The sequence below is a fragment of the Ochotona princeps genome, chromosome 2 (assembly GCF_030435755.1).
Source record: "Ochotona princeps isolate mOchPri1 chromosome 2, mOchPri1.hap1, whole genome shotgun sequence".
In the NCBI taxonomy this organism is placed as follows: Eukaryota; Metazoa; Chordata; class Mammalia; order Lagomorpha; family Ochotonidae; genus Ochotona; species Ochotona princeps.
In genome coordinates, this window is record NC_080833.1 from 19,202,862 (window position 1) to 19,345,579 (window position 142,718).

Below are 142,718 nucleotides of genomic sequence, written 5' to 3' on the forward strand. Positions count from 1 at the left end.
ATCCTAGGATCAGGGAGCAGGGAACAGCAGCCTTTGGCCCCTCCCAGGGCAGACCCAGCCCAGGACTCCCACTCTGAGAGGGTGAGTCAGGCAGCTGCCTCGGAGACCAGGGTTGCTGGGCCGGAGCCGCAGTTGTGGGTGAGGACAGAGGCTCAGGGGCCCTGGCTCACCACTGGGTAAGCCATCCGCCTCTACTCCCACCATACCCCCAAGTTGTCCCTGTGGGCTTGGTTGCCTTCCTCCCCCCCACTGTTCCTCTGCTGGGTTTTGGAGTCTGTAGCGGCAAGCAGTTGCCACACTAGCCTTTTCTGGAAGCAGATGGGATTTAGGGCTTCTTTCCCTGGGACCCAGGGCTCTGCACAGAGGTCTGTAAGCTACTAAACTGGGTGGCTGAAGAGGCAAGCCACTGCTGCTATCGAGGGGCACTTCAGCGACGCCCCCAAATGGGACAAGATGTACAGGAACCTGTTAGTGCTAGTTCCAGCTCTTGCTGCTTGGTCCGAGGGCAGCACCTTGCTTTCCACGGGGTTCGGGAAAGGGTCCCTGTAGGTGGGAAGGTGGCAGTGGCCGCAGGTGACAGGGTAATGCTTGTGGTGACAGGTGTGTGGGACTGGTCGTAGAAGGCCCTCTGTGTCTCGTGGGAAACTGCTGAGTGGCCAGGAGCACGGGAGCTGCTTAGGGCCTGGGCGCCTTAGGGCTGTCTCTCGGCTCTGTCTGGGAACCTGCTGTGAGCTGATCCACCCACCCCTTGGCACTCTGCCCTCTCCACTGGGTGGCGATGACGTGGCCTCATGCACCTTCCTTGGCAGAACCAGAAGCCGGTCGTGTGGGCCGCCCTCACCCATGTTCTCTGGAACCTGCCTGCCTCCGGGCACTGTCCTTCCTCATGTCCCAGGATGCTCTTCATGGCTTCCCAGTGTGGGGATAAATGCTGAGTCTCTAACCTGGTTGGCCTCAGCCCCAGTTTCTTCCCACACCCCAGTTATGCTCCAACCACATCCAGGTGCTTTCCTGATCTGCAAATATAGCATGCGAGCCCAACCCAGGCAGCCAGCCCACCCTGCCCCAGTTCTGCAACTTCCCAGCTCAGCTCTCAGCCTCCTAGCCCTAAAGACACCTCCCCTAACCTCTCCCTCTGGAGGGGCTCCCTGTTAATTCCCCATCTCTCACACCCACCACCACTGCAGGCCCAGCCATCTGCTCATCTCTTTTTTGGCCACTGTCTTTACCTGCAGGGCAGGGAACTGCTTCTTGGTTCTCCCTGGCTAGTGCCAAATCAATGGAATAAATAACTAGATGTTCCTGTAAGTGCCCCTTTTGCTACCCTGGCCCATGGACGACATCCTCCTGGGATATCTGCTTTCTGCTCCTCCTCGGGCTCCACACCCCAGTCAGCAGAGGGAAGCTGGCCCTGTGTCCCTGCGTGGCAGCTGCAGAGGATGGTCGGGGTCGAACACTTTGATCCTGTGGGGCTGAGGGTTTGGCCAGGCCTGACGTCTCAGCCCTACCATGCGTTCCCTTCCCTCCCTTCCCTTTCCTTTTCTTTCCCCCCTCTCTCTTTCTTCTTTTAGATTTATTTGTTTTTATTGGAAAGGCAGATTTTACAGAGAGGAGAGAAAGATCCTCCATCTGTTGGTTCACTCCCTAAATGACTGCAATGGCCAGAGCTGTGCCAATCCGAAGCCAGGAGCCAGGAACTTCCTCCAGGTCTCCCATGTGTTCAGGGTCCCAAGGGCTTGGGCCATCCTCAATTGCTTTCTCAAGGCCACAAGCGGGAAGCTGGATGGGAAGTGGAGCAGTCAGGACATGAACCAGCGCCCCATATGGGATCCCGGCACATGCAAGGCAAGCAAGGCAAGCATTTAGCCACTGAGCCATCATGCTGGGCCCGCGGTCTGTTTCTTGTGAAGAACCAGAACCAGTACCACCAGCTTCCTCACCCCGGGGATCTGTCATCTTTGGTTCCCCTGCTACCAACTCCCCTCTTTCACGGAGAGGAGACCCCACTACAACAGCCTTTTTTTTTTTTAAGATTTGTTTATTTTTATTACAAAGTCAGATATACAGAGAGGAGGAGAGACAGAGAGGAAGAGCTTCCGTCCAATGATTCATTCCCCAAGTGAGCCGCAACGGCCGGTGCTGTTCCGATCCGAAGCCAGGTACCAGGAATCTCCTCCAGGTCTCCCACGCGGGTGCAGGGTCCTAAAGCTTTGGGCCGTCCTCAACTGCCCTCCCAGGCCACAAAGCAGGGAGCTGGATGGGAAGTGGAGCCTCCGGGATTAGAACCTGTGTCCATATGGGATCCTGGGGCTTTCAAGGCGAGGTCTTTAGCCGCTAGGTCATGCCGCTGGGCCCACAAGAACCTTTTTTTAAGGGTATAGAAAGGGAGAGATGTCCCGTCTATGGGTTTACTCCTTAAATGGCCACAACAGCTAGGGGTGGGGAAGCCTGAGACCACATCCTGGTGTCCCACATGCTGCTTTCTCTGGCACATCAGTAGGAATCTGGATAGGAAACAGAGCAGCCAGGATCCAGATATGGGATGCCCGAGTTGCAGGTGCTAGCATGGGCCTCAGTGGCCTTCATGGGCCGCTTGCCTATCCCTGAAGCTGAGGGGGACTACACATCCCACCTCCCATTCCCTGCCAGCTAAGAGTTGGGTGCAAACCTGGGGTCCCACCGACAGAAGCTTAATCCCATGGCTCAACCAGGAACAGGGCATGCGCACAAGCTGGCTTTTCCAGCAGAGCTCAATGCTGGCTGGTGCCTTGCCAGGGGCATGGGCTGGCCTGCCCTCTCTCTTCCTCCATCCTTGCTGTATCTAGGATCCAGCATTGCCAGGTTTTGTGTCAGTTCCTGGAGCCTCTCCCATCATCCTTGTCTTCGTGGGTCAGCCTGAGTCAGCTTCTAATGCTTGCCCCCAAGCAGTCTGATTGCCACCTGCCTTTGCCCCAGACGTTGTCATTATCACTACCCCATCAAGCTCATCAATCACAAGATACCCGTCCATTTACTCCCGCCATCCTCGCCAGACACCCAGCCACGTCACCACCTCTGGGACTTTGAGCTTCAGCAGCTAGGACCACCCAGACTGTCCACCAGTGGTCAGTGCGGAAAATAGAGCCCAACTCAGTGCTTTCAGCAGGGGGCCGGGGTGGCTGCCAGCAACAGGTGCATTCACAGTCGTTGCTGAGGATCACCGAGCCACGACTCCAGATCTGCCTTGCAGAGCTACCCAGAACTGAGCCACGGGGACCTCAGTTCGAGACGACACCCCTGAAACTTCAATGCAGACACTGGGAAGCTGCAATGTCTCTGTTTACCACGGCAGCTGCCCTGGGCTGACAACAAGCCGGAGACCTGACCGTGGGTGCTGACTGCGCAGCTACCTTGCCAGCTGCGTCTGCTGGCTGGCAGAACAGCCAGGAACAGGGCAGGAAGTCATGAAAAGGAAAGCAGTAGTGGCAGTCACGTAGTCTCATTACATCTCAGACATTAGTCTGTTGGGATCTCTACATTTTTATTTAGTTTCATTTGAGAGAGAGAGAGAGCTTTCACAGATTCCTTGCTTGCAACAGCCAGGGCTGGGCCAAGCCAAAGCCAGGAACTCCATCCGGGTCCCCCACATGGGTAGTGGGAGCCCAGCCTCATGAGCCTGCTGCCTCCCAGGATGAGAAGTAGTAGAAGGTGACTGTCTTCACCACCCAGCGTCTTTACCACTGAGCACAGCGCCTGCCTCGGGCGCATTCCATGAAGCCATCAGCAATGGCCTTGTTGCCAGCCACCCCCACAGGCCGCTGCTCCCACACAGATGCCAGCAGGCGGGAAGAAGCAGCTCTTGGTCAGACGCCAGCACCTGCAGGCTGGGAGAGCCACTCTGCAGCATTTTCCTGCTCTCCAGCCTGGCTCTCACCTGCCACCAACCATCAGTCACTGCTCTCACTTCCTCCGCCAAAGTCAAGGCCTAGCACAGCTGCCATCTTTCCTTCCACCTGCCAGCACCACCGACATGATGACCCCATTCTGTCCCTTGCCAGGTGGCAATGAGGTCACTTCCCTGCCTGCCTGCTGCTCCCAGAGATAATGGCTTAATGAGGTGCTTATCCGTCACCCTCACACCTAGGGGAGGCTGGGGAAGGCTTTGGGTGGGGTTGAGGGGCTTGATGACCATGAGGGTCCAGGAGAGCCTCCAGGAAGCCATTTTGTCCATCTGCCTGTTTGGTGACGCTTAGTCTCTATCGTGGAGAAAGCCACTTTGTGTGACAGCAGGGCAGATAGTGGCACGTCTCTGGGCCTCAGTCTCTTCATCTGTCAGGTGGGCTCGAGGAGTCACCTTATGGAACTCCATGGGGTTCAAGGTCCTTCAAAGCCCTGGTCCAGCACCCAGGGGCTCCCGGGCTGACCTAATGCTCATTGTCTCAGGCACCACGAGGAGCATTGCCCACAGCTCCACTCTATCCCACGAGACAGGAAACAGGCAGAGATTTACACAGGGAGTGAGCGGCAGATGCCCAGCCCTGGAGCCCGAGTTCTGGTCTCAGTGCGTCCAAGTTCTAGAAGCAGGCATTCTACACCAGGCCTGCCCAGAGGAGGCGCCGCCCTTTCTGCCCAGCATCTGGGAAGAGGCTGCCAGGGGTCGCTTGTCTTGGGACAAAAATGGCCCCATTCACCTCATCCAGGACCTTCCACCAGCCTAATCAAGAAGTCCTTCCTGGTGTCTGACTTGCATTTTGGGCTAAGGTAGCTGTACCCCGGCAGGGATTGCTGGCTGAGATATCCCCATGGGAGAGGGGCCTCCTGAGACCAGGGGCCCAGGGCTTGACCTGGGTTCTCAGAGAGTGGAACTGGGGGCTTCCTGTCTGCCCCTGGGGGGTGGTGAGCTCTGGCACAGCTTCTTCAGAGTAGACAGTAGACTCACAGTTCTGGCACAACCCTGGCACGTCCCAAATTGTTCCTTGCTCCCGCCTCCCAGCTCCACTCTCTTGGGCTTGGGTCTTAGCCAGGGGCCCAAAGCACACAGAAAGGTGCAGTATTCCAGCCAAGCATCACTCAGTGAGTGATCGCTGTGTACTGGGCTGTATGGTACCACATGGGAGCTGACTGGGTGGGCTTCTGGGCTGGTATAACTCCACAAGTTCTCACCAACATGGGCATAGCCAAGAGCTTGGTCCAGAGCAGGCTCAAAGGCTCGGCCTCCTGGTTGCATGGAACGGGAACCAGGCACTCCACTGTCCCAGGTGCCGAATGCCTCCTGGTGCTTGCGTCCTTGTCTGGGACCTAGGTGTGCTGAAAGGTGCAGCCCCCAGGGGTCAGCACTCATGGGACCCTTCTGCCACTCTCTGCCCTGTACATCTCCCTCTACCCTGCTGGGGCAGGAGGGATGGGCTCTCAGAACCTCGGCTTACCTGCCTGTAAAATGGGCACATGGCTCCTGACCATTTGGTGGTGAAGAGGCTGCTGTGGATGCACTGTCGAGGGCTCTGCAAGGCAGAACAGAGTGAGCTGCGCAGGGCCACCCCGAGGTGACAGGGTGGGCGGGAGGCGTGTGAGCAGAGCCCTGCTCCCATCCCTGGGCCTCTTGGAGCCCAAGAAAGGCCCTGGCTGCTCCCAGTTTTAAGGTTTCCAGGGTGTTAAATACAAAAGTTGAAAGGATTGCAGAAAACATGGCACACGTTAACTGTTTACATTCAACAAATGAGTGCTTTAACACACACAAAATGCAATGCGATGTAATTGTGCTCTTCAGAAGATAATTATAGGATTTATAGAAAAATTAATTCATGGTACGCTGCAGGAGGTGTGGCTGCATAATGAGACAGTTTGCAATGCTTCTGTCACCATGTACCCGAACGTCCCTGTGGCCCGTGTGGCCTTCTCCATCTTCTTGCTTTACCTCCTGGCCCCACTTTCCCCCTCAGCCCCCTCTTGGGCTGCAGGAGGTGCGATCCCACCCCAGGACATTTGCACCGCTTGGGGCCTTCCTCCTTCAGACAGCCTCATAATGAGCTCCACCACCTCCTCTGGTCCTGCAAAAACCTCTTGCCAGGAAACTCCCCCCATACCCAACCCCTGCGCATCTGTGTGAAGTTGTAGACTCCAGCCCCTTTGTGTATCCATTTTCCTCCTTAGAACTTTCCAGCATCTCACACTACTGCGCACACATACTCTACATGAACACACACATGCTCACTCTAGGAACACACACACCTGCACAAAAACGCACCATATACTACACGAAGACACGGGCACGTACATGCACACACCATATGAACACATGCATATACACTATGTACATGTTATACACATGAGCACACATATACACCAGACACATGTGCACACACTGTGTGAACATACATGCACAATACATTACACACACATACTACATGAACGCATGTGTGCACGTGTGCACAAACACAGTGTTGATTTTTCATCTGTAGCATCCCCCATACCTCTGACAGCTGTGTGTAGGTGATCCATAAACACTGGTGGAGGAAAGGATGTGTTGCTGGCTTTGCCAGGGTGGCCCATGTGATATGCCCAGGCTGAGGCCTGCCCAGATCCATGCCTGCTGCCAGTGCCCGGCGGGCGCTCCAAGTGCTTGGCAGAGCAGTCAAGGTGGCTCTGTATCCCCAGGGGGCTGCATGATGGAACTCCATGGAGTGCCTCATGCTGTGGACAGGTGTAGGTGGTGGCTTTTGCCCTGAGGCTGGTGGAGGAAGTGGCCACAGGGGACCCTGCCGCCCAGTGACAGTGCCAGACCCAGTCAGGAGCATCACATTTCCTGTCTCATTCCCTTGCTGTATGACGGGCAGCTGAGGGTAGAGGCCTGGGGTGTGGCCAGGGGAGGGGCTGGGCTTCCGTGTTTCCTGTAGCCTGCCCCATCTCAGGTTCCTCCTTAAGGTTCAGGTTTCCCATGCTGCCCTGGGCCAGGTCACATGCCCCTGCCGGCCTCTCAGGCATAGGAGGGAAGGGGCCCAGGGTGTCAGGGAGGAGGCAGGAAAGGCATCTACCCTTCTCCAATCCAGCTGCCTCCCCAGGTTGGGAGCAGCTTGCAGCCATGGATACGTTTTTTTTTTTTTTTTTAACCTGAGAAAGGTTTTTTTTTTTTTAAAATACATCTATTTTGGGGGCCGGTGTGATGCCTCAGTTGGCTAATCTTCTACCTGCAAGTGCTGGTATCCCATTTAGGTACCGGTTTGTGTCCTGGCTGCTCCACTTCCCATTCAGCTCCTTGCTTGTGGCCTGAGAAGGCACTGGAGGATGACCCAAAGCTTCACGACCATTGTACCCCCGTGGGAGACCAGGAAGAAGCTCCTTGGTTCCTGGCTTTGGATAGGCTCAGCTCTGGTCAGTGCGGCCATTTGGGGAGTGAACCAGCAGATGGAAGAGCTTTTTGCCTCTCATTCTGAAACCAGGAATCAAGAACTCCACTCAGGTCTCCGGTGCAGGTGGCAGGGACCCAAGACCTCGAGTCACCAACTGCTGCCTTCCATGAGGCACTAGCAGGAAGCAGGAAGCTCTGTGGGATGTGGTTTCGCCGCCAAGGAGCCCAACACCCACCCCTTTAACCCTGTCTTCACATCTGCTCTGTACTGAGGCCCAGTCTCAGCTCAGAGGTCTTGCAGCTGTGGGACAGACAGACATGGCCGCTAGTTGGCAGTCCTGGGTGGGAGTTGGGTGGTCAGTGAGCAGCCTGGCTGGCCAGGAGGTGGGCAGTGAAGGGTAGGGCCGAGCCAGGTTCCAGAAGGCATTGCCTGCGCTGCATCCGCACCAGGAACATCCGCCTTTGATGTGAAAGGCGCCAAGGCCCACTGGCGTGTCAAGTCAGGAACAGCTTCTTCACTGACCCTCTCGGTTTCCCTGAGAGGAAACCCTCTCAGGTCTCTGCCTAGTGGCCGTGGAAAAACGCCAGCTTCCCGTGCTTCAGTTGCTGTGTCTTTAAGATGGCATCAGGAAGCACCTGCCTCTGAAGGTCGCATTAACAGCTGGAGAGACCCAGCATTTAGCCTAGCAGAAAGTCAGCTCTCAGCTCCACGTGGGCGGACAGTTCCAATAACGGCCACGAGGTGGCGCCGGAATCCCAGGTATGCGGGATCCCCTGTGACTTCTGCAAGAGGAAGCTTTCAGGGCAATGAAAGGCCGGTGAGGCAGGTGGGCTCCGCCGGCTTGGACTGGGCGTGGATGTGCGTGAAACTCCGCCGCTCCCAGCTGCGCTTCTGGTTTTTCCCCCAGGGCTTCCTTGTGCTTGTGGAAACACCCAGGCCTCTCAATCTCCCCCTCCCCAACAGCGCCCTTCTCCTGTGTTGAATTGCAGGTCTTGCACTGAGCGGACCCCATATTCCCTCTACCCCTCCAATCACTTCTCTTTTTACCTCCCTGCACGCTTCTGGCAGGTCTCCCAGGGTGGGGACCAGAGGAAATGACCTGGCTCTTGTTTTCTGCCTCCTTGGAGGGAAGGGGGAGGGAAATGGAGTACAGAGAGGAGGGGCCAGAAACTGAAACAGGGACACACGTGGGAGTTCTTCCTCCAACAGATGTCGGCCTCCTGCCACAGTGCAGACGCAGGCTGGGAAGTGACCTTCGCCATCACCAACAGTGCAGTGCGGTCCGGACAACGTGTGTGTCCGTCCTTTCACTCCGCAGCATCCACAGGCCAGTAGGGACTGGCAGCCTGGAGGGGAAGGCTGGGCACCGTGAGCACAAGATGCAGTTGCTGGTACCACCTGAACTGGCAGGAGGGAGTGACAGATCCCTTAGGGACTGAGGACCTAAGTCAGTCTAATTTTCAGAAAGGTAAACTCATGAGCCTCAGACACATTAAAAAAAAAAAAAAGTGAGAGACTGTCTTTCACCAACTAGTTGACCAGGAAGCAGCACGAAATTAAAGGCATTTCAAACAAGAATTTGACCTTGCAGGTGTTCCCAGCCTCCACAAAAGCCACCCAAACCCACCTCACCCACCACCACTGAAAGAATCGGATCCTCATTGGAAGGTCACCTTGCTGACACGCACCTTCCTTCCGGAAACTCGGGCCGTCGCTAGGAAGGACCAGGCAGGGTGGGCCTGAGGGGTCAGGCTGGTCTCGCCCCATCCAGTTACGAACTCCCTCCGAGGCGGCAGCATTGCCCGCCCACCAGCAGGTGGCGCCGCGGCAGAGGGGCTGCCGCACTGAAACGGGCTTGGAGCACCGGGGTTGGGGAGCGGCCATGGGGGACCCTTGCTGGTCCAGGTGGCCCAGGGCTGCCTTCTGGAGCGAGCTGGTCCTGGGTCGTGAACTGAGTGCTTCCCTGCTTCGCTCACTCTTTCATGTGAGGAACCCCTGTTAGGCCCTAAATGGTGTTCATAAGATCCTCCAGAGAGCTTTAAAACAACTGTCCCAGTTGGTGTGAAGGCACAGCAAGCTAATCTTCTGCCCTTTGGTGCAGGCATCCCATATCAACACCAGTTCTAGTCCGAGTTGCTCCACTTCCCATCCAGCTCCCTGCCTGTAGCCTGGGAAAGCAGTCGAGGACGGCTCAAAGCCTTGGGACCCTGCACTGTTGTGGGAGACCTGGAGGAAGCCCTTGGCTCCTGGCTTTGGATTGGCTCAGCTCCAGCTATTGCTGCCATTTGGGGGAGTGAACCAGCAGACAGAAGATCTTTTTGTATCTTCTCTCTGTGAATCTGATCTGCCTTTCCAATTTGAAAGATGGTTATAGAGAGAATGAGAGCGATACCCTCCATCAAATGGTTATAATAGCTGGAGCTGGGTATGGCTGAAGCCAGGAGCAAGGAATTCTACCTAGATCTCCCCCGTGGGTAGCAGGGGCCCATGCACTTTGGTCATCCTCAGTTGCATTCCTATGTACATTAGCAGAGAGTTGAATTGGGAGGAGGACTCAACTGGAACGCCTGCGTGAAATGCTGGTGTCGCAAGCGGCAGCCTCACCCACTGCACCACAATGTGGTCTGAGGAGGGCTGTTCTATGCAGAAACGCACCTGAGAATTGAGGGTGCTCCAGGAGCACCCTGCACCGCTGCCCTCTGTAGGCTCTTCCTGGGACTCTCAGATCCACTCACTTCACTCCAGAAGGTGTCCTTGGGGTAGGTGCTTCATCAGTGGTTAAGTTTCTGCTTGGGACACCTGCCTCTCCTCCCAGAATGCCTGGGTGTGAGTTCTGGTTCCAGTTTCCATCCCAGCTTCCCACTAACGCTCAGCCTTGCAGGCGGTGGGTGATGGTTCATGTGCTCAGACCCCTGCCAGGCTGTGGGAGACCTGGCTGGAGTTCTAGATTCCTGACTTTGGCCTGTGTGAACATCCTCTCCAGGTCCTGGTGCCTGCTTGGGAGCATCAGTCACTTACAGCATATCTCTACGAATCACCTGGGAAGCATGTTAAAAATACAGGTTGTAGGGACTGGGCCTAGGAATCTGCATTTGAGCCTGCTCCCTAGGTAAGCCCAACACACAGCAAGGCTTTCACATGCGTCTTGTCCCAGCCACCCGGAGTCTACACAGCAGGGAGCTTCCTGGGAGGCTGTGCTGCCACTCCCTGGACAGCACCGTGGTCTTCTCCAACACTCTGCTGATACATCCTCTGCCGGCAGCTGCACGGAGACTTCCCTGGGACAGGCATTTTTGCTTCTGATCCTCTTTCTGGCACCGTATTTTCTTCTTCTTCTTTTTTTTAACCTTCGTTTCTCTCTATTCTGAGGCTCCCCTACACTTACTTTAGTTTCTTATTTTACCGTTTAAAAATAACCTGAAACTCTTGCTTGGAGCTAGGTGGTGAATAACCATGTAAGGCAACAGATTTCAGTTGTCCCTGAGCCTCTAATGAGCTCCACACCACGACTTCTAAGTGTCTTCATGAACTTCCCAGGCTCTGCTCATGTGGACTCTGGGCGTGGCCTTGTGACTTGCTTTGGCCAATGGCCGTGACAGAGGCTCCATTGGTGCTTAAGCTTTGGGGCCAGCTCTCTGCAAACGCTCACAGGATCATTGTGTGAGCGAGATCACGCCAGACATGGCTAAGGTTATTAACGAGTCTTTATTAATCAAGCTTGGTGATAACAGGGCCCACAAGATATAGCAAATCACAACTCCATTTGGCAATCCAATCAATCGAAATTCCAAGAGGAACAAATGGTCATCACCTTGAAGTCCACCCGTTAAACTGAAGACCTATGTCCCAGCTTCCCCAGCAATGTAAGTTATCCTAACAGACATGCAACAAACAACCTGGGCGCATTTATAAAGCTGCACACATTCACCTTTCCCTGGCTTCTCTGCCCACATTTGACTACTGCTAGGCCTCACATCTCCTGGAACTCCTGATGTACACAAATTCGAAATATAAAGCCTGTATCTTCACTGTCCCACCCAAGCAGTGAACAGAGGGTGAGGAATACAGACACATGGGGCCATGCTCAGGGGATCCCTGTCCTCACAGTCTGTCTGTGGAAAGCCAGAGGGCAAGCAGGTGCTGGGGAGGCCAAGAGTCGGAGTCATCATTCAATCGAGGGAGGCCAAGAGTCGGAGTGCCTGAATGATGAAAGCATTCAATCGAGAGAGCGAGCCCCCCTTATCATGAGCCTTGTGGGGGCTTGTAAGGGGAGTGGTTACATCTGAGTGGTCTCAGGTGATAGGTGAGCATCTCAGGTGGGCAGGAGGGAGCACCTAGGGGGTGGGGGCGTGGCTTCCAAGCTCATGACCCTGAACTAGCTGCCTACCTCACAACAGCCACCAAGTGGGGAAACCTCGTCTGGACTATCTTGAGCCAGACTGGCTGCATGGACAGGGAGGCCTAACCTTCTCCATGCTCAAGGTGCCTCCAGCCTATAGCCATTTTCCCGTGTGAGTGGAGCCACCCAGGTGTGTCTGGAATGATCAGCAAAACACAGCCAACCCATAGTTATTTCTTCTTCTTTCTCTCTCTTGTTTTTAATAAACATTTTTTAAAAGATTCATTTTTTTATTGGAAAGGCAGATTTTATAGAGAGGAAAAACAGAGAGAAAGATCTCCCATCCACTGGTTCTTTGCCCTAACAGTCACAATAGCCAGAGCCAGCAGCTTCTTCCAGGTCTCCCACACGGGTGCAGGGTCTCAAGGCTTTGGGCCGTCCTCAACTGCTTTCCCAGGGCACAAGCAAGGAGCTGGATGGGAAGTGGAGCAGCTGGGATTCCAACCAGCACCCTTTTGGGATGCTGGCACCACCACAGTGGGGAGGTTTAGTCTGTTATTGGTATGGTGTAGGCCCCCAGTATCGAAGAAAAGAAACCCTTACAATTATCTGAAGTGTGGTGTTTTGTTAGGTGGCAGTGGCTAGCAGATACAAAGAGTCTCTTTGAGAACCACATAGCCAGCTTCTGTGTCAGCTCTCTCTGATACCCTGGGTCTCCCAGACCTGCTGCAGTGAGGCAGGTGCAGGTCGTGAGTGGCAGGGTGGGTAGGATGGCTCCCATCTCGGCCTGGGTGGGGAGGGGCTCCTGCCTTGTTCTGTTTCTGCCAGCAGGAAGAAAGCACAGTGAAATGGGCATGTGCCTAGTCCTTTTAAGGGCAGAACCTGAGAGAAGCACGCATCACTTCTGTTCAGCAGGCTTTGTTTAGTTGCAAGGGAGGTTGGGAAATGTAGTTTCCAGCCAGATAGGGTGTACCTTGTGAAAATATGGCAGTTCTTCTTTGTGTGGGTAAGATTTACTTATTGACTTGAAAGAGGAACACAGACATGTACACAGAGAGAGAGAGAGACAAAGAGAGAGAAAGAGAGGGAAGGAGGGAGGGAGAAATCTTCTGTCTGCTGCTGCACACCCCAAATGGCTGTAACTGCCAGGACAGAGCCTGGGCAGAGCCAGGAGCTTGAACCCTCCATCTGGGTCTCCCACGTGGGCAGCAGGGCCCGGAGGACTTGGGACATTCCCAGACCATGAGCAGGGAACTGGATCAGAAGTGGAGCAGCCGGAGCTCTAACTGGTGCCCATATGAAGTGTCAACTTTACCTGCTATGCCACAGTGCTGGCCTGGGTGGGTGTTTTTGAATCTGGTTTCTTTCCTTTCTTCTTCCTGCCTTCCCATCTTCTGTGGCAAGAAAGTTGATGAGAGTGCCAGTGATGCAAATACCCCATCCACAGATAACCAGGAACAGTAGCAGCTGCAGCGCCTTGGCACTGTGGGCAGACCCTGAGCCGGAGCTGTAACCGCTGGCTCCTGCAGGTGTCTGCGCATATTTGCTCTTCACAGGAGGATGAGCCAGATGAGGACAGCCAGGGGCGGAAAGGCCGAGTGACCTGCTCTAGAAATATAGTCAGACAGAGCCCAGCGCAGTAGTCGAGTGGTTGGAGTCCTTGCCTTGCAATGTACCAGTGTCCTATATGGGCGCCAGTTCTACTTCTGGCAGCCCCACTTCCCATCCAGCTCCCTGCTTGTGGCCTGGGAAAGCAGTCAAGGATGGCCCAAAGCCTTGGGACCCTGCACCCATGTGGGAGACCTGGAAGAAGCTCCTGCCTCCTGGCTTCGGATTGACTCAGCTCTGGCCATTGCGGCTACTTGGGGAGTGAATCATCGTACGGAAGATCTTCCTCTCTGTCTCTCCTCCTCTCTGTATATCTGACTTTCCAATAAAAATAAATAAATCTTTTTTAAAAAAAGAAATACAATGAGATGCAACCAAACTTGTAGCCAGGAAGTTTGCCATTGTGATAGAGGACCCAAATAGATGAAGAATAAATGAGTTGGATAATTCTCCATGCTCTCTGTCTCTAACCCTGCATTGTGACTCCACCCCTCCACACTTCCTGTCACTTCAACATAGCCACTTTCCCATGATGCACCTTGCTCTTCCTTCAGAACCAGGAAGAAGCTGTTGATGAACTGAGCTCCACTGGAGATTCCGGGAAACCTTCCCAGAACACGTTGTGTGCACTAAGCCCTGCCCAGACACTCACCTTATTTGCATATCCAGTTAGGGCACCACCCCTAACCCCACAGAGGGGGCCTGGAGCAGAACTTCCCCTGATGTTCTCCCTGCTCCCCTGAGGTTGTTCACACTGATTCTCTCACTTTGGGTCAGTCCTGTTTTTGCCATTGCACTGTGTGCGCCTGCTTCGAATTCTTACCCGGTGGCAAGAGAGTGGGCTAAAAATCCAGGAACCTCCCCCTCCGGCTCCTCTCCCAACAGCTCCGAGAACCTCATCTGGGCCATGTTGCTTGCCCCAGGCGGCATCCTTCCGAAGCAAGCCTGGGCCGACCTCTTTCCTTATGACTCAGGACAATCTTCCCAGAAGTCTGCTGCAGTCTCCCTCTGTCCAGGGAACCAGAGCTGGTCACGTGCTCTCACCTCTGCTGCAACTATCTCTGAGAAGCTGTTGTCCCCCTCTGGGGGCGAGTAGGAACATCACCCTGTCACTGAGCAGGGGTGAGAGCCTGCCCAGGACGGGTGAGCCACAGGCTGTGCCAATCCCGGAAGACTGAAATCAAATTGGCCATCACCCTGGTCCTGCCTTCTCAGGCTGCCTTGCCCCTCCTGTCCTGCTCACCTGCTGTTTCCCAGGCACATCAGTAGAGGAGCTGAATGGAAGTGGAACAGCTAGGACTGGAACCTGACACTTCATGTGAGATGCCGGGGTCACAAGCCGAGGCTTTAACCTTCTGCGCCATAACAGTGACAGTCTGACCTTGAGGCCCTCTAAACATTGTCCCTAAAAGCTGAACCTATGGGTGTCTGGAGGGGTCCCTTGCCTGACCAGCATGCTGTCTGTCCCAAAGAGGCTGGGGAGCCCCAGAAATGTGGGAGGGAGCCCTGCACCACTGACGTGGAGGACCCACGCACTTACCAATATCTCAGTCTCTATCACAGGACCAAAGCCCAGTCCCCAGCCTGGCCCTGGAGGAGGCAGAGCCCTGCCCTGGTGCCCCTGCACTCCCACACAACCCCAGGAGCCCCAGGCCTCGGCATAGCCCACAGGCCCTGAGCCCTAGTCATCAGGTTTGGCCACAGGTAGGCTGGGGGGAGCTGCCAGGGAGGGATCAGGCAGCAGTGGGGGAAGAAGGCAAGCAGGTGGGAAACTTTGGCAGGGGCAGCTGGGAGTCTGAGCAGTTAGGAAGACAGCTGTGCCTCCTGCCCCCTCTCGTGTATAAGGTCTTTTTTTTTTTTTTTTACAAAGTCAGATATACAGAAAGGAGGAGAGACAGAGAGGAAGATCTTCCATCCGATGATTCACTCCCCAAGTGAGCCGCAACGGGCCGGTACGCGCCGATCTGAAGCCGGGAACCAGGAATCTCTTCCAGGTCTCCCATGCGTGTGCAGGGTCCCAATGCATTGGGCCCTCCTCGACTGCTCTCCCAGGCCACCAGCAGGGAGCTGGATGGGAAGTGGAGCTGCCGGGATTAGAACCGGCGCCCATATGGGATCCCGGGGCGTTCAAGGCGAGGACTTTAGCCACTAGGCCATGCTGCCGGGCCCATGTATAAGGTCTTAAATCAAAGTTCCACCGGCATACCAGCCTTGCATGTGTGTGAAGGGGGGTGTCCTGTGGCCCTCCTCCCTGATATGGATCAGGTCTAGGATAGAAGGCGAAATGACAGGTGCAAGGAATCAGTGGACACAGGAATGTGGCCATGAGCACCCAAGTTGTAAGAGCCAGCAGAAGCTGGATGTCCTTGCCCAGCCACGGCCACCCTGGGGTTTGCACACACGTTGGCCCATTTCCAGAGGTTGGTTGCAGCTGGAGCTGGTTATGTCTTTCTCCCTCTTCATGCTTCTGGGCTCCTCAAAGTGTGGCCCAAACTGACAGCAACGGTATCCCTGGAACCGGTTCCAGAGACTGGGTCCTCTCCCTGCAGACCTACCAATCAAACCTTTGAGGGTAGGGCCAGGAGGATGTACTTTTTCACACTGTTGGACACTGGCAGTGCGAGCCCTGCAGTGGAAGCTCGACTTTATCCAGGCATTTCTGAGCTTCTGTGTTAGTGATCAGTCTAGGGGACCCGTTCAGGTTAATGAGACAGAAGGAGGTTCTGGAAAGACCCTCAATCCCGTTCCTTGATAAACCAAGAGGGGATGCATGCCCCAGTTTTGCTTTAGATGCTGTCAAAGACATGTAGCAAAGTGATGAGAAGGAAGGGCTCCAGTCAGGCAGCTGTGGTATGCGAGGGTCAAGAGCAAGGGGAAGGTGGGACAAAGTCATAATAGGAGTCACGTAAGTGTAGGTTCACTGTGGATTTCCCATATGCCGGGCCCTGCTCTTTGTTTATTTGAAAAGCAGAGTGACAGAGAGAGACTGAACTTTCATTCTTGGGGGTTGTCCCCCAGATGCCTGCAACAGTTTGGCTGAGTCAGGCTGAACTCCAGGTCTCCTGTGTGGGTGCACGGGCCCAAACATGCGGCCCATCTTCTGCTGCTTTTTAAAGTGCATTAGCAGAGAGCGGGATTGGAAGCAGAGCAGCTGGGACTCAAACCAGGTCGCCTATATGGAATACCAGAGTTGCACGTGGTGGCATTTCTGATTTACATTTTCACAGTTTCCCAGGGACAGGTGTTTGCTACAAGAATTAAATCCCAGCTTGGGGCATCCTAATTGCACCTGGAGTAACTAGGCTGGAATTCCCTTTTTCTGACTCTGATCCAACTTTCTCCTAAGGGGTGGCTTGGAAGGCAGCAGGTAATGACTCAGGTACCTGGGGCCCTGCTACCCACATAGCATACCAGGAGTGAGTTCTGGGCTCCTGGTTTCAACCTGGTCTGGCCTTGTGGATTTGAGGTCCAGTTCCTTAATACACTTAAGAAAGCAAAGGAGGATGTACCCACGTGTCTGGACCCCTGACACTCATGTGGGAGACACAGCTGAACCTCCTGGTTCCAGCCCAGTTCATCTTCAGCTGTTGTAGCCATGTAGGGAGTGAACCAGCCAATGGAAGATCCCTCTTTGTCTCTTCCTTTCTCTCTATGTAACTCTAACTTTCTGATAAATAATTAAACTTAAAACAAGAAGAGATGCCAGAATTCTGGTGGACCTGGCCTGGGCACCCACATGCATGCTTGGGTCCTGGGTAGGTGGGCAGGGCCCCAGGCCAGCATGTCACCATGCTGGAAGATCGGGCTCAGGAAACCGTAAGCTTGCAGGCATGGGGGCTGTGGATAGCTTAGGGAAGGGGGTTTGGGGATGTGTGGGAGGGAGGACCGCTGAGGGAGTACATCACAGACAAGGAATGACTTCCAGGGAACTTCCATGGACTGGGCCATTGCACTTGCAGGTAGGGGACTGAGACTGAACGGTTTTGAAGAGAGAAATTGTAGGACCCTTGTGGGTCAAACCATTGGACCTGCTCATGTGGGAGACCTGAGCTGGGCGTGTTGGTATTGATCACTGCCTATCAGTGCACATGAAAACTATGACTAGGGACCTGCCAGGCAGGGCTAAGCCACTGTTCCCACCAGTGAACACTGGGGTAGGGGATGGGCCACATTAGGCTGGGCCGTGACACTAACTGGCACATGAAAGAACTGGGTCTGGAGGCAGAACCTGTGGGGAATTTGTGGGTTCACCTCTGTGGGACTGCAATACCACCGGTTTGCTCAAAGGCTGGGGATGATGACAGGTCAAGCTAGGCATGACCATGGAACTCACTGACACTCCTGGGAACTGGGGTTGGGAGTAGGCCCGGCTGCGGAATCCACAGGCACACCTGAGAATTGAATGTGGGGTGGGCCGGGCTGCAACATTCACCAGCACACAAAGGCAGAAATCAGGGGGCAGACTATGGTGGGTAGGGGCCTAGAACCCACTGACATGTGTGAGATCTGGGTCTGGGAGTGGGCCTGGTGGAGAAATGTGGGGAACTCCCCTACTACGATATAGCTCCCACTGGTGAGCATGTGAGTAAGGGCTGGGTATAGGGCAGGCTGAGCAAAGCTGCTCCACTTGTCAGCAGGTGTGTATGACTCTGAGGTTGATTGAGAAGGGCTGGGCCAAACCACAGCCCACTGGCATGCACAGGAGATAGGATGGGGTGTGGGCTATGCAGGGGTAGGCTATCACATCTACCAGTTGACATGAAAGCCAGGGATAGGAGCAGACCAGGCCGGGCCATGCTGCAGCATTCAATGTCAAGGGCCAAATGGGGGTTGGGCCATACCAGGCTATGTCAGAGCAACTACCAGCACAAGCAAGATTTGTGGCTGGGAGGAGCCCTGATAGTGGAGCTAAGGGGACTCCCCTGTTGTGCTACAGTTCCCACTGGTGAGTGAGAGAGTTGGGAATGGAAGTGGACCAGGCTGAACATGGCTACAACATCCCTCGGCATGTGTGTGGGTTGGGCCTGGGGGTGTGCAAGACTGAGCTAGGCTCCAGCACTCACTGGTGCTTTCCAGAACCAAAGTGGGTATGGGATGGGCTGTGCTAGGTCACAGCACCTGCTGATCCACATGGGAGCCAGATCTGGAGGTGGGCTAGGCAGGACTGTAGCACCCATGGAAGAGAGTTGGAATGGGTGTGGGCTGGTTTGGCAAGGCTGCAATACCCACTGGTGAAAGTCAGGGCTGGAAGTGGGCCAAGTCAAGCTGAGCCAAATACCCACTAGTGTGTGAGATTTGCTACTGGGAGCTGGTCTGATAGGGGAACTTGGGGAACTTCCTTATTAAGATGCAACTCCGGCTAGTGAGCACAAGAACTGAGGTTGGGGACCAGGCTAGGCCAAGCTACAGTACCTGCTGGCATACATGTGGGTCAGATCTGGGGTGGGCCTGGCTGGGCCAGTTTGAAACATCCACCGGCATGAGTGAGAGTCAGGATGGGGTGCAGGTCAGGCTAGGTCAGGCTGGAATGCAACACCTGACAGTTTACTATAGGGCTGAGACCAGGGACTGTCTGGGATAGGCTAGGCTGTAGCACTCCCAGCATGATCTGGGAGTGGAGGCAGGCAGGGCAGAACAGGCTGCAGCACCTGCTGGCAAACGCCAAGGCATGATGGGCCATGCCAAACTAGGTAGCCGTACCTACTGGCACACATAAGACCCCAGGCCAGGAGCGAACCTAGTCAGGGATTGTAAGGCTCGCTTTGGTGATTGGAAGATCTGGCACTAGGGGTAAACTGAGCTGGGCTGGGCTGCAATAGCCATTAGCTTGCATGTGAGCTAGGTCCAGGGGAGGCTAGGTCATTGCATCCACTGGCGCATGCAAGAGCTGGGATAAGTGCCAACTGGCCTGGCTTTGCCGCAGCATCTGCTAGCACGTGCTGAGAGAAGTGCAAGTAGTGTCTGACTGGATCACAGTGCCCCTTAGAAAATGCAAGATCTGGGACTGAGAGTAGGCCTCGTAGGGAAACTGTGGGCACTCCTCCTGTTGGAGCCAGGGCTGGCGGGAGGAGCAGGGACCAGGCTGGACAAGGCAGCAGAACCCACTGGCATACGTGTGGCCTGGGTCATGGGGTGGAGTGGATTGAGCTAAGCTGCAACATCCACAGGTATAAATGAGAACCCAACTGGGATGCAGCATGGACTGGACCAGTCTGCTGTATATACTGGCATGCTCAGGAATTGGGGCTGAGACAAGCCTGGTGGGAGTTACTGGGGGTGACCTTAACGAGGCTGCAGTTCCCACTGCTATGCTTAAAGGCCAGGTCTGTGGCAGACTGAGTTGGGTTGGGCAGCAACGCTCCTCAGTTTACATGGGACATGGGGTTGGGGACTGAACTGGCCAGGCAACTACAATCACCAGAGTGTGCATAGTCTGATGTGGGTGACGGACTGAACAGCAGGTGCACTGGCTGACACCTGCAAGAGTCAAGTCTGGGGTCACCCCAGGTGAGGTTTCCTGGGGGTACCCCCCAACTGGACTGCTGGACTAAAAACTCCAGCCACAGGTAAGATTGTAAGATATGTGGTCTGACATTGGCGTGCGTGTATCAGGACTGGGCCTCCTCATCTGATGTTTGTGCAGTGGATGGCATGCCCAGGTGCATAAAAGGTACATGCTGGCCAGCTCATTTAGGCCTGCAGAGAAAGGTGAGTGCCATGTCAGAATATGGAGAACAGAATGGGTTGGACAACTCTCCTGGCTGAGCTTTGGCAGCTCGTATCTGGGTGAGTGGATGCACTGGGGTGGACTCCGCCAGTGGACCTTGGAAGGATTTCCTCATCCTTGGAGCAGTGAAACCAGTAGCGTCTCAAAACTGTCAAAATCACTGGACAATTCCCTCGGAACATTCTTCTTCACATCAAGTGGACATCTCTCATCCCTGGGTACTGGTGTAGTTTGGCAGCTGGAACCACCACCCTCCCTTTCCCTCTACTCCAAACAGGAGGAAAGGGAAGAAAAGGAAAATTGGAAGCACTTGTCCCACTCACCTTCCCCCATGCTCAACCCTCCCCACCCTGATGGGTGGTCCTCCTGGGCCTGCATTCTTGTCAACTATGTAAACAACATGAAAAATAAAATAAAATTTAAAAAGGAAGAAGAGGGCCTAGCAGCTAAAGTCCTCACCTTGCATGCGCCAGGATCCCATTTGGACACTGGTTCTAATCCCCATAGCCCTACTTCCCATCCAGTCCCTGCTTGTGGCCTGGGAAAGCACTGAAGCATGGCCCAAAGCCTTAGGACCCTGCATCCGCGTGGGAGACTGGGAAGAGGCTCCTGGCTCCTGGCTTAGGACCGACTCAGCACTGGCCGTTGCAGTTACTTGGGGAGTGAATTATCAGATGGAAGATCTTTCTATGTATCTGATTTCCAATAAAAATAAAAAATAAATCTAAAAAAATTCATAAAAAAGGAAGACAGGAAAAAGATACTGAACTATAAGAACAAAACAAAACAAAAATCTTTGCTCCCCTATATGATTCTGGCACTGCAGACAGAGGCTTTACTTGCGTCCCCACAGCCTGGCTCCCCCTCAGCCTCTTTTCTCTTCCCTGAGACATCATCCTCTCAGCCAGCCCGGAGCTGGGGTGACTGGCACTGGGCAGACTCAACGGGAAGGGTGGGGGTCAGGAAGCCACACATCCTAGAGAAAACAAACAGCACCAAGTCACTGGTGGTGGATGGTGGAAAGACGCCGACACCAGACGCGTTAATTGAAGAGCCCCTTCCCCCAGTGTACAGAGGGGGCTTCACCTGACCACAGGGCCTAGAGCGGGGCTTGAGCAAAATGTAGGTCAGTTTCAAGGGGCACCTTGCTGAGCCCTGGCTTCCAGACTGCCCGATGGGCCATGTGCCCAGGTCTGGGGAAAGGGTGGTATGGGGCAGGCAGAGCTGAAAGAACTCAACTCATGTTATAGAGTGCTTAGAGCAACGCCCTGCCTTCACCGAGGACATGCTGGCTGTCGGTCGAGTCCATCTCCACTCTGCACCCCTGCACCCTCTCACTGTTTCAGCTTCCTCCTGGGCCTGGAATCACCGTGAACTGCTAAATAAACTACAGCTTCCACGTTGTTTGCAGTGGATCCAGTTACAATGCCCACATTCTGGCAAATGTGATGTAAACAAGAATTGTCCCTAAGTAATGGGACTACGCCTTTCTCCTCCGCATTCCTTCTTCTCTGCTGGACAAAATGTGGGTGTGATGGTAGGAAATGCGATGACTCTTTTGGACCAAGTAGGCCAAGCTGAGTGTAGAAGATTTTGTAGCCACAAGAAGATGTTTAGATCTCTGTTGCTCATCACCATGGCAGCCTGAACTGAAATTGAAATCACAGACGTGCCTTTCAGTCTCACGTAGACAGATCCTGCTATTGAAAGTGTTTATTACTCATAGTTGAAACGAATCCAGACTAGTATAGGAGCGAGACTTGGATTTGGACGCAGGCCCACCTGACCATGAAGCGCTTGTCGCTGGCGGAACCCTGTGGTCGGGGCAGGGGTAGGCAGCCTGCTCTGGACACATACGGGTTCCAGGGAAGGCCTTGAGCTGCTGGGCGATACCCTCTGGGGAATCCTGAAGCATGCGCACAGCCGAGAGCCCTGCTGTACCTTCTGGTTCCTTGTACAGGTCCTCAGCAAGCAAAGGGTCCCTTCTGGTCCCCTGGCCAGAACTCGGGGGATCTGGGGGAGGCAGGGAAGCCCAAGACCATCTGTACCCACCCTGACCCCCAACCCCCAACCCCCTCCCACCCCAGCTTGCAGGAGGCGTCTCTGTCTGCTGGCTGTCCTGGATGGGGTGGACCAGCAGCCCCCCTCCTCCCACACAGCACTTGCTGCAAAGCTTTCTGGAATCATCTGAGGCCCCGAATGGCTGCTGACGCATCTACATGCCCTATGGAGCATGGGACAGGCCCCGGGAGGTCTGTGCCTGTGTGGGAGGCTCTGGGGGCTGGGCTGTGTCCCTCCTGGGCATTCTTCTCCTTCCTGTGCCTTTGCTGAGTGGTGGTCCCTGGGGAGAGGCAATGCCAGCCACGAGGCTCTTGGGACCTTGTGACAGAGAGCCGTCTGACCTTGCTACAAAGTCAGACATGCCCAGCAGCATCTGTCACCCAGGGGAGAGGGCAGGCACAGAGCATCTGTCACCCAGGGAGTGGGGGGCTCATTCCCAGAGTCCCTGTCCTCCCCCACCAGCTCCCTCTACCCCTGCCTTCAATCCAACATTGAACAAGGATGACAGCCTGAACCCGTGGCACACAGGCAGGTGGATGCCTGCAGTGTGCTGAAGATGGGAGCTCCTGGGGAGGGGTGGCTCTACGCGGAGTCTGAACTGTAGGGCCTGTGAGTGGCTGCCGTGTGTTTGTGTGATTGATAGGGGGCAGGTGAGGTCACTGTCACCCTCCTGCAGGGGGTCGAGAAGAGGCTGGGTTCAGGCCCTACTCCACCCACCCTGTGCCTTGCAACAGCAAGGAGTCCTGGGCCTGGCTTGTTGGTTGCCAGGCAACCAGGTGACCTTTGAGGTCATTTCTCGGAGGACTGCCTCCTCATCAGCAGCCAGGGCTCTGGGCTGTGTCCCTGTTTCCATCTCTGCTTGCAGAGCCTTGGGGGGCTGCAGCGGGGTGTGGTCCCTGCTGGTGGGAGGAGAGGCACCTGGACAGAGGCAGGTGGTTCTGCCAAGGCATTGGGGCCACAGAAGCAGGGAGGTGAGGTTATGATGCTAGGCGCCAGAGAGCTGTTATGTGGCTGGACTCATAGCTGCCAAACACCTGTCCCACGTGGCTGCTCCCCCAAAGACGCTGTTGTCCAGAAGAAAGTCCTGAACAAACAGGTGACATTGAGGGTGTCAGCGTTTTCCCTTCCTCTGTTGTTAGGACCTGGATAAAGGTGCACAGTTAGGCCTTCCCAGGTACCTCTTTTTCTGCCGAGAGACTTGAATCTTCCAACAGGAGCTGGAAGCCCTGCCTTGGCTCTCCCTGGCATTGTGCTGAGCGACAGACATGTGGCTGCTTCATGGGGACAGACCCTCCCACTTCAAGGTTGAGACTGTGTCCTCATCTGGGACAGCATCACAGGCAACACTTAAATTCCAGGATGATGTCACTTCTTATCAGAGATCCTTGAAGGGCCTGATGTTCCTACTGGGAGTAATACAGGGCAAGCCAGCCTATTTTTCCCAGGACACAGACGAATCTGCTTAAGAATTCTGCAAGCACCACATGCTGTCCTTGTGCAGCTTGCAATGTGTGTAATTTATCTCCCACTCTCACTGGCTTTGTGGTCATAGTTTGCTAATCCCATCTGCTTCCCAAGTTGTTTCTCAGTGAGGGCTTGGGTTCAGAGTGTCCCCCTGCGAGTCACAGCTGGTCAAGACCAATGCAGTGAGGCCACGAGCAAGAAGGCCCCAGAGGCAGGTGCTAGGGCTGGAAGGCTGGTCGTGTCCTTGGCTGCACTGACTGGACTGTTTTCCTTCGCAAGGTCAGCCTTGCTCTTGGCAGTCAAACCCATGCTTGGATGCTGAGCCTGCCATTGGGTGGCTGTCTAATCTAACCAAAGCCTGTAGTGTGGAGGACCAGTCCTTCATCTACCTGCAGTAGCTGCTTCTCATATACTTGGAGTGGCTCCCCTGTTTGTGAACTTGAGGCTGTTGTGGGGCAGACCATAGAGTGAACCTCCAGTGTGTCTGTGCCCATTGTCCAGGAGGAGGCAGGGTAGAGGCAGGATGCCTGGCTGCAGGTCTGGTTGTACTGTGAGCAGACACACTCCACCGGCAGGCCTGGAATCTGCAGGGTGGAACATGACCTGCCACCCTGTCCAAGTTGGCCTTGGGGACGCTGTTTCTCCTGGAGTTAGAAATCTGGGGGTTGGGAGCATGCGAGTGAGGTAGAGTGGACCCAGAGGCACACGGAGACTACCTGCAGCACAAAAATGAGTCCCTGGAAGGGGAAACCGAGGCTGGCAGTGGCTGTTGGGGAAACAGACACGACAGGCAGAGGGTGTGGCTGGGTCTTCCCCTCACCGAGGCAAGGTAACTGGGGACTGTTGGGACACACAAAGCAGGCCTGCTTCTCGCCCCTGCCTTCACACCTGTGTGGCGAATACCTCTGGTGTCGGGGTAAGGTTTTCCACCCGCATCAGGCTGGCACTTTATCCAGTGGCCCCGCAGCAGGATGGCGGTCCTGGCAGTTGATTCATGTCAGCTGACTGATGTCAGATGCCATCTACCTGGAGAGAGGGCAGATCCACAGACGAGGGATTCAGTCCCTAGCTGCCAACCACAGGGAGTAAGTAGGTGATCATTTAATAGTCGAGGGAGTGAATGGTACTGTGGCTCAGTGGTTTAGCCTCTGCTGGTAACACTGGCTGCTCCACTTCCAATCCAGTTCCCTATTTGTGCACATGGAAAAGCAGAGGAAGATGACCCAAGTGCTTGAGTCTCCGCACCCATGTGGGACACACAGAGGGAGTTTTTGGTTTCTGACTTCAGCTCAGTCTAGACTTGACTGTTCTGGTCTTCTGGAGTGTGAACCAGTGGATGGAGGACCTCTCTTTCTCTGTAGCTCTGCCTCTTAAAAAAATAAGTCTTTTTTGTTTGTTTGCTCATTTTTTTTATTTGAAAGGCAAATTTATAGACAGACAGAGTGATAGAGAGATCTTACGTCACTGCTTGACTCCCCAAATGGCCACAACAGCTGGAGCTGAGCTGATCTGAATTCAGGAGCCAGGAGCTTCTTCCAGGATCCTCATGTAGGTACAGGATCCCAAGGACTTGGACTTTCTTATACTGCTTTCCCAGATCATATGTGGGGAGCTGGATTGAAAGTTGAACAGCTGGCACATGAACCAGTACCCATATGGGATGCTGGCATTAGCAGGTGGAAAATTAGCTTGTTGAGTCACTGCATAGTCCACATAAAATAAGCCCTTTGGAAAAAGAAAACATTGTAAACAAACATTGACCTAAGATCAATGCTGCTTATGTTGAATTGCTTGGGGATGAGGTGTTTGGATATTTGGACATTACGTTAAGAATAAAATGCATGCTTATTCACAATGCCACCTTCATGTTCACCAACAGATGAATGTGTGGCTGGAAGACTGGCCACATGCATGATACAGCATTGTGAGTTAGCAACTGCTCTGGGTAGAAGCTTGGCCTTTTCTCGTAACTATATCCCTGCTGCCCTGCCAACATGGCTGTCGGGGAGAGGACCCCAGAAGCTTCTGCTCCTGCGCCTGAACCGTGTGTCAGGGGAAGCCCGTAGCCCACAGTGGAAGCCATTCAAGTGTCCATCAGATGCTACCTGGACAATGCAAATGCTCAGACAATGGGAAGCTAAAAAGCTCCAAAAACCCAGGTGTGATGTAATTCCAATCCCGAGCCAAAGAAGCCCTAGTTGAGAGATGGTCTGGGGGGCTGGCAGGATGGCCCAACTAGCTAACCCTCCCCCTTCAAGGGCACCCTATCGGCTGCTCCACTTCCCACCTCTCCCTGTTAATGACCTGGGAAAGCAGCAGAGGATGGCCCAAGTGCTTTGTCCTTGTACTTGCCTGGTTTCAGATTGGCTTAGCTCTGACTCAAACTGATGCTCTGGCCCGGGGTGCAAGCATCCCAAGTGGTGGTTGAACCCCTCAACCGGGTCATCCAGGACAGTGCTCAGCAGCCCCAAAGCCTGCCTCCCCAAAATGCATGCGCACACTTGACACACTACACACAAACTACATGCCACATGCACCTCACCACACACATACACACACAACTTCACTCATGTGCATACACATCTTCACACATGCACACACATCACTCACCCTCACACATGCGCAGACATCACACACATGCACACTCTACACATACACACCTTCACATTTGCAGACATATCACACATGTACCCTCACACATGCACGCACATCACTCATGTACACACACCCTGTACATGCACACATCCTCACAATGCACACCCTCACATCCTCACATGTGTGCACACATGCTCTCACACACATGTGGGCAGTTTTTCTGGGCCTGTTTGCAGAGTCACTTCCTCATTTGTAAAGGGGTGTGGTGTACTAGGTTCTCACTGCCAGGTCCCCCACAGTGTCTGGGGCCCCTGAAGCCATTCTTACTAGACCTGTGGCTCATGGGGGTCCCCCAGACCCTTCCCTAACTCCTTGGTTGGCACGAGCTGCCTCCCCCGCTGGCCTGGAGTGCCTTCCCAGCCTTTCTGCCGCTCCTGACTGTGCCAGCACAGCATCCCCTCTGCTAACTCTCTGTGCGGGTCACTTGTTCCATCTAGGCCTTGACAACCTTGGGCAACGGCCTCACTGGGACCCTGGCCTAGCAGCTTGTCCCCTTGCCTGGGGGCTGAATCTCCTCCTGACAGCATAGCAGCCCACTGCGGCAGTAGGGCCTCATGGGTGGTGGAGTCGTGGTGCTTGGTCTCTATGACAACAGCACCAATAGTGACTATGGATGCAGTCTGTGGCACAAGCTTAAGATGCTACAACTGGTCACCGTGGAAACCCCCAGTGAGCAGGAGCAGCTGGGATGCCTGACTCAGGGTGAGGGGAGATTGAGAAAGGCTCTGTCGGGCTCTGAAAACTCCCCGAGGGACACAGGGCCATGTTCCACCTGCTGGTGGAGCTCTCAGAGGTGCCAGCTAAATGTGCAGATCTGTCAATCTCTCATGCCAGGGATGGGATCCCCAGACCCAGGGGCAACTTCCACAGAGAACTTGGAATGGCAAAAGCCTGGCAAAAGCCACCCTCCCCGCCACCGCACCTCCTCTAGTTGGAGGAAACGTGGCCCTTCAGTGGCTTCTGTCATAGGGACACTATTTTCCAGGGTACCCCCCTCCCGACACACACACTGCCTGTTGTTCTCCATAGCCTACAAAGAGCTCTGTGGGAAAAGCACAAGGCCTCCAGGAGGAAACAGTCTCAGGCTTGCCCATTGACAATGGCATGGGTCTAGGTGGCATGCTGTGGTGTTAAACCAATGGAGATGGCAAGGAGATGAGATCAGATGTGGGTGCCTCCACTCGGGACTGTGCTTTGGTACCTGGGATGGCTTGAGTAGCCTGAGCTGGTGACTTGGAAATGGACTTGACCATGGCCAGTGACAATGAGGGAGGCTAAGATGCTGGACCTGGTCTGGCCAACAGGCAGGGAAGGCTAAGGCGTGGTGGGGATAGTGAGGGGGGATGAGAGGGTGTCTTCTCCGCTTCACCCCCTTCACCTGGGATCCCAGAATTCACATTAGGTTTCCTCCATAGCTGGCCATAGTGCAGGACATGCTCACTGCAGTCTGGCTTCCCAGGGGACGAGATCTTTCAGAGGGAGCGCCAGGTGGTAGCCTTGGACTGCAGAGAAGGCATTTTTAGAACAAAAGCCCAGGAAAGAGTGGTAATCAGAACGCTGAGTTGCCTGCACTAGCACGAGGGCTGCCACAGAACTGCGGCCCTGCACGCTGCACGGGGCAGGCCTCCCTGCTCTGCTTTAATGTGCGCAAGTAGATTATCAGGGGTCTGGCGTGATGGCCTAGTGGATGGATCCTCATCTTACACCTACCAGGATCCCATATGGGTGCTTGTTTGTGTCTTGACTGCTCTACTTCCTATCCAGCTCCCTGTTTATGGTCTGGGTAGAGGGTGGCCCAAGGCCTATGGGTCCCTGCATCCCTGCGGGAGACCTAGAAGTTGTTCCTGGCTCCTGATTTCAGATTGGTTTAACTCCGGACATTGCAGCCACTTGGGGAATTAATCACTGGATGGAGGATCTTTCTTTCTGACTCTCCTTCTCTCCGTAAATATGCCTTTCCAATGAAAAGAAATAAATCTTAGAAAAACCAATCAAAATAAGTTGATTGGTTTGGGCCTTGGGATCTGGGGGCAACTGCCGCTCCTCACAGTGTGGCGGCTGTGGGGGGTGCCCCTGCCGGGTCGGACCCAATGCTGGGGGCTCACGCCAAAGACACTGCCGCAAGGCAGTGAACGAGTCCTCGGCCTCATCCAGGACCCAAGAGAGCTCATTCCTCAGGGTAAGTGCGCCATGAGGGAACTTGGGAACTGGCTTAAAATTCCTAGCTCCACCCAGCTGCTAATATCTGGCAGCTAGGTGAGTTTGGGAGGGGTTCGGGCCTTGGGATTCTGGGGGCAACTGCCGCTCCTCACAGTGTGGCGGCTGTGGGGGGTGCCCCTGCCGGGTCGGACCCAATGCTGGGGGCTCACGCCAAAGACACTGCCGCAAGGCAGTGAACGAGTCCTCGGCCTCATCCAGGACCCAAGAGAGCTCATTCCTCAGGGTAAGTGCGCCATGAGGGAACTTGGGAACTGGCTTAAAATTCCTAGCTCCACCCAGCTGCTAATATCTGGCAGCTAGGTGAGTTTGGGAGGGGTTCGGGCCTTGGGATTCTGGGGGCAACTGCCGCTCCTCACAGTGTGGCGGCTGTGGGGGGTGCCCCTGCCGGGTCGGACCCAATGCTGGGGGCTCACGCCAAAGACACTGCCGCAAGGCAGTGAACGAGTCCTCGGCCTCATCCAGGACCCAAGAGAGCTCATTCCTCAGGGTAAGTGCGCCATAAGGGAACTTGGGAACTGGCTTAAAATTCCTAGCTCCACCCAGCTGCTAATATCTGGCAGCTAGGTGAGTTTGGGAGGGGTTCGGGCCTTGGGATTCGGGGGCAACTGCCGCTCCTCACAGTGTGGCGGCTGTGGGGGGTGCCCCTGCCGGGTCGGACCCAATGCTGGGGGCTCACGCCAAAGACACTGCCGCAAGGCAGTGAACGAGTCCTCGGCCTCATCCAGGGCCTGCTGGCCGCCCGGCCGGGCAGCTCTGGGGTAATGGATGTCCGAATTGCTGCTTAGATAGCTCTAGGGTGACCCCACTCTTTCTGGGTTCTGAGTCAACCCTAAAGATTCCCAACGCCAGTAACTCTTCTTTTGGAGAACTTCTAATTACTCAATAATGCTGAGCTTTGAACACCTATAATGCAAAATATAAGCCCCGGATTGTCTAGCAGGATATTTTTTTGCCTGACATGATGTTGATTCAGGAGACTGGTCACATTAGGCAGGTCCATAATTTTAACTAGCACTCTAGAACCTTATCCTGGGGTGGACTCTGTGCAGGATGTGTGGGCCACACCCTGTAGAAAGTTTGGCCCCACTGGTAAACCTAAATTTTAGGTGGTTATGGACTAAGCTAGGTGTGACCAAGGAGCCTGCCATCAATCACAGGTAAAGGGATCCGCCATAGACTGGACTGGGCAAGGCAGCAGCACCCAAATGTGCATCCTGAATAGGCTGTGGGGTGGGCCGGGCTGCAACATTCACCAGCTCATACAAGGCCAAATGGGAGGCCAGAGTACACCGGGCACTGGCCTAAAAACAAATGGCATGTATGTTAACTGGGTTTGGGAGTGGATCAAGTGGAGGTACTTGGGAAGCTCCCCTGGCGAGTCATAGCTGTCGCTGGTGAACACGCCGTCCAGATCTGGGGGTCAGACTAGCAGGGCATAGTAGCTCCAAAATGTGTAAATTGGCAATGGAATGTAATGTACTGGGCAGGACTGAGCAAACCTTTGTTTACAAGCAAAACTAGAAACCAGCATGGAACACAGGTCATACCGAGCTAGGCTCTTTCACCTACTGGTCCTCAGAGCAACCATGGGCAGATGCATGATTTACAGCTAGGAACAAGCCCAATCGGGGAGGTAACGGGACACCCTAACTAGGTTGAGGTTCCCACCAAGGGGCGTATGTGCTAGAATTGGAGCTGCGTTCTATCTAGGAAACAGTTGCAGTCACCCGAGGCACTAGTGTGGGCTGGGATTGGATGCACCAGGCCAGTTCAGACCCCAACACCATCTGGTGTCATGGAGAACCAGAGGGTAGATGTGGGACTGACTAGGCTAGGTCTCAACCCCCTACTGAGCCATGCGTGAGCTGTATGTGGGTATGGACGAGCCATGGCCGGGCTGAAACATCCAACAACAAGAACCAGAATGGGGTGAAAGCCAGCCAGGAAAAGCCACTGTTCCTGCTAGGACAGGAGGTGAACTGAGTTGGGTTAGCTCAAGGACCCCCTGGCATGTGCAAAACCTGCCATTGGGAGGGGTTCTGATGGAGGAGCCTGGGCAACTCCTCTGGCAGGACACAGTCCCTGCAGGTAAGCACAAGAAGCATGATAGGAAACAGTCCAGAATAGGCCATGGAAAGTTTCCCACTGACACACATTCAGCATGGGTCAGGAGCAGACCAGGCTGAATCAGTTCATATCACCCACTGGCAAATCCGATCACCAGATCAGAGTGTGGGATGAGCCGGGTTTGGTCGCGACAAAACCAGTACACATTATGGAATGCCAGGGTGTGGTTGCCTGTACTGGATATGAATGCAGCACCCAACCAGCACACGTGAGATCCAGGAAGGAAGGGAGGGGCAGAACTGGCGGGGGGATTAAGGGGCTGGTTCCCTCGCCGGACAGCTACTCCCACCGGACAGCGTGGGCTGGGATAGAGACAGACTAGACTATGCAAGGCTACAACACCTGTGCGCTGCATGTGGACTAGATCAGGGAAAAGCCAGGCTGGGCTGATTATTCCTGCTGGTGCAAGCATAAATTAGAGTGGGTGAGGGATGTTTGGGCATAGCAGCAGAAGCTGGCACTGGGGACTAATTCTGTCAAGTCAAATCACAGAACCACCTAAAGAGTGCATAAACCGGGACAGAGAGACCTGGGAGGGAAAAAGTGGGTTCCCCCTTCTTGGGTCACTAGTCCTGTGGGAGGGCATGAAGACTAGGACGGGGGCTGGGATGGCTAGATAGAGAGGCACTCAACAACACCCGTGAGGGCTGGATGGTTGAGTTGGTTAGATAGAACTAAGCTTTAATACCCATTGACAAGTGCCAGAGCCAAATGGGATGGGGGACAGACTGGTCTTCTGCTACACATACTGGCAAACCAGGGTAGGGGGCGGGCCTGGTGTGGGTTATCGTGGGTCGCCCCAACTAGGCTGCAGCTCCCACTGGTTAGTGTGAGGGCTGCAACACCCATTGGTTCCAGTGCAACTCGGGACTGAAAACAGAACCAACCCAGCAATTGCAACCACCAGCTGATCGGGGTGTGCCGGGCCCTGTGCTTGCTAGAACATACAAGAAACTAGTCTGGGAATACCTCAAAGTTTCTTTGGAGATCTCCCCAATCGAACTGCTGGACTCAGAACTCTAATCAAGAAAAGACAGAAGACAGAGCAGATCAATCATTCATCTCAGCTATATGTTGGCAGCGAAAAATGGGGCAAACGGAGACTTTATGATGGACCATATCAATCAGTGGACGACCTCATCGAGCGAAACTGGCAGCGATTCATAACTGGAGAACTATTGACACCACTCGAGCACATATCTCAGAGCATGCCCCACATCCGGGACTTGGGGTGGGCGGGAAACCGGGTGGGGCTTCTCCCTCAATATCCCCCTTTACCTCAGATACATGATGGAAACAGTATGGACATGATAGTATTGCCCACTTCCCTATCCCCCTGAGCCTTTTTTTTTTCTTTTTCTTTCTTTAACTGTAATTAACTATGTAAAGATTGTCAACAACAACACAATAAAATAAATTATAAAAAAAAAAAAAAGTTGATTACTAAAGCTAAAGGAGACTTGCCCAGCAGGAGCCTGGACCACGCTTATCTATGGGGGTCCACCACCTCCTCCCCAAGTCCCCTACCCTTTGACTGGTGACAAGATCATACCCCTTGAGGCAGGGTTCCATGCTGGGGTCCTAGTGATGTGCCCCCCACCCTAAATCCAGCAGGAAGTGAGGCCTGCCTGCCAAGGAGGGAATCCTGGCTCCGTGCTCACACCAGTTGTAGAAACCTGTATTAGAGGGGGCTTCAGTGTCAGCTGGAGTCTAAGCCCTGGTGGACAGCATGGGGCCCTAGGCTCCCCTACCTCTAACTGATGGGTCGCCCCACTGGATTCCTGGGTCCTGGTAGGGGGAGGGTCTTAGTGGTTGGAATGGCCAAGGGGAGCCCCTAAATCTATCTCAAAATGGTGAGGCAAAGGTCATGCTGCAGCCCTAGTGGAATTCCAAGGCTCATCCAAGTGGGGGGAGGGGGCAGTGCCAGGTCCATCATGATCCAGCTGGCTGGGGACAAAAGCCAGCTAGTGTGGGGGAGTGGGGACAGCTGACTGCAGTTGGCTGCAGTGGAGGTGCTGGGAGCAGCTGTGGTCTCAGGCAAGGACTTTAAGTTGTAAGATGTCTCCTTTCCACCCCTAGGACTGGGATGCATCTCTGACTCCCATGTGTGTCCCCTCCTGGTCCCCCAAGCACAGATGGTCAGAAATTGTTCATCTGTGCAGCAGGGACAATGTGACCTCACTGTGCTCTCTCCCAAGGTCGATCATGATGTGGCCCACAGGGTCAGTGAACAACATGGCCCTCCCCCAGGGCCCACGACCATATGGGCCCATCACCTCAGTTATGTGGTGGTAACCTGGTCCAGTGAGCTGGATGCCATAGAGTATGCCTCAGGCCTGTGGCAGGGTAGGGGGACCCCAGGAATGCCCAGGGCTGCCCCATGGCAGGGACATTTCCAGCATTTCTAGGGTCCAAGAGGTCCCTAGAATGGCAGGATATCTCCTCCAACTGAGAGGCAAGGGGCAGGCACTTGACAACATTTTCAGACCTTGCTTGGGCTGCCTACACCCCATATTGGGGGGCCCTGTATTTGATCCTGTGATGTTAGTTGCTGCTAACCCATCCCCTGGAAGGCAGTGGTGACAGTCCAAGCAGCTGAATCCCTGCCTGCCATTCACGTAAGAAACCTGGATGGAGTTCCAAGTTCTGGCTTCCATCTGGTCCAGCCCCAGCGGCGCAGGCATCCGCAGACTGAACTAGGGAACGGGAGGTCTCTTGTTGTCTCTCTTTCAGGTAAATATACATACATAAAGAAAATAAGGGACAAATTCCTGAGCATCTACAAAGGAAGAGGCTGAATCCTTGCAGCGTCTCGGTTCCAAAGCAGTGTCCTGTAGACCACACTGCCCATGCTGCTCTAGCCATCGACTCGAAATCCCTTATCACAAAAAATGGTTGGAGCCAGCGTTGTGACATACTGGACTAAGCTTCCCACCTGTGGCACCGGCATCCCATATGGGCACCGGTTCTAATCCCGGCAGCTCCACTTCCCATCCAGCTCCCTGCTTGTGGCCTGGGAAAGCAGTGGAGGACGGTTCAAGTCCTTGGGTTCCTGTCACCACATGAGAGATCCAGGGGAAGCTCCTGACTCCTGGCTTTGAACCAGCTCAGCTCTGGCTATTGCTGCTATTTGGGGAGTGAACCAGTGGATGGAAGGTCATCTCTTCCTCTGTCTCTGCAGCTCTGTCTTTCAAATAAAATAATTTTTTAAAGATTTATTTTATTTGTTATTGGAAAGTCAGATAAACAGAGAGGAGGAGACAGAGAGGAAGATCTTCCAATGATTCAATCCCCAAGTGGCCACAATGGTTGGGACTGCACTGATCCAAAGCCAGAAGCCAGGAACTTCCTCTTCCGGGTCTCCCATGTGATTGTAGGGTCCCAAGGCTTCGGGCCGTCCTTGACTGCTTTCCCAGGCCACAAGCAGGAGGCTGGATGGGAAGTGGAGCTGTCGGGATTAGAACCGGCGCCCATATGGGATCCCAGCGCGCTCAAGGCAAGGACTTTAGGTGCTAGCCTACCATTCCAGGTCCCTAAAATCTCTCTCTCTCTCTCTCTTTTAAAGGACTATAAATTATTTTCAAATTTATAAAACATTTATCTATTTATTTGAAAGGGAGAGAAAGAGCACTCCCAACTGCTTGATCATTCCCCAGATGCCCACAGCAGCTGGGGCTGGGCCGGGCAGAGAGGGGAGCACCATCAAGCCGCTCACGTGTTGACAGGGATGCAGTCACTGGAGACATCACAGTTGCCTCCCAGGTTCTGCATTAGCAGGAAGCTCCTGTGTGGAGCCAGAGCCGGGATCAAACTCACCTAGGCACCCTTGCCTGGGGCTGCAGGCCCTGTGAGATAGGCCAAACAGCTCCCTGGGACTAAGACCCCACCTATCACCTTTCGTTAAGGGAGACCCTGAAGGAGATGTGTCTGCTGGTTCACTCCCCCAAGCGCCTGCAGCTTCCCTGGCTGGGCCAGGGCTGGTCGCAAGCTGAGAACTGACGCCAGCCTCTTGCCTGGATGGCAGGAGCCTAATCACATGGGTCATATTTTCCCAAGGCCCACATGAGCTAGAAACTGGGGTCAGAGCTGGAGAACAAACCCAGGTTCTCTGACACCTGGTGTGGGTGACTGAGCCCCCGGCCGATGTCCACCCCCAAAGACTGGGTCTGCAGGGGGCCCTGAAGCAGAGACGGACTGCAAGGCAGGCTCCCCTGTCACGGGAGCATCAGGAGAGGAAGGGACTGGCAAAGTTCTGGAATAATCAAGATCCAAGTGGAGACGCAGCAGTCACATACCTGCAGCGTCCCGGCCTAAGGCTTGTCTTGTCCATAACTGCTTTTCAAGTGGAAAGCAGCCCCTGGTGCACAACTGGCCATGGGAGACTCAGAGGAGATGACATCAAGTGACCCTGGCAGTCAGGCTGGACATTATCCAATCTACCTCACTGTAAAACTGGCTCCCTGTGGGTAGCAGTCCATTTTTTTAAAAAGTTTTTTTTTAATATTTTATTTTATTACTTGAAAGGCAGAGATACAGACAGAAGTAGAAAGACAGATTTGGGCCTGGTACCTGGTGGCTAAAATCCTCACTTTGCATGCACTGGGATCCTACATGGGTGCTAGTTTGTATTCTGGCAGCCCCGCTTCCCCTCCAGTTCCCTGCTTGTGGCCTGGGAAAGCATTGGAGGATGGCCCAAAGCCTTGGGACCCTGAACCCATGTTGAAGACCCAGAAGAAGCTTCTGGCTTCTGGCTTCAGATTGGTTCAGCTCCAGCTTTTGTGGCTACTTGGGGTGTGAATCAAAAGATGGAAGCTCTTTCTCTCTGTCTCTCCTTTTCTCTGTAAACCTGACTTTCCAATAAAAAAAAACTTAAAAAAATGTAAAAAAATTGAAAAAAGAAAGAAAAGAAAGAAAGAAAAAGAAGGAAGGAAGGAAGGAAAGAAAGAAAGAAAGATTGATTTTCTATACATTGGTTCACTCTCCAAGTGGCTGCACCAGCTGGAACTGAGCCATTCCAAAACCAGGAGCCAGAAGCTTCTTTTGGGTCTCTCACGTGGGTGCAGGGTCCCAAGAACTTCAGCCATCCTCCACTACTTTCCCAGACCATAAGCAGAGAACTGGATCGGAAATGGAGCCACTGGGACTCAAACTGTACCGATGTGGAATGCTGTGCCATAGACAGAGGTTTAGCCTACTATGCCACAGCACTGGAGCAGTATTCTATTATTAAATAGCATACATGAAATCAGGTGTGAGCAAGTCCAGAGGCAGAAGGCCATTGCAACACAGGTGGTTCAGAGTCTGGTAAAACTGCCCCGGTAGTTGTAGAGTCTGGCAAAGCTGCCCGCATCCCTCACCACAGTGCTTGGGTTTGAGCCCAAGCTGAGGCTCCTGACTGTATGTAGCTTCCTGCCTCTGCCAACCCCAAGAGGCAGCACATCTCCTGTCCCTCATGGCCACAACAGCCATGTCTGGGCCAGTCCAAAGTTGGGAGCTAGGCATCCAGTGTCCTCCAAGTGTGATCAGGGCTATCAGGCACACGAGCAGCAATTTGGATTGAAAACGGAGCAGGTGGGACTCAAATCAGTGCCCCCATAAAATGCAGGCACCACAGTAATGGCTTCCGTCTCCTCCTCTCCCTCCCTCAGTCATAGCAGCCATTCTTGTTCTTTCACGGTTCTCCCTCAGCTACACCTGGTGAAGTTGCCACAAGCAATTAACACAGAGAGCTGAGACAGCCATGCTTTCCTAGGGTGCCAGCCTGCTGTGCCTGTGCTGCCATGGGCAGGTCTCTTCGATGGACAGTGACAAGGGAGAGCCCCTCAGCAGGCAGCCACCCACTTTGCATGGAAGTGGATCAGGTCCCCATGATGGCTGACAGCAAGCCGGCTGGTCAGACTTAGAATCACAGGATTGAGAGATAAGAGGAGCAGGTGCAAGTGGGGAGGGCGCAGGTGGTATTGCTATTTTTAACTCACACAAGCGCTCTGAGGGCACCGGCTGTAGGAGGCACTTGATAATCAGTGGATGAGATGACTCAGTGTGTAACTGCCCACTTCTGTCCCTGGCTATCCTGACGTTTGCTCAGTAGAGCTATGGACACAGGGCAGATGAAAAGCTCCCCCAAATGTCCATGTTCTAACCTTTGGGATCACGGAATGTATTACCTCTTAGACAACCGAGTGAATTCCAATCGCAGATGGTACCAAGGTCGCTCAACAGCAACCTTAACTGAGAGATCGCCATCCTGCATGAGCTGGCTGGCCCAGACAGACTCACCCCACCACCCCCGATGGAGTGTGGAGAGGGCAGCCCAGTGAGGTGACGTGAGTCTGAACTGTCCACGGCTGGCTTCGCAGATGGTGGGGGCGCCTGGGAGCTGGCAAAGGCAGGAGGGAGGGCCCCCCCCCCCACGCACCAGAGCCCCAGGATGCAGGCACACTCGCTGCTGGATCTCAGCCAGGGAGATCCGTGGCAAACAGGAGTAGGAGAGAATACATTTGTGTGGCTGTAAGCCACTAAGTCCGTGGGAGCCTGTTACAAGGGTCGCAGAACATTCTCCTCCCTGTGTGTGGCCTGGCCACAGGCGCAATATGTCCAAGCTGCCCCGGCGACGTTCACTAAGTGACACCATCGTCTGGGTACCCCAGGACTCTTTAACTTGAGTGAAGTCAAACCTATTTCTCCCTTGAGTTAACATGATTGGCTTTCAAAACAATCACTCATGAGCAAATGTCATTTCCCAAGGACTGCCCAAATGTACGGCTGATGGACTGCTGTGTATTTCTAGCTGTCTTCTGGTTTTCATTTTTGAATTTATTTAGTTTTTTTTTTTTTTTTTTTTTATTCATTTTATTACAGCCAGATATATACAGAGGAGAGACAGAGAGGAAGATCTTCCGTCCGATGATTCACTCCCCAAGTGAGCCGCAACGGGCCGATGCGCGCCGATCCGATGCCGGGAACCTGGAACCTCTTCCGGGTCTCCCACGCGGGTGCAGTGTCCCAATGCATTGGGCCGTCCTCAACTGCTTTCCCAGGCCACAAGCAGGGAGCTGGATGGGAAGTGGAGCTGCCGGGATTAGAACCGGCGCCCATATGGGATCCCGGGGCTTTCAAGGCGAGGACTTTAGCCGCTAGGCCACGCCGCCGGGCCCTATTTAGTTTTTTTTTTTTAAAAGATTTGTTTATTTTTATTGGAAAGTCAGATATTTAGAGAGAGAGAGGAGAAACAGAGAGGAAGATGTTCCATCCATTGATTCACTCCCCAAGCGGCTGCAATGGCCGGAACTGGGCCAATCCGAAACCAGGAGCCTGGAGCTTCTTCTGGGTCTCCAACGTGGGTGCAGGATCCCAAAGCTTTGGGCCATCCTTTGGGATCCTGGCATGTGCAAGGTGAGGACTTTAGCCACTAGGCTACCACGCCAGGCCCATTTTGGGATTTATTTTTTAAAAGGCAAAACAGTGGGTGTGAAGAGATCTTCCATCCGTTGGTTCATTGTATACATGGGCTGGACTGGGCTGAGCGAGGAGCCAGGAGCTTCATGCAGATCTCCCGCCTGGGTGACTGGTATCTGGGTCATCCTGTGCTGTCTCCCCAGGGAGCTGGATCAGAGGCAGAGCATCTGGATTTAAACTCTGATGGCTTAACCCACCATGGCACAGCAGCCTCTGGGTTGCTTCTAAGTCCAACTTGCAAGAGACCTGGAAGCTGTCTACTTGACAGCTACCCTTCCCACAACTTTCTCTGAAAAAGTTATTTTTCATGGTTGAGAAGTTATCTCTTTGAACAAGTCTATAATTGTTTTTTCTTTTTAATATTGTTCACATACTTGAGAGGCATGAATGCTCATGTGGGCCTGATTAGGATGGGGGGTCAGGTTTGGAGGAAGGCGAGTGGGACATGTGTTTTACTTTCTTTCGGTTTTCTTTTTTGCTCCTGAGTCTGCAGGGAAGAGGGGGAGGGGACTGCTCTTTGCTGTCAAACTACATCAGTACCTACGGATCGGGAACGGTCATTTGATGACCTCTTATGAAAGTTTTAACTTCTAATCCAATAAAAGGGCTGATCCAACCACCGCTGTGGCCCAAGTTGATTAAGCCTGTGACTCTAGCATCCCATATCAGATCAGTAGTTTGAGTCCCAGATCCCTGGGAAAGCAGCAGATGAGCCCAGGAGCTTGGGCCCCTACCATGCATGAGGAAGATGTGGATGGAGTTCCTGGCTCTTAGTGCCACCCTGGCCCAGCTTTGGCCATTGCAGCCATCTGGGGAGTGAACCAGCAGATGGGAGATTTCTCTGCCTCTCCTCCTCTGTCTCTTCTCTGACACTTTGCCATTCAAACACATAAAAAGAGATCTTTTGGCCTGCGATGGTTCGGTCTGCGACACCAGCGCTGGAGCTCACAGCAGGTTGTGGCCAGCTCCCTGCCATGCCACCCACAGCCCACCAGGACTGGTTACGCAGGCAATGCTTGGGCCTCATGTGGTGCCTGCCACCTGAGGTAACAGACACAGAAAGACAGTGTCATGGCACCAGCTGGGAGAAGACACCCACAGTTTGGCTATTGATGGGTGGGAGGCTGCACACACTTCCAGCCAGGGAATAGTACTGGGTGACAGAATGCCCAGGAACCCAGGCAGGACACGGGAGCGGCTCATCTCACTTGCTCCAAACTGCCTCCTGGATGCTTTCTCATTTTTGCACATGGCAGTATGCAGTTCTTAGTGCCCCAAGGACAAACAGTGGAACTGTTCCTTTAAGCTGGAAGGAGGGGTAGGCTTCCGCTACTGTAGCTGTTGCCGCTGCAGCTGCCGGCATCCTACATCCAAGGGCCTGTGCTCTAATCACAGCTTCACGCTAAGGCACAAGAGGCAGCACGTGATGGTTCAAGGATGCAGGGCCCCGTCCCCCATACGGGAGACCCAGACTTAATTCCAGGCTCCTGGCTTTACTGCGGCCCATAGTGAACCACGAATGGGAGATCTCGGTCTGTCTTCCTAAGAAAGAAAAGTTTTACGTTGGAAGTGGGGTGGTCCCTGGGGTCGTTCTGAGTTCTGTATGTGGCTTAACGAAAAGGCAGAGTGGGAAGTAACTGCATCAGTGAGGCTGATTGGGAAAAGGAAAGGCGGGAAGGTGAGTGAACCACATGGCGGCCATGGGGGGTGGGGAGAAAGACCACGACTGGTGGTGGGGGGAGGGTGAAGGGTTTTACTAGGGGAGTTCCTGTGTCTAAGAGGCCGACAATGCAATCAGAGCAGCCCATCAACCACTACCAAACAGGAAGCAGTGGAGTTGCACAGAAATGAAGGTGGAGGACTCCCTGGAAAACAACCCCACCCCCATCCCATCAGCTGAGACGCTGGCAGAGGTGAGGAACATGGTGGGCAGTGGGGACCAAGACTGCTAACTCAAACTGTTACAGAAGTGGGGGTGATGACAGCTTTTGCAAAAAAACTAATTGAATTGTGGGCCCAGCACAGTGGCCTAATGGCTAAAGTCCTCACCTTGCAAACACTGGGATCCCATATGGGCGCAGTCTAATCCCGGTGACTCCAGTTCCCTGCCTGTGGCCTGGGAAAGCAGTTGAGGATGGCCCAAAGCCTTGGGTCCCTGCACCCACATGGGAGACCCAGAAGAAGCTCTAGGCTCCTGGCTTCGGATCAGCACAGCCCTGGCCACTGCTGCCATGTGGGAAGTGAACTAGCAGATGGGATCTCTTTCTGTTTCTCCTCTCTGTCAACCTACCTTTCCAATACAAATAAGTGAATCTGAGTTTGACCTTGGGGCTTAGGTGGAAGGACCTCCCGGCAGCATGGTGGCTGCTGGGGAGACCTGAGCCAGGGCAGACTCAATGCTTGGGGCCCTAGCCTCAGCCACCATGGCCAAGCAGTGGGCGAATCCAGGACTTGTGGGCAGCCAGAGCGCCAACAGCACTGGGCTTTGGCCACTGGCCTCCCAGTGGTGGGCTCTAGCATCTCGGGGGCGTGGAATTGCTGCCTAGGGACATCCATGGATAAGACCACTATATGTGTAGGCAAATGAATCCTGAGGGACTCCCAACGACAGGGTCACTGTACTTGCAGGTAAGTGAGGGGACTGAGCACCCACTGGCAAATGCCGAGGCAAGGCAGGCCATGCCAGACTGGGCCACAGCACCCAACCAGCACACATGAGACCCTGGGGGAGGGGGAGGGAGTGAAGCTGGTAGAGGGGCTGTATGGGGCTCCCCTGCTGGACTACCACTCCCACTGTGTGAGAGCTGGGATTGGGGGCAGACCAGGCCAGACAGCGCTACAACACCTCATGTGAGCTGGATCAGTGAAAAGCCAGGCTGGGTTGACTATTCCTACTGGTGCATGCATAAGTCAGAATGGGTGAGGGTTGGTTGGGCTTTGCTGCAGCACTAGCTGGTAGATGCTGGCACTGGGGGCCAATTCTGTCAAGTTAAACTGCAGAACCACCTGGAGTGTACAGGATCTGGAGTGGGAGTCGGCCCAGTAGGGAAACAGTGGGCATCTCCCTCTTGGGTTGCCACTCCGACTGGTGAGCATGAGAACCAGGACTGGGGCAAGCATGGTTAGATAGAGTGGCACCTGCTGGCAGGTGTGTGGGCTGGATAGTGGGGCTGGTTGGGTAGGACTAGGTTTCAATGCCCATTGACATGTATGAGAGCAGAATGGGATGTGGGACAGACTGGCAAGCATGGGAACCAGGGTAGGGGGTGGGCCTTGTGGGAGTTATTGTGGGTTGCTCCAACTAGGCTGCAGCTCCCACTAGTGTGTGTGAGAATGGAGTGTGTGGTGTGCAGGATTGGTATGGGCTGCAACACCCATTGGTTTGTGTAGAAGACAGGGCTAGAGTCAGAACTGACCCAGCAATTGCAACCATCAGCGTGTGCATAAGCGCTGCGCATAAGTGATAGACTGTGGCAGACCCTGTATTGGCAAGCACACACAAGAAGCAGGTCTGGGATCACCTCAGATGAAGTTTTTATGGAGATCCCTCAATTGAATTGCTGGCTTAGAACCCCAGCCATGGAGAGAATTGCAGGTTCCATGGTCTGACCGTGGAGTGCATGGGTCAGGGTTGGGCCTCAGTGGCTTAGACAGGGCAATGGACAGCATATCCAGCTGCACATGGAGGATATGGCAGTACATTGGAATCTGCATAGCACAGCTGGTATGATGGAGGACAGAACAAATTGATCAACTACCCCAGCCAAGTGTTGGCAGTGAATATCTGGGCAATCGGAGACTCTAAGAGGGACTATGAACCAGTGGATTCTAGAGCGATTTTGTCGTGCGAGGAGTTGCGAGATCGGGAGTAATCTGGAACTGTTGAACTATCAAGACCTTATGAGCAGGACCCTCAGAGCATGCCCCACATCGGGGACCCTGGGGTGGTGTCGGGTGGCTGTCCTCCATCCCAGGGTGCGGGGGCATCTGGGAAGCTGGGTGTGGCTTCTCTGCTTGCGCCCTCCCAGATACAGGGAGGAAAAAAAGAGAATGTGGAAATGGTGACCTCACCTACCTTCCGTAGCCCCTGAGCCTTATCACCCTAATCAGTTATGTAAAAATCATCAAAAAAATTAAAAAGTGAATCTTAAAATTTTAAAAATTGTTGTTTACCTGAAAAACAGAAGGACAGGCAGAGAAAGATCTTCCCTCCGCGGGTTCGCTCTCCAAATGCCTCCAACAGCTGAGACAAAGCCAGGCCTAAGGCAGGAGTCTGGAACTTCACCTGGGTGTCCCAAGCGGGTCGCACTGCCCTTGTCCAACACCTGCTGCCTTCCAGGACACCGTCAGCAGGAAGCTGGCATCAGATGCAGAGACTTGAATAGGCCTTTGATATGGAACGTGGTGACCTGGGGACATCCTGGCAACATCCTGGTGTTACTGCCAAGGCCCTATCCTGGAGTGGGTTTTGTATTACCGTCATCTGGTCATCTGTGCCCCCTGCTGTCTCGTTTAAAGGGTTCTGCTGGTGACACATGTTTGAAGTGAGGCTCCAGGTCGGGATGAGAAGGGCTTTGCTGCTGATGTGGGGGAGGAGGCGTTACCCTTTCTCCTATTAAAAAGGGCTGGAGGTGCCATTCACAGAAGTAAATGCTTTACAGTGAACAGTCTAGGGGCATTTGGTGCATTTACCGTGTTGTGCAATCAGTGTCACTGTTTCCCCAGCTTCTCTTGACCCAGAAGTCTGCAGACGTGAAGATAAGCAAGGGCTTTGCATCCACACAAAGACCAAGTGGGCAGCACTGCCTCAATAACCCATCCCCCTTGCTTTCACTCCCCCCATCCCTGGGTGTGGCCCCTTAGCTGCCCACAGGGCTGGGCTCTGCTGTCCATAGCTGCAGTCCCAGCAAGCCATGCAATTCAGCTGCCTCCTCCTGCCCCTGCAGGTACAGGGTTGGCAGCCTCAGCCTTACACCTCCACGGGATCATCTCTGGGTGTACTGCCATCAACACCTGCTGGGTCATCCATTGGTGCTGAAATGGACAATGTGTCTCTTTCCTCCGGGGTTTTTGCCTTGAGCCCTTCCTGTTTCCTGAGTCAAAACATCTCCAGTCTCAGGCCCCAGGGTGGGCAAAAGAGCTGCTTTTCTGGGTGTGTGCAAGGCCCCCACTGCCCTCTGGTGGTAAACTCCTGGAAACACACCTCAGCGGTCCCCCTGCAGTTGAACTGAGCTGGACACACCTGAGGGGTCATTGTGCTCACCACAGGGTGCCAACAAGGAGTCCCAGTGACTTCTCACTGCCCTTGCTAAAGACCCAAACCTTATTAGCTGCAAGGCCCTCACTCCCTCTGCTGCACTCCGACCAGGCCACACTGGCCTGTTAGCACTCCCAGCTATAATATTTGCAACCCTTCTGAGTCCTGGTTGTAGGCTCAGGTGTAAGTCCTGCCCTGGATCCCACAGGTCAATCAAAGCCTCCTTGATCTGCCCCCGACCTCACTTTGCACCTCTTGCACCCACGCGTGTTGGAATGGCCCCCTGCTGGATCTTCCCTGCCGGGTGCATGCAGCAGTCACACCAGGGGCCAATGGACATCAAGTGGTTCCCTGTACCAGCCTCTGGGGGAAGCACACAGCCCTTGACTCTATCAAAAACTCACATTGATTTATTCGAGTATGAAAAAGATTCAGTTTCTTCTGTACAGGCAGCAGAGCGGCAGCAGCTGCGGTGGCTTTGTACATGGTTGTCGATGTTGTCCTGGCACAGGCACTCCTGCCCGAGTGAGAGAGGGGACCAACAGGTGGCTGAGCCCCTAGGAGAAGGGACACCCTGACTATTGCACGATCCTAGGGGAATGAGTGTCCCAGGAGAGGGGGAGGGCAGACACCCAGTCCAGGGCCTGGTCATGGGGGCAGTGATGGAGTGGTGGGCCTTGTATGCCGGTGAGTCATGGCCTTTGGGGAGGGGGCCAGTAGCCCATGCCAGTGAGGATCTTCCTTCCCTAAGGGCAAGCAAGTTGGGAAGCATGTGAGGGCGAGGCTCCAGGGCCAACCCAGCAGCAGGGCAAGTCAGAAAGGCTCAGAGGAAGTGGATTCAGACCCAAGAGATAGGCCTGAGGAACCGCAACCAGGGTTGGGGCCATTTCTGCAGTCAGAAAGCCTGGGGCCACAGAGGAGAACCCTGCAGGCAGAGGACCAAGTCCAAAGAGGGGGACGGACAGATAGGTGCTTTGGGTGAGCAGGTGGAGGGGTGGGGCTGTAGGGTGGAGCTCTGTCCAGACACACGGGTGCCCTCTCTGCACAGAGTCCTATGTGGACATATACAGCAGCAGAACTGCAGAGTAGCACTTGCCAGCCCTGTGTCAGGCCCTGGGGGAGTGCAGGGGGGTCTCACTGCTGCCCAAGATGCCCTCCGTCCCCGGATCCAGGCATGGCAGTGAGGACAGACCCTCCAGCCCTCCCCTGGTGGTACCTGCCCTGAGGAAGAGGAACCTGGTCTGGGCCAAGGAACCTCAGTAACCCCCTTTCTGGAGCCAGAGGTCTTTGGTTCGAAAGATGGGGTCCAAAGGAGGCAGGTGATGGAATGCAGGGAGGGGGCTTCTGAGGCTGGGGGGCTTCAGGCCCCAGCGGCCACCACCACCAGGAGGAAGACTGACCTAGCGAGGGGGCAGGGCCTGCCTTCCGCCCCTGCAGCTCTGGTGGGGTGCAGGAAGGGCGTAGGTGGGGAGGCCACTTCCCAGGAGGCAGGAGGAAGCCGTGCTGTGCTGGGGCTGGGGCCCAGCTGCCATGCAGTGGGAGCAGGGGTGGGGCGGGGCCCCAGCTCCCCCAGCAGCCCCTGCTGTGACAGCACAGGTGTGGGGGTTACTGGCCCTTGGGGATGAAGGGCTCCCCCTCCCCAGGCTCAGGGTGTGGACCCGGGTCACTGAGGCAGCGCTGTATCCGCTGGGAGCTAGGGCTGTCGCTAGGCCCCGGTGTGAAGACGTCATCGGTGCCTGGGGACGAAGGCTCCTTGGTCCGCATTGTAATGCCCCCATCATCGTCCTCCTCGTCCTCCTCGGCCACCCTGGCCGGATCCCGGCTCAGCCCCAACACTTTGCCTTTCAGCTCCTCATTGACTAGGTCCACAGATTCAGGCGACTGCGGAGAGGCTGGGTCGATGGTGATGGTGGGCAGGTCTGCCTTGGGCTCATAGGCCAGTGGGTCTGTGGAGCAAGAGTGGGCAGAGCTGGGTTCTGTCTCAGGCATGACCCAGCCCCTCTACCACCAGGGGCCCCCTGGGCCCAGGCTAGCAACCCCCATAATCCTTGGTGAGTGTGGCCACCCCTATAGGCCGCATGAGGCTGGCTCCATGGGCCTTGGCTGCCCTGCACTCTGTAGCTCTCTCACTGGCCTAGGGGCTGCCATGGGTGCCCACTTCTCCTGACCCCACCCCGCGCCCCTGGTGCCAGGGCCATAGCCTCCAGTGTGTCTCTCCCTTGGGGATGCCCGCAGGGCCATTCTACGCTCCCACATCAGAAAGCAGCAGCCCTGGCTTCAGCATGGGGCACACAGCCCAGGAGCCCCATCCAGGTTCTTTCCTTACCTGAGCCGATGCGGGCCCGAGACATTGTGGGCGAGTCCAGTTTGTGGGCTGGCACGGTCAGGTAGTTGTTGATCTGACGGAAAGAACAGGCAGGGCCAGGTGGGACAGAGCCCCGGGGGCCATTCTTTATCTGGGTAGTCTCCAAGCCCAAGCCCACAGTGCATCCCCTGTGGGCACTTCAGGGGTTCCTGGGGCTAGTCCCCAGCTCTCGGCAGGCTGGGCCACTCCCACACACCCAGCTGCTTTCCAGTGTTCCGGACTGCTGGAAACGGCCACAGGGATTACCTATGCTCCTTCCCTCCCCTGCAAACTCGTGCCTTCCTGGGGCCTGTCGGCAGCCAGCACCCCTGCTACGGGGCCATGCCCACCCAGGATGGCAGCCAGCACCCCCGCTATGGGTTGTGTCCGCCTAGGACACCTGCTTCTTTCCTCCTGGGCCCTGCAGCAGGTGACTAGGTCTCGCAGCTCCAGCACCTCCTCCTCAGGGTCCCCCTCTTTCCCTCCTGCTCTGCCATGTCCCTGGGATAAAACCTCAAGTCTTACACCAGCCTGCGGTGCAGCCGAACCTCAGCCTCTGGCAGGGGCCGCTTCTGCCATTACGGACCTGCACGTGTGTCCTCCCTTCTGCGCAGGCCTCCCTGCTGCCCGAGTCCCCGCCCCTGGTCTCCTCCCTGCTGCCCGAGCAAGTTCTCGGTCCAACGCCCTCGGCATTTTCTGCCCTAGAGGAGGTAGGACTGGGCTACTGGCTACCAGGCCCTCAGAGGCCATTGTGGTGGTACCTGGGTGCTTGGCAACCACTTCCCGAACCTGCTGTCTCTGAGCAGGGCCTCCTCCCCACCCCACCCCCCGGCTTCAGTTCTCTTCCTATCAACAGAGCCAGGGAAAGCTCGGAGCAGGCTTTCCAAGACCCTGCTCTGGGCTTGGGGTTCAAGATGGGGGGCAGAGTTCAGCTGAGTTCAGTTCATCTGTGGGGGGCTGGTGGAGCATGGGGGCCCAGAGAAAGGCAGGGCCTGCATCTGGCTGGGACCCACCTTCTGTTCTAGTTGCCGGGCTTTCTGTCTGCGCAGCAGCATCTGGTTCCAGGCCTCCTCGTAGGGGTCGGCCACCAGCGTGTGTCTGTTGTAGGACCGCAGCTGTAGGGGATGGGAAAGGTGGGGGTCAAGGACAAAGGGGCGGGCACTGGGCAGGGCAGGGGTGGATCCAGGGCAGGGCAGGAGCGGGCAGTGGGCAGGCCAGAGGTGGAGCGAGGGCAGGGCAGGGCAGGGGCGGGCACTGGGGGGCCAGGGAGTGGAGCCAGGGCAGGCCAGAGGTGGAGCGAGGGCAGGGCAGGGGAGGGCACTGGGCGGGCCAGGGGGTGGAGCCAGGGCAGGCCAGGGGCGGGCCAGGGGGTGGAGCCAGGGCAGGCAGGGTCTGGGGCAGATGTGGGTACAGGCCCTTCACCCGCTGCCTGGTCTTCTGCAGGTTGTTGCGCAGGATTTTGCGGATCTCCTCCTCCTTGTCCTTGGACAGCGCTGGCAGGATGCGCTCGGTGGGCAGGGTCTTGGGGTGGATATTCCTGGGACAACAGAGCAATGGAGTGGGCTCCCAAGAACATGCCCGGGATGCTGCTGGGGCTGAGGGGCTGAGGGGCCGAGGGCTGAGGGGCCGAGGAGCCACGGGGCTGAGGGGCCACGGGGCTGAGGGGCCATGGGGCTGAGGGGCCGAGAAGCCACGGGGCTGAGGGGCCATGGGGCTGAGGGGCCAAGGGCTGAGGGGCCACGGGGCTGAGGGGCCGAGGAGCCACGGGGCTGAGGGTCCATGGGGCTGAGGGGCCGAGGAGCCACGGGGCTGAGGGGCCACGGGGCTGAGGGGCCGAGGGGCCGAGGGCTGAGGGGCCATGGGGCTGAGGGGCCGAGGGGCCGAGGGCTGAGGGGCCATGGGGCTGAGGGGCCGAGGGGCCACGGGGCTGAGGGGCCGAGGGGCCAGGGGGCCGAGGGCTGAGGGGCCACGGGGCTGAGGGGCCGAAGGCCGAGAGGCCACGGGGCTGAGGGGCTGAGGGGCCGAGGGGCCACGGGGCTGAGGGGCCACGGGGCTGAGGGGCCGAGGGGCCGAGGAGCCACGGGGCTGGGCACTCACTGCATGGACACGGTGGATACGGCCGATGGGATCTTGCCCACGCCGCCACTCTCCACTAGCTCGATGGCCTGTTTCATCTCCATCTTGTGGTAGAAGGCGATGAGCTGGGGCTCCTTGGAGCGCTCGCCTGCGATCAGACACTTCTTCACATATTTCTTGTTAAACCGATTGAGCCTGGCAGCAGAAGAAGAGCAGGATGGAGCCAGATCCCAGGGGCAGGGAGATGCCGGGTCCCCCTCCCTCCATCCAGCCGGCCCACCAGGCCCACCACCTACTTGTCCTTCCAGTGGTGGTGGCCATAGTGGCCACAGATGTCCTCGATGCCTGTCAGGAGGTGGTCCAGGAACTGAAACGGGCCCAGGGCCAGGTCAAGCTTCACTCCTGGGCTCCTTCCCTACCAAGACCTCCAACAGGAGCCCCACCCCGAAGCTGAGGCTCTGCAATGCTCGGTCCTGTAGTTCCAGGAGTAGCCAGGAGGGGGCGCCAACGCTCCACGTATCCTGAAGCCCAGCGGTCCTGGCTCTGGGTCTCAAAGCCACAGCTCCTGTAGTCTTCCCCCAGATCCCCCTCTCTGAAGCCACCTAGGCTCCAGGCCTGGGCTGATCTCAACTGAGACAGCTGTGGCACGACACCCCCTCCTGGGGCATCCCACTGGGCTGGGAGGAGGGGCCTAGCTGCTCCCAGCACCCACACAGACCAGGTCATGTCCTCCAGTACCTGTGTGTGGATCTCTTCATTGATGGAGCGCTTGGTTTCCTGCTTCTTCTTCACAGCCAACAGATCTACCAGGGGCCGGATGGTCATGCCCTGGGGGGCAGGTGGGCATCAGACACTCTTGCAGGCAAGCCTGGAGCCTTCTGCTCTCCTCTAGAGGCAGCCCCACCAATGGGGTCCCTGACCTTTCTCCTGGCACTTCTGGTAGACACAGACTAAGTCTGGCAGCCCAGCCAGTCCAGTGACTCTCACATGGGCCATGTGACCTCGCGCAGGGATGATCACCTGTCCCTGTTCTTCCTCAGGAAGGACCCAGGAGTCACACCAACAGCTAACCTGCACACTTGCCAAATGACAGACTTGGTGGTGTTCTACCAGCTCTCTGATACCCACAGTGACCCCAGGAGGCAGTGCAGTGCCCCCATTTCACAGATGAGAAAACTGAGGTCCAGAGAGATTAAGTAACATCCCAGGGTCCAATGAAAGGAGTGTAGCCGAGATGGACACCCAGGCAAGTGGGCTCCACAGAGAGGCTCCCACCCCCCAATGCTGCCTTCATGGAAACAAAACCCTCAGCGCGAGTGATGGCAAAGTCAGGGTGAAACACATTTGACAATGGAAGAAGAGCGAGAGGAGAAAATGTACAGCGCCTTTTCCTTTCAAAACGGACAGCGAATCATCTGAGCCATGAGAGACAAGTGCTGTCTGGGGCACTACAGTGCTGAGCGCCCAGGAAGGAGGGGAGGGCTTGAGAGGGACACGCTCCAGGGCCAGGGCCCAGGGAGGGCACAGTGACACTGCCCATCCCGAGCTGGGCTGCCTGGGGGCAGTGGAGTAGTGCCCAGGTCAGTCAAATGCAGACATCTCAGAAAGAGAGCCGAGCCATTTCATGCTTGACCCACAATGGGCTGGCGGCACAGCAGATGCTTGGCATACTGACTAACGCCACCCAGGCTCCTCCCAATGAGGTTGGCAGCCTTCTGGTTACTCTCCACTCAGCTCACTTTACAAGGTCTCGCTCTCAAAAATTTCATGCCCTCCTCCCCAGAAACGGGGTGTGGCTGTCCAAGGTCAGGGAGCACATGAACATCAGAGCTGACGTCTAGAACCCATGTGCAGTCTCATGGGGCTCCCCTGCCCCGCCCTGCGCCAGCACCTGCACGAAGACAGTGAAGAAGATGACGGTGATGATGGCAGTGAGGAACAGGTCACACATGGGGAAGTGCTTCTTGTCCAGCAGGTAGCCCAGCGAGAAGGCGATGGCGCCCCGCAGGCCCCCGTAGGCAATGATGAACTGGTCTTTGGGGGTCAGCTTCACGATGCGGAACTTGTTGATGAACCAGGTCAGGCCGAGCACACCTGCCAGAGAGGACAGTGGAGGGGTCATGCCGCCCCTCCCTCAGGCTTCTGTGCCAGCTTACTGGAAGTCCTGTCCAGCTCTCTGACTTGCTGGCTGCTCAGCCTGGGGGGAATCGAACCCCTCAGTCCAAGAGCTGGTGGTTCTTCACTGGGGCTTGCTCACCTAGACAAGCTGTAGAGACGTTACTGAGGCCTCCAGTGACCACAGGAAGGACAATGGGGTAAGCTGAGACAAGCCTGGGATGCAGGCTAGCCTGCTAACTGTGATGGGCATGTGGGGCTGCTGAGCTCTGTGTACATTTCCATGCGCCACAAAGTTCCATATCAGTATTAAAAATGCAAAGAAAAGAACCATGTGAGAAAAAACATCAAGTAGGATCAGCCCTGTGGGGGCAGGAGGTCTAGCCACCACCTTGTGATGCTGGTATCCCATATGGGCACCAGTTCAAGTCCCCGCTGCTCCACTTCTGATCCAGTTCCCTGCCAAGGAGCCTGGGAAAGCAGCAGAGGATGGCCCAAGTGAGAGAGCCAGGTGGTGCTCCTGGCTTCCACCTGGCTCCACGCTGACCACTGGGGCCATTTGGGGAGTGAACCAGCAGATGGAAGATTTTTCTCTCTCTCCTTCTGTTACTCTGACTTTCAAATGAAAATAAGCATAAAAATTTAAAAATCACAGCAAGCAAATGTGTCATCCTGTAGCTTGGGGCCAAGGCCTGTTCCTCATCAGAGAGGGAAGCGACTCAGGCTGTGGCATGAGGTGTGTCCTGAGTGACAGGGCGAGTTCAGGGCTTGCGGCTGATCCTCCCACAGCCCCGGGCTGGGAAACCGGGTCTGAAGTGGCTGCAGGAAGCCGGCAGGATCGGGGTCAGAGGGACTGGCCAATTCATGCCACGACTCTCCAGGCTGTGACTTCTCCATGAGTGTGACTTCCTGCCCCACCCTCACCTGTGCAGGGGCAGCCAGGAGCCAACTGGGGCTTCGGCACCCCTACCCCAGCCTGCCGTCCACCACAGCACCCCTGCACATGGCACCCACCACACCCACGGCGCCTGCCACACGGCCGCCCTCACCCACCCGTGCTCACCCAGCACACGGGCGATGAGGCAGAAAAGCAAGGTGCTGATGACGAAGGTCCAATTCCAGTGGTGGGAGCCGGCCACGGTGGAGACACCGAGGAAGATGAAGATGAGGGTCTCGCTGACGCTGCTCCACATCTTCAGGAAGTACTTGATGGTGGTGTGCGACTTGTGCGAGATGTTGGCCTCCACGTAGGGGCGCATTACCACGCCCGAGGCGATGAGTCTGGGGGTGTGGAGAGCGGGGCTGACCAGGGCAGGTGGTCATGGGCAGGAGCCCCGTGCTTTGCCCTGTTCTCATCCAGCCCCACGGGCACAGGCACCTTCTTGCACTTACAGATAGGATGTCACTGACTGGGTTCCTCCCCACAAGCGCAGTGGGCTCCTCACAGCTGTGCTCTAAGCGGCAGCCTGGGACCCATACCTGTTGCCCCAGGCAGCGCCCGGTCCTCCCCTATCAGCAATGCCCTCAAATACCCCTCCCTGACGTAAGAGCTCTACTCACTTCACCAGAAGCCCTGAGCGCTTGGCAGGGGGCTGTGGGGAAGGAGCATAGGAGAGTGGAGTCCAGCCATGCCCGCAGCCTCCCTCCAAGACAAGTGAAGGGAGGAGGCAGTAGAACTGACTCCCCGGGGTTTATGCTCAGGGGCTTCCAGGGGAATCTGGGTGACCCTAATGCAAATGGCCCCTGCCTTAGCTGCCTTCAGTCAGAATGGCAAGGTTCTAGGGTTCCATGGGGCACAGTGGAAGGGCCCCTGTTCCAGGCAACACCCACTGTAAGAGCCTGCTTGGATCTGGAGGCTGGGTCCCAGGGAGGTCCCTGGTCCCACACTGGCCACTTCCCTGCCACACCCCACAGCCTGCCACACCCCACTCACGCCATGATGCCTGACAGGTGAAAGAGCTCAGCGGACAGGTAGGCCATGTAGCTGTACAGGAAGACGAAGAGCGGCTCGATGACGCGGATGTGGGAGGTGAAGCGGGAGGTGAAGGCTGCGATGACCCCATAGACCACGCCCACGAACACCCCTCCCAGGGACACCACGAAGAAGCTCAGGAAGCCGAGGACGATGTCCACGATGCCCACAGTGTCATAGCTGGCAAACTCCTCAAAGAGGTGATACAGAACCTGGGGAGGGTATGCAGGCTGTGGGTGGGGAGTGCAGGGCCCCAAGATGCCCCGGGGTCCCCCCAGGCCCATCCTGTCTCATTCATTGGGCAGGCCACCTGAGGCCACACGGTAACAGACCAGGTAGGTACCAAGCAGGTGCTTGGACCCACAGCCAGGGGCCAGCAACGCCTTTGGGTCAGGGCCAACCCTTCTGCCTGGCCTGCAGTCCAGGCTCTAGCGCTGCCTGGGCTGTGTACTTGGGGCCCATTACTCCACCTCCTTATCTATAAAACGGGGATAATAATGGTGCCAACTTTACAACTGCTGTGAAGATTAAGTCAGCAAACAAGGGTAAAGCCCTCAGAACTACGCCCGGTGCAGCGTCCACCCTTTTGGCACCGCCTGGGCTGCCTCTCGCTGCCACGCCTCTGACTCCAGTGGCTCCTTTGGTGTGGAATGGGGACATTCAGACAACGGGCTAGGGCAGGAGTCCCTGATCTCTGACACGCTCGGAAAATGCACATGGCCAGACTCTCCATGTGGGGCCAAGAAATGTCTGCTTAACAAGTTGCTCGGATGGCTGTGTTCAACAGCCAAGCTCAGGTGCTGGGTCACTATGACACTACTGTCACATGTATTCTGACAGTTCACCCTGAGGTCTTTGGACTGTTTTTATCTTGGTTGACACTCAACAGCCTCATCAGGGAGGCTGGCAGAGGTTGCCCCCGCTGCCTTGCTAAGTTGAGGATCAGAGTGGGCAATCCGGACCTGAGAGCCCCTGCTCAGGGCTCTGGAAGGCTGAGGCCTCACCCACAGACTCAGCCCGGAATGTTCTGCTCCTTCCAGCAACTGGATGCCATGCTGGCTGCCTAGTCTACCAAGGTCAGTCCTACCAGCTCTTTTAGCAAAGAACCAGGGTGTTTCCAGTCTCGGGAGAGGGGGAGAAGACCTGGGTGTCCATGAGAGGGAGCCGTCGGAGCCCCAGAGCCTGAGTGGTCCCCGGAAGCCAGGGTATGGAGTGAGGGGAGCAAATACCCCGGGTAGACTCGAGCCCAGGTGGCTCAGGGGTCATCTTCGGCTCTGCTGTCTGGGAAGGGGAGACGCTGAGCACGGGCCAGGAGCTAGTGCTGCCCGGCCCATGGCCATCTGGGAAGTATGGTGGGCTCCAGGTGTGGAGGGCATGCTCTCAGGTCTAGAAATAGAAACCCTCTCCTGGTCTGAGGGATTTAAGGGGTTTTCAGAAGCCACCCCATGGGCTGGCAGGGAGCAAGGGCATAGAAGGGAGGGTCCCCCTTTCTGGCCTGGAACCGTGCAGCTGGAACTACTAGGGCAGTATAGCAGAGGCACGGGGAGGGTAAGCCCCTTGTTCAAGGTTACAGCTAATCGCATGCCCAGGTGGGAGCCTGTGGCCCAGGAAAGCCAAGAGGTCACGTCAGACACAGACTGGCTCCTCCCACCCCCTGTCCAGTCACTGGGTCTCTGCCCTCCTTTGCCAGACCTGCCCTATGGACATCGTGAGAGTGAGGGCATGAGAGAATCCATGTGAATGCTCGGCAGCCAGGGGCGGAGGTGGGATTGACCTGCCGTGACCCAAGGGTGGGACCCGAAGCCTCACCACGGTGACGGCGTCGTTGAGCAGCGACTCCCCGAAGACGAGGATGTGCAGCAGCTCGTTGATGTGGATCTCCTCAAAGACGGCCAGCACGGCCACAGGGTCCACGGCCGAGATGATGCTGCCGAAGAGCAGGTTGTCCAGCAGCCCGATGTTGTTGATCTGCTCACCGCCCACCAGGCACACGGCGTACATCAGGCCGCCCAGGAAGAAGGCGTTCCACAGCGTGCCCACCACGGCGAAGATGAGGATGGTACCCAGGTTCTCGGTGAACTGCCGCAGCGGCAGGAAGTAGCCAGCGTCCAGGATGATGGGTGGCAATAGGAAGAGGAAGAAGACGTCCGACTGCAGGAAGGGGGGCGTCTCGCCGACGCCCTTGATCAGGCCCCCTACCAGCAGCCCCACCACGATGAGCAGGCAGCTTTCGGGCACGATACTGGAGATAGTGGGGATCACATGGAAACCTGTGGAGGGCGAGAGAATGGGTGGCCGTGGGCTTTCGGGGGAGGGGGAGAACCAGGGTGGGGGGGGCAGGGGTGGGGCGGGGAGAGCAGCTGACAAGAGGTGCCCAGGCTTGGTCTCAGAAGGCTGCTGTGTGAGCTCTCCAGGCCTCAGCTTTGAAATCTGTAAAATAGAAGGGACGACACCAGGCTGGCAGCAGGAACTGGGTGATAGCGACATGCACGTGTCATCTGTGACTGTCACAAAACTCAAAGAAGCGACAGTTCCCGCTCTGCCCTCCAAAGGCAGAGCGAGGCGTCAAGCAGCTAGGGTGCAACCTCCACCTGAACCACAGGGGTCTCCCCAGGCCCAAGTTCAGGGTGGAGAGGAGCTGACTTGAAGGAGGAACAACAATGTCACAATTCTCTCTGACAGGAAATGGCCAGTTCCGCAGTGCAGAAGGAAGGTGCCAGACCGGTGGAGAAGGCAGCATGGGGGAATTGGCAGGTGTTGGGCAGGAAGGAACTCGGGGATAATGTGCCCTGGAGCCTGTGCACCTGCAGGACGTGCGCCACCTCCCACCCACACTCGCAGGCGGCAGTGGCTGTGTAATCAGAGCGTGCCTCCTGCTAAGTCCGCGGCTTGGTGGGGTCACTGGCAGTCAGGTAGGCCTGGCCTGTGAGAGTCCAGGGTGACCCACCCTCTTCTTTCTAGCTTCATCCTGGAAGGAGGGGAAAGGACCTTGCCCAAAGCCACAGATAGCTGGACAGCACCCAGTCAGCCTCCCTTCCCCATCATTAGACTCGGCAGTTTTGAAATTCAAATTTTCCTCTACTCTGCCTCCCATCAAGGCCCTCTGCTGGTGACCGATCAATCACGTGCCCAGGCTGGATCCTGGCGGGGGGTTGGGGGCTGGGTTCACATTCCTCTGTGGTTCTCCTGGAGTCCCAAGCCCACAGCCTGGAGGTACCAAAATCCCCACCACAGATGGCCCCTGTCACTGCCAGGCCTGGCCACAGAGCCCAGAGCTCCCGGTGAGTTATTTGTTGTTATTGTTGTTTTTAAATATATTTATTTAATTATTTGGAAGGTAGGGGGGATGGGAAGGGAAGGGAGAGACGGAGATATTTCACCTGGCTCAACAGCCAGAGTTGAGCCAAGCTAAACTAAGAGCCAGCAACTCCACCCAGGTCTCCCTACGTGGCTGGATAGGGACCCAAGCGCTTGGCCATCCTCTGTTGCCTCCCAGGGTGCATGTTGGCAGGAAACTAGATGGGAAGCAGAGCAGCTGGGACTTAAAGCAGGCACCTCAAGCAGCAGTTTCAACCTTTATGGCACGATACCGCTCCCCTCTGCTGTTTGTTCTGTTTTTGCCCGGGGAGGAGAGCAGAGAAGTGGAGAGTGGTCAGGGAATACTAGCTCACTGGGGCTGTCTGACCCCCGAGGCCATGGCCCTCTGCTTGTGTGCCCTCTCCTCCCATGTCCAAGGCTTGGGACACAGTGGGAGCTCAAGAAATAACTGCTGGTTTGAAAATACATAACTGGGGGCCGGCACTGTGGTACAATGGGTCAAGCCGTTCCCTGTGATGCTGGCATCCCACATAAGCACCAATTCGAGTCCTGACTGTTCCACTTCAGAACCAGCTCCTGCTAATGTGCCTGGGCAAGCAGCAGCAGGTAGCCCAAGTGCTTAGGCCCCTGCAACTGCGTTAGAGACTTGGATAGAGTTCTGGGTTCCTGGCTTCAGTCTGGCACAGCTTTGGCCAATATGGCCATTTGGGGAGTGAACCAGCAGATGAAATCTCTCTGTCTAATCCATACAAATAAATAAAGTAAACATACAAGAGCAAAGAAAAAATGCAGACACCAACGATTCTCCAGAACCTATCTGGCCAGGGCCGGCTCCCCACTACCCAGATTCCCAGGAAGAATGAGAACGCTGAACTCCCATGCCCAAAGACCCTCCATCCGTCGGGCAGTGACAGTGTGGTGACACGACAAGGCTCACTCAAGCCACCGGGCAGCCCAGAACCCTGGCACAGAGCCCAGTACCCAGGAGTCACCCCAAACATGTTACTCCCCTCGGCCAGGATCCTCAAAGCCACCAGGCACTCTCTGCAGACTTCCAGACATATCATTGGTCACCTCTGCTGCCTAAAGGGCCCCAGGCCTATGGCATACGTCAGAGGCAGCAGCGTCCAGCTGGTACTAAGAAGGGCAGGGTCATGATGGGGTTCAGTCTCTTCTGCTGCATAGAATCAAGTCCCAACTTTCCAAGGTGGGCATCAGGTGTGGCCTTTGAAACACTACTTTGAGGCCTGCAGCCTGTACCCCAGCACCTGGTTTGTGTACCAGCTCCTCAACTTCTCACTCCAGCTTTGCATTAACGTGCTGGAGGCAGCAGAGAATGGCTCAGGGACTTGAGTCTTTGCCACCTGTGTGGTAGCCCTGGTTGGGCCCCAGGATCCCGGCTTCAGCCTGGTCCAATTGTGGCTCTTGTGGGCATTTTGGGGAGTGAATCAGCAGATGAAAGCTCTCTCTCTGCCCTTGAAATAAAATTAGAGTAAATTTTAAGATGTCTTCCAAAAGTCTGACCTTTCAACATTGTACCTGTTAGTTGGTTTCATCTCACGGTCCATTCTCCCCATTGTCAATTCAAGTCTTATCCTTGCCAAACAGCCTCAGATGGCTCATGTCCGTTTCTGCCTGCATCTGTCTAGTCTAGTGCCTCTACAGAACACCATTCCTGTATTTCCACCCACACTGTATGTGGTTTTCACCATCCGCTGCCTCTTCCTCCAGGCAGTGTCCCTACTAATGGAACCCGGCCAATGGCACCATACCCCAACAGCCCATGCTGCTTTGGAGGGGAGCTGGGTGCTCTGGGAGCTTTAGAACAGAGCTCATGCAGACGCCAGCCACTTTCCAGTGCCAGGAGCTCCCTGGGCGGTGTCCCTGGCTGCGCTGGAGTCAGCCCCAACACTGCCTGAGGAGGCGGAGTCTAAGCAAGAGGCAGCCCAGGATGAGTGGGGGAACAGCTGCCACCTCCAGCCAGCAGGGGTGGGGCTTGAACAATGTCTCCCCCTCCTAGGGCTATCCTCCAGCTTTCTGGGGACCCCCCTCCACAAAATACCAGGCAGTGCCCTGGAGATGGCCACAGCTCCTGGTTGGGGGGCAGGGAGCTGGGACTGCAGTGTTCCTGCCTCCAACAGCGCCCACGGCACATGAATTGTACCCATTTAGCAGTGCGCAAGGTTGGGATCTCAGTGAGGCCTGGCAGTTCCCCAGGGCTGGGGAAGAAGCTGCTATTCTCACAAATCTTTTATTCAAGTGCTTGGGTCAGGCCATGCTGGACACCGGGGCCATGGAGGAGGGCACTGGGGCCAGAAGTGGCCACTGGGAATGTGGAGGTAGGCACTGGGGCTGTGGAGGTGGACGCTGGGGCTGTGGAGGTGGGCACTGGGGTCGTGGAGGTGGGCACTGGGGCTGTGGGGATGGGCACTGAGGCCACATAGATGGGTACTGGGGCCATGGAGGTGGCTCTGGCTTGGAGTCTCCACAGGAATGGAACTTGTGGGGCTGACCTCCCTCTCCAGAGCCTCCCCAGTAGGTGACCAGACAGCCACAGGCCTCCTGGATTTGTCTGGCCAGGCTCCTGGGGGGCTGGAGGCCAAGCCTCCCACCCTGGGATAGCAGCCTGTCTTCTGCCTAAGCCAGCTCCCAGGGTGCCTCCCAGCAAGTCCAGGGGCTGTGCTCCCTGATGGTGGGTAGGGGTGGGACAGGCCCAGGCTGCAGAGGAAGGTCTGGATCTTCTTGGCTCTTGGCCAGTGGGTAGGCGGCACGGTATTAGAAAGTCCAGGCCAAAGGAAGGGACTCTGCATTTGGGAAAGGAGAGCACAGCTGTTGGCTTGTCCCTGCTTGTTCCTCTCCCAAGGCCTCAATTCCTCCAACCACCTCCCCCTGCCACCTCCTGCCCCGCATCCCTGAAGAGGCCCTCTGAGAATGCAGGAAGTCTGATGACACGAGTGTGGAGAGAGGGGCAGGAAAGGAAGAGGTCCAGCACTCAGGAAAGGACCGGGGACACCAGGAAAGGAGGCTTCCCTCTCCCCACGCCCCAGCAGTGGTGACATCACCGCCCTGGAATCAGGGCTGGGGAGGAGGCAGGCGGTCTGAGATCCAAACACGTGCGTGCGGGAACAGAGCTGGGCAGCCTTCCATTCCCCACCACGCGCCGGGAACCTGATTCCCAAGGGCAGTCAGCAGCCTGCCCGTGAGCAGACCCACCACGTAAGCTGGGACACTCCAAGTCTTGTGACCCACTGGAACCACATGGTCTCCTGTGAAGATGGCCAGCCTGCCTGGGCAAGCAGAAGTGTGGAATTCCCCCACCTTGGGGGCAAATCCTGTGCTGGGAGAAAAGGCAGGGATGAGGGTGGGAGTGGAGCGTGCTTCTCACTTTGCCCTGGGTAGGGGGTGCAAGGCTAATCCCGTGCTCCTTGACCATACTTCCAGAGCCCTCACCATGACAACACTTTGTTTACATCTCCTTGGGCTGTTGGCAGAGGCAGGCACAGTTCCCAGGGTGACCAGATACCCTGCCCCCACTTGCTGCAGGGTTCCCTCCGCCTGCCTCCAGGCCCACCAGCGGCCCAGGGGTGCGTGGGGGTGGGGGTGGGGGTGGGGACACCGCCCTATTTCCAAGCCGGAGGACTGCTCTGGGCCTGCAACTCGGCCAGGTCCCAAGGGAGTCGTGGGTACACATGACGCTCCCAGTTCTTTAACTCCTTCCTCAACTGCCCCCAGCAGCCACTCTGCTGCAGCCAGGAGAGCCAACACAGCCCAGCTGGAGTCCAGCAGGCGACAGCTGACACGAGGGCACCTTCACTTCTTTCTCTTCATATTTATTGATTTAATCTCATCTACTTGAAGGGGGAAGGTTGGAGATCTCTTCTACCCACTGGCTCACTTGGCCAAATGCCCACCTACAGACAACAGCTAGGGGTGGGCTAGGCTGAAGCCAGGAGCCTGGAACTCCACTGGAGTCTCCCAGTGGCAGGGGCTTGTCTTCCGAGATGTACTACCAAAAAGGTGAATCCAAAGGAGGGAAGCTGGGACTGCAGCCAGGCGCCCTGGGATAGGAGGCTGGTGTCCTCAGATATATATATGTTTTATCTCAAAGGCAGATACAGAGAGGAAGATCTTCCATCTGATAGTTCACTCCCCAAGTGGTTGCAACGGCTGGAGCCGAGCCAATCTGAAACCAGGAGCCAGGAGCCAGGAGCTTCTTCCTACTCCCACACGGGTGTAGGATCGGCCACAAGGCTTTGGGCCGTCCTCCACTGCTTTCCCAGGACACAAGCAAGGAGCTGGATGGGAAGCGGGGCTGCCAGGATTAGAACCGGCCCTCATAGGGGACCCCGGCATGTCAAGGCAAGGACTTAAACCACTACACTATTGCGCCAGGCCCTAATCCTCAGATATTTGTAAGTTACCTGCTCCTTATCCCAGAGAGGTTATGCCACTTGCTCCAAACCCCAGGGCTGGTGGCTGGGACTCAAACCCAGGCAACCCAACCCCAGAATCTGCGGTGTTGGCCACCTATATTCATCTTGGTTTTAGTTTTGATTTTTCCCCTTTTGTTTTTCTTTGTAAGATGTATTTATTTGAAGATTTACTTATTTTTATTTTAAAGTCAGAGTTGCAGAGAGAAAGATTGAGAGAAAGAGAATCTTCCACCTACAGTTCACTCCCCAAATCGTTGCCATGGCTGGGGCTGGGCCAGTCTGAAGCCAGGAGACAGGAGCTTCTCTTAGGTCTCCCACATGGGTGCAGAGGCCCAAGAACTTGGGCCATCTTCCACTGTCTTCCTGGGCCATAATCAGGGAGCTGCATTGAAAGAGGAGTAGCTGGGACTTGAACCATAGCCAAGTGGGATGCTGGCTCTGTAGGTGGAGGACTATGCTTCTATATCACCACATTGATCCCTACTTGTTTTGAAAGGCAGAGAGAGAGAGAGAATCCTCCATCCACTGGTTAATTCCCCAGGTGACTGTAGTAGCCAGAGCTGAGCCAAGCTAAAGCCAGTAGCCAGGAGGCAGAGGCTTCTTCTGGGTCTCCCATGTGGGTACAGGGGGCCCAAGGACACGCTCTATCCTCTGCTGCTGCTTTCCCAGACCATTTGCAGGGAGCTAAACCCAAAGTGGAGCAGCTGAGACTTGAAGTGATGCCCCTATTGGATGCTGGCACCACAGGTAGAAGCTTAAGCGAGTATGCTTCCATTCCCCTTCTTTTTTATTTTCCTTGAAAGGCAGAGAGACAGACAGACATCTCCCATCTGTTGGTTCATTCACCTAAACGCCTACAATAGTCAGGGCTGGGCTCGTCTGAAACCAGGAGGCCGAACTCCATCCAGGTCTCCTGCAAGACAGGGTCCCTGGTATACCTGAGCCACCTGTTGCCTCCCAGAGTGTGCGTTATCCCCAGGAAGCCAGACCGGAAGTGGAGCCAGCACTCAGATATGGGCTGTAGCGACCCCAGCCGCAGGGTCTAATTACTTCCATCCCTTATTTTGTTTCTAAGGGAGGCGCCAGCCCAAGAGGCCTGCAGCAGCTCCCTGGAGGGCAGCAGTAGGTAGTTCTTTCCATGAGTTCTCCTCCAGGGAGGCTACTTGCTGCTCCCCTTCCGCTCTGGCATATACCTGGAGAAATCCGCCTCTTGAGCGCACCCCCACCAGGACGGATGCCCTCCAGAGCGAGCCCAGCCAGGAGGGGATGGTCTTTGCTCCCAGGTGAGAGATGGGGAAGCTCCTGTTGGCCCATTTAAAATCAGTCCTGGCTGCCACTGTGGCTGCCAGGCCAAGCAGATGGAGGGACCAACGGTTGGTTCTTCCCATCATCACGGTCAGCTTGGAGGCCTGGGGAGCAAGGCAGTCGGATGAGAACAGGCCCAGCTCCTGCCCCTAGGAGCTCCGCAACCACGTGTGCTGAGGAGAGACACAAGGTCCCATCCACTGGGACCTGGGAACCCCTCAGGAGACTGGGTTCCTGCCAGAGTACAGCTGCTGAGACTGGCTGTGGGGGCTCAGGCAAGTGAACTCTGATCTCCTGCCCTGTGTGGGGGAGGGCAAAGGGGTGCTGAAGATCAGGATGGCGGGGGTGCTTGGTGTAGCCACAGTGGTGATCCTGTCACTGCTAACCATGTTCTTCTGAGGCTGGGAACAGGCAGGATCTGGTGGTGTGCTGGCTCGGGCCCTGGGTTGCGTGAACCCAGGGGGATCTGCCCTGTTAGACATGGAGGAAGGAGGTGGCTGCTGTGTTAAAGGGTCAGGTTAACAGCTACTGGATTCATGCCAGTGTTTGACAGGTTAAGGGTGGTCTGAGAGGTATCCTTAGGGCACTGAGGATGGGCCCCCTCCAAAGGCAGCTCTTGCCAGAGGGTCAGTTTAACCTCTCTCTGAGACTACTCTGCACACATTTTATCATCCACTATGCTCATCAGATGCCAGTACAATGCTGGGCTACCTAATGCTGGACTGTAAGCTTCCAAGACCATGAGCCCAAATCAACTTTCTTCTTTCCTTCCTGAGTAGTTTGTCTCAGGTGTTTGTCAGGAGCTATGTACTATAGCCACACTGAAGCCATTTTGAATATAGACCTATGGGACAGTGGAAAACCCCTGGTTGGCTAGATGCTTGGGAAAGAGGTTATGAAACTAATCACACGCTTAGCTTCAATTGTTTCTAGCAACTCTTTCAGAATGTGATTGATGCTGTACTTACCGACATCTTGTTACTGATTACCTATGCTATTGTTGATATGCTGGTTACTATTGTTGATATGGTGGTTGCTCAAGAACAATCGGTCTTGAGACCATGGCCTGCGTCCCAGTTTCTCCTTCCCTCCCTGAGCCTTAGTTACTGAAGAATATAAAAACCCTCAGTTGAAATCAATAAACTGACAGCTTGATCAGACCTACTGTCTTGCTGTCCATTCTTTGTGTCTCTTGTCCCTTCATTCTCTCCAGGTTGGTTGCAATCCCATTGACTGTCCTGCTGGACAGGACAGGTGTTTGGCTGCAATAAAATCTGACTGCTGGAGCTGGTGCTGTGATGTAGCAACTTAAGCCTCTGGTTTGAGTCCTGGCTGCTCCGCTTCCCATCCAGCTCTCTGTTAATGGGCCTGGGAGGGCAGTGGAGGACGGCCCGAGTGCTTGGGCCCCTGCACCTGTGTGGAAGATCCAGAAGAAGCTCCGGGCTCCTGCTTCAGCCTGGCACAGTCCTGGCCTTTGCAGCCATTTGGGGAGTGAACCTTTCCTTCTCTTTCTGTAGCTCTGCTTTTCAAATTAAAACAAAAATCTGACTTACACAGTGGAGATGGCTGTAAACTTTTGAGAGCAGGGATCATTTGAATTGGGCTTTCAGGGATCAGTAGAGTTTTGTCAGAAGATGAGGTCGACAGCCTCTAAAAAGCCTAGCACGTGCCTTGCACATGGATTGTCTAGATGAGTGATGGATGAACAGAAAACAAGGAAAGACGACACACAGGAAAGCAGGCTGACTTCAAGTGTATGCACAACACTTGGCACAACACCTGGCACATGCGTCTGGCTCTCACTTCCTCTCAGTATCTGGGATGAGGGTGTCACCTCCAGGGTGATTGTGTCAAGGGGGTAATTTAAAAATCTTGGCTCACAGCCACAACTCAACAAGGAACCTTTTCTGAAACACAAAAATCAGGACTGGAATTGCACTGCAGCACGTTCAGCTGCCGTCTGAGGCACAGCATTCCTTATAAATGCAGTTCAAGCCCCGCTGCTCTGCTTCCACTTCAGATCCCCGTTAATGTGTCTGGGAAGGCAGCACAGGATGGCCCCAAGGGCTTGGGCCCCTGCCACACAAGTGGGAGACCCAGATGGAGTTTCAGGCTCCCGGCTTCAGCCTGGCCCAGGTCTGGCTTTTGGAGGCATTGGAGAAATGAATCAGTGGATGGAAGCTCTCTCTATCTCATTGTCTCTCCCTCTGTGCTTCTTAAATAAATAAGTATCTTGATCTATAACTCACCCACCATGTCCAGCAGGAAGGCCCACTCAGTAGGACTGTATTTGATTGTATGCACTCAGAGATGAAATCTGCAGCCCAGAGAGGAAGAAGCTACCGGATACATGTAGTATCTGATGCGAGGAGCTGGACTCAGGTGGTCACACAACCCCTCTTGCCTTGTCTTGATCCTGACCCTGTGTGACAGACTAAGAGCCTGAGGCTCTGGGAGGCCAAGGACCTTACCCAGATCCCTAGGGCTGGGGAGTGGTGGTGCAGGGAGAGGCTGGGCTGCTAATGGCTGGTTCTGGGTGCCAGGCTGTTGCATCAGCAGCTGTGCATGTCAGGACCAACAGGAAGAGAACGCCGGTTGGCAGTTGGCCTCCTCCACCCCACCCCATGTCCACGGGAAGCCCCTACCCTCTGCCTCTTGTTCTCTTGCTCGCCCTCTCTTTGCTTCCGCCCACCGTCCTCCCAAATAGCAGACACCTTGACTTCTCGTTTGCCTCAGTCCACTACATTGGAGCAGAAGGTCCTACAGTCCGGAACATCAGGCAGGATGGGGGGCAGCTAAATGCCAGCTGACAATACGCGTAGCCCAGACTAGGCCTGCTGTGAGGTGGAGAAAAGCAGACCATTGTGGAGGCTGAGGCCCAGGTTCCAGGCTCAGTTCTGCCCTTTATTAACCATGAGCCTGTGGGGGCTCATGCTCCGGCACAGTATGCTAAGCCTCAGCCCGCAGTGCTGTTATCCCATACAGGTGCTGTTTTGAATCCAGGCTGCTCTGCTTCCTATCCAGCTCCTTACTAATGCACCTGGGAAAGCAGCAGAAGATGATCCAAACACTTAGGCCCCCACACTCACATGGGAAATATGGATGAAGTTCCTGGCTCTTGGCTTTGAATCAGCTCAGCTCTTGCCTTTGTGGCCATTTGCAGAGTGAATCAGCAGGTGGAAAATCTTTCTGTCTCTCCTTCATAAATATGATCTGCCTTTCTAATAATAAATAAATAAATAAACACACCTTTAAAAATGAGCCTTGGGCAAACCATCACATCACAGAAGTATTTTGGTTTCCTTGTGTACCAACAGGTGAGAATCAGGGGACAGGACACAGAAGCACCTCGCACACTATGAAGGGCCAGAGATGAGTGTTAAGAGTGAAGGACATGGGCTGATGCTGTGCCACAGTGTGTTATGTCACTGCTGTAATGCCCACATCCCATAGCAAAGCCAGTTCGAGTATCAGCTACTCCTCTTCTGACCCAGCTTCCTGCAAACGTTCCTAGGAAGACAGCACACGCTGGCCCAAGGACTGGGATCCTGCCACCCCTGTGGGAGACTGGAAGTGAACCAATGGGTGGATCTCTTTCTCTCTCTGTTATTCTGCCTTTAAAACAAACACGCCACCTCTAAAACGAGACAGACCAAGGATAGAAGCACCATGCAGGTGACAGGGGGTTGGTGGTACAGTGATGAAGACCCCCCCATAGGAGAGGCTGCACCACCGGCAGAGACACTGCCACCACGGATTCCGGTGTGAGGCACCTTAGCAGTGGGGACAAGCCCCTCACTCCATCTTTCTTATCTCAGCTCTAGCTGCAGAAGTCTCCAAACCCTACCTCTAAGCAAACACCTCGAATGCTTGCCTTTTGAAATCCAGTGCAGGCGGTCACCTCCTCAAGGAAGCCCTCCCCGTTTTCCTTTGGTTGGGCCAGATGCTCCCCCAAAACCAAAGAGCCAGGAGCTCTGTAGTTGGTGCTCCAGGCTGCGTGGCACCCAGCACCTAGCTCCAGACCTTGTAAAGGCCGTGCTTGGGAAGGGCAGGTGAAGGGCAGCCAGAAGCTTCGGAAAGCAGGTGAGACCACCATAGGGAGCAGGTGAGGGGTGGGGGTGAACCAACTGGCACAGAGGGGACCTCAAAGGCCTGCTCAGCTCTGATACCTCCAGCCGACCTGGAAACCAGACTGCCCAGGGAGGAGACGCTGGCACACGGGCCCCAGAGAGGCCCATGGTTTTGTGGGAAAGGCCCTAACCTTCAGCTTGGCTCCACATGCCCCCTCCCGGCCTGCAACCAGGTCTTACTGTCCAGGCTAGGGTCTGCTGCTGCCAGCCTTCGCCTCGATTCTCAAAGTCCTAGTCCAGCAGGACTGTCCTGCCATGCTGTCGCCCCTGCCAGAACTGGGCAGCAGCCCCCCACTGGCCCCCGCGCCCTCCCGATCACCCAGCTCTTCACAAACAGTTGCTGTGTGGCTTTCCCCAGCCCCCGCAGCACAGCACCACATCCAGTGAGTCCGCCAGTCCTGCAGTCGGGAGGGAGGCGGAGAATGACTCACACGGGGGAGGGGAGGAACGGGGACAGGACAGCAGTAAACAGCCGGTTGTGTGCTGACAAGAGACAGCCAACAGCAGTGGCTGGCAAGGAAGATGATTCCAGGCAGCTGGCAGTGATGGGAGGCAGCAGGGTTGGGGGGTGCTTTACTTGGGAAAAAAGGGGAAAGAGCCCAAAGACTCATGGAGGGTTCGGGGTTCCAGTGGGTGACTACGAGAAACATACCAGTGTCTGGACTGAAAATATACTGAAACCACAGTTGTTTCAGATTAGCTCCCAACACTACGCAGGTACTTTCAGCCAAAGAATCATGTGCCAGCCATGTCCCCTCTCCTTATGCCTGCCATGCCAGATACTAAGCACTTTCCTGCAGCATCTCATTTAATCTGCCTAAGAAACTCTAACGCAGTCACTGAGTAACAGGATGACCATGAACCCATCCCAAAGACATGGAGCCGGGCTTACAGCACCCCTTGATGCGGCAGGGAGGGGAACACCCCTTTCTCTGGAGAGCCCCTGACTGCTAGTCCCCAAGAGGCATGAGGTGCCAGCTGGTTTCTCACACCCCCTCTGGGAAGAACCCCAGGCCAGCCTTCTGGCTTCTCGGTGGCTTCACCACATCCTATGGTACCTCAGGCATCACAACAACCTCAATGACATTTTCTGCAAAGGAACATTAGCAATGTGGCTGCCTGGAATGGGCATTTGGTTTAGCAGGTGAGATGCTAGCTAGGATGTCCGTGTACTGTGTCGGAGTGCCGGTTCAAGTCCCAGCCCCCCTCCTGGCTCCAGGTTCCGATTAGCACATACCTCGCAAAGCAGTGGTGATAACTCATGTCACTGGGTCCCTGCCACTCATTTGGAAGATCTGAATTGAGCTCCCGACTGCCCGTATTGGCCTGGCTGTTGTACGCATTTCAGGGGGTGGGGAATGAATCAACAAATGGGAGTTCCGCCTCTTGGCTCCCCTAATAGCAGCCTGGAGTGTGGGGGAGCTGACAGCACAGGTGCCTGAGCTGGACAGAACCTGAGTAGGGTTTCGTTTCCCTCTCAGGTCACTCCTACTCCTGGAGGGTGTGGTGCCCCCTCCCTTTGCCCAGCCTCCACTTCTGCCCTCAGAATGTGCAGAGGTACCAGGTGCTTGGACAGGGGCAGAAGCAGCCTCAATAAGAGAGGTTCCATTTCCAGAAACTTGAAAGCCATGGAGAGCTGGAATTTCCTTTTTGCTTCCCCATCTCCTGGGCAGAGGTAGGGTACCACTTGCAAACTGCATATATGGCAGGAAGCAGAAACAGTGTTTACTAAACACCTACAGCTTCCGGTGTCCCTTCCAGTTGCAGTCCTGTGGCTCAGAGGCTACCCATGTATCAATAAGACTGTTACATAGAATTTCAACTTAAAAACATCCTCACCAGTGAGCACAGAGAGGGAATGGCAGGAAAGCCACAGGAAGAGAAACATGAAAATGTCTAGGATGATGGCCCTGGAGAAAGAGGCACCTGGGGGTGGGGGGTGGGGACTGCAAAGATCAGACTTGGTGGCACTAACTGGCAGGGGAGGGGGGGCAGCAGTCTGGGGGGCGCGACTGGGCCCCCCCCCCCCCCTGTGACTCTTGGCCCGGCCAGCTCTGAGAGTGTCTGATGTGCTTCCTGGTATTCGGGGGTGGATGGGACAGACACGGGGTGTCAGCCACCTCCCCACTTGTGCATTTTGGTGACATCTCAAAAAGGTCAGAAAAACTCGATGAGAGAAAGCGACTCAGAGGACAGCCAAAGAAGACTAGGAGCCATGGTGGGGAGTAGGGGGCACCGTGCCCTCAGGCCAGCATGTGCGGTGTATGTGGAGGGGATCTCGGGGTACAAGAGCATGGGATCTGGGGGCTCCCCAAAGCGGACGTGTATTTTCCATCCTCAAACCTGCTCTCCAACCCCACACCCATCCCGACCCCTTTCTGCCTCTCGCACTCAACATCCGACCTGTCAAGCTCCACCAGCTCCACCTTTTCCATGGTGCAGACTCCAACTGCCTCACCACCTCCACCACTCCACACCTACTGCTGTGGTCACTGCCATCCCAGGGACCTCCCTCATCCATCCCTAAGCCCTAGGCAATTCCCATACTGGTCAGAGTGGACCTTTGCACAGCTAAGATGGACTTTCAAAAGGGGGGAAACAGAACCTCCACTCATCACCCCTCCCTAAGCCATCCTGGCCACCTTGCTTTTTCTGGAGCCCAGATTCCACCTCAGGGTCTATGCAGCTGCTGTTTCCATTGTCTGAAACACTGTTCCCTGAATGGAGTGGTGCCAGGCTCCCGGCCTTCCTCCCTGTCCCTGCTTGGATGCCACCTTGAGGAGCTGTGGTCCTTGGGGTGCCTGGTGCTCTTTAACTGCTGACCCTGTCTTCTCTTCCTTTACAGCCCTGACCACTTCCTGACCATCCGTTTGTGCTCACTGATGGCTCCTCTCCCCTTCCCCGGGGGTGGAAGCTCTGAGTGGACAGCTCTGTCTAGTCCCTTGTGCCCACAGGTGTACCCCACCCCCTGGGGCCTCATGCTATCTGCTCCAGGCATCATTATCTGGTCCCACTAACATTGTTGTGAAGATCTCATGTGACCACAGAAGTGAGAGCTCTGAGCATGTGTCAAGACCCTGCCAGGGAGGGTCCCTGTGGACTTGTCCCTGAACAGCCACTCTGCCTCCCAGACACAGTCACACTCAGGTCTGTGCTCCTGCCCTCTGTTAAGAATCTGATTGCAGGGTCTGTGGTGGTGCAGTGCAGGTAAAACTGCTGCCTGCGATGCCGACATCTCTATTCCTTTGGGTTTCTATTTTTTTTTTAAGATTTATTTATTTTTATTGTAAAAAATAATATGGGAGGAGAGCCAGAAAGATCTTCCATCTGTTGGTTCACTCCCAAAGTGGCTACATGCCTAGAACTGAGCAAGTCAAAAATCAGGCAGGAACCTCTTTGGATCTCCTATGTGGGTTCAGGGTCCTAAACTTTTGGACCATCCTCTGCTGCTTTCCCAGGCCATAAGCAGGGAGCTGGATGGAAAGTAGAACAGCTGGGACACAGACTGGCATCCATATGGGATACCAGCACTTGCAGGAGGAGGATTAGCTAGTTGAGTCATTGCACTTTCACTTTGCCATCACTGGGATGAAGTGAAGCCTGGCAAGGTCCCATGCGCTGGGCCCTGGTAGGAAGGGGCATCTGCTGGTCAGGTGGCAGCTCCTCTCTGGAGGTCCTGGGACAGAGGGCCAGGGCCTGGGTAACCTGAGGAAAGAAATGGAGGCATCAGAACAAGTCACTCTGAGGTCCATACTCTGCTGCAGCTTGAGGAGGTGGGACAGCCCCCTGGACAAGAGTGTGCAGACACAGGGCCAGGCAGTCTGGTTTCCTGCCACCTTCTCATTTCGGTTCCTTGACAGGTATCTCATCTGGGAGTCTCAGACTCTTTGAAGTGGGGTGTGTGTGTATGTGTGTGTGTGTGCTGGGGTAGGGGTGGGGGTCCCGGTGGTGGGGGTGGCATCTACAGTAATTTCCATCTCAAATCCCTACACTGAGGAGCCCAAAAGATTAGGGATTTTGCTCAGGTGCAAAGGGCCATTAGGACTGCACACAGGACTTGGTTCCATGCCTGTGGCACCAGCCTCCAGGCTGAGATGGCCCCTGCACCAGGAGACCCGGATCTCAGGGAGAGGTGACCCTGCCACAGCAGAGTGTGGTGCCCTGCCCTTGTCATTGTCAGTTTCAGATCAGGCCTGGCAGGCAGGGATGCAGAGGCACCGCAGAAGACTGAAGCACCAGGAAGCTGCTTCTTGTCATCTGCCAAACCTACAGAACTCCCTACAATCCCTGGGCACAGGTTGCCAGGGCGTGTGTGTGTGTGTGTGTGTGTGTGTCCGGGATATGTAAAAGCTGACATCATTCAGGTCTCCTGAGACCCTGGGAGGGTGCCTGGGGCAGGCTGGTGGGGGTGGGGAAGACACCAACTCCAGGGATACCTTCTCTCTCACGCTTTTTCTCTCTCTCTCTCTCTAACACACACACACACACACCCCTGCCCTGGAAGCAAATTGGCTAGTGGGCCTGGGTCAGGTGGCAGGGAGGCATTGGGGAAAGGGAACTTCAGAGGCCATACTGCCTTCCCTGCCTCCTCTCCCCACACACTGGGGACATCTGTACCTTAGGCCTGAGCGAGTCAGGAGATGAAAGCTGAGCATGCTCCGAGAAGACTGCCCTGAAGACACTGCAGAGAACGGAGCGGGACACAGCCAGCTGCAGGCTTTGGTTCCAGGGTTTGGAGTGCTGCGGCCACAGGCACCAGCCGAGGGAAGCTGGGCTTCTTCCAGGGAGAAGAGGGCAGGTGGAAGTCACAGGAGATTAGACCTCCAGGACCACCTAACACCTCCACCCTCATCTCACAGGTGCGGAAATGGCACAGAGCCACTCGGCTGTGAGCTGGAGACTTGCTCAGGACGGGCCCCTGCAGAACTCGTTCTTGCTGGGAATACCATGCTGACCTCCAGGCCTCCTCCAATGTTTATTTAAGCTGCCACTGGCAGCCAGAGCCAGGAGGGGGATGGGGAGCAACACATCACATGGATGCAGCCAAGGACTTGAGCCATCCTCAGCTGATTTCCAGGCAGTAAGCGGGGAGCTGGATGGGAAGTGGAACAGCTTGGGACTTGAACTGATGTCCATATGGGACGCCAGCACTACAGGTAGAGTTAGCCTGCTATGGCACCACACTGGCCCCTGTGCCACTTCTGATCCAGTTCCCTGATAATGGCCTGGGAAGAGTAGCAGAAGATGGCCCATGTACCTGGGTTCCTGTCACTTGGGAGACCTGGAAGAAGTTCCTGACTCCGTAGACACCTGGGGAGTGATCAGCAGGTGGAAGGTTCTTCTCTATCTCTCCCTCTCTCTCTATATATATAAAAATTCTAACTTTCAAATAAATATATCTTTAAAAAATTCCAAAATCAGAAAGAAATCCCAAATCCAAAATACTTCTGGTCCCAAGCATTTCTAATTAAGGATACCCGACCTGCATTTGATCCCAGGACTACTGGATCTGCCAAGTTCTGCCCTCACCCAGGCCCAGGAATCACTTCCTGTTGCCCATCTCCTTGGGGCACAGAGAGCAGTGCTGGAGGCTGGAAGCCATTCAGTGCCAAGCCCAGCCACAGATCCTAGGCATACCAAGGCCACCTCCCTGCCAGCCCGCCAGCCTGTCAGCCTACCCTAGAGAAGTGCGCATGCTCCATGCCCAGGAAGGCGATAAGCAAGCCTTTGCCAGTGCCTGCTTCTGCCCGGTCCCTTGCAGGGCTCCTCCTATGATCCTGCACATGGTACAGAGATGGGGTGTACATGCCTCCCTGTGGCAGCACAGGCGAGATGTCTGTGGTAGCTCCAACTGGGTAATCAGATGTTGCTGGACAGGACCCAGAGGGGCAGGCATCGGGCTCTCATCAGCGCAGTCAGCCATGTCCCGTGAGGACATCATCACTAACAACAGCCAGGGCTCACTGAGGGCTTAACTCTCACAACCATAACACCCACATCACAGATAGGAAGACTGAGGCTCACAGGCTAGAAGTATTTGCTCAAGACAGGTAGCTAGTTATGAGGCAGGGACACAGAGGATTCTAACCCAGGATGCCAACTCCAGAGTGGGAGGTACTCATCCTCTAGGCCTGGCTCAGTGGCTCCTCCCAGAGGCCCCCAAGGAAAGGACCAGGTGCCTATCTCCTCCATTTCCCAGAGGACAGACATCATGGAACTGTCCTAGACGCCATCAGGAAAAAGTGTGGCAAGAACTTGAGGACATGAGGACCACCTCTCTCCTTCTCACTGCAGCGGCACTCTGGGCCGTGGGCCTGTTCAGCCATGTAATGAAGGTGGTGGACTAAGTCACCTCAAATGACTTCTACTCTGACTTCTTAGAAGTCAAGGTCACCCAGTCCCACCACTGACTATTTGAACTTCAATAGGAGTTCACTTCTCCATGGGGATCGGTCTACCAGCCTCCCAGGGTCAGGGGAAGGCCACCTAAACAATGAGGGCAGAAGGCACAGCAGGTGCGCCAGATAAGCAGCAGCCTGAGGTGGTGCCTCCCCTCCCACTGCTGGGCTTTTTCCTGTCACCTTTCACCTCTCTGAAGGCAGGTCACTCTTGGACCCCACCCCGGAAGCAGATACAGGGGCTGAGAGGCCCGCCCAGACACCGCCCTGGGCCAACAAGGCACTCCCAGGCTGGCCCTGCCTAGCTTTCTGATTATCACTGCCACGGTGCTTTCAGAATGAGCTGTGGCTACAAAGAGGGCAGGACCTGGAGCACCAGCAAGCCACTGCCACTGCTGTGTACCTGGTACTGAGTGTGGTGGTTAAACACCTGGGGGAAAGTGGCCCATCTGGGTTGGGGCCACATCCACCTTATCATGCCAACTGCTTTCTGGGAAGGAGCAGGGCGAGGGAGGCAAAGGCCTTAGCCTGTGCCCATTAGGATTTTCTCTCCAGATTCTTGACCTCAGCCTAGGCCATCATCTCATGAGCCCAGGTCCCTCTCTATCCTCTTGGAGAAGACGTGAGAGGGAAGGCTCAAGAAATGCAAACTCCGAGCAAAAAGTTGAAGATGACTCATACCCAGGCCTCCATGGGCCTGAAGGAGGGCGCGGGTCCTCACTTGACTTCTTGGGGGTGAGCTCAGTGGGACCGGGGACATGACTGGGGCCCACATTTGGGGACACGTTTAGGACAGGGAGGGTGCCGTGGCCTAGCAGGACATGTCCCTCCCCGTCCAAGCCTCACTCCACCTTTCTGAGTCTCTGCTGTCTTAGACCAGAGGATGTAGGCACACCTACGGCTGAAGATTCTAGCCCCTCCAGTGGCCACAGCTGGGGAATGGGGGAAAACTGGAACCCTGGACATTTATCTCCTCTCTCTCTCTCTCTTTTTTTAAAGATATATTTGTTTATTTGAAAAGCAGAGAGCTTCCATCTGCCGGTTCCCTCTCCAAATGCTTGCAATAGCTGTGGTGGGGACAGAGCAAAGCTAGGAACTCCATTCGGGTTTCCTATGTGGGTGGCAGGGACTCGCACACCTTAACCATCACCTGGTGCTTCCCAGGTACATCAGCAGGAGATGGCTTGCAAGCTGGTGTTCTATCTGGCAGTCAAGCGGCAGCTTAACACACCACACTACAGCACCTGCCGCACCCTGGACACGTTCTGAAGTGCCCTTACCCACTAGCAGGGAACCCTACAGCTAAGAATTGCGTTGGTGAGAATGAAGCTCCAACCCACAGCGAGTAGGAACCCTCCGGGGGAGCCCCTGCTACCCTGGAAGGGGCAGTGCAGACTCCTGGGAGTCAGAGGACCTGGCTCAGTCCTGGCTCTGTTACCTGCTGGTCCAGTGGCCACAGCTTCCAGATCTAACGTAATTGGGCTAGGTTGGCATCTCAGGTCATCTCTTGCTCTGCAAGCCCAAGATTTTGTAAAGTAATGAGACACACACAGCTCTTCCCACTTGGCTTTGCATCTTCCTGTACACTGCTTCACTTCAACCTCGCAGTGTCTTGGAGCCAGGTGTGGGCTCCATTGTGCTAAGAAATGAGAAAGCCAGAGCCCAGTGTGATAACCTAGTGTCTAAATCCTTACCTTGCATGTGCCAGGATCCCACATAGGCTCTGGTTTATGTCCTGGCTGCTCCACTTCCCATCCAGCTCCCTGGTTGTGGCCTGGGAAGGCAGTAGAGGATGACCCAAAGCCTTGGAACCCTGCACTCATGTGGGAAACCTGAAAGAAGCTCCTGGCTTCAGATCGACTCAGCTCTGGCCATTGTGGCAACTTGGGGAGAACACCAGTACATAGGAGGTCTTCTCTGTCTCTCCTTCTCACTGTAAGTCTGATTTCCCAATAAAAATAAATAAATCTTTTAAAAAAAATAAAAAAAAGAAATGAGAAAGCCAAACCTCAGAGCAGTGGAGCCTCAGAATATACTTGGATGGAGGTGCCAGAGCCAGGACGGGTGTGCAGGATTCCAAAACCCAAGCCCTGGGTGCTACCGACCTTGAGCAAGGTCTGGAAGAGCAGCCCCCACAGCAGGGTAGAGGGTCCCACACACCTGGATATGGTCAATCCAAGAGTCTCTACTCAAAGCTACTTCTTTGGTAATGATAAGAGATTTTTTAAAAGAGATTTATTTACTTATTTATAAGGCAAAGTTACAGAGAGAAAAGGAGATAGAGAGAGACCCTCCATCCACTGGTTCTCTCCCCAAACGGCCACAATGACTAGGACTGGGCCAAGCCAAAGCCAGGAGCCAGGAGCTTCTTCTGGGTCTCCTATGTGGGTGCAGGGTCCCAAGGCTTTGGACCATCCTCTGCTGCTTTCCCAGGCCACAAGCAGGGAGCTGGATGGGAAGTAGAGCAGCTGGGTCACAAACTGACATCCATATGGGATCCCAGCACATGCAAGGCAAAGGACTTTAGCCACTAGGCTGTTGCACCGCACCTGCCAACTATTTTTATTAACAATTATTAGTCTGCATGCTGTACAGTGAAGCCCACCAAAAGGGCAGCATCTGCATTTTGTCTTCTCATGTGCTTAAGCAGGATGGGAATTTTCTTGCTTTCTTCCTTTTCTTTAAAATAATGACCTAAAAAACCAGGGTGGGGTGGGGGAGGCCGAGTTCCTGAGCCCTTGCTCTGTGCCAAGTTCAGCCTTGAACACTTCACTGGGACAGGTGATCTCATTTCATTTTCACAAAGCCCCTGTGGAGTGCAAGCAGGTTCACAGCAGCTTCAATCATAACCACCCCAAAAGAGAACCAACCCCTCCCAACAGGACGAGCCAACCTGCCAGGCGACATCAGCGGCACTAAGAGAACATGCCTACAGGATGCTCACTGACGCTTAGCAGAAGTCTCCAGACGCATGCTGGGAGTTCCCCGTCCTTTAGATGAAAGTCAAGAACAGGTAAATCCACTCAATTATGGAAATCAGGCAGTGGCTATCCCCAGCACTCAGGTGGTGCCCAGGGTGGTTAACATCGATAAAAACAATATAATCACAGAGCTGAACGCCTTAAAATTAGTGCATTTTGGGCCTGACGCAACAGCCTAGTGGCTAAAGTCCTCACCTTGAGCACACGGGATCCCAATATGGATGCTGGTTCTAATCCTGACGGCCTGCTTCCCATCCAGCTCCCTACTTGTGGCCTGGGAAAGCAGTGGAGAACGGCCCAAAGTCTTGGGACCCTGCATCCATGTGGAAGACCCAGAAGAAGTTCCGGGCTTCTGGCTTTGGATTGGCTCAGCTCCAGCTGTTGTAGCCACTTAGGGAGTGAACTATTGGATGAAAGATCTTCCTCTCTGTCTCTGCTCCTCTCTGTGTATCTGCCTTTCCAATAAAAAGAAATCTTTTTAAAAAAAATTAGTTCACTTTATGGTATGCATTACATGTGTAGCATGCAATCCCCCAAGTAAGTCAGGCACTGTGATGCAGTACCCTACTTGGCAGTGCCTGGGACCGAGTCCCATCTCCCTTCTGAACCAGCTCTCTGCTAATGCACCTGGAAGGCAGCAGGTGATGGCCCCAGCGCTTAGACTCCTGCCACCCATGCCGTAGCCCTGGGAGTGGAGATTCCGGCTCCTGACTTGAGCCTGACCCAACCTTGGCTGTTGTAAGTATTGGAGGAGTGAGCCAAGAGAAGGAAAATATTATTTCTCCCTCTCAAGCAGACAAAAATAAACTCTTTAAAAAAATCATGAGGGTGAGAATTATCTGCAGAAAAATGAGACTCCCAGGTCAGACAATTGCCTACAGTTAGGTAGCTGGCAGGTGATAGAGCTGGATTGCAAACCAGGTTTGCTGCACTTCAAAAACCTGAAGTGCCAGGTGACTCTGACCCAACTGCCTGGAAGGTAGCTCTGAATCTCAGCCGCACAGTCTTTTGGGCCCTTCTCGAGCAGCCTCCTTCCTGGGTTTGGCAGTGGGGAGCCACCTGCTCCTCTTGCTAACCCCCTCAAACAGCCCTGGTCCCATCACTCCATAGAATTAGGCTCGCCAGAGCACTCAGCACCCTGAGAGCTGCTGTCTAAGCAGTGAGGCTACACACAGCAAAAGTCAGGCCCACACCAAAGTCTTGAGTCTATGAGGAGCTGGGGTGGGAGAAATACTTGGGTGCCAGGATAGGGTGCCCAGGGCAAACCCACCACTCAGGACCAGCTCTGGCCCAGCAGCCTGTGATTTCAAATACAGTCAGGGACTAGGGGATCATGTGATGGTTGAGCAGCAGCGCTGGTCTGTTCCAGGTTGGGGCCACTGGGTCACACTGCCTCACACTCTCATCAGGACCTGTAAAGGCAGACCATGCCAGTCAGCCACATGGCATTCCCCGAAGACCAGGACACTGGGAGCTGGAGCTGGGTAGCCAGGCACCCCTCCCCCGCAGAGCCCCTTGGCTATGCTTCCTCTCTCCTCCTCCTCTGCAGCTTGGCATGCATCCCTTCTGTTATATCCTCTCCACTGTTCCCCCAACTCCTACACAATCCCTGTCCCAAACCGTTTCCTTTGGTTTCCCATCTGATCAGATTCTTAGGAAGGATAATTACCCACGGCAGCAGGAGGGAGGAGGCAGAGAACTCCAGAGCCAACAACACTGGGTGGGGGGAGGGGGGGATGTTTTACCTAGCCCATTCCCCACCTGCCAGGACGGGCTTTGCTCAAAACACAGGCCAACCATGGCTATGCTCCCTCTACCCCCATGAGAGCTTCTGCAGCTCCCACTATCTCCCAGAAACAGCTGCTGCTCTGCCGCACTGAATCCAAGGCCTTCTTGACAAGGTCCAACCTCCCGGCCACAGCATGCTGAGCAGTGGTGCTAGAACCAAGGCCCATCTGCCAGCAGGGTGCACACTGAGCTGTGCTACATCCCAAGTCACATTGGCCTGCTTTGTGCTGGAGGTGTCTCCACATCTATCTCCTACACACAAGTGTCGGTGCCTTATGGCCGGGTCCCCCTACCCCGCACCAGCTGAGCCTGATTCAAGGCAGGTGCTCAGGGGTGAACTGACAGGTGGCAATGGCCCAGAGAAAGCTACCCACTCCTGTGCATCAGCAGGGCTGTCCAGGGGAAGCTGGGCTATAGATGGCCTCATGGAAGGGCCTGAGCTCGGGCTCGGGCTCAGGGGGCACTGAGCTCAGCTCTAACTCTGCCACCCGCCTCCGTAGCACTTGGGCAAGTCACTGCCACTCTGGCCTTCTGCTTCCTCCTCTGTGAGATGAGAGGATGAGGGGCTAGGCTCTGTGCTTATCCCCAATACATTCACTGGAGGGGCTCTGCTTTGGAAGTTTCGTGCGACTTGCACAATTCCTAACTCACAGATTCACATGGAAGGGACAGGGTTCAAGTCCAGGTCTTTAGACTCCCAAGCCCTTCACCTTTTCCATGACATCTCTTGGCTCTGTGTCTGGGATCCCCTCCCAGCTCTGAAGTCTGATCCCTTGCCTGAACTTTCCTGGCTGGACAACTCCCCCAGGCCATGACCCTATGGTTCAGCCAGGGACAGGCAAATCCCAGTCTCAGGGCTCCAAGTGTCACACCTCCCACGGGACAGTCTGGTGACCCTCTGCCTATTGGTGTTGAGCCTGGGCAGCAGAGAAGGCAGGCCAGGAGGGGACAGAGCTTGGCTGAAGGAACCCCACAGAGCTTGGCACCCTGCTCAGCCCTTCCCATCCCTTTGTGTCCCAACCCCTCCTGCTTGGCTCGGCTCCAGCTCCCTGGCCCACCTCCCCAATAGCAGCTCTTCTAGGCTGGAGCCCCTGACAGTCCACTAGCCTGGCTAGGGCGTCGTGTGCGGAGGCCAGGCTCTGTCACCACCCAGGCCCAGGTTGAGTGGCTGTAGGTGGGGACTTCTAGTCTCCAGGCTGTGTACATAACCCTTCTTGGTCTGCTACGGTACCCTACCTGGAAGCCTTCTCTGGCACGCCATCACACCTCAACTCTAATGCCCACAGACCCAACCCAACCTGGTCTCGCCTTTCTCTCTATTCTCACCCTGCTCGCCTCTCTTACCCAATGGCAGCTTCCTCAAACAGTCCCCTTGGGGCCTTGGTTGCCACGGGTGCCTCCTGCTCATTCCTCAGGTCTCAGCTCTGATGCTCTCTCCTTAGAGGCCTTTGCTGACCATCCTATCATACTCTCACACTTTTTTTTTTAAGATTTCTTTATTTCAAAGGCAGATTTACAGAGATGGAAAGATTTTCCATCCTCTGGTTCACTCCCTAAATGGCTTCAATGGCTGGAGCTGAGCTGATCTGAATTCAGAGCTATGAGTTTCTTCCACATTGGTTCAGGGACCCTAGGACCCGGGCCATCCTCCACTGTCTTCCAAGGTCATTAGCAGGGAGGTGGATGGGAGATGGACCAGCCAGGATATGAACTGGTACCCATATGGGATACTGGTATTTGAAAGTGGAGGATTAGCCAGTTGAGCCACAGTGCCAGCCCTCTCACATTGTCTTTCTTTTTTTTTAAATTTATTTATTATTTTTAATTCATTAATTACATTGTATTATGTGACACAGTTTCATAGGTACTTGCATTCTCCCCACCCCTCCCCAAACCCTCCCACCATGGTGGATTCCTCCACCTTGTTGCATAACCACAGTTCAAGTTCAGTTGAGATTCCCCCATTGCAAGTATATACCAAACTTAGAGTCCAGCATCTTATTGTCCAGTCAAGTTCAACGGCTTGTTAGGTATACCCTCTCTGGTCTGAAGACAGAGCCAGCAGAGTATCATCCCGAACATTGTCTTTCTTTAGGATGTTTCATGCTAATGCGTGAGTCCCCTGACATCCAGTGCTTCCTGTCTGGTTCTTGGCTATGTCCTCAGCATTCAGAACTGTGATTGACATGGAGATCAGGGTGTGAGGGGACGCCACATGGGAGAGGTCTCATTGATCAGAGAGTGGTGACCTGTGGCCTGCAAAAGAGTGCCTGTCTGAGGACAGTGATCCAAGCTGTGGACAGGTCATGCCACAGCTGCACACAGGATGGCCTGGCAGGGCTCCGTGTGCTGGAGAGATGCAGGAAGGCCACTGGGGTAAGAAGTCATAAAAGATGCAGGCCATACACCAGCGCTCTTTATCCCAAGTTCACGTGGAAGCAACAGAAGGGGGAATGCCACGTTCCGGTTTCCCTCTCTAGAGACTTGCCCTGGCTGTTCTGTGCGGAGTGTGAAGTACACTGCTCAGGAGGCCACAGGGGTCACCTGGGTTAATGACCCCCCTGGTGGGGTGGGGCAGAGCCAAAGCAGAAGCACAAGGGCCAGCACCGTGGTGCAGGTCAAACCAGCACTTATGACGCTGGCATCTCACGCTGCAGCACCAGTTTCAGTTCTTTTTTTTTCTTTTAAGATTTATTTTTATTTTTATTGGAAAGTCAGATATACAGAGAGGAGGAGAGACAGAGAGGAAGATCTTCCGTCCGATGATTCACTCCCCAAGTAAGCCGCAACGGCTGGTGCTGCGCCTATCTGAAGCCAGGAGCCAGGAACCTCTCCCAGGTCTCCCAGACGGGTGCAGAGTTCCAATGCATTGGGCCGTCCTTGACTGCTCTCCCAGGCCACAAGCAGGGAGCTGGATGGGACGTGGGGGCTGCCGGGATTAGAACCGGCGCCCATATGGGATCCTGGCGGGTTCAAGGCGAGGACTTTAGCCGCTAGGCCATGCTGTCAGGCCTCCAGTTTCAGTTCTAACCACACTACTTCTCATCTAGCTCCTGGCTAATGCACTTGGGGAAAGTAGCAGTGGAAGGCCTAAGCACTAGCGTCCCTGCCACCCAGGTGAGAGACTTGGATTTTAGTGCAACCTCCTAGCTTTGGCCTGGGTCACCCCTAGCTCTTGTGTTGGAAGTGAACTAGTGGTTACAAGATCTCCTCTCTCTCTGTCTACAAAATAAACAAATGACTCTTCAAAATAATAATAAAACCCCAAATTGGAAAGGGAATAGGAGATTAGTCTGCGATGTTTGGCTGTGCAACCTGAGGACCCCTGACCATGGCTACTGCCCTCTGCATGGGGTTCACACATCCAGCCAAGCCCATCTAGTTGGTCTTATTTGCCACAACCTCAGCTGGCTGGGCCTCCTCCAAGCAGCATGTCCACAGTGAGCCCCTGGGCTGCTATACTGGTTCTCACCCATCACACAGTAAGGCATCAGGGGAAGTGCTCGACACAGGCTATTGGCAGGGGCTCCCTGCTCATTGACTGCCCAGGGTGACCTCACCATTGCTGCCCACTACCCTGCAGGTGCAGCCTGGCCTCTCTGCCCAGCCACACAGGTGAGTGAGGCATGTTCAGGAGACGGGAGGATTGGAGGAGTCCCAATGAGTTACTGAAGCAAAGGTTAATGGCTCTGCCTTATCGACAACTATGCCTTTCTCCCCTTCTCCACTCCAGGTGCATTGAGCAAACTCCTGCTTGACCTCAGGATCCAGTTCAAAGTCCTGGAAGTCTTCCTTGATCCAGCCTCCCAAACCCTTCCACGCACCTCAACCCGCCCCCAACCCTGGCTCTGGCAGCCTTGACTATGGCCCTCCACAGTGCCTCACTGGTGTCTGTCTACCTATCAGCCTTGGCCCGAGGTTAGCATCATACATAACCATCTTTCCATCTTAGCAAGTGTTGACAAGTGTGAATTAACATCTGCTGAGCGAACATCACCCCCATCACCAAAGCAGACAGTTCTGCTCAAGGTCTCACGTGCACCTCCACCCCCGGTACTGGTGACATTCAGCCCATCCCCAATGCTAAAATCAACCTGCAGAGCCCTCCTCCACCGCCACCACTTCCAGGGATGTGACAGGAATAGTGACAACTCCCATTACGGAGCACCTGCACAGTACTCAGGCCTCTGCAGACACGCCCCGTTGGACTGGGGAAACTGAGTCAGAGTGCTGCAGCTAAGGAGTAGGAATCCCTGTTTATAACACTGGCACAGTTTGCCTGGAACCTATCACAGCTGGGCCTATTTATGTTTTATTTATTTTACCTTAAATATTTATTTATCTTGGGCCTGGCAAAAATGACTCAGTGGCTAAATCCTCATCTTGAAAATGCCAGAATCCCATATGGTTATTGGTTTGTGTCCTGGCTGTGCCATTTCCCTTCCAGCTCCCTGCTTGTGGTCTGGGAAGGTAGTATAGGATGGCTCAAAGCTTTGGGACCCTGTACCCACATGGAAGATCCAGAAGAAGCTCCTGGCTTCTGCTTCAGATCGGTTCAACACTGGCTATTGTGGACACTTGGGGAGTGAACCAGCGGATGGAAGATCTTTCTCTCTGTAAATCTGCCTTTCCAATAAAAATAAATTTTTATTTAAAAAAAGATATATATATATCTGAAAGGCAGAATTACAGGCACAGAGGAAGAGATGAAGACAGAAATCTCCCATTCACTGGTTAACTCCTGAATGACCACAATGGCCAGGGCTTATCCAGGTTGAAGCCAGGAGCCTAGAACTCTAAGTCTCCCATGTGGGTGGCTCGGGCCCAGGTACTAGGGCCATCTTCCACTGCTTTCCTAGGTGCGTTAGCAGGGAGCTGGATTGGAAATGATCCAATCAGGACTCAGATCTGTACTCGTGTAGGATGCTAGTGTCACAAGTAATAACTTAATCTGCAAGGTGGCACCAGACATTATTTTATTTAACAAATTCATCTTACTATTTATATGTATTTTCATTATATTTGAGAGGCAGAGAGATAGAACCATTTCTCTGATGCATTCCTTAAATGCTTGTAACAGCCAGGGCTGGGCCAACCCACATGAGTGGATTCCACATGAGTGGCAGGGACCTAATGACTTGAGCCATCACCTGCTGTCTCCCAAAGCGTGTATTAGCAGCAAGCTGGACTGAAAATAGAAAACAGGGACTTGCATCAGGCACTTGGATATGGGATGTAGGTGTCCAAAAGTAGCTATTTAATCACTGGCCATGAAGCCCATTGGACTTTTTTTTTTTTTTTAAGATTTATCTATCTTATTTGAAAGTCAGAATTACACAGAGAGAGACAGGCAGAGAGAGAGAGAGATCTTTCATCCACTGTTTCACTCCCCAAAAGGCTGCAATGACTGGAGCTGAGTTAATCCAAAGCCAGGAGCCAGGAGCCTCTTCTAGGTCTCCCACATAGGTGCAGGGGTCCAAGGCTTTGGGCTGTGGTCTGCTACTTTCCCAGGCTACAAGCAGGGAACTGGATGGGAAGTGCAGCAGCCAGGTCACAAACTGGCACCCATATCGGATAGCAGCGTTTTTTTTTTTAAGATTTATTTATTTTTTTTATTGGAAAGTCAGATATACAGAGAGGAGGAGAGGCAGAGAGGAAGATCTTCCGTCCAATGATTTACTCCCCAAGTGAGCCGCAACGGCCGGTGCTGCGCCGATCTGAAGCCAGGAGCCAGGAACCTCTCCCAGGTCTCCCACACGGGTTGCAGGGTCCCAAAGCTTTGGGCCGTCCTCGACTGCCTTCCCAGGCCACAAGCAGGGAGCTGGATGGGAAGTGGGGGCTGCCGGGATTAGAACTGGCACCCATATGGGATCCTGGCGGGTTCAAGGCGAGGACTTTAGCCACTAAGCCACGCTGTCAGGCCCCTGGATAGCAGCGTTTTAAGGTGGAGGATTAGCCTATTGAGCCATGGCGCTGGCCCCGAAGTTAAGCGCTTTTATAACCATACATCAACTTGTCACACAAGATTGTGCTCTGACCAAGAGAACTGCCAGGTGACAGGTAAGCCTTGCTGCTCTAGTTGGGCAGTGTAACAGAATCTGAGGGTACCACAGAGAAATGGCATGGGACTTGGAATACAAAACCCTGGGCGTGGCTTCTGCTGTGCCACAGCCAGGCGAGAGGAGCCAAGATAGCTCACTACATCTCTCGGAATTTCTGACTCCTCAGTTGTGAAAAGGGAAGACAGTGTCTCTCAGAAGCCTGCCTAAGTCCAGTGAGCACCACTCTACCCCTAAGGGACGTGCTCACAAACAGGCTTAGGATAATCTAGTGAGAGCCACTGAGCTCATCAGTACACACATAACACGTACTGCCGAGGGCTGATGTGGCCGAGAGAGGGAAGAGTTGCGGACCAAACCAGGACTTCTTTTGTTCCTGATGCCAGAGGGAAGTGGTATTTTCAGAATGTGCCAAACGTGGCTGCCCATCTTCCCTGAGTGCCCTCACTGCAACTCGTGTTACCAGTGACTCATCTGAGACCCATAGAGGGAAAATGCTTTGCCCAAGGCCATGGTGCCACAATGCAGTAGAGCTGAGACTGGAACCTCCATCCGTCAGGCTACAAAGCTGGATTTCCAAGCCAAGGTGCTCATGGGCAGGTTTCCACAGGGAACTGAGGCAGTACACTCCTTTGCAGCCAGGGGAAGAACCCTGGCTGTGCCCTGGAAAATCTCTCACTAGTTTCATCCATGCTCCATCTACCCTTCAAGGCCAGTTCAGAGCCTGGGACAACGGCTCAACTAGCTAATCTTCCCCTTGCAAATGCCAGGATCCCATATGGGTGCTGATGCATGTCCCGGTTGCCCCACTTCCCATCTAGTTCCCTGCTTATGGCCTGGGAAAGCAGTCGAAGACAGTCCAAAGTCTTGGGACCCTATACCTGCATGGGAGACCTGGAAGAAACTCCTGGATCTTGGCTTCAGATCAGCTCAGCTCTGGCCATTGAGGCCATTCAAGGAGTGAATCAGCAGATGGAAGATCTTTCTCTGTCATTCTCTCTGTAAATCTGGCTTTCCAATAAAAATAAATATTTTCTCTCTTCTTTCTTTTTCAAAAGGCCCACTTCAACAGCCACTTCCTCCAAGTCTCCTGGGCCTGGGGTGTGGGAGGGGTAGTCTGCCATCCCAGCCCCCACCCTATCTGCACCTGAGATTACACCAGCTGTTCTGCTTCTGCACCATCCTCCTCAGGCCAGCCCCTGAGCTCCCTGCCTTTCTCCACCTTTTACCAGCCAGGCAGGTGGGCTCGGGCACGGTGAGTAGAACACCTGCTCCTTCCCGGCCACCCCCAACGAGTTGTAACCAGAGTCTTAGGCTCGGCCCAGCTAGGTGAGTCATCCGCCCTGTGCTGGCATCTTGTCCACCTGATACAGCACCCAGATTCCCAGGGGCCTTGGCCCCACGAGATAGTATCTCATTCCCCGGCTAGATGGCTATAAAAAGCACAGCATCCAAGCTCCATACTGGCTTGTGACAGGCTGGGGTCCCCAAGGCCAGCAATTAGAGCCTTTGGAGGGGCCAGTGTAGGTTCCCTGTTAGGGACAGATCCCTGATTGATTCCTTAGCCAAAGGTGGCCCTGCTTTGGGCTTAAAAGGCCCACTTGAAGGGCCAGCATGCTAGTGTAGCAAGCTAATCCTCTGCCTGCCATGCCAGCATCTCATGGGCATTGGTTCATGCCCAAGCTGTTTCACTTCCAATCCAGCTTCCTGCTACTGTCCTGGGAAAACAGCTGAGGATGGCTCAAGTTCTTAGACCCCTGCACCTACATGGGAGTCTTGGAAGAAGCTCCTGACTTCAGATCTCCTCAGCACTAGCCATTGCAGCCATTTAGGGAATGAACCAGTGGATGAAAGATCTCTCTCTGTATCTCCTTCTGTAATTCTGCCTTTTAAATTAAAAATAAATTAAAAAAAAAAAAGCCCACTGGAAGAGCAGATTTACTAATGCTTAAACACCAGACCCACACTGAAGCCCACAGTCCACTGCCTTGCTCTTGGAGGCCTGAGACTCCTGTATTCATCTACAGAACCCAGATAAGCTGTGTCTCTGTCACGGATGCCCATGTGGTCTGGGGCCAGACCTCCATGGGCCTCCACTGGAAAATGAGAGGATGGAATTGAAATAGCCCTTTGGGCCTGGTCAGGGGAGGGTGTCACAGGTTCTGAGAAGGTTGGCTCTACCTCTAAGATTCTAGCGTTGGAATACTCAAGCCTTTCACTCAGGACCTCAGAGATGTGCCTGGGGCCTGAGTCCCACCTGGAGTGTGAGCTGGACTCACTATGGCAACCCAGGAGACCCGGAGGGCACATGGAGCCAGCACCTTCCCTGCCTACTCAGCACAGGAATGGCCTGCTGCGCCTGCTGCACCTGCCGCACCCAGACAACCTTTCTCTCCTAAGGAGTCATCTGCCCTCTTCTCTCGGGATGCCGCTTCCTTGCTCCCCTCACCTGGAAGGTGTTCTGCAGTCCCCCAGGCAAACTCCACTCAACCAGGACCAACATTTCTTCATCAAGGATGTGACCAGCCAGGCCTTGCTCTCCTTCAAAATCCCACCACACAAGAGGAAGAAGCTCTTCCTCCAGTTCTGCAGCCACCACAGGATTTCCTTCCCTGATGACAGGGGGATCGCATGGCCTGCACTTCACTGGGGTTCCAGAACTCACACCACCTCAGTCTCAGAAGGAAACCGAAGCTGCAGAAGAGCAGGCCATCTAGTCCACCTCCCATCTAAGCCAGCATCCTTCCGTAGCCTCCCAAGAGACAGGCCCAAGATCACTTCCTTCCCTCTTCTCTCCTCTGCTCCCACCCCAATGTCCCAGTCTGAACCATACACAAGGACTGCCACCTGGACCTCTCCCGCACATGCTGTCTTATTTCTACTTCTTTAACTCCGTGACCTTGAGCTGGAGTTATAGATGAGCTCCAGCCAGGTCCTGAGAATTTTGCACTGTGAAAGCAAGGCTCACCTGGGGCGATGGCTCAATGGCTAAATTCTCACCTTGCAAGCTCCAGGATCCCATATGGACACTGGTTTATGTCCTGGCTATTCTGATTCCCACCCAGCATCCTGCTTGTAGCCTGGGAAAGCAGTGGAGAATGACATAAAGCCTTGGGGCCTGTGTCTGCATGGAGGACGCAGAAGAGGCTCCTAGCTCCAGGTCAGCTCATCTCCAGCTGTTGCGGCCATTTGAAAAACGAACCAGCAGATGGAAGATCTTTCTCTGTTTTTCCTTCTCTCTGTAAATCTGGCTTTCCAATAAAAATAAATAAACCTTTTTTTCTTTTCTTTTTTTTTTTTTTAATGACAGAAAGAGGGAGCTCTTATGTCTTCTGGTTCACTCTCCGAATGGCTGCAATACCCAGGGTTGGACCAGGTTGAAGCCAGGAATCAAAATTTTTACTCAGATCTCCTGTATGGGTGAAAGGGCCCAAACATTTGGGCCATCTTCCACTGTCTTCCAAGACACATTAGCACGAAGCTAATGGAGTTCAGAAATGGAGCAGCCGGGATTCAAATCCATGCCCATATGGGATGCCAGCACCACAGTGCCAACCCCATTAAATTTTTTTTTTTCAAAAGTGAATGGCAATAACTTCTGGGAAGCACAGCAGTGGGGTCAGAGGGCAGATGGGATTTTTAACTTTCACCTTAATACTGTTCTGCATGTTGGGCTTTATCTTGTTGTTGTTTTGTTTCATCATGTACATGTTTTTACATGCTTTATTTATTTGTATTATAAAAGTAAATCTACCACAGAAAAAAGATCTTGGTCCCAGCCCACCCCAACACATATAAAAAGAAACAGAAGACATAAGCAAAGCTGCCCAGGTATAACTATAAATTAATAAGATTGCCTTCTTGTACAGTTTATGGCCACTGGTCAAATTAATTCACAGTCACAGCGCAGTTTATGGCTTGAGGAATCTTCATGGGAAAAGCTTAATTCAATTAGGGCTCTTGGCAGCTCCCTTAGGAAGCCCTGGGATCTCGCTTTTTACTTACACAAATTGAGGGCACAGCGAACAGACCCAGACCTTCCCGGAGAGACCCCACCCAGTCCCGAGATGATGTCCTTGTGGACTCCCCCATTAGCACCACATGAGGGAGCTGACTGTCATGCACCAATCAGACACTACTGATGCTGAACGAATGCAGCACTCTGGAGTGTCGCCTTCAGTTCAACTCCCTGGCCTGGCACCAAGCCTGGCGCCAAGGCGCCTCTGGGTCCTGACGTCCCCTTCTCTGCAAGCAGCCAAACTGGTTTGTCTGCCCCCAAAAGCTTTTCTTATCTCTCCAGGGAAGCCAGTGCTGCACCCCTTCCTGCATTCAATCCCCAAGTTGCCTCTGTGCAGATGACCATAGGGAAGGACACTGTCCACGGGGGCTTTCGCTCCTATGAGGAACAGGCACCAAGCACAGCCTCTCTGTCTAGTCCTTCTACAGCCCCAGGAGCTGCTGCCTGCCTTGGAGCTCCACCTCCGCTAGCAACGGATGGCACCCGGCCAGCCACCAGCCACCCACTGCCTGCTGAGTTGACTGGAGGAACCTTCAGGGCAGGCCCCACTTTCATGAAGTTCAACGCCTCCAGGCTGGCTGCAGGGGGGCGCTGCCTAGCTTTCTCCTTGCTGTGCTGGTGCTGCGGGCTACCATGAACTTGTGTGCTCTTACACACAGCTGCAGTGAGGCCCCTCCACTCTTTGGATCTGGGCTTAGGGGAGAGGATGGACACCTGCACCTAAGCTGGAGCTGCTTTAAGACCTGTCTTTCCAGGAAAAGAGCTCCCTGGAGTGACTTGCAAAGCTCTAGATTGCTGGGATAAGTAGTATCATAGGTTCAGATCTTGGCCCATAGACAGGTTCAAGGAGTGCCACCCCCCCTCACCTCACCCCGCTCTTAACAGCCCTGTTTGTAGGATGAGCTTTGGGGAAAGCAAATGGAGTCAGCGTGGTCCCCAGGAAGGGGTGCAGCCGTGGGTCTATACCTAACCCCAAACTTAATTTGGTTAAAATTAGCCCCTAAGACTAAAAATACCCATATATAATCACGGGCTGCCTTAAAGTATCAGTTGATGTTTATTGGCATCTAAAGAGATGGTTTGGCCCAGGGTGGTGTCTGCAGACAACCTTGGGGAGACAGGTCTGACTCAGATGTTTTCGGCGGGGGGGCAGAATGAATGCTGCGAAATGAGGCCCACACAGGCGAGGATGACTCAGGCAGATGCTGGGACCTGGGTTTGCTGAGCGAGCCTTCTCTGACAGTCTTGGCAGGAAAGGGGGAGGTGGAAGCAGGTCCCATGCGCAAGCCACCATGCCCCAGGAAGTCTGGGGTCCCTGGGCTCCACTTCCTGCCAGCCCCCCACTCCTCATGTGTTTCCAAATGCTGCCATTCCTGAGAAGGGCTATCTGCCTCACAGCGAGACCTAGAGTGGATGGCAGTCCCCTCACATTTCCCCCAAACCCAAGAAGCTGTCCATAGAGGGAGGCCAAGACTTGAAACATGAAAAACCTTTACACCTTCTGGGCTCCCAGTGCAGTACAGGAAGCATTTCTGAGCAGAGTCAGGCTGTGGGGATGAAAAGCAGAAAGGCTCTGCAGGCAGACAGATCTGGGCTAAATCCTAAGGCTTTCTGTGCAAGTACCTGGCACCACCTCTGAAACAGGATCAGTAGAACAGAAGTTGAACACACAGTACAAACAGGCTCAGAGAGGGTGTGCTCTGCCTGCAGTCACACAGCGGGCAGCAAGGAGCCAACAGCAGATGTGATGGAGGTCTACTGCCCTCCCGGCCCACCCTGCACGTTTGCCACCATAATTCACTTCCCTGCTTTCTGTTTTTCCTCCAGAAAGGTCTCTGATACATTGTGGGAAAGACAACAGCCCCTACTTTGAAAGTTTGCAGCTTTGAGAGTGAGAGCCCCTAATCTGACCTTGGTCCTTAGGCTCTTCCTGCACCTGCTTGGCAACACGTGTGTGCTTCACGTGGCAACACGTGTGGGAACAGGGCACACCAGAGGCCTTAGACCACCAGGCTCCCTGAGCCCTTCCTTCCTGCAAGGGGAGCAGGTGTCGCTTCCTGATGCCAGCCCTGTCACCCACGGGGAGGTGTCAATTCATTCACTTTCCTCAGCCCCTTTGAATCTCTCCTCCCTCTTCATTCTTACAATAACCCAGATGGCAAGGAGGATAGGCACTTGGGTAAGAAGTCCAGGGAATACAGTCTCTGCCATTTACCTACCTGCTCAGTGACCTCAGGCAGGTCACGTTCCTTATATGTCAGATGGGCACATCAACATTTGTTCTAATCCATGGGGCCACAGAGAAGATCAAAATGAAATACTGTACCTGCAGGTGCTTTGGAAATTAATACCAGCACCATGAGAATCATCACTAAACTCCTCCTGCCTTGCAGTACTAAGGAAAGCTGTGCCACCTGCTCCCAGCCCACAGGCTGCCTCTCAGGGGATGCTGCTTGGCCCAGAGGGCACCGTTCCTGCTCACTGCTGCCTTCAGGAAATGCCCTTAAACTGGCACTCCCCTGCCCAAGCAGGAAAGAAGCAAGCTCTGGTCAGGCCACGGAAAGGGCACCCAGAGAGAGACAGCAGGCAGGGTCACCACCAGTGAACAAAGAGCAGATCCAGTCTGGCTGGGATTTGGGTGCACCCAGGCAATTAAGAAACAAAGGACAGGCCCAAAGCCAGGCACACGCCACCTCCGGCTTGCTCAGAGTGGGGAGAAGGCTTCTCCTGTCCACATACACCCTCCCCCTAGGGGGTGTCCCACAGTTATGTACAGGTGCTGAGTTGGGCATGCTCAGTGCAGGACAGCACATCTGAGGAGGGTAGCGAGAGAGGCAATAGATGCAGCTGTGCGCCTCAAGCAGGTTCTGCCAAGAAAACCCTCCCTTCCACAGCCTGGCGGAACATCCCTGCAGATAGACACAGCCTCTATCTCCTACCATCCCAGTGGTGTTCCAATGAGATGGATTTTATAAAGTGACTTTCACTATTCAGTAGATATTCAACAAATAGTCATTATTATTTAAAAAAAAAATTTAAAAAGCACTCCCACCCCAGCCAAGCCTTAACAGAGGAGATGTCACAGGGCAGTCTAGGCCTAATGCCAAAGCTGTGGCTGGACAATGAGGGATGAAGGCTCCAGGGGAGAAGGGGAGAGCGGTTGCTGTGGGCTGGAAGAACCCCCCAAAATTGGAAGGGGCCTGAGGAGTACTGCAGGGAGCTGAGCATGCACAATCTCTGTGTGCGGTCTCAGAAGGTACAGACAGCAGCTTCACCTCACTGGCAGGGCAAATCAGGCTGGCAGAAATGAGGACTGTGACTTGCAGGACCTTGGGGGCAGGGTCACTGGCAGAGTCCCAGCTGCCTTCCTCCTCTCTACATCAGAGCTGGAGGGGAAGGAGCCTGTGGCTGAGCCTTGTGGCTGCTGAGCTGAATGGGGTCCAGCCACAGTGAACATGCCCAGCCCCCGGAAGTGCGGTGTCCTCACCTACCGCCTTTCCCCGTGGCCCCAGCTCACTTCCCTTCCACAGTCCTGCAACCAATCAGCTGTTCTCCCAAAGAGAAAAAGGTCGCCTCTTTTCCTTTTCCAGAGTCCCATCTGGGCTACGTGAAACAGTTTCAAGGTGACCTTGAAGCTGTCTGTGCCTCCCATCTTTTGAGAACTGGGAGAGGCAAGTTGTGGTCTCCTTTCTATAGGAAACTAGTTGCAGGGTCAAAAAGGCAGGCAAGCACGTGAAGTGGGCAACAATGGCCCCCTCGCCAATCCTCGCTGGCTTGTTCCGGGCAGGAAATAGCCAGATCCGCCTTGCAAAGACCAAATCCAAACCAGCTCTAAGACACAAAGGGACAAAAGAAGGCTTTTTTTTTTTTTTTTTTTTGTCCCCGGTCAGGAGACAAGATGAATACCTGTGTAAAAAGCCTCCTGGTCTCTGCCAGGTGTTCCAGGGCAGGGATCTGGACAAACCTTGCGGGGGCAGCCAGGAGAAAAGCTAAGACGCAGTGAGCTTCTCCCCAGGAATGAGCCCTGGCTGGGGAGTAGGGTGAATTGGGAGCACAACAGAATCCTGGTGGGTGGGGTGTGGGACAGACCTCTCACAGATGCTCCATGAGTCCAAATCCTTCACTCCTCTGATTGCTCCCCACCAAGGAAAAGGCTAAAGCGAACCCAGAGAGGGAAGCGACTTGTCCAGCATCGCCCACTGAATCAGAGGTGCACCCGCGGCTCCAGGCTCCAGGCTCTGTCTGCCCCTCCCATGGGCTGCCTCTGCTCGTGGTCAGTGCAGCAAGGGGAAATGCACACAGCAGGAGCAGCCACCACAAGGGTGCTGATAAAATCCCTGCCCACACGGGAGTGGCTCAGAGAACAGGCAGAATCCCCAAAATGGGCCACCAGGCATCTGCATGCAGAAGAAGCATGGCTTGGGCCCATCACTTCCCCAAACCCAGGAGTTGGCTCAAGTGAAAGGAAAAATTAAGTCAGTGGGCCACACCTCAAATCCGGACGCCTTAGGGCAGAGTATTGGCAGCAGCCAGGAGTTGAGATCTGTGATTCTTTGGCCCCAGAGCACCGTAGGGGAGTCCGCAGGAGCACATCTGTCCCTGGTGCTTAAACCCAAAACAGGGACAACAGCACTCAATGTGTGCTTCCTGAGAGTGCAAAGTCAATGTTACAGGCATGAGTTTATATCCTTATCACGTTAATCAGTGTGAAGCCAGATAATGTCCTTCCCTATTTTACACACAAGGAAACTAAGGCCCCACAGCAGCCGAGTTCCACACCTTTGGGCTCCTTGGGCCATCTTGTTCTCCATGCTCTTCCCTGGAATGGGCCAACTACAGGGCTCCTCTGTTTCCCCTCACACTTGAGACACACTCAGGTGCTAGGAACTGCAGAGAGACCACATCCAGCCTCCTTGCCGTACAATGAGGACCGGCACACTTGCCAGGGTTTCCCAAGTTGGTGACAGGGCAGAGATAACAGACTTGGACCCGGTAGTCAGAACTGGCCCAAGGTCACAGAGGGAAGATGGATAAGTAGCCAGGCTTCCTGACTTCCCCACGGACACCCTGCCCAACATCTGCATCTTGAGGTCTACTGCCTGTCCAGCATCCTGAGGACATGCAAGCCAGGCCCTGCCTGACTTCATTAGGACTAGAGACACCAAGCCTGCAGGGACACACTTCTGACTGCCCCAAATGGGGTCTTTGTGCGTGTGCTGTCCTCTACCAGCGGACCCCGAGACCTGCAGCATGTGTGCCAGCCCCCAAGGCCTGAAGGCTGTAGCAGGTGTGGCTGGGAGGTGAGGGATTGGAGAAAGGAAGCAGTTAGCACTTACAAGTTCTCTTCCTGGTCCCACACAGGCAAATGACACATCACGTTCGCTTCAGTTTCTCACAGCCATACAACCCTAGGGTCTCATGACTCAGTCAATAGTCTCAGATCTGAGGGCCCTGCCTGCTTCTCAGGTGTGGGAGAACAGTAGGAAAAGGCCCCAGCTGTTCAAGGTCACACACATTTGCCCAAATTAACGCATGGTTCCCCTTGCCCAGTCCTTGATTTTTTTTCCCAAGGAACCTGGCTGCCACCAGGGTGTAGGTGCCAACAGTGCAGCTCCAGGGCTAGGCTCTGCTGCTACAATGACCGACCAGCTCAGCACCAAAGCCCTCTGTGCCAGGAAGCTGGCTTCTGCATCTATCAAAACACAGGCTCCAGTTCCTTCCTGCAGTGAGTCCCAGAGCCAGGCGGCCCCACATGGGCCGGCTTTACGCTCACCGGGCATCTATGTGGCCTTGGGAAAACGGTAAGGTTTCCTGCCAAGAACCGCAAATTCTCCAAACCTAAGGCAAAGAGGGGAGCAGTGTCCCAGGGCCTTCCACACCCAGCTGGGGGCTAAGCAACTGTCAAAGCCCCCTCCCCCAATGACACACACTTCCGGGACCTCTGAGCTGTGTGCAGACAGGTAGGGGGCAATCTACCAGTCTCACTGGGCAGAACTGGGTGCTCAGACCCAGCTGAGCCAACCTCTGGAAGCAGACAACCTTCTTGTCTCCTTCCAAAACGAACAGTTCAGTCTCTTCAACACTCCCAGCCCTTCCCTGGAGCTCTCCTCCTGACTCAAACAGCAGGGCCAAGGCCAAGGGCATTGGTTGGTCTCAACAGCACCTGGAAACACAGCCAGGGAACCCTCTTGGTGGGGGCGGGGTGCAGTGAGATGTGATCAGACCCAGCCCCAATCTTCTCCACTCTCTCCACCCCCTCAACAGACTTGAGGGAGGTTCAGGGCCCTCTGTCCTGTAGAGTTCCCTGAAAGATGGCTTTCCTGGGCCAGAAGCTGACTCAGGACTCCTAACCAGCCTGGGCAGGCACAGCTCACAGGAAATACACTGGAGAGAAGGCAGGAGACAAGCCCTCGTGTTCTACTACACCAGGGAGCCTCTTGCATCCTAGGTCTCCGGGACACTCAAACTCTTGAGGCAAGCCAAAGAAAAGCATTCTCTGTCCTGGAACACCTTCCCACGAAGTGTGTCGTAAATCGTGCTGTTGACAGAGCCACTTGCTGGAAGACACTGTCTCCCACACACCAGGTGCCTGGCTCCCCAGGGACCTGGCCTGGCCAGGGGCTTGCCAGGCCCAGAAGCCTTGCAGAAGGCACCTAGCATCAGCCACATCTCATTCTCCATCCTGTTCTCCCCACACACAGCGCTGGCTCCAGTTTTTTTTTGGGGGGGGGGAAGGGACCTCAGATCACAGAGGTCATGGAGTTGGTGCTTGAAAAGGCCCGAGACAGCAGGACAGGAGCGGCAGGAGTGGTTCAGACGTCCACTCCTGGGCAGCCTCAAATGGTAAGCAATGGAGAAGAAGCTCCCTGGTGCGGTGGCGACGGCGGTGGCACAGCCAGCAGGACTTACCTATCTTCATGAGACAGGCCAGCAGGATCCAGAGGGCGATCTCAAAGGGCGTGCGCACGTGTGGGTAGTCAACGTCCAGGACCGGAAAGGCCTTCCGCGGCTTCAGGCTGTGCTCCGTGACAGAGTGGTTCACCGGACGGCTCTCCGGGATAACCTCCGGCGGGGCAGTGGTGACGTCTCCAATGGAGCGCTCCCGAGCAGGCTGCGAATCTGGCGTGGTGCCGGCCGTGGGGCTGAGCTGGAGCCCATGACTGCTGAGACCAGGGAGCAGCCCCACCAGAGCCACCAGCACCAGCAAGGAAGGGAAGATCCGAGGGGGAGAGAGGCTGCGGATGGACAACCAGGGGAGCATGGTGCCGCGCCCTCGGCCCAGCAGGCCGTGACCCCTAGTGAGGTGAGATAGAGATGGGGCACATAGGGAGAAGGGGTCAGCAGGTGGGCAGGGACAGGGCCGGGGCCCTAGGGAGAGTTCATGTTTTGGAGTCGTGTGTTTGTAGGAGCAATTCTCTAGGGGTGCAGAGAGCCTGGGTATGCCAATCTGCAACTCCAAACAGGGGAAGGACCACAGGAGAGCAAGGGGTCTGCAACTCCAGGCCTGGGACAGGGAGAGGGCCAGAGAGGGAAGACAGTGCGCCCTAGGGACAGAGGAAAGGACAGAACAGGCTGGACCCTGGGCAAGGGAAAGGAAGAAGGTAGGCTGGGACCTCTGGCTCAGGACAAGGAGTGACGACCCTGGGCTAAAAGAAGGGGCAGAGAGCCTGAGCTAAAAGGAAGGGGCTGAAGGAAGAAGAGGGGGGGCCAGAGGGTGGCGGACCGGGCTGTGAGGAAGAAGTGAAGCCGGAAGGTAGCACGGAGCTTCCCCTTGCAGAGACCGGCCGGGGTCCGGGCGCGCCAGGCTGAGATTCCGGGGAAATGGAGCGAGGCGGAAGGCGGAGGAAGGCGGCCTGGCGGGAAAGGTGTCTCGGAGCGGGCTGGGGTCGGCTCGCGGTGGGCCAGCAGCAAGACGCCGGTCGGTGCGGTTCCGGCGCGGCGGGGCGCAGCGCTGCGCGCCCCGGCCCAGCTGCAGCTCCCGTGCGTCCAGCTCCTACGCTACATCCAGCCCTCGGTTACGGCCCCAAACACGGCCCCAACCCGGCAGCGGCTGACTGAGCCCTTGCTGAGCCCGGTGCTGCCACTTATAGGCACCAGCGAGCAGCCAGTACAGTGAGCTAGAGGGACCTGTCAAGCGCCCGCGCAGTGCAGCGGCCCCTGTCGCTGAGGGACGGAAGTGTCGCGTAGAAAGAGGAAGGAGACTTCAGAGACATCTCCTAAATCTGGAGATGCTAACAAACATGGATAAAATACAATACGATTTTCAAGGCGCTGCCACTCCCACACCTGCAGTCTCAAGAATGCCTCCCCAGTCTCCTAGAGAAGACATTTTTTCTCTTCTGTGTATAGTTCACACATGACCTTGAGCAAGGCTTGTACGGTGGAGCCCGTGGTACACCTGTCAGAAGGAAGACATGGGTGTGTCAATGAGAAAACCCAAGGAAGGAGTTAAGTACAATCCCTGGCAATTTTACGGACATGAAAACAGCTGCTCCGGCAGCTCCTGAACGGTTGTCTGGGTTTGCTAGTGGTGCTGCCGCAAAGGACATCTGAGCTGGTGTTGGGAGTTACAGGAGTGCATGGGCTGGCAGGCCGGAGCCTACAGGTACGAAATCCATCGCGGTGGCTCCAGCTGCAGGCCATGGAGGGGACTGTCCCAGGCCTCACTCTCCCACCTTCTGGTCACTTGCTGATAATCTTTGAGTCTTCTTGGCTGTGGCACTCTGATTCCCGACTCTACCCAGAGTTCTCCTTGTGCCCTGTCTCAGGTCCAGTGTCACTTTTCCTGACGACACCTTTCAGATTGGATGAGGCATCCACCCTAATAACATCACATGAACTAAGTCATCTTCAAAGACCCTATCCCCATAAGGCCACATCCCCAGGTGCTGGGCACAATTCAATCTCAGTAGTGGCACTGAGATCTGAATCCATGGGGTTGGTTCAAAAGTTCGTGACGGGTCAGCCATGGTGTGGTACACTAACCCTCCACTAACCCTGTAGTGCTGGCTTCCCATATGGACACTGGTTCTAGTCCCGGCTGCCCCACTTCCTATCCAGTTCCTTACTAATGCACTTAGGAAAATAACAGAAGGTGATTCAAGTCATGGGCCATGGGCTACTGCAACCATATCGGGGACCCAGTCGAAGCTCCCCAGCTATGGCCATTTGGGAAGTGAACCAGCAGATGGAAGATGTCATGTCTCTCCTCTTCCTCTGTAACTCTACATCCTCCCTCCCCAATCAATATTTTTAAAAAGAGAAAGAGAGAGATCATGATTGCATTTTGGGAAGGTTTTTTTTCAGAAAAATTATTATGTATTTATTTGTTATTTGTATGATTGAAAAGCAGAGAAACAGATAGAGGCCTCCCATCCATGAGGTTACTCCCCCAAATGGTCACAACAGCCAGCGCTGGACCAAGCTGAAATCAGAAGCTGGAAACTCAATTCATACAGCAGACAGGGACCCGGCCACTTGAACCATCACCTGCTACTGGACAGCTGTTCATCAGCTAGATGCTGGCAAGGAGAACAGAGTTGGAATGTAAGCCCAAGTACTCTGACATGGACTGCAGGCATCCCAAGCATCAGCTTGACTATGCCAAATGCCCACCTGGAGAGATTTTTAAAATACCATTGCCCAGGAATGGTGTTGTGGTACAATGGATTACTTCTCCACTTGTGATGCCAGAATTCTATATCAGAGTGCCAATTCAAGTCCTAGCTGCTCTACTTCTGATGCAGCTTCCTGCTCACGTGGCCTGGAAAAACAGTAGGAAGTGACCCAAGTGCTTGAGCTCCTATCACCCATGTGGGCAACTGGGATGGAACTCTCTCTTCCCCTCCCCTACTCTGCGTTTCAAATGGTTAAATAAATCGTGTACAAAAATACCACCACCTAGGGCCTGGTTCAGTAGCCTAGTGGCCTAGGGCCTGGCTCAGTAGCCTAGTGGCCTAGGGCCTCACCTTGAATGCCAGGATCCCATATGGGTGCCGGTTTGTATCCCGGTGGCCCCACTTCTCATCCAGTTCCCTGCTTGTGGCCTGGGTAAGCAGTCGAGGATGGCTCAAAGTCTTGGGACCCTGCACCTGTGTGGGAGACCCAGAAGAAGTTCCTGGCTCCTGGCTTCGGATTGGCTCAGCTCCAGCAGTTGTAGCCACTTGGGGAGTGATCCAGCAGATGGAAGATCTTTCTCTCTGTCTCTCCTCCTCTCTGTACATCTAACTTTCCAATAAAAATAAATAAAATCTTTAAAAAAAATACCACTGTCTGAACTCAACCTTTGGACATTTAGATTCCATGGCTCCAGAACAGAGCCAGCCCTTGTAATGCACAGCTAAGGTCAAGAACTACTGAAACTAATGAAATGCTGTCCTGTTTTGCAGAGAAAATAAATCAAGGCCAAGAAACTCAAAGGTCACAGAGTGATTTCAGGAGGCTTGTGTCAATTTACCGAATATTTATTGGTCCTCTTTTTATTTATTTATTTTTTTAAGATTCACCCATTTGGGTCTGGCATATTGGCTGAACAAGCTAATCTTCTACCTGCAAGTGCCAGCATCCCATGGGAGTGCTAGTTTGTGTCCCAGCTACTGCATTTCCCATCCAGCTCCCTGCTCGTGGCCTGGGAAAGCAGTAGAGGATGTCCCAAGGCCTTGGGACCCTGCACCTGCATGGGAGACTCATTAGAAGCTCCTGACTTAGGATAGGCTCAGCTCTGGCCATTGTGACCATTTTCAGAGTGAACCAAGGGATGGGAAATCTTTCTCTCTGTCTCTTCTTCTCTCTGCAAATATGCCTTTTCAATAAAAAATAAATAAATATTTTTTTTAAAAAGTTTTATGCATATATTTGAAAGGCAGAATTACAGAGAAAAAGGGAAAGGCAGCCAGATCTCCCATCTGCTGATTCATTTTGCAGATGAGCACAACAACCACGTCTAGGCCAAGTCAAATCCAGGACCCAGGAGTTTCATCAGGGTCTCCTACATGGGTGGTAGGAGCCCAAAACACTTGGGCCACTTTCTGCTGCTTTCCTAGATACATTAGCCTAAAGTACCACAGCTGGAACCTGAACTGAAGGTTTCTCTCTCTTTAAAGTGCAGGTGCTGTGGACAGTGGCTTAACTCACTGTGCTGCAGCACCAGCCCCTAGTCGGTCTGTTCACAGGGTTTTGTGCTGGACTCTGGCAACATAAAAGGTCAGACGTGCGTAAGGGGCTGTGCTGTGACAAAGTAAGTTAAACTGCTGCCAGTGACACCATAATCCCAAGAGATACCAGTTCAAGTCCCAGCTGCTCTGCTTCTGCTCCTATTCCCTGCTAACATGCCTCAAAAGCAGCAGAGGATGTCATAGTGCTTGGGTCCCTGTCACCCATGTGGCATACAGTTAAGGGCTCCTGGCTGTGGCCATTTGAGAAGCGAATCAGCAAATTAAGGGTGTGCACACACACACGCGTCTTCCTCTCTCTGGAATTATACCTTTCAAGCCAATAAAATCGTTTTTAAAAGGAGGCATGGGAGGAAGATGGTGGGAATAATAGGAAGAAACACAAAGAGGCCATCAAGGGTGCTGCAGCATTGATTCTCTCTCTTTGAAGTTTTATTTATTTTTATTGGAGAGTCAGATTTACAGAGAGAAGGAGAGACAGATGGCCACAGTGACCATAGCAGAGCTGATCTGAATCTGGGAATCAAGTTTTTTTTTGGGGGGGGGTGGGTAGTTCCCACATGGGCTCAGGGTCCCAAGGATTTGAACCACCTCCGCTGCTTTCCCAGGCCATAAACAGAAAGTTGGAAGAAAAGTGGAGCAGACAGGGCATGAACCGGCGACCACACAGGATGCTGGCGCTTGCAGGCAGATGCTGACTGGCCCCAGCATTCTGTTTCTTTACTGTGTAGTGATTACAAAAGTTACATAGACGTAGTTGTTTTGGGAAAACCCATAGGACACTCATGGCTTGCACCCTTTTCCTAGGTAGGCCATTCTTCCATAACCAGTTAAACTAAAGCAACACCAGAGTGATACAGTAGTCACTAAGGGTCTTCAGCATCTCAACTGTTCCAGACACAGAGCTAGCCTCCTGGGATGTGACACCTGGAAGAGTCTTAGAGAAGGCCTGGGGTCTGTGCCATCTGGAAACAGAGGAAAGGCCATTGATACAGTGGAAACAACCAAAGAATGAGCAGCATTGGCTCAAGGACATCAGGAACCAGAACAATGACAAAAGAGCCTTGACCTTGTTTACCAGTCATGGTTCACACCCAAGTGCCTTGGCTCATGAATGATCCAAGTCCTGCTGCATAGTGAGGATGCAAACACACAGCACTGTTATTCTTATTCCCATTTCAGAGTCGGAACAAAAGAGCGTTCAGAGCCATGCAGGCTTGTGGAAGGTCGCACAGCCATTCATGCAGAAGCAGAGCCAGGACCTACAACAGAGTCCAACGCTGTGTGAAGATACCACAGGTCCAGGGTAGGATATAGCAAAGGGGCCGGCAGGGTGGGACCAGGAGAGGCCTTTCATCAGGAGCTCCCAGCTTTCACTAGCTAGCACTGATCTCCTCTGTCTAACACACCCTTTTCCCAGTCCTCAGGGACTTTGTGCCAGCCTGGGAGGTAGCAGGTCCCAGGAAGGCTGGGAAATGCCAGCCCCGAGATCCCCCACAGCTGAGAGAAGGTTATAACAACATGGCAGTGCCAGGAAGGAGTGCTTGGGGGAAGCCACTTGGGACAACCTGTGAACAAAGCCCAGTTGCTGGCCTGCTGACCAGGCATAGCCAAACCGGGTGAAAATCCCCAGCTGTAAGGTCACCTCACAGCTGTAAGGTCTCAGATGAATCCGTTTCTGGTCCATGATTTCTTCCTTCATAGTGGTGGACAGTGATGGCACCCTCCTCCTGGAGCTGTGATGAAGATATCAGGTGGTATGGGAAGTGTTGGGAGCAGCCTGAACAAGTGACCCTGCCTTTACCTCCATCAGCGCTACTGCCTCATTCTTAGAGCCCAAACATGGACTGTTTGCAATTATTATTCCTGTAAGGTATATTTATTTATTTATTTATTTGAAAGAGAGAGAGAGAGAGAGAGAGAGAGAGAGAGAGAGAGAGAAAGTCTTTCATTTACTGGTTCACTCCCCAAATGGCCATAACAGCAGGACTGGACCAGGCTGAAGCCAGAAGCAATGAATTCCATCTGAGTGTCCCATAAGGGTGGCATCATCTTACATGAGCCATCATCTGCTTCCTGCCAGGGTGCACATTAGCAAGAAGTTAGGCTTAGAAGTAGAGCTGGAATCCCACCCAGACACTTCAGTAGGGCTGCAGACATCCCAAGAATGGCATGTGAATACTGCACCAAATACCCTTCCCGAAATCAGGTGCATCTTACTCTTGGCACAATGAGGCCATGTCCCTGCCAACCCCACACCATGTCGATCTAGGGCAGCCTCAGGACACCTGAGCCTAGGTGGCATCTCTTCCACTCAGGCCATGTCTCTTCTTCAAGCCCCTTGTCAAATCTTCTCCCTGGAAGTGTTAGGAGTTCTATGAAATTGCTAAAATGATGACTGCAAGTATGTGGCACTTAATGAGTGGCATCAGGAAAGGACCTGCTCCGTCACTTTATCACTTATACAGCAAGTCACACTGTGTATCTGCCCCTCAGTCTGTTCACGCACATGGAAGGTAACCAGCTCATATACTGGCCTCTTGAGGTATGGGAACGGCTAGAAAGCCAGTGTGGGAGAGACACTGGGGGCAGCGGTTGCCACTTAGGACTTCACTGTGCATATTCAAGTGCCTGGTTAAAGTTCTAGCTACTCAGCTTCTGATCTAGCTTCCTGCTAATGAACACCCTGGGAGGCGTCAGATGATCAGCTGATGGCTCAAATACTTGAGTTTCTGCCACTCACATGAAAGACCCAAATTGAGTTCCCAGGCTCCTAAGTTCAGTCTGATTCATCTTTGGCTGCTACAAGTAATTGGGGAGCGAACCGGAAGACAGATTCTCTCTCTCTCTCTCTTTCTCTCTCTCTCTCTCTCTCTCTCTCTCCCCACCTTTCAAATAAAATGAAAAATAGGTTGATTCAAAAAATAAAAGGCCCAAGTACATCAAGCACAGCTCTTAGCATGTAGTTGGCTCTTAGTAACTGAATTCATTTCTTTCTTTGTTTTGTCAAAATATCACAGCCCCACAAGCCCCTCTTCCAACTGGTTTCTCACTCTGCCCCAAACACGTGTCTCAAACACTGCCAGGCCCACTGCGACCTCTGGGCCTCAGCACATTCCTTTTGCAGAATATCCTGCCCCACATTGCCACTCAGCTCACTCCCCTGCCTCTTTCAAGTCGTTCCACGAGTCTTCCTTCTCAGAGGAGCCTGCTAATGCAGCATTGTACTTCACGTGATATCTCCTTGCCACCAGCTCCACCGTGCCCAGATCCTGACCCTGCTCTCCTCTCGTTCTTTATTCTCTAGCACCTTTCATCTTCTCATGCACGCTATAATTTGACTCACTACTTTCTTTATTCTTTTTGAAAAATTAATTCATGGGCCCAACGTGATGGCTCAGTGGCTAAAACCTCGACTTGCAGACATTAGGATCCTATGTGGGTGCCAGCTCATGTCCCAGCTGCCCCATTTCCCATCCAGCTCCCTTCTTGTGACATTGGAAAGCAGCAGAGGATGGTCCAAGGCCTTGGAGTCCTGTACCTGTGTGGGAGACCCGGAAGAAGACTCCATCCATTGTGTGGCAACTTGGGAAATGAACCAGGGGATGGAAGATCTTTGTCTTTCCTTCTCTCTGTGATCTGCCTTTCCAATGAAAATAAATAAATCTTGAGAGAAAGCAAGCAAGCCAGAGTCACACAGAAAGAAGAGATAAAGAGAGAGAGATCCTACTTGCTTATTCACTCTCCAAATGGTCACAACAACCAGGAAAGAGCCAAGAAACCAGGAATTTCATCCAGATTTCTCACATAGGTGCAAGGGCCCGGGCACTTGGGCCATCCTCTGCAGCTTTCCCAGGCACTTCAGCATGGATCTGGAGCAGAAGTGGAGTAGTTGTGGCTCAAATCAGCTCCCATTACAGAATGCCAGCGTAACAGGTGACAGCTTTACCTGCTATACCACAGTACCAGCCCCAAAACATTTTCATCAGTTGGCTTGTAAGAACCCACATGGTCCTGGCTTTCCTTCCAACTCTAGGACTGGCTCCTTTTCAGTTGTCTGGCCTGGATGAATCTTCCTTCTTTTCCTCTTCATCCTCATATCTATAAGTGGTGATGGTCCTTGAGCTGGGTTCTCTCCTTTCCACTGCTATAGTCACACTCCTTCCTCTGCTGGCCTCGGCATGGTTTCAGACAGCATCTGCAAGGATGAATAGCACGAGTCTATCTCTGCTCTATTTCGGGCTCCTGCCTGCAACTGAACTCACAGCATCTCTACCCAACTGTCCAGATGACTTTTTCCTTCCTTCCTTCCTTCCTTCCTTCCTTCCTTCCTTCCTTCCTTCCTTCTTGCCTCCTTCCCTCCCTCCCCCCTCTTTCTTAATTTCTCTTTTTGATGATGATGTTTACATAGTTGAGAAGGATGTATGCCCATGTGGACTATTAATTTAGGGCAGGAAGGATTGAGGAATGGGAGAAAGTGGATGAGACAATTGCTTCCATTTTTCCCCCTGTATCTGGGGAAAGGCAGCAAAGAGGGGGAGATGGCTGCTCCCAACAGCCTAACCACGTAGGTATCCAGGGATGGGAGACAGCCTCTCAATGTCATCCTAGAGTACCCGATGTGGAGCATGTTCTGAGGGTATTGTTTGAGTAGTTTTGACAATTCTAAGATGCTGTTGATTTTGTTGCTCCAAGATTGAGGAAATCCTTCCAACGTCCATTGGCTTGCATAGTCTACCCTGGAGTATCCACTCACCTGAATGCTTGCTGTCAAGGCTTGGCCAGAAGAGTTGTCCAATTAGTTCTACCCTCCATCCTCTAGATGTCCATGGTATTAGATATCCTCTGCAGGCCTCAATGTCATGACCCCCATGTGCATCTTGGCATGCTGGCAGACAGTGCAAGGCTTCAGCAACTGAGGAGGCCCAGTTCTGACACTTACATTCCGACCTCAGATCACGTGATTTTCACTGTGGTTGGAGTTTTGAGTCTAGTGGTCCAGTTTGGCAGGGGGTGTCCCAAAGAAACCTTACCTGAGATAATTCCAGACCTGGCTCCTGTGTATGCCACCCAGTGTGGGGTCTGGTCCAGTCTGTTACCTGCATCGGCCTATACTTACTAGTGGTTGTAGTCGTCTGCTCTGTTCCGTTCCCAATCCCATCACATATGCAAACTAATGGATCTGTGGCTCAGCCCAACTCTACCTACCACAGAGTCAGCCCTTAAACACACCAGCAGGAACTGTAGCCTAGTTGGAGTGACTCTTTTTTTTTTTTAAAGATTTTATTTTTATTACAAAGTCAGATATACAGAGAGGAGAGACAGAGAGGAAGATCTTCCATCCGATGATTCACTCCCCAAGTGAGCCGCAACAGCCGGTGCGCGCCGATCCAAAGCTGGGAACCTGGAACCTCTTCCGGGTCTCCCACACGGGGTGCAGGGTCCCAATGCGTTGGGCCGTCCTTGACTGCTTTCCCAGGCCACAAGCAGGGAGCTGGATGAGAAGTGGAGCTGCCGGTATTAGAACCGGAGCCCATATGGGATCCCGGCACTTTCAAGGCGAGGACTTTAGCCGCTAGGCCACACGGCCGGGCCCAATGGAGTGACTCTTTTTTTTTTATTTTTAATTCATTAATTACATTGTATTATGTGACACAGTTTCATAGGTACCTGGATTCTCCCCACCCTCCCCAAACCCTCCCCCCATGGTGGATTCCTCCACCTTGTTGCATAACCACAGTTCAAGTTCAGTTGAGATTCCCCTATTGCAAGTATATACCAAACATAGAGTCCAGCATCTTATTGTCCAGTCAAGTTCAATGGCTTCTTAGGTAGACCCTCTCTGGTCTGAAGACAGAGCCAGCAGAGTATCATTCCGATCAATTAAAAGCTCCAACATACCATCAGCAAAAATTTACATCATTATGGAATTAATTGACATAGTAATGAGTAACCAATATGTTAAAAATAAATGCGAGTTCTTAACCACCTTCTGTGACCACCTCACCTATACTTCAATTTTAGTTTATACACAACATATAACATTCAAAACATAACATGTTATACATAACATCATATCATCTTAAATTAAGGCAAACATGTGGTATTTAACCTTTTGGGATTGGCTCATTTCCCTTAGCATTATGGTTTCCAGTTTGGCCCATTTGGCCACAAAGAACTGCATTTTGTTTTTTTTAATAGCTGAGTAGTATTCCATGGAGTAGATGAACCATAGCTTTCTTATCCAATCCTCTGCTGATGGGCATTTTGGCTGCTTCCATGTTTTTGCAATTACTGATTGTGCTGCTATGAACATAGGAGTGCATGTTGGTTTCTCATAAAACAAGTGTTCTGGATATATTCCCACAAGTGCTATTGCTGGATCATACAGTATGTTGATTTTGAGTTGTTTGAATGTTCTCCATACTGATTTCCACAGAGGCTGTACCAGCCTGCAGCCCCACCAGCAGTGGAGTAGGGTTCCCTTTTCCCCGCAACCTCGCCAACAAGTGTTGTAGTGCTTTTATTCATGTGGGCCAGTCTTTTTTTTTTTTTTTTTAAATTATTTATTATTTAACTTCAGTAATTACATTGTATTATGTGACACAGTTACATAGATACTTGGGTTCTCCCCACCCCTCCCCAAACCCTCCCACCATGGTGGATTCCTCCACCTTATTGCATAACCACAGTTCAAGTTCAGTTGAGATTTCCCCATTGCAAGCGTATACCAAACATAGAGTCCAGCATCTTATTGTCCAGTCAAGTTCAACGGCTTCTTAGGTATACCCTCTCTGGTCTGATGACAGAGCCAGCAGAGTATCATCCCAGTCAATTGAAAGCTCCAACATACCATCAGCAAAAATTTACATCATTATGGAATTAATTGACATAGTAATGAGTAACCAATATGTTAAAAGTAAATGCGGGTTCCCAGCCACCTTCTGTGACCACCTCACCTATACTTCAATTTTAGTTTATACACAACATATAACATTCAAAACATAACATGTTATACATAACATCATATCATCTTAAATTAAGGCAAACATGTGGTATTTAACCTTTTGGGATTGGCTCATTTCCCTTAGCATTATGGTTTCCAGTTTGGCCCATTTGGCCACAAAGAACTGCATTTTGTTTTTTTTAATAGCTGAGTAGTATTCCATGGAGTAGATGAACCATAGCTTTCTTATCCAATCCTCTTTTGATGGGCATTTTGGTTGTTTCCATGTTTTTGCAATTACTGATTGTGCTGCTATGAACATAGGAGTACATGTTGGTTTCTCATAGAACAAGTGTTCTGGATATATTCCTAGGAGTGCTATTGCTGGATCATACGGTATGTTGATTTTGAGTTGTTTGAATATTCTCCATACTGATTTCCATAGAGGCTGTACCAGCCTGCAGCCCCACCAGCAGTGGAGTAGGGTTCCCTTTTCCCCGCAACCTCGCCAACAAGTGTCGTTGGTGCTTTTATTCATGTGGGCCAGTCTTACTGGCGTTAGGTGGTACCTCATTGATGTTTTAATTTGGATTTCCCTTATTGCCAGGGAACTTGAGCATTTTTTCATATGTTTATTTGCCATTTGGGTTTGTTCCTTTGTGAAGTGTCTGCCCATTTCCCGTGCCCATTTCTTGAGTGGGTTGTTTGTTTTGGCATTTTGGTTGTTTTGTAGCTCTTTGTATATTCTGGATATTAGCCCTCTATCACCTATGTCGTGTGCGAAGATCTTCTCCCATTCTGTGGGTTGCCTTTTTACTTTGTTGATTGTTTCTCTTGCTGTACAGAAGCTTCTTAGTTTGATGAGGTCCCAATTGTTTATTTTGGTCTTGATTTCTACTGCATCTGGAGTCTTTTTTAGGAAGTGAGGGCCTACCCCTAGATCTTGCAGAATATTTCCAACATTTTCTTCCAAAAGTTTGAAGGTTTCTGGATGTAGGTTTAGATCTGTTATCCATTTAGATCTGATCTTAGTGTATGGTGAGAGATGTGGATCTATTTTTTTGTTTCTGCAGGCTATCAACCAGTTGTCCCAGCAGCATTTATTGAACAGACCTTCCCATTTGCCTGGGTTGTCGTTTGTCTTTTTGTCAAAGATTATTTGGCTGTATCTGTGTGGGTTTCCTTCTGGCGTTTCTATTCTGCTCCATTGATCTTCCTCTCTATCTTTGTGCCAGTACCACGCTGTTTTGATAACCACTGCATGTGGGCCAGTCTTACCGGTGTTAGGTGGTACCTCATTGATGTTTTAATTTGGATTTCCCTTATTGCCAGGGAACTTGAGCATTTTTTCATATGTTTATTTGCCATTTGGGTTTGTTCAGTGGAGTGACTCTTAATAACCCCCACCAGGCCCACCTCCAGCCCCAGTTGTATGCTGATATGTACAACAGACTGGTCTGGTCCATCCTGCATTTCATTTGGCTGTTATATGCATCAATGGTCTGCTGCAGCCTAGTTCAGCCTGACCAACATCATTATCCAGTCTATATTTATGATGGTGGATGCTATTGCCTGTGCAACCAGGCTTGCCCCCACCCCTGTTTCTCATACACACCAGTGGGAGCTGTAGCCCATCAGAGGGGTGCCCACAGTTTTCTTACAAAGCCAACTCCCAGCCCTGGAGCTTGTATTTTCCAAGTGATACTACAGTCTAACTTGACAGGATGTGCCCCCAGTCTGACACTTGCCAGCTGATGCTGCAGCAAAGCCTGACTAGCCTGCACTTACTCTGGCTCATGCATGTGCAAGTGGATACAGTTGCCTCACTCAACCTGGTTTTCCCCCAACCCAGCTCACGTGTAGGCGATGGTGTGGTAGTCCTGCCCAGCCTGGTCCAATCCCAAGTCCCAACTCTCATGCTCATCAGTGGAGTCAGTGACCCAGCAGGGATGCCCCTGTAGTCTTACCCCTCATTCTTGGTCTAGCTTGTGTTAGTGGGTACTGTAGCCCAATCTGGCATGGCATGGCTCTCCTCACCAGTTGCCACTTCGAACTCAATGTCCAAGGCTGAACTCTACTCCTTCTCCAGACATGATTCTGTCATCAGTTGCCCCATTGGGAAGCATCCATTCCCTCTTGTCTCTTTCCAGGCCAAAGTCCTGCATCCTCCTTCATTCCTCCCTCTCTTTATGATATCAATCCAATCCTCAGGATACATCCAGAACCCAGCTACTTCTCTGTACCAAGCCAGTGCCATTTCTTGTCTAAATTGTTATCTCAACAAAGCAGCCGGGGAATCATGGACAGCTCGAGTCAGACATCTGTCACCCATCCATGTCAGTTCCCACCCAGGGCCTTCAGATGGTCGGTGAGACCCTGCCCAACCTAGCCCTGGCCTCTGGCCTTCCCTTGGGCTCTCTCCTGCCTTCCTCCCTCTGCCTTAGCTATACTGGCTGCCTGGCTACTTATTCCTCAAACACTCCAGGTTTGATCCAGTCAGAGCCCTTGACCTAGCTGTTTTCTCTCCCAGGGCTGCGGTTCCCCCTGACTATCTGCCACGTTTCCGCTGTGCTTCCTTGGAGTCTTGGCTCAACGCTATCTCTCAGTGAAGTGTGTCCCCACCAGCCTATTTTAGAGCACCAGGCCCCCTTCTCTCTGCTCTTTCTTTCCTTTTCCATTTCGCTTTTCTACTTCACTCTTACACTGTCTGACAGACTACATGTTTTTCTATTTTTAAATTAATTAATGTATGTCACACACACATAGAACTGCCATCTGCTGTTAGTTCCCCCGAACGTTTCTGCTGACTGGCAGGGAGGGAGCAAAGTTTGAGTCTCAAACTCAATCCAGACCTCTCCTGTTGGAGAGTCATCACCTGTTATCTCCCAGGACCTAGCCAGGTGCACCTCCCAGGGTGCACATGAGTGAGGAGCCAGAGCTGGGAATCAATCAAAGCACCCAATGTGGACTTCAGCCTTGGCCTCCTGACCTGCTGGGTAGCTTATTGCCTGCCTCATGGCACTGGAAGATATTATTGTCTGCTTCATGGCGCTGGAACATAAACTTTGTGACAGCGAGAATTCCAGGCTACAAAGGGCAACAGTTGAAAGGCCCAACTTCAAGACTGCCTGGGTCTGGCTGCTATGGCTACCATAACAGCAAGTCCTTAAGGTTCACTGTGTCTTGGTGTCTTCATTTCTACAATGAATCAATGACAGAGTGGATGTCATAGGGTCCTTGTGAGGATCCAGTGAGTCCATACATGAGAAGTGCTGAGAATTGCACCTTCATGAGTGTTTGTTTGTTGCTGTTATGATTTTCAAAGCAGACTGGGCTCTGGCAGACATTGCAGTGCAGCAGACTGTATTGGAGTTCCTGGTTCCAGTCCCAGCTACTCTGCACATGCAATGTGGCTCCCTGCTAAGGCATGCGCTGGGAGGCAGCAGATGGTGGCCCAGGTACTTGGGTCTCTGTCATCCTCTTGGGGAACCTGGATGGAATTTCTGGCTTCAGTGTAACCCAGTCTGATTACTGTGGGCAATTAGGGAGAGAACCAGCAGATGGATGACTTCTCTGTCTCTTTCTCTGTCACTCTTTTAAATAAATCAGTGAATCTGAAAAAAAAAAATTAGAAACAGTATTGGGTTCCTTGTAAGGCCCTTATAACTGTTAACTGTTACCGTTGCCAACTTTGTCCACAGAACTGAGAACAGTTCTGAGCACATAAGGAACCACTGGAGCTAGTCGTGGCTGCCTTGGGGGAGAGGCGCTTGCAGCAGGTCTTCAGAACCCCCTGCTTTTCTAACCAGTGCAGGTACATTCAGCTAAGCACACTGGCTCCCTAGGGGACAGGGATGCTCAGCGGGCTTTTAGGATCACCCCATCCTGGAAGATATTATTTTTTTGACCTGCACAGGTGCCTGTAGCCAGGCCCCGTGGCTCCCCACCCACCCACCCACCCACCCAAGGGTCTGGGCAGGTGCTGGGTGAAGCCCTTTGGGCTGCTCAGTGGCACATCCTCATGGTTTGAAGGGTCATGATTTATAGGGAAATGAAGGGATCTCATAGGTGGCAGTGAGAGATGACCTGTGTTTTTATGCCAGGTTAGGAATTACAGCTGAGGGACTGCCATAGACAAGTATGAAAGTAGGGGACTGACACCAAATTGGTTTGGAAAGGAGAACAAGAGTGAGAGAAGTGGGTCTGATAGCAGAATCTGCGGGGGCAATGTGGGCTCACCCCTGTGGAACTGCAATCTCTGCTTACTTGCCCAAGAACTGCAGATGGGTTCAGGCCCTACTGGGGAGCTAAGGGGACACCCCAGGTGGGTTGGGGATCCCACTGGTCAGGATAAGAGTAGAATTGGGGGGCCCGGCGGCGTGGCCTAGCAGCTAAAGTCCTCGCCTTGAAAGGGATCCCATATGGGCGCTGGTTCTAATCCCGGCAGCTCCACTTCCCATCCAGCTCCCTGCTTGTGGCCTGGGAAAGCAGTTGAGGACGGCCCAAAGCTTTGGGACCCTGCACCCGTGTGGGAGACCCGGAGGAGGTTCCAGGTCCCGGCTTCGGATTGGCGCGTACCGGCCCGTTGCGGCTCACTTGGGGAGTGAAACATCGGATGGAAGATCTTCCTCTCTGTCTCTCCTCCTCTCTGTATATCTGGCTTTCCAATAACAATAAAATTTAAAAAAAAAAAAAAAAGAGTAGAATTGGGGACAGCAGGCTTGGCTGGACGTGGCTACAGCCTGCACTGGAACAGGTGTGCACTGGGACTGGAGCATCAGATTGGGCTAGACTCTAGCCCCCACTATTACTCGTAAGAGCCAGGTTGGGTGTAGAACAGGCCACGCTAGGTCTTGACTCCCGTTGAACTACATGGACGCTGTGTCTGGGCACGGACCAGGTATCTCTGGGCTGCAACAATCAACAAGAACCAGAATGGGCTGGTTGAGCAAGGTCACTACTTTTGCCAGGGCGGGATGTGGACAAAGTCAACCTGGGCAACGATCCACTGGTATGTGCAAGAACTGTCGCTGGGAAGAGACTCGATGGAGGAGTGTGGAAAACTACTTCATTGGGACGCAGTCCCTTCAGGTGAGCTCAAGAAGCAAGGCAAGGAACAGCCCAGACAATACCAGGTTACAGTACCCACTGGCATACATGTGAATCAGGTCTGGGGATAGACCAGTCTGGGCCAGCACATAATACCCACTGGCAGATCTGAGAATGAGGGCAGGGGGTAGGAGGAGCCAGGTCAGGCCACAACACCAGTCAGTTCACATTAGGACCGGGACAGCGATCAGGCTGGGCTGGGATAGGCTGCAGCACCCACCAGCAAGAAATGGAACATGGGGCAGACTAGGATAGGCCAGGCTGCACAATAAGACTGCAGACGCTGAGGTGAGGCAAGTCATGCCAGCCTGGGCCCAGTGGGTCCCAGGGATAGAGGATCTGACAGGGCTCTAGTAACTTGGCTCAGGTCCTGGGGTCTGCCAGTGAGGTAGTGTTGGGTTTGTGAACCCTGGTGGTGGGGGATCTGATGGGGCTTGGGTTGCCTGGCCCAGGACCTGGGGTCTGCCTGCGAGGTGGGTGTGGGGTTCATTAGCCCCACAGATGCGGAATCTGGTAGGGCTTGGGTCACCTGGCCCAGGTCCCAGGGTCAGCTTATTAGGTGGGTGCTGGGTTTGTGAGACTCAGGGGTGGAGGATCCAATCTGGCGATGCTTGGGATGCCTGGCCTGGGTCCTTGGATTTGCCCACAAGAACATGCCCTACTTAATGAAAAAATCAGAGCAGTGGACACAGACCCTATTGTAAAAGGAGAATATGGCAGCTCATTTGGTGCTGTAGCAGAAGAAAGAACAACCACTATGGAAATCAGTATGGAGAATGCTTAGAGAATTGCAAATTAACCTGTCATATGATCCAGCTATCCCACTCCTAGGAATATACCCAAAAGAAATTAAAACTGCATATGAGAAGGGGATCTATAATCCTGTATTTATAGCAGCACAATCTACAATAGCAAAGACATGGAAACAATCAAGATGCCCATCCAAAGAGGAGTGGTTAAAGAAACTGTGGTACATCTACTCTGTGTAATATTATTCAGCCATTAAAAAGAATGAAATTATACGTTATACCGTTTGCAACTAGATGGTCCCAAGTAGAGACCATTATGCTCAGTGAAATAAGTCAATCCCCAAAAGACAAATACCATATGTTCTCTGTAATATAAGGAAACCATTATGCAAATTGGAATGTATACAGATGAAGTAATGGAGACTACCATATCCAAATGAGAAGACACAATGCAACATGCGTCCCTACTTCCAAACCAAAGACGGACTCCTAGTGAAAGTGTTGGAGATACCTAGACAATGGGATGATGGACTGTCTGCCATTGTCCCTACCAGCAATGTCGGGGCACACTTAAATAGCAGACTGATGGAATTGTAACTCCTTATGAAGGAATGTACTGCTGTGACAACATGGGAAAAATCAGTTGGGGGTGGGAATTGTGGGGAGGGGAATCCCAGATTGTACAGAATTGTACGATAAAATTCTAAAGTTTGGGCCCGGCGCTGTGGCCTAGCAGCTAAAGTCCTCGCCTTGAACGCGTAGGGATACCATATGGGTTTTGGTTCTAATCCCGGCAGCTCCACTTCCCATCCAGCTCCCTGCTGTGGCCTGGGAAGGCAGTCGAGGACGGCCCAAAGCTTTGAGACCCTGCACCCGCATGGGAGACCCGGAAGAGGTTCCTGGTTCCTGGCTTCGGATCGGCGCAGCACGGGCCATTGCGGTCACTTGGGGAGTGAATCATCGAACGGAAGATCTTCCCCTCTGTTTCTCCTCTCTGTATATCTGACTTTCCAATAAAAATAAAATAAATCTTTATAAAAAAATTCTAAATTTAAAATAAACAATTTTTTAAAGGAAAAAAATATTGATTTTCGGAAAGACACAGAAAAAGAGAAAGAGGCAGAGAGAAGGGAAGGCAAGGGAAGGGAAGGGAAGGGAAGGGAAGGGAAGGGAAGGGAAGGGAAGGGAAGGGAAGGGAAGAGAAGAGGATTTCATGTGTAGTTTTACTCCCCAAATGACAGCAACAACTTGAATGGATCAGATCAAAATCAGGAGCCATGGACTCTGGCCATATCTCGCACATGAGTGGCAGGGATCTAAGTATTTGAGCCATAATTTTCTATCTTCCCAGGATGCATCAGCAGGAAGTTGGTCTGGAAATGGAGCAGGACAGAACTCAAACCAGTGCTCTGATATGGGATGCAAGCATTCCAAGTGCACCTTAACCCGCTGTGCCACAATGCCCACCCCACATTACCATTGTTTAAATGCCAGGCTTTATTCAGGTCTTTCATTTCCTGTTCCTGGATCCCATCTAGACTACCCTACTCCACTTAACTCTTGTGTTCTCTTAGTCTGCTCTAGTCTGTAACCATTTCTTAGTCTTTTGTAAAAATTATTTTTTTTTAATTGAAAAGGCAGATTTACAAAAGAAAAGGAGAGACAGAAAGGTCTTCCATTTGCTGATTCACTTCCCAAATGGCCACAATGGCAAGAGCTAAACTGATCCAAAGCCAGGAACCAGGAGCTTCTCCCTGGCCTCCCATGTGGGTGCTGGATCCCAAGTCTTTGGATCATACTCTGCTGCTTTCCCAGGCCACCAGCAGGGAGCTGAATGGGAAGTGGAGCAGCTGGGCCGTGAAGCGGCACCCTGATAGGATCACAGCACTTGGAGGTGGAGGATTGGTCAATTGAGCCAATGTGCTAGGCCCTCTTAATCTTTCCTATTCCTATATCCCAAGGAGTACTGACTAGTGGCTATATGTTTTGCAGAATGTCCCTCATTATGAGTTTGCCTACTGTTTTAATCCTTTGTTTCCAAACATTCGCCCTACCCTGCCCTACAACTCATAGGAGGTGTTGCTCTAGAATCCCACAAAGGTGGGTCTGGTCACTCGTTATGCAGAAAGCCAATCACTGACATCAGGGTGGGGATGAAAGTAGGTGTCTATCACCAAGAGCAGAGCACAGAGCTGGCAGCTGTTGTTGAATTCCTGAGGAGTTAGGATAAAGGTTCTTATAGATAGAAATGGGGGCTTGAGAGGTGCGTGTTCAGCTTGTGCCCGAGTTCCTAGTTGGCCAGTGATGCTCATGACCTTCTTTTGATTGGCTGAGGATGCAATGCTGTTTGGGGTTCAGTAAGTCTAGGGTGTACGTGATCGGTATCTTCTACCTACACATGGAATTTCCCTGCTTGGAACTAGAATTCCACCTAAACAACCCCCTGCCATGAACCAAACTGACTGGGAGGCTGCAGCCACTAGTGTTTTATCTGTTGGGGAGGAAAATGGCTCCTGGAGTCCGGTGACTAACTGTATCACTCCCTCAAGTCAGTGAATTCCTTTTGATAAAAGGCAGGTAAGAATACCCTAAGCCGAGGAGGAGAGACTGGATTCTGCCTTCACATTACAGCTGTTCATTCTTCACTTGACTAGGGTTAGGGTTTTAGGGAAGAATCCTGGACAGGGAAATGCAATTCTCATCACACCTTGTTATTTACATGGCTCATCACTGGCCACGCTGACCTGATCCCTTGGTTAATGAACATGGTGTTTCCAGTCTATTCTATCATAAAGTTACTATTTTTCCCTTTTCATACTCTAGTCATTGGAAGTTGTACCTAAATCATTTAATTTGCATTTCCCTAGTTAGTAAGAGGCTGAACACCTTTTCAAGCTCTGGGGCTCCTTGAGGGTGACCCTCAAGGGAAACTTAGTCTGTGTCTCTTGCCCATGTTTCAGTTTGCTTACTTGTATTTTTAGTTCTTACTCACTTCTAAATATTATTTATATAGTAATTGCAATTTTCTCCAAGGAATTACTTAGTATTTTAACTTTATGTTTTATTTCTGTGGTTACGTATACTTTTTAATTTCAAATTATTCATAGTTGCATGTTATTTTTTTAATTTTTATTTATTTTATTTATTTATTTTTAAAATTTATTCATTAATTACATTGTATTATGTGACACAGTTTCATAGGTACTTGGATTCTCCCCACCACTCCCCAAACCCTCCCACCATGGTAGATTCCTCCACCTTGTTGCATAACCACAGTTCAAGTTCAGTTGAGATTCCCCCATTGCAAGCATATACCAAACATAGAGTCCAGCATCTTATTGTCCAGTCAAGTTCAATGGCTTCTTAGGTAGACCCTCTCTGGTCTGAAGACAGAGCCAGCAGAGTATCATTCCGATCAATGGAATTAATTGACATAGTAATGAGTAGCCAATATGTTAAAAATAAATGCGAGTTCTTAACCACCTTCTGTGACCACCTCATTGACATTTCAATTTTAGTTTATACACAACATATAACATACATAACATAACATGCTATACATAACATCATATCATCTTAAATTAAGGCAAACGTGGTATTTAACCTTTTGGGATTGGCTCATTTCCCTTAGCATTATGGTTTCCAATTTGGCCCATTTGGCCACAAAGAACTGCTTTTTTTTTTTTTAAAGATTTATTTATTTTTATTACAAAGTCAGATATACAGAGAGGAGGAGAGACAGAGAGGAAGATCTTCCATCCGATGATTCACTCCCCAAGTGACAGCACCGCCGGTGCTGTGCCGATCCGAAGCCAGGAACCTGGAACCTTCCCCAGGTCTCCCATGCGGGTGCAGGGTCCCAAGGCTTTGGGCTGTCCTCGACTGCTTTGCCAGGCCACAAGCAGGGAGCTGGATGGGAAGTGGAGCTGCCGGGATTAAAACCAGCGCCCATATGGGATCTGGCGTATTCAAGGCAAGGACTTTAGCTGCTAGGCCATGCCGCCGGGCCCCATTTTGTTTTTTTTTTTAATAGCTAAGTAGTATTGCATGGAGTAGATGAACCATGGCTTTTTTTTTTTTTAAAGATTTATTCATTTTATTACAGCCAGATATACACAGAGAAGGAGAGACAGAGAGGAAGATCTTCCGTCCGATGATTCACTCCCCAAGTGAGCCACAACGGGCCAGTGCGCGCCGATCCGAAGCTGGGAACCTGGAACCTCTTCCAGGTCTCCCACGCGGGTGCAGTGTCCCAATGCATTGGGCCGTCCTCAACTGCTTTCCCAGGCCACAAGCAGGGAGCTGGATGGGAAGTGGAGCTGCCGGGATTAGAACCGGCGCTCATATGGGATCCCGGGGCTTTCAAGGCGAGGACTTTAGCCGTTAGGCCATGCTGCCGGGCCCATTTTTTTTTTAATTACTTTTTTTTTTTTTTAAGATTTATTTTATTTTTATTACAAAGTCAGATATACTGAGAGGAGGAGAGACAGAGAGGAAGTGGAGCTGCCAGGATTAGAACCAGCGGCCATATGGGATCAAGGCAGGACCTTAGCCACTAGGCCACGCTGCCAAGCCCGAACCATAGCTTTCTTATCCAATCCTCTGCTGATGGGCATTTTGGCTGCTTCCATGTTTTTGCAATTACTGATTGTGCTGCTATGAACATAGGAGTGCATGTTGGTTTCTCATAAAACAAGTGTTCTGGATATATTCCCACAAGTGCTATTGCTGGATCATATGGTATGTTGATTTTGAGTTGTCTGAATGTTCTCCATACTGATTTCCATAGAGGCTGTACCAGCCTGCAGCCCCACCAGCAGTGGAGTAGGGTTCCCTTTTCCCCACAACCTCGCCAACAAGTGTTGTTAGTGCTTTTATTCATGTGGGCCAGTCTTACCGGTGTTAGGTGGTACCTCATTGATGTTTTAATTTGGATTTCCCTTATTGCCAGGGAACTTGAGCATTTTTTCATATGTTTATTTGCCATTTGGGTTTGTTCCTTTGTGAAGTGTCTGCCCATTTCCCATGCCCATTTCTTGAGTGGCTTGTTTGTTTTGGCATTTTGGTGGTTTTGTAGCTCTTTGTATATTCTGGAGATTAGCCCTCTATCACCTACGTAGTGCCAAAGATCTTCTCCCATTCTGTGGGTTGCTTTTTTACTTTGTTGATTGTTTCTCTTGCTGTACAGAAGCTTTTTAGTTTGATGAGGTCCCATTTGTTTATTCTGGTCTTGATTGCTATTGCCTTTGGTGTCCTTTTTAGGAAGTCGGGACCTACCCCTAGATCTTGCAGAATATTTCCAACATTTTCTTCCAAAAGTTTGAAGGTTTCTGGATGTAGATTTAGATCTTTTTATCCATTTAGATTTGATCTTAGTGTATGGTGAGAGATGTGGGTCTATCTTTTTGTTTCTGTAGGCTATTAAGCAGTTGTCCCAACAGCATTTATTGAACAGACCTTCCCATTTGCCTGGATTGTCATTTGTCTTTTTGTCAAAGATTATTTGACTGTATCTGTGTGTGTTCCCTTCTGGTGTTTCTATTCTGCTCCATTGATCTTCCTCTCTATCTTTGTGCCAGTACCAGGCTGTTTTGATAACCACTGCCCTATAGTATGTCCAGAGGTCTGGAACTGTGATTCACCCTGCTAACTTCCTGTTCTTCAGGATGGTTCTAGCTATTTGTGGTTTTTTGTGTTTCCAGATGAACCTTTGAATCATTGTTTCCAGTTCCATGAAGAATGTTTTGGGCAATTTGATTGGGATTGCGTTGAATGTATATATTGCTTTTGGCAGTATAGACATTTTAATGATATTGATTTTACCTATCCAGGAGCATGGGATGTTACTCCATCTTTTGAGGTCTTGTTCAATTTCTTTTTTAAGTAGTCTGTAGTTTTCTTCAAATAGGTCTCCTACATTTTTGGTTAGATTTATTCCCATATATTTCATACTTTTCTCTGTTATTTTGAATGGTATCTTGCTGGTTAAATCTTTTTCCATCTTGGGGCTGTTTGCATACACTATGGCTGTTGATTTTTGTTCATTAATTTTGTACCCTGCCACTCTACCAAACTTTCGTATAAGTTCTAGCAGTCTCTGTATTGAGTCTCTTGGCTCTTCTACATAAAGAATCATGTCATTTGCGTATTGTGAAAGCTTGACTTCTTCATTTCCCATTTGGATTCCTCTGATTTCTTTTTCTTGTCTTATGGCCTCAGCGAGTACCTCTAGGACTATGTTGAATAGTAGTGGAGAAAGTGGACATCCCTGTCTTGTTCCAGATCTCAGTGGGAAGGGTTCCAGTTTTTCTCCATTCAGTATGATGCTGGCGTTGGGTTTTTCATATATTGCTTTGATTATGTTGTAGATTTTTCCATCTATGCCTACCTTGGTTAGGGTTTTTAGCAGGAAGTGGTGTTGGATTTTGTCGAAAGCTTTTTCTGCGTCTATTGATACTATCATGTGATTCTTGTTTTTCAGTTTTGGATGTGGTGTATCACATTTATGGATTTCCGAATGTTGAACCATCCCTGCATTCCGGGGATGAATCCTACTTGATCTGGATGAATGATCTGTCTGATGTTTTTTTGAATTCTATTGGCTAGGATTTTGCATATTGTTTCTTTTAAATTTTTTGTTTTCTTTTTAATGTTGTTTACATGGTTGAGAGGGATGCACACCCAGGTGGGCCTCTGATTAGGTAAGGAGGGTCAGGTATGGAGAAAGGTGGGTGGTACATATGTTTCAGTTTTTCTTTTTTTCTCCCTTGTCCTCAGGGGAGGAGGAGAAGGGGGCTGCTCCTTGTTGTCAAACTACACCAGCACCTGGGAATCGGGGATGTTCATTTGATGATCCCCTAGAGACCTCATTATGGAGAAGAATGTTCCAAGGGTGTTACTTGAGTGGTTTTGATAGTTTTGAGACATTGCTGGCTTCATTGCACCACGGTTGAGAAAATTTTCTAAGATCTATTGGTTGACAAAGTCAACACTGTGTGCATCCATACACCTGGAACATGCTGCTAGCTTGGCTAGGAAAATTGTCTGACCTATACTGATTTCCATCCTCTGGTGAAGCAGTCCACATCCTCTACTGGCCTAGATGAGCTGGCTGTCAAATCCCCTGTGTACATCTGGGCATGTTGTCTACTGCACAGGCATGAGCCACTGAGGAGGTCCAGTCTTGACACATGTACTCCAAGGTCAGATCACACATCATGTGACTTTCCATGTGGCTAGGATGAGTGTAGCACTGTAGTTGGGGAGCCCACCAAGTTCTCACCTAGGGGCCCAGCTTGATGGCTGAATGGTTATATCCTCCCCTTGCAAGTGGTGCAATTCCATCTGGTTGCCAGTTTGTATCCTGGGTGCTCCCCTTCTGATCTAGTCCCCTGATTATGGTCTGAGAAAGCAGTAGAAGATGGTCCAAAGTCTTGGGACCCTGCACTGGCATAGGAGACCCAGAGGAAACTCCTAGCTCCTGGCTTCAGATTCGTTCAATTTTGGCCTTGTGGCTATTTGGGGAGTGAGCCAACAGATGGAAGACATTTCTCTCTGTTTCTCTCTTTAAATCTTATCTGCTTTTCCAACCAAAATAAGTAAATCTTAAAAAGGGGAGGGCTGGCACAGTAGCCTAGTGGAGATAGTCCTCGCCTTGCATGTGCCAGGATCCCATATGAGTTCCAATTCGTGTTCCAGCTACTCACTTTCCACCCAGCTCCTTGCTTGTGGCCTGGGAAAGCAGTAGAGGATGGCCCAAAGCCTTGGGACTCTGCACCCATGTGAGAGACCTGGAAGAAGCTCTTGGCTCCTGGCTTTGGATCAGCTCAGTTCCAGATGTTGCAGCCACTTGGGGAGTGAACCAGCAGATGGAAGATCTTTCTCTCTGTCTCTCCTTCTCTTTGTAAATCTGACTTTGCAATAAAAGTAAGTAAATGTTTAAAAACAACAACAACAAAAAGGAAGGCAGGAAGGAAGAAAAAAGAGAGAAAAATAATAGAAAGAATTCTCGTCTGAGGTGACCTCAAATTGGTTCATGTGTGCACTAGCCAGTGCAGGGTCAGGTTTGGTCTGTCAATGCACATATCGGTGGATGCACCTGCCTGGTCAGTCCCACCCCCAGCCCTATCTCTCACATGAATCTCTGGGTGCTGTGGCCTAGCCCAGCCCAGCCTGCCCACCACAGACCTGTACCTCACACATATCAGTGAGTGCCACAGCCTAGTTGGGCAACCCCCAACAACTTGTACCAGGTCTACTCCCAGCCCCAGTTTTTGCCATGTGCTGGCAAGTGTAATGGCCTAACCAGGTCCATCCTGCATTCTATCTGCTGTTTTGCACACCCATGGTTGCTGCAGCTTAACTCTGCCCACCATACCCCTAGACCCAGACCACAGGTGTGGCAACAGATGCCACCACCTTGTCCAGCCTGGCCTGCCCCATTCCTGGTTCTTGTGCTCACCAGCAATAGATACAGTCCAGCAGGGGAATATCCTCAACTTCCCAGCCATGGATCTCATGCCAAAGATTTTGCTGTCAAGCCTGACATGACTTGCACCTAGTCCTGGCACATGCCAGCTGGTGAAGTGGCCTAGTCAGGCTGGTTTGTGCCCATTCTGGCTCTCCCTCATGCCAGCAGGTGCAGCAGCCTATCACAGCCTTGGCTACTTCCAGACCCAGCCCAAAGGCTAATTGATGGGTTCTGCAGCCCTTCTTGGATTGGTTTGCCCCCAGTCCCAGCTCTCACACACCTGTGGAAACAATGGCCCAGTATGAAAGTCCAGGAGGTTCCCCTATTAGGTCTGCTCCCAGTCCTGGGTCTAGCATATGCCAGTGGGTGCTGTGGCCAGTCTAAGATGGCCCGTCCCCAGTAGGTGCTGCCACCAGGTTTAACACAGCCATCCCCTGGTCCAACTCTTGCCAACAAAGGCAGTATTCTGACCCAGCCTGGCTCATTCTCAGCCCCAGCCCTAATGTACTGGTGGTGTTATGGTCCAACCAGGCCTGGCCTACATCTCTGGCCTGGCTCTTACTCATGCAAGTATTTACTGTGAACTGACCTTCACTGGTCCACCCCCAGACCTGCCCCACATGTATGCCAACTAAATCTGCAGCCTAACCTGGTCCAGTCTGTCCCCAGTCCCAGCTGTCCTGTTTACTAATGGTAGCTGCAACTTAGCAGGTGAGTTTCCCAAGTTACCCTACCAGGGCTACACCCAGCAGTGGATCTCATGTGCTGCTGCCCAGACTGGCATGGCCAATACCCAATCCTGAGACTCACTGGTAGGTACTGTGGCCTAGCCTGACTGGCTCTCACCAATAGATGCTACAGCTTAATCCAGCCTTGCCCATCCTCTGACCTGGCTTTCATATGAACCAGTGGATGCCGCAGCCTAGCCTGACATGTCCCACACACAAGTGCCAGTGGGTGCTACAGTCCAATCCAGTTTGGCCTGCCCCCAGACCCAGCTCACACACATGCCGATAGGTACTGCAGTCTTGCCCAGCCTGATCTGTCCCCAACCCCAGCTCTTTCACTCACCAGTGGGAGCTGAAGTCCAGCAGGAAAGTCCCCAGAGTTCCCCTACCAGGCCCATTCACAGCTACAGATCTTGTGTGTGCCAGTGGGTGCTTCGACCCAGCCTGACATGGCCCATGCTCGCAAGTCTTGCTAGTGGGTGTTGCAGTCTAGCCCAGTGGTGCATAGCCCACACCCTCCCCATCCTGGTTCTCATGTGTACCAGTGGATGCTGCTGCCTGGCCCAGCCCAGCCCAGCCTCCTCCAAACCTTAGTACCTGTGAGTATCAGGTGGGTTCCTGTCATGTGAGTTCTACAGTCTAGCCTAGCTAGACTCTGTCACCACCGCCAGCTCTCAACACAAACTGACAGGTACTGCAGTCCCACAGAGGTAAGCCCAAAAGTCCCTTAGAGTCTGCTCCCAGATCTGATTCTTTTGTATTCTGCTGAGTACTGCAGCCCAGCCTGACGTGGCCCATAGCCTGCTCCAACACTTGTGGGTGGGTACACAGCATACTCCTCAACCCTACCTTTTTCTTGTGCCAGCAGGTAATGGGTGATGCTATGTAGCCCAGCCCAATTCTCCTTCATGGGTAGGTGCCTTGGCCTGATCCAGACACACCCTCTGGTTTCCCCCGTCTAAACCACCTAGTCTCAGCTTCCTCACCTACCTGTGAGTGTAATAGCAGGATGCTTGGAAACCCCCAGAAATCATTCTGATCCTGTCAAACATGCCCTCAGCCATTCCCACTCCAGTAAGTCCCCCACTCCTCTTCCCTAGGCAATCTTCAGCAACCCTCCCACCCCTAGCATTGAGGCCAGGATGGCAAGTCCAAGCCTGGCATTCCCTTCCTTCCGCATATGTTTTTTAAAAAAATAGGCAATTATGCTGGCAGACTGGTATAGCTAACACAAATTTGGCATTAACCAGGTCCAGAATGCCTGCCAGCTATTAGTTGCTTTTCCCACATCAGTGTAACACTTGCCTTGTATAAGGCAACCTAGGCAGTTGCCTACAGATGGGGACATAATGTTTTCTTTATGCTTTTTAAGAATAATTTTGTTTAGGACAGTCACATTCTGTATGAGAGTCCCTGGGTTTGAGTCTCAGTCCTGCCTCTGATTCAGCTTCCTACTAATGTGGACTGTGGGAGACAACAGATGTTGGCTCTGGTAGCTGGACTTCTGCCACTCATATGGTAGATCTAGTTTAAAATCTGGTCTCCCCATTCTCCCTGGCCTAGCCCTGGCTGTTTTGAGCATTTACAGAGTGAATCAGTAGATACAAGATTCTCTCTCTCTCTGCCTTTCAAACAAGTAAAGATAAATGACTTTTTAAAGGGGGGCAGGGAGCAGGCATTTGGTATAATACTCAACATTGCTTGGGATCCCCAAATCCTATATCAGGGTGTCTGAGTTTCAGCCCTGGCTAGGTTCCCAATCCAAGTTTCCTGTTAGAGCAACCCTCAAGAGGCAATAAACAGCTCAAGTTCTCTGGTCCCTGCTGTGGTTATGTGAGACCTGATTTAGCTCCTGGCTCCCAGTTTCAGCTTAATTCACTGTCCACCTCCACCCCCCCGCCCTCGAATGTTGCAGATATTTGGGGAAGTGAAGTAAGTGAATGCAATATCTCTATCTGCCTTTCAGATTAAAACAACAACAACAACAAAACATTACATTGTATTTGGGAGTCAGAGAAACAGAGTTTCCACCTGCTAGTTCACTCCCCAAATATCTGTAAAGACAGTGTCGGGTGGGGGCAAAGATGGAAGTCAGGAACTCAACCCAGGTCTGTCATTAGAATGGTGGCAGGAACCCAATTACTTGAGCCATCTGTGCTTCCTCCCAGGTAACAGGAGTGAGAAGCAGTTGACATGGGATTCAGAGGATGTTGACAACTAGGCGGAGCACCTGTTGCTCTGTTCTTTTTGAACACTCAAGCATGACCCAGCAGTCCTCTAAGGCCCATCAGTTTTCCTGACTCCACTTATGTGAAGTGCTTTTTCAATCTGATTGCTTTCCTGTTTTTCATTTCCAGATAGTCTGTTCCTTATCTTTATGCCATAAACCAAAGGAAATTTCCTCTTGCCCCCTGGTAGAGTTAGATGATTTCTCTTTCTCCAATATTCACACAACTTGCCCAAACCTTTATGAAAGCACATAGCACACTCAATTGTATTGCCGTGTGCGTGTGTGTGTGTGTGTGTGTGTGTGCTCTCGTACGTGCCTGCCATATACTGTTAGGACTTTGAACGAGAGACACCAATTACTGAGCATTGGCCATAATGCAGTCAATGTTTATGGACCGACTGAATGAATGTGGCTATAGTCTGAAACAGGAGGTTTCCAAATTTTTTGCCTTGTGCTTCTGAAGAATATTTTTTAGCTCAGCATCTCATCTCCTTCCTACTCCCGGGCTACCGCTAGCACCACTACCACCAAGTCTGTGAGAATTCCAAGAGGGCACAAATGGCATACTTAACTCAAGACAATCCAGTTAGGTTGTATATACAAGGGCTTAGTCTGAATGTGGGCTGAAAAGGTATAGGAAAATTCCAAGAGATCCTACAGGGATCTGGGACTGTCAGCAACCAGGTTACTGTCACCCAAGGCTACAAGGGACCAGTCTTCAGCATTAGAAGGGACAGGAATTTTGTTGAGATCTGGTCAGGGACAAGGCCAGCCTGACCAGATCTCACAGGGCAGGAGCCAGAAGGAAAGTGACGACCTTGCTTTCTTCACTCCCTTCCAAGCCTTGCCAGGATTCTTCACTCCCTTCACTCCCTTCCATGCCCTGCCAGGATTTCCCATTGGCCAGACTCACACCCTGCAGTGCACTGGAGACAAGAGTGTCCTCCATGCAAATCAGCAAACCAGGGATGCATGCAAAATTTTCTGGCACATTTGTAAGTTGACAACTAAGATGTTCATCTCGACTGTAAATCATGGGGTAAGAATGCATTTCTATCATATTATAAGTATTGATATTTTCAATAGAAGTATTGAGTCACTCAATTGAAAATAAGTACTACAATGATCTGATATACATTATCATTCATTTAAATAGAGTCCTGGCACTCTGCTTCCTGTACAGCTCACTGCTCGTGGCCTGGGAAAGCAGTGGAAGACAGTCTGCCTTTGGGACCTTGCATCCACATGGAAGACTTGGAAGAAGCTCCTGGTTCCTGGCTTTGGATTGGTTCACCTCCAGTTGTTGAGGCCACTGGAGTGGGGAGTGAACCAGTGGATGGAAGATCTTTCTGTTTGTGTCTCCTCTCTGAAAATCTGCCTTCCAAATAAAAATAAATAAATCTTAAAAAAAAATTAGAGAAAACAGCAGGGATCAATACTCTTGGGGTAGTGGGTTAATCCATGGCCTGCAGCACTGGCATCTCATTTGAGCACCAGTTCAAGTCCTGACTGCTCCACTTTCAATTCAGCTCCCTACTAATGCACATAGGAAGTGAGTAGAGGCTCTTGACTTTGGCCTGGCACAGCTTCAGCCATTGTGGCTGTTTAGGGGAGGAAACCAGCACATGAAAGATCTCTCTTTCTGTCTGTCCTTCCCTCTCTGTAACTATGCCTTTTAAATAAATAGGCAAATCTTTTTCTTTTTAAAATTCATTTCTTAAAAAAAAGAAAACAATGCTACAAATTCCACTTGCTCTGGAGGAAATATTAATGTAAGTAAGGGTGCATAGATTTTTTTCTAGATTCTTGTCTCACACAAAGCCTTCTAAGTGCAGACACTTACAAGGTGCACAAAGTGATCAAATGGATTCAACAAAGGTGAGAAACTAAAAGTACATCTATGCATGGGCAAGGGGAGTGGTAGCCCCATACTGAGAAATACCCATCTGAGTGTGCTAAAGGCTTGCCCAAAGTGAGCAGGTGTGGGGTATGGGAGAGAGGAAAGATGGCTGTGGTGCCTCCAGCCTGGTCCCCGGCAAGCTGGGGATCCCTTTTCTTGCCCAGTTGTTGGCTTCTTTCATGAGGTAGGGGGTACCGCCTCTGCAGGAGTGATTGCACCCGGAATCTTGTGATACTTCCCACAGGTTCCACATTTGAAGCTTAATATCCATATTTCCATGAAGTCCCTCTCCCCCACCCAGGTACCAAAGGAAGCAGGTATGTTCCAGAAACAGGGACAATTTGATTGACAAGTATTTACATATGGAGATTTGCAGCAACTTCCCACGCATGCAGACCTAAACTAGTTATCTAGTTACATCACATTTCCTCCTTAGAGATTCTGCCTCTTAATCTCAATGGGGTATTAAAGGATTCTTTTTTTTTTTTTTTAGTGTATTTACTTATTTATTTGAAAACGAGGGTTACAGAGGAAAAGAGAGAAAGGGAGAAATAGAAGAAGATTTTCCACATGCTGGTTCACTTTCTAAATGGCTGCAACAGCCAGAGCTGGGCCAGGCTAAAGCAGGAGCCAAGAGCTTCATGCAGGTCTCCTACACCGGTGTACTTCAGCCATCTTTCACTGCTTTCTCAAGTACATTAGCTGCAATCTGGGTTGGAAGTAGAGCATCCAAGACTTGAACTGAGACCTTAATGGGATATTGGCATCACAGGTGGTAGTTTAACTCATTAGAACACAATGCTGGTCCGATTATCCATCTTTGGTATCTGCCTCATAGGACTTGCCCTTTCTGGGTATAGAAATCACTACCTGGCTCTTTTTTTCTTTTCTTTCTTTCTTTTTTTTTTTATGATTCATTTACTTTTATTGGAAAGGTAGATTTTTCAGAGTGGGAGAGACAGAGAAAGATCTTACTGGTCCACTGGTTCACTTCCCAAGCGGCTGCAACAGCCAGAGCTGAGCCAATCTGAAGCCAAGAGCCAGGAACTTCTTCTGGATCTCCCACATAGGTGCAGGGTCCCAAAGCTTTGGGCCGTCCTCTATTGCTTTCCCAGGCCACAAGAATGGAGCTGGATAGGAAGTCGAGCAGCTGGGACACAAACTGTTGCCCATAAGGGATCCCAGCACATGCCAGGCGAGGATTGAGCTGTTGGACAGGGCCTTTCCTAGCTCACCTGATAGATCCATCTCCTGAGCCAGATGATTTTCATCAATTATTGCCATTGGTTGTGGCTTCTGCATGATCATCATTACTTTGAGAAATTGTTGGACTCTGAAACAAATTTGTCAATCAAGATGAACATAAATAGAAAGACAAAATTATAGACGGAACCCCTCGTAAGAAAGGAAGGATATATTTTGTTGTTTCCCAACAGTGGCAATGGACAGACTTTCCCTACCTAGATTACAAAATATTTAGTCTAGGTATAAAATTTTCCAATGTCTCTTTCAGTGAATATACTACTATAGAGAGAATATAATGTATATCATTAATTACTGCACATGTTCTGTCTTTTAAAAAAAAGATTTATTTATTTTTATTGCAAAGGCGGATATACAGAGGAGGAGAGACAGAGAGAAAGATCTTCCATCCAATGGTTCACTCCCCAAGTGAGCCGCAACGGCTGGAGCTGAGCCAATCCGAAGCCAGGAGCCTGGAGCTCTTCCAGGTCTCCCATGTGGGTGCAGGGTCCCAAGGCTTTGGGCCATCCTCGACTGCTTTCCCAGGCCACATGCAGGGAGCTGGATGGGAAGCAGTACCGCCGGAATTAGAACCGGCGCCCATATGGGATCCTGGCACGTGCAAGGCAAAGACTTAAACCACTACGCTATTGCACCAGGCCCACATGTTCTGTCTTGTTCTATCAATGTTCATTCTAGGACTAATAGTTGTTCATCAGTACCTTAGCCAGAACACCCACAGACTTGAGTACTTATTGTAATAGCTGGCCTGAATTCTGGTCTAGGTTGACAAGGTAACAGATTTTTGTAAGTGGCATAGCAGGAAAATGAAAGAATGCACTATGGAGTTTTCCTGCAAATAGCAGCTCCCTGATGGAATCAGGAAAGGTCGCTAAGACATGTCTGCTAGAAAGTACAACAGCCTTGAAAAGACTTGGGGTCTACACCATGGCATAGTAGGCTAAAGCCTTTGCCTTCTGTGCCAGCATCCCGTAGTGGCACCAGTTCATGTCCTGGTTGCGCCACTTTCAATCCAGGTCCTTGCTTATGGCCTGGGAAAGCAACAGAGGATGGCCCAAGTTTTTGAGCACCCACATGGGAAACCCAGAAGAGGCTCCTGGCTCCTAGTTTCAGATTAGATCAGCTCTGGTTGTTGAGACATTTGGGAAGTAAGCCAGCAGATGGAAGATATCTCTCTCTCTCTGGCTTCCTGTTTTTCTTTATCTCTAGCTTTGCCTTTCAAATACAAATAAATAAATCACTAAAAAGCACAGACTTTTTTAGCTTTTAGCCTTTTGAAGAGGTACTTGAGGTCTTCAACTGGCACAAAAGAGTAGGCAGACCTGTCCTCTGCTGTACCTGTCAAGACTCAAGAGGTAAAAGTTTAAATCCTGGTGTTGTAACACAATGGATTGAGCCTCAGCTCACATACAGCCTGGCAGCTCATATATGCACTGGTTCAAGTCCTGGTTGCTCCACTTCTGATCCAACTCCCTAAAATCGGCCTGGGAAAGCAACAGAAGATGGCACAAGTTCCTGAGCCTCTGTCACCCACAGAGGAAATATGAAAGAAGCTCTTAGACCCGGCACGGTAGTCCTTGCCTTGCATGTGCCGGGATCCCTTATGGGCTCCAGGTCTTATCCCAGTGGTCCCGCTTCCCATCCAGATCTCTGCTTGTGGTCTGGGAAAGCAACAGATGGTGGCCCAAGGCCTTGGGACCCTGCACCTATGTGGGAGACCCAGAAGAAGCTCCTGGCTCCTGGCTTCAGATTGGCTCAGCACTGGCCACTTGGGGAGTGAATCAATGGACAGAAGATCTTCCTCTTTGTCTCTCTTCCTCTCTGTATATCTGACTTTCCAATAAAAATAAATGAATTTTAAAAATAAAAAGAATCCCCGGCGGCATGGCCTAGCAGTTAAAGTTCTCACCTTGAACACCCCGGGATCCCATATGGGCGCCGGTTCTAATCCCATCCAGCTCCCTGCTTGTGGCCTGGGAAAGCAGTCAAGGACGGCCCAAAGTTTTGGGACCCTGCACCCGCGTGGGAGACCTGGAGGAGGTTCCTGGTTCCCGGCATCGGATCGGTACGCACCGGCCCATTGCGGCTCACTTGGGGAGTGAAACATTGGATGGAAGATCTTCCTCTCTGTCTCTCCTCCTCTCCGTATATCTGACTTTCCAATAAAAAAAAAAAAGGACAAAAAAAATAAAATAAAAAGAATCAGCTCCTGGCTTCTGACTTCAGCCTGGCACAGTGCCAGTTGTTGCAGCCATTTGGGAAGTGGACCAGTGGGTGGAAGATCTCTGTCTCTGTATAATCCTATATTTCAATTAAATAAATTTCCCCCCCAAAATTTAATTCTTGACAAATGCACCCAGCTTCAGATACCCTGTAATCTAACCACAGTAGGGATGCAGAATAGCACCTAGTAGGATCCCTTCCACTTAGGTTAACATGGCTCAGAAAGCAAACCTTCTTTCTAAGTTTCTAACAAAGCAAGTCTTCTGGAGAGATTGGCTGGTTGCGACATTTGGGGTCCGACAATGGGTGGATTTTGTGACCATACGCCATCCAAGGTGTCTGTTCCTTACTTAGATGGATAATATGTGTTAACTGATCTCAAGTTTCTGAATCAGAGAGGATGTCACAGGTGAGGGAGGGTTGTCCATGTAGCATCTCAAATGGCCCACGTTTCAAAGCAGCCGTAGAGGTCATTCTCACCCTGAGCAGGGTAAGCTGCCACAGTTTCCAGCCATGAAACTGAATTCTTTTGATGAAACTTAGCCCAGATCTTCTGAAATCCATAACTAGCTTTTGAAACTTTACCTGCTAAGTGAGGTTTGGGGAGTCATGGAGGTGATACGAGATCCCTGGAGCAATGGCTGTTCTCCGATCGCTTCAAACACAGGAGGTTCTATTCCATTGTCCCTTTGGAGTAGCTTTTGAAGGCTGAAGCAAGGGATTATTTCAGTGATTTAGACACTTTCTGTGTCTTTTTTCTGTATGTGTTGGAAAACTTCTCTCCACCCAAGAAGACTCATCAGTACTTACAATTGTTTGCTGAGGGGACGTTAGTGACATCTGTCTGCCAGGCTTCACCTGGTTATGTTCCTCCCTTTTTTAAAGATTTTTTTTTTTTTAATTTGAAAGAGTTAGAGAGAGAGAGAGAGAGAGACTGAGAAGTCTTCCATTTGTTGGTTTACTCCCAAAAGGGCTATCACAACTAGAGCTGAACTGTTCCGAAATCAGGAGCCAAGTTCTTCTTCCAGGTTTCCCAAGTGGATGCAGGGTCCCACTTGGGCAATCTTCCACTTACCTTCCAGGCACATCAGCAGGGAGTTGGTTCAGATAGAGAGCAGCCAAGGCATGAACCACCTCCCATATGGGGTGCCCCCATCACAGGCGGTGGCCTCATCCTCTGTGCCACAGTGCCAGTCCCATCAGCCTCCTTTTTACAGGAGTGAGTGAGGAGGGTGACTTGACTCTTGGCTTATTTTGTAAATAAACATAGAGGATAGGGCTAAACTACTTCCACTGTAGTCCTTTCCCTCGAAATACCCAAGAAGCTATTAGTATTTACCTGTTAGCCTGTTGATATGCTTTAATTCCCAGAACTCCTTAAACCTGTTGTGGAGTTTGAGCTTAAAGTCAGCTTGATGGTCTCCACCAGAAGCATTCTTGCAATGACTGCCTATCAGCATACAGTCTGCCCTGTAGCCACTGTATCTGGTGGCTTAGAGAAGTAGGCCACTGCTCATGAAAGTGGACCCAATTTCAAGTCAGTACACTAACAGCCCTTCCTGGCTTCTCTGTGACAGTGAACGGTGTGTTCACATTGGGATGCCGAGCACCAGAACTTCTGTTTATAGCTCTTCGATCCTTTGGAAAGCCTCCTGCTGCTCTCCTCTCCCATGAAGTGGGCCTGTGGGAGGATCCTTTCAAGCCTCCTGTAAGGTTTGGCTATCAGCCCAAATTCTAGAATTCATATTCAACAAAAATCTGCCAATCCCAGAAATGTCCTTAGCTTTTTTTGGTCTGTGGTGCCCCTACACCAAATATAGATCCCTTTCTCTTAAGGGAAAGAGTGTGATTTCCTGAGGTCAGAACATATCCGAAGTAGCTTACTTAACCTCTGGCTTAGAAATCTGTGTTTTTGTTGGGGGAAGCTCTATATCCCTGCATCACTACAAAGTTTAAGATCTGAACGGTATTTAGCTCTGAGTCCTCCTTGGAGGGACAATGAATAAGAATTTCATCTACATATGATAGAATTGCTCCAGCCTCTCTCTTTTTTAAATGATTTAGCTATTTTACTTGGACAGAGTTACAGAGAGAGAGGGAGAGACAGAAAAATCTTCCATCCACCTATTCCTCAAATGGCCACTAGAGCCAGACCTGGATGAGTCTAAAGCCAGGATCTCAGATCTCCTTCTTGGTCTCCCATGTGGGTGTAGGGACCCAACACTTTGGACCATTCTCTGCTACTTTCCCAAGCCATAAGCAGGGAGCTGGATAGGGAAGAAGAGCAACTGGGACATGAACTGGCATCCATAAGGAATTCCAACACTGGAGGATTAGCCGGTTATGCCACTGCACTAACCCCTGCTCTAGTCTTTCATTGGAACTTTTTTTTTAAAGATTTATTTATTTTTATTACAAAGTCAGAAATATAGAGAGGAGGAGAGACAGAGAGGAAGCTCTTCTGTCCAATGATTCACTCTCCAAGTGACTGCAACAGCCGATGCTGTGCCAATCTGAAGCCAGGAGCCAGGAACTTCTGCCAGGTGTCTCATGTGGGTACAGGATCCTAAAGCTTTGGGCTGTCCTCAACTGCTTTCCCAGTCTACAAGCAGGGATCTGAATAGGAAGCAGGGCCACCGGGATTAGAACTGGTGCCCACATGGGATCCTGTCACATTCAAGATGAGGACTTCAGCCACTAGGCCACCAAGCTGGGCCCTCAATGCTCGTTTGTGAGAGCATTGCCAACAATCTGAGCACCATCCATGAAGCCTTGAGGGAGAATTGCCAATTACACTGCTGAGTATATTTGAAAATGGTTCAGTCCCTTTGAAGGTATACAAATGCTAGGATTATGGGATTAGCAGAATGAAGAATAAAGGGTTGTTTAGGTCAAGTATTGTGTACCATGAGCTGCCTTTAGGCATCTGTGTTAGTACAGTGTTGGGACTTGACCCAGGATGAAGCAGAATGACTGCTTCATTAGTAGCCCTGAGGTCCTGTACTGTTCTATACTTTCCGTTTGGCTTTTTCCCCCCATAATAGATTTATTTTATTTTGATGATGTTTACATAGTTGAGAAGGATACATGTTCATGTGAAACACCAATTAGGATGGAAAAGGTCAAGGAATGAGCATTTGGAAGACAAATGCTTCCAATCTTTCATTCTATTCTTCCTATTTCTGGGGAAAGAGGAGACAGGAGAGGACCATTCCCAGCAGTCTAGCCACACCAGTATCCAGGGATGGTAGACAACCACTTGATATCATCCTAGGGTCCCAAATGTGGAGCATGTTCTGAGAGTACTGCTTAAGTGGTTTCAATGCTTCTGAGATGCTGTTGCTTTCATTGTTCCAAGGTTAAGGAAATCCTTCCAAAGTCCATTGGCTAACACAGTCCACCTCAAAGTCTTGACTTGTCCAGATTACTGCTGTCAAAGCTCAGCCAGGAGTGTCTTTCATTTTGTTCAGCCCTCCATCATGGTATTAGACATCCTTGGCGGGCCTCAATGATCTGCCATATTCCCCCTGTGCATATGGGTATGTTGTCCACTCCACAGGCTTCAGTAACTGAGGAGGCCCAGTTCTGGCACATGCATTTCATGGTCCGACCTCAGATCACATGATTTTCACTGTGGTTGGAGTTTTGCACTCCAGCAGTCCAGTTTGGGGGGGGGGGGCGGGTAAAGAAACCTTACCTGAGATAATTCCAGACCTGACTCCTGTGTGTGCCAGCTAGTGTGGGGTCTGGTTCAGTCTGTTACCTGCATCAGCCTATACACACTACTGGCTGCAGTCGTCTGGTCAGTTCTGTCCCCAGCCCTATCACATATGTAAACTAATAGATGCTGTGTCTCAGCCCAATCCTACCTACCCCACAGTCAGCCCTCAAGCACACCAGCAGAAACTATAGCCTAGTTGGAGCGATCCCTAGTAACCCTTACCAGGCCCACCTACAGCCCCAGTTCCTGCTCATGTCAGTTTGTATAGCAGACTGGTCTAGTCTGTCCCACATCCCATTTGGTTCTTATATGCATCAATGGTCTGCTGCAGGCTAGCTCAGTCCAGCCAACTTCACTATCTAGTCCATATTTATGCTGGTGGGTGCTATTGCCAGTCCAGCCAGGTCTATCCCCATCCCTGTTTCTCATGCTCAGTGATGGGAGCCCATTAGACGGGTGCCCACAGTTTCCCTACAAGGCTGACTCCAGGCCCTGGATCTTGCACTTTCCAGGTGGTAGTATGGTGCAGCCTGACAGAACATGCCCCCAGTCCTGGTATTTACCAGCTGATGCTGTGGCAAAGCCTGAGCACTCTGCACCTACTCTGGCTCATGCATGTACCAACGTATATGGTCACTTAGTTTTTCCTTTCTCTCTGTGAATCTGCCTTTCAAATAAGAATAAAGAAATCTTTTTTAAAAATAACCTTTACTTGATACAGTAAAATCAAAGTAATTCTGCCAGAATAAGGGTAACCACCTGGCATTCTTGGCATGAGATGTTTGTTTCCTTCAGAGCCACCTGAGGTCCTTGTCTCCAGACAAGGCCGTGAGTAAAGTTGGAGTCCCTTTCTCCCTTTAGAGTCTCAGCATTCCAGTTTTCCACATCTGAAACATGTTCATGCTGTGGAAGAATGCCACAGCCAACTCTGGAGTTACCAGGGGCTGGCTACAGCCATTGCCATACTCATTGCCAGGGGCCTGTTGCCCAGACTGCTTCCCTGGCTTCCTCCTCACTCTGTGTGTTCTGGTAAATGCTTGAAATGCTGCTTCTGCCCTGTGACTCACACAGGTTTACGGGTCCCAAAGGCCAGTTCTTGATGCTTCCCTCTAACATCTGGCCTTGACTGATGAAATGAGCAGCAGGTAGCGCCTGCCCCTCGGGAGAATCAGGATCTGTGTTAATCTCTTTCATGCTTCCAACAGCCATCCCTGGAATAAGGCTGGACTGTCATCCTTCTCTTGTGCTACACTTCCAATTTGATCATTACTTATGGCTTTGATAATACTTCTCCTCACCCATGCCAGTAGGATGACATATGGTCTCATTGCAGGAAGTGCTCATGTTCTCTCTGATAATCCTGATCAGGTTCAGCTGTTGGCAATTGCTAACAACTACTGCCCAGGCTGCTGAACAGCCAGGGAATTAACGTAGCTTTGAGCCTCAACCCAAATAGTCTATTTTGTTCAGTGTAATAGAAAATCAAAAATAGCATGTAAACTGACCTGAGTTAGATCAAAGACTGTAGTCAAGGCCCAAGAATCCTCAGCAAATTTCACAATGTTCTCCGAAAACCATTCTAGCTTTTGCTTAGTTTGACTATAAAGTCAGGCAGTGTGACGGAGATGAGTTGTCTAATTGTTCAGCACCTTCACTGGCCACCTCTCTTGGGGAACAGAGCACATACGCTTTTGGCTTGTTGGTATCACACTGGACAACTCTGGTTGGGATGTTTTCTGGTAAAGGGGGACAGGAAGGATCGAAAGTGGAGGTCACAGAGTAACAGAGGATGAAGACTTGAATTTTAAGTGTGCAGGGCAGCACTATCACCCTTGAAGATGGTCTCAGCACTGGGACTTGTTGACTGTGGGATGGTTGAGGACCATCCAGTAGCACTTTAGCCACTATTATCTATTGTTTTTCTCCTTGTCTTTGAGAGCGAAGATATATAATGTTGTCCATTATTCTTTTCATGATTGAAGTGCTGATATAATGCCATGAAGACCTGAAAATAAGAAACTTCTGATCATTTTTGTTGATCTCTGGAGAGGAGAGCAAATTGTGAGACAATAGATCAAAGGTCCATGTATTGGTCAGATTGTCCAATTTTTCAGCTTATGTTTGGACCAGGTAGCACCACAGAGAAAAGTAATTTTTATTAACTGTATAGTTTAGCTTAAGAGCTGCCTAAGGTTGAGCATGCATTCAGGGATGTGTTCATGGGAATGGATGGAGAGTTATCTATAGCTGGAAGTCTCTCTGTAACCTGGGAAGACAAAAGATAAAAAGGGCTCATCATGAGCCCAGTGATGCTTAAAAAGGTGACTTGAATTCCTTGTGTAAAGTGATATTTGGCATCCCAAGATCGCCTTTGCATACCCCAAGGTGGGGTTCCCTGTTCCAGCCCATTTTAGGACTCCCTGCACGTTCATTACACATGTGGACTGTTCTACTATCCAATGCCCCAAATATCTTGGGAGACCCTTTTAGCACCTCACATAAGGTATTGAGCCTCTAGTGGGCACTACCATCTCTAATGCCCCAATAAATCACAGGAGGCATTTGACTCCTGCCAGAGAAGCATTAGTTAGGACCTTTCCTTGGGCCTGAAATATTCCTGGGGAATATGTCTGTAGTTTATACTCCAGGGTGAAACCAGTGTTGATCTAAAACAGAAAAAAATAAACTGCAGCGTTTACCAATAAGGCGATTGTTGTGGACCTTGTCATGATGAGGGGTCAGAGGAGAGTAGCACTGCCCATCTTCCACCAAAAGATGAAGTAAAGTAGCACCTATACAGACAGATGTGGAACTTCTGCCACAGCTGAAGGTTCTGTCTTCTGACACTGGGAATGATAACCAAGCAACAGAATTGGTTTTTTCCCCCTCCACCTCCCAACAGGTAAAAGGGGTGAAGTTAACAAGCAATGCACCAATTCAGAAAAATAGAGACTTGAATCAGAATCTTAAATGAAACCTTTTTCAGACACATGGAGTCTCTCTGTGGTGGCTCCATACTAAGAGCTGACTTGTCTTGCAGGGAACACTAACTCCAGAAACACAATGCAGCCAAACTATGGGCACTCATAGAGGGTGGCCACGAGCCAGATTGCATGCTCTCTCCCTGTGTTATGTCAGCATAGCCTTAACACTTACATTCTGTTGCTGCTGCTCTGCAGCTATAAGCACTAAAAACAAAAGCATCCAGATTCTCATTTTTAAACATTCTGAAAAGGGGCTGATGGGATGGAATAGCTGGCTAATCCTCCATCTGTGGCATCAGTATCTCATGTGAGCACCAGTTCATGTCCTGGTTGCTCAATTTCCCAATCCAGCTCCCTGCTAATAGCCTGGAAAAGCAGCAAAGAATGGCCCAAATGTTTGGGTCCCTTACCCACATACAAGATCCTGAAGAAGCTCCTGGATCCTGATTAGCTCAGCTCTAGCCACTGCAGCCATCTGGGGAGTGAACCAGTGGATGGAAGAGCTCTGTTCCCCATAGGATCTATCCAGCATGAGTGGCTTACAGAATTTCCTTTAGGGAGGAGACTTGGGAGCAGGGAGAGGGCACCTGTGCAGCACTTCCAGCCATGTTCCTGGCGAGAGCAAATGAGTCAACTCCCCCTGCCCCAAGTTATTGGCCTCTTCTTATGAGATAGAGGGTGGTACCTCTAGAGGTGAGAAATCACCTGGGAATTTTGTGACACCTCTACAAGTTTCACATGAAGCCCTGTATTCATATTTTCATAGTGTCTACCCCTTAGATTCTGGATGAAGCAGGTGTACCTTGAGAAACAGGGCAATTTGATTGACAAGTAGGAGGATACAATTACAAAAGAGGTTTACAGGAACTTCTGGCTCATGCAGCTCATGTAGATGGAAGCTAGATACTTAGTTTCAACATGTCAATTCTACTTGATTGCTTTCTTCTGGAATGCACAACTGTATTTACTTCCTTTCACAGACTGGTCCAGTGTGATATATTTCTGCTTCAGAGTCTGTTATTGATTATCTGATTCAGACTTCAACAAGAATATGGATGCATACAGTCACAATGAAAAAGTGTTACTTTATATAACTTCAAACATCCTTTAATTCAAGGCCCTATGCATTAAATTTATTCTGGGGCCCACCACAATGGTTCATTTAGATGGTCCTCCCCTTTACAAGTGCCAGCATTCCACATGGGCACCGAATCATTTCCTGGCTGATCCACTTCCCATCCAGCTCTGTTTGTGGCCTGAGAAAGGAGAGGAGGATGGCTCAAAGCCTTGGGAACCTGTACCCCTGTGGGAGACCCAAATGACTCCTGATTCTTGGCTTCAGATCTGCTCAGCACTGGCTGTCACGGCCACTTGGGGAAGCAAACCAGGAAACAGATCTTTCTGTTCTCCTCTCTGTGTATCTGCCTTTCCAATAGAAACAAATGAATCTTTAAAAACAAAATTTATGGTCCTGCATGGTAGCTTAGTAGCTAAACTCCTCACCTTGTGTGCACTAGGATGCCACATGGGCACTGGTTCTTGTCCCAGCGGCCTCACTTCCCATCCAACTCCCTGTTTGGGAAAGCAGTCGAGGACAGCCTACATGGGATACTTGGAAGAAGCTCCTGGCTCCTGGCTTTTGGTCAGCTCAGCTCAGCTCAGGTTATTGTAGTCACTTGGGGGAATGAACCAGCAGATGGAAGAGCCTTCTCTTTGGCCATCCTTCTCTCTGTGGATCTGACGTTCCAATGAAAACAAATTGAACCTCTTTTTAAAAATTAAAATTAAAGTTAAAAAAATAAAAAGAACTTAAGTACTATCTAGGGAAAGCCCAACCATGAAAAGAATTGCAGATTCCAGGGTCTGACCATGGAGTGCATGTGTCAAAGCCGAGCCTCCTCAGTGGCTCAGTCGGAGTAGTAGACAGCATATCCAGGTGCACATGGAGGATATGGCAGTCCATTGGAACCTGCAGAGGACACCTGGTACCGTGGCAGAGGACAAAACAAATTGATTAACTACCCCAGCCATGTGTTGGCAGTGAAAATCTGGGCAAGTGGAGACGCTAAAGTGGACTATGTCAGCCAGTAGATTCTGAACAAATTTCATCGTGTTTGGAATGATGAGATTGGCAACAATTCAGAACAATTGAGCTATTGAAACCACTTGGGAGTTCGACCTTGGCGGCTCGGGTGACAGCAGCCCTCTGCAGCGTGGTGGCGAGCTGAGGGTACCCGAGCCAGGCTGGGCCCAGTGCTTGGGACTTGGCCCGTGGACACCATTGCCATGCAGTAAGCAAGTCTTGGCTGTTGGGAGATCAGTGAGCTCTTGGGTGCCAGGTTCTGCCTGCTGGCTGCCCGGCAGTGAGCTCAAAGGTTTTCTGGATATGTAATTGCTGCCTAAAGATATCAATGGATAAGGCCAATGTGAGTGTAGGTGAAGGATGAATCTTGTGTGACTCCCACCAATGGGGTCACAAAACTTGCTGGCAACCATGGGGATTGAAACCTGGCCATTCAGAGGGGAGAGTCAGTATGATCTGTTTGGGTCAGATTGATTCATCATCCCACATCGGAGTCCTGAGATGGGATGTTTGCATGGAGCATCGCTGACTGCCACACACCAGTCCACACGAAAGCTATGGCTGAGGGCCTGTCTGGCAGGGTTGGATCCCAGTACCTGACAGTGTCGGAACAGGGGTGAGTCACATTAGGAAGGGTCATGACACCAACCAGCACACGAGAGAACCAGGTCTAGGGTAGATTCTGTGGGGGGATAAATGGGCCCAACCCTGTGGAAATACAAGTCCCATTGGTTAGCTTAAGGTTTGGAGTGGTGGTTGGGCTCGGCAGTGGCAGCGTGGCCTAACGGCTAAAGTCCTTGCCTTGAACGCACTGGGATCCCATATGGGCATTGGTTCTGATCCCAGCAGCCCCGCTTCCCATCCAGCTCCCTGCTTGTGGTCTGGGAAAGCAGTTGAGGATGGCCCAAAGCTTTGGGACTCTGCACCTGTGTGGGAGACCTGGAAGAAGTTCCTGGCTCCTGGCTTCAGATTGGCACAGCACCGGCCATTGCAGTCACTTGGGGAATGAATCATAGGACAGAAGATCTTTCTGTCTCTCCTCCTCTCTGTATATCTGACTTTCCAATAAAAATTAAAATAAAGCTTAAAAAAAAAAAGAGTTGGAGTGGTGATGGGCTGAGCTAGGATCGACTATGGAACGTACCGTCACTCATGGGTGCTGGTGACAGCCTAGGCAGGTCCAGGCTGCAGTACCCGCACGTGCATCCTGCCACAGGGTGTGAGGCAGGCTGGACTGCAATATCCTCTAGCTCAAACAAAGGCTAAGACGGAGTGGCTGGCTATGCCAGGCAAAGACCTAGCACCTGCTGGAGCATGTGGGCTCTGGGTCGGAGAGTAGATTGAGTGGGGAGCCTGGGAACTTGGAGACCCTATTGAGGGGCCATAGCTCCCACTGGTGAGCATGTGTTTCAGGCCGGGGTGTTGGGTAGCCTGAGCAGGGTAACTCAACAATTTGCTAATGTGTGGGTTGGCTTTGGATGGGGGCAACTGTGCAGGGTCGAGCCAATCTTACCCCACCAGCAAAAGCAGAAGCAAGGCTGGAGCACAGGTCAAGTTCAGGTAGGCTGTCACACACACCTTTTGCATGAGACTGGAGCAGAGATGACTCCATGCACCCGCCATCATGGAGATGGCTCCAGCACCCACCATTGAGTGGTGGGACTTGGTTTAGGCTAGGTGAGACCAGGCTATAGCATCCAAACGCAAAATTCATGACAGGTGAGTGACTAGGCCAAGCTGGGTTGGAGCAATAACTGCAACATGCAAATCTATAGCTGGGAACACACCTAGTTGAGAAGCTAAAGGGGACTCCCTGGCTGGGTTGTGATTCCCACTGGTAAGCATGGGGCTGGAATGGGAGCAGTGTTCTGGTCTAGACAAGGCTGCAGCATACCTTGGCACAAGTGTGGGCTGGGGCTGGGTGTGCTGGACTGGGCTAGACCCCAGCACCCACTGGTGCTCGTGAAGACCAGGGTAGGTATAGGACAGGCTAGGCTAGTTTTTGCCCCTGATGATGCAGGAATGAGTTGTGTCTGCGTGTGGACCAACCTAGACTGAGCTGTAATACCCTGCAATAATAACCGGAATGGGTTGAAGGCTGGTCAGGAGAGGCCATTGTTCCTGCTAGATCAGGAGGTGGACCGAGTAGGGCTGGCCAATGGACCCACCCGTGTGCCTGAGATCTGGCATTGGGATTGGTTCTGATGGACGAGCCTGGGAAACTCCTCTGACAGGACACAGTCCCTGCAGGTGAGCACATGAACCATGATAGGGAGCAACCCAGACCAGGCCAGAGATATACGCACCAGCATACATTTGGCACAGGTCAGGGTTGAACCAGGCAGGGCAAGTTCACATCACCCGCTGGTGAATCTGAGCACCAAGATGGAGTGTGGGTCAGGCTAGATTCGGTTGTAACACACACCAGTACACATTATGGCTTGGACTGGGTGCTGGCTGGGCTGGGCTAGGCTTTAGCTCCAACCAACCTGAACTGGAATTGGGGGTGAGCCGGGCCAGGCCAGGTTACGTACACACTGGCAAAAGCTAAGGTGAGGCAGGCTATGACAGACTGGGCCACAGTGCCCAACCAGCACACAAAAGACCCAGGCGGGAAGGGGTAAAGCTGATAGGAGAAAAGTGGAGGGCTCCTCTGCTGGACAGCCACTCCCACTGGAGAGCATGAGTTTGGATGGGGGTAGACCAGACCGGGCAGAGCAACAGCACCTGTGGGCCTCACGTGAGCCAGATCAGGGAAAAGCCAGGCTGGGTTGATGGTTCCTATTGGTGCATACATAAAATCAGAATGGGTATGGGTTAGTTGGGCTTTGCTGCAGTATCAGATAGCAAATGCTGGCACTGGGGGCTAATTCTGTCAAGCTAAACTGCTGACACACCTGCAGAGTGCAGGATCCAGGAGTGGGAGTGGGTCCATTAGGGAAACAGTGAGCACTTCCCTCTTGGTATAGCATGAAAACCAGGACTGGGGCAGATGTGGCTGGACAGAATGGCACCCACCAGCATGTATGTGGGCTGGATAGTGGGGCTGGTTGGGTTGAACCAGGCTTCTATACCCATTGACATGTAGGAGAGCTAAATGGGATGGGACAGACTGGACCAATCTGCTGTACACACTGACAAGCATGGGAACCAGGGCAGGGGGCAGGCCTAGTGGGGGTTATTGGGAGTCGCCTTGACTGGGCTGCAGCTCCCATTGGTTTGCATGAGGGTCGAGTGTGTGGTGGGCAGAAGCAGGCTGGACTGCAACACCCATTGATTTGCATGGAAGACAGGGTTGGAAACAGAACCAACCCAACAATTGCAACCACCAACATATGCGTAAGCTGAATCAGACCTGGGATCACCTCAGACAAAGCTTCTCTGGGGATCCCTCCGACTGAACTGCTGATCTCAGAATCCCAACCATGAAGAGAATTGCATGTTCCATGGTCTGACCATGGAGTGCAAGTGTCAAAACTGAGCCTCCTCAGAGGCTCATATGGAGCAGTGGATGGCAAATCCAAGTGCACATGGAGGATATGGCAGTCTTTTGGAACCTGCAGAAGACACTCGGTACCATAACAGGCCAGAGAACAGAACAAATCGATATCTACCCCCAGCTAAGAGTTGGCAGTGAATATCTGGGCTAACAGAGACTCTAGGGTGGACTGTGTCAGCCAATGGATTCTGCAGCGACTTCATCTTGGTTGGAATGGCGAGATTGGCAGCAATTCAGAACTGTTGGACTATCAAAACCACTTGAGTGGGACCCTCGGATCATGCCCCATGTCAGGGACCTGGGATGGGTGGGAGGCTGGGTGGGGCTTCTCTATTTATTCTCCTCTTACCCCAAATCTAGAAATAAAAATAATAATGTGGGGCCCGGCAGCGTGGCCTAGCAGCTAAAGTCCTCGCCTTAAAAGCCCCGGGATCCCATATGGGCACCGGTTCTAATCCCGGCAGCTCCACTTCCCATCCAGCTCCCTGCTTGTGGCCTGGAAGGGCAGTCGAGGACGGCCCAATGCATTGGGACACTGCACCTTCGTGGGAGACCCGGAAGAGGTTCCAGGTTCCCAGCTTCGGATCGGCGCGCACCGGCCCGTTGCGGCTCACTTGGGGAGTGAATCATCGGATGGAAGATCTTCCTCTCTGTCTCTCCTCCTCTCTGTATATCCGGCTTTCCAATAATAATAAAATCTTTAAAAAAAAAAAAAAACCCAAATAGGTAAAGAAAATTTTAAACAAAAGATTCACTATCACTAATTTTCTGTTTCATAATTATCAAAATATATAATATTTGTGTCAATTTTGTCAGTTGCATAATAGGATAATCATCACAGTGATTCTTTAATCCAGAAGAACAATTCTATTTATTCATTTATTTATCTTCATTTTTTAAACACTTTGATGATCCTTCCGTAGTTGATTGGAGCTCAAAAGGTCAAGGGTTGGGCCCGGCGGCGTGGCCTAGCGGCTAAAGTCCTCGCCTTGAAAGCCCCGGGATCCCATATGGGCGCCGGTTCTAGTCCCGGCAGCTCCACTTCCCATCCAGCTCCCTGCTTGTGGCCTGGGAAAGCAGTTGAGGACGGCCCAATGCATTGGGACACTGCACCCGCGTGGGAGACCCGGAAGAGGTTCCAGGTTCCCGGCATCGGATCGGCGTGCATCGACCCGTTGCGGCTCACTTGGGGAGTGAATCATCGGACGGAAGATCTTCCTCTCTGTCTCTCCTCCTCTCTGTATATCTGTCTGTAATAAAATGAATAAATCTTAAAAAAAAAAAAAAAAAAAAAGAATCAAACTGTTTAAAAAAAAAAAAAAGGTCAAGGGTTACAGGAAAGTGGGTAAGGCCTTTGTTTCCACATTATTATTATTATTATTTTTTAAAGATTTAATCATTTTATTACAGCCAGATATCCACAGAGGAGGAGAGACAGAGAGGAAGATCTTCCATCCAATGTTTCACTCCCCAAGTGAGCCGGTACGCGCTGATCCGATGCCGGGACCAGGAACCTCTTCCGGGTCTCCCATGCAGGCGCAGGGTCCCAAAGCTTTGGGCCGTCCTCTACTGCTTTCCCAGGCCACAAGCAGGGAGCTGGATGGGAAGTGGAGCTGCTGAGATTAGAACCGGCGCCCATATGGGATCCTGGGGCTTTCAAGGCAAGGACTTTAGCCGCTAGGCCACGCCCCGGGCCCCTTCTTTACCTATTTGTAAAGTAGGGTGACAAAGAATGCACATAGGAGGAGAAAGAGAGAGATCTTTCTTCTGCTGGTTCATTCCTCAAATACACACAAGTGGAAGCCACAGGCCCAGAGCTAAATCCAGGTCTCCCACACTAATATCAGGGTTCCAAATACTTGGGCCACCACACACTGTCTTATATTGGCAGGGAGCTGGATTGGGAGCATGGCATAGTCAGGCTTTCCAAGTGGCAACTGAATCCATTGCACTGCACATCTGTGAGTGACAGAGTTGCAACAGCAGCTCGTGCAAGTGAATCTACACATGAAGTCATCCCCCAACCACTGCTACCCCTTCCTTCTTCTGTCTCAGTTCCTTGTGTTGTGGCACCACAGATAGCTGCAGAGGAGCTGAGGTAGGACAACTCGTTGCTGACTGGTACAGCTGGTGATTGACAACTGTGACCAGCCTATCAGGGAACAGTTGTGACCGGTCCCTAAGGCAGTCTGACCACCATAAAAAGTCCCCTTCTGGGCACCACCCAAACTCTCTTCCCTTTTGGTGCACAAGTCAACCCCCACTGTATGGGGCCCAGGCCCACTCCCTCTCCGCCCATGTACCAGCATAATCCCTACCCTGTTATGGGTACCAGAAACCCCAAGTTCCACAATGAGGTGAACCTGCAAGCAGTGCTAGGTGGAAGTGTGAGGAGTCAGACAGGCCAAGGCAATTAGGGTTTCTGGTCCCTGGTGAAGTTACCTTTTAAAATATAAAATCTTGCTTCTCCTCATTTCTTACCCTTCCAAGAGCTTCCAAGAGCTTTGTCCCCAGCCTCCTTGAAGGAGAACAAAAGGACAGAATCAGAGTATCAATCCCCACCACTTGGAGTTGTCATGACAAAAGCAAGGAGACATGGCCCATACCAATCTCCAGTTCTGAGTTACTGTTAAAGAGATGGTGCATACCTCCCTGGTGGGTAACTAGTCCCACTGGAGAGCATGAAAACCAGGACACGGACAGGGTTGCTAAACAGAAAGGCACCTGCCAGTATGTGTGTGGGCTAGATGGTAGGCTGGTTGGGTCGAGCTAGGCTTCAATGCCCATTGACAAGTACCAGAACTTAATGGGAGGTGGGACAGACTGAACAAACCGGTGGTACATACTGGCAAGCATGGGAACTAGGGAAGGGAGCAGGCCTGGTGGAAGTTATAGGGAGTCGCCCCAACTGGGCTGCAGCTCCCACTGGTTTGCGTGAGGACTGAGTATGAAGTGGGTAGGATCAAGCTGGATCACAATACCCATTGGTCCAAGTGGATAACAAGGCTGGAAACAGAACTGACCCAGTGGAGACCGGTCAAACTAAGCAGGGCCATGACATTAATAAACATGCTAAAGAACCATATCCGGGGGAAGATTCTGTGGGGGATGTGTGGGCCAAACCCTATGGAAATTCTAGCCCCACAGGTTACTTCAAGAGATGGAGTGGTGGTAGACTAAGCTAGGTGTGACCGGGGAGCCTGCCATTTATCACAGATTGGAGAACCGACGGCAGTCTAGACTAGTTGGGGCAACAGCGCTCGAGTGTGCATCCTTAGTGGGGTGTAGGGTGGGCTGGACTGCAATGCTCACCAGCTCATGCAAGGCCAAGGGCAAGGCTGGACTGCACCAGGCACTGGCATAAAGCCCAGCGGCATGTATGAGAACTGGGTCTGGGAGGGGATCAAGCGGAGAAACTTGGGAAGCTCCCCTAATGAGTTATAGCTCCCACTGGTGAACAAGTG

General features: G+C 52.3%; 1 protein-coding gene across 1 annotated transcript; it reads right to left on the minus strand.

Moving 5' to 3' along the window:
• Window positions 1-44,328: 44,328 nt before the first annotated feature.
• SLC9A1 (solute carrier family 9 member A1) lies at window positions 44,329-94,247 on the minus strand. Its single transcript, XM_004592204.2, has 12 exons — window positions 93,088-94,247; window positions 53,558-54,018; window positions 51,710-51,960; window positions 50,840-51,057; window positions 49,553-49,755; window positions 48,400-48,489; window positions 47,958-48,028; window positions 47,683-47,856; window positions 47,008-47,122; window positions 46,599-46,700; window positions 45,568-45,640; window positions 44,329-45,187 (listed from the first exon to the last, which is right to left on the minus strand). The coding sequence occupies exons 1-12, from the start codon at window positions 93,437-93,439 to the stop codon at window positions 44,847-44,849; spliced, it is 2,451 nt and encodes an 816-aa protein (XP_004592261.1). The 5' UTR covers window positions 93,440-94,247; the 3' UTR covers window positions 44,329-44,846.
• Between the last annotated feature and the right edge of the window lie 48,471 nt (window positions 94,248-142,718).

Excerpts from the sequence above, each read along its gene's own strand:
- SLC9A1 (XM_004592204.2), bottom strand. The coding sequence starts at position 93,439 with ATGCTCCCCTGGTTGTCCATCCGCAGCCTCTCTCCCCCTCGGATCTTC. Across the intron at positions 45,641-46,598 it reads CCCGGCAACTAGAACAGAAG|ATCAACAACTACCTGACCGT; the intron begins GTGGGTCCCAGC and ends TCTTTCCGTCAG. Across the intron at positions 45,188-45,567 it reads TCGGGCCCGCATCGGCTCAG|ACCCACTGGCCTATGAGCCC; the intron begins GTAAGGAAAGAA and ends CTTGCTCCACAG.